Source organism: Amphiura filiformis, chromosome 6, assembly GCF_039555335.1.
Source record: "Amphiura filiformis chromosome 6, Afil_fr2py, whole genome shotgun sequence".
NCBI lineage: Eukaryota > Metazoa > Echinodermata > Ophiuroidea > Amphilepidida > Amphiuridae > Amphiura > Amphiura filiformis.
Genome location: NC_092633.1, coordinates 21168453 through 21312631, shown reverse-complemented (window position 1 = coordinate 21312631; position 144179 = coordinate 21168453). Strand labels below are relative to the sequence as shown.

General features: G+C 37.3%; 2 protein-coding genes and 1 long non-coding RNA gene across 3 annotated transcripts in view; all 3 read right to left on the bottom strand.

Annotated features, from left to right (window-relative positions):
• Positions 1-66186: 66186 nt before the first annotated feature.
• LOC140154406 (uncharacterized) lies at positions 66187-101822 on the bottom strand. Its single transcript, XM_072176973.1, has 12 exons — positions 101730-101822; positions 100283-100396; positions 96073-96291; positions 92543-92821; positions 89563-89811; positions 74633-75703; positions 73644-73771; positions 73306-73525; positions 72228-72303; positions 69911-70077; positions 68436-68532; positions 66187-67517 (listed from the first exon to the last, which is right to left on the bottom strand). Exons 2-12 carry the CDS (start codon positions 100365-100367, stop codon positions 66947-66949), a joined length of 3162 nt encoding a protein of 1053 aa, XP_072033074.1. The 5' UTR covers positions 100368-100396; positions 101730-101822; the 3' UTR covers positions 66187-66946.
• Positions 101823-106400: 4578 nt separating this feature from the next.
• LOC140155138 (major vault protein-like) lies at positions 106401-126194 on the bottom strand. The gene is made up of 15 exons (XM_072177853.1): positions 126109-126194; positions 125148-125308; positions 123581-123776; positions 118095-118445; positions 115392-115517; positions 113953-114063; positions 113188-113313; positions 112789-112938; positions 111847-112085; positions 111129-111326; positions 110214-110358; positions 109280-109491; positions 108323-108566; positions 107733-107921; positions 106401-107206 (listed from the first exon to the last, which is right to left on the bottom strand). The coding sequence occupies exons 2-15, from the start codon at positions 125294-125296 to the stop codon at positions 107057-107059; spliced, it is 2586 nt and encodes an 861-aa protein (XP_072033954.1). The 5' UTR covers positions 125297-125308; positions 126109-126194; the 3' UTR covers positions 106401-107056.
• Positions 126195-141119: 14925 nt separating this feature from the next.
• The window catches only part of LOC140155137 (uncharacterized), an 18036-nt gene continuing 14976 nt past the window's right edge, over positions 141120-144179 (bottom strand). The window contains exon 3 of the long non-coding RNA XR_011859345.1: positions 141120-144179. This exon is cut by the window's right edge and continues 2057 nt beyond it. This is a non-coding gene — a long non-coding RNA (uncharacterized lncRNA).

Below are 144179 nucleotides of genomic sequence, written 5' to 3'. Positions count from 1 at the left end.
AGATTGGATCATGATTGAAGGTTGAAAATAGTCAACTGGCTGAAAACATTTACCGTTTTAATTTATAGAAAATAATAGAAAAATGTGCGCAAATTCCTTTTGAGACAACTTAATTGCTTGCCTTCCGTTTTAAACACGATTAAACTATATAAAGCCGCCTTAAATGTTGAAGATTTAGATCAAAGAGGAGATGTAAAGATGACTTTAACGATTGATATAATAAGACATCGATCACGTGCTTCATTATGCAAAGTTTAGCAAAGCCTTCACCTAAGAGAAATCAATAGAACAAATCAGACGGAACAAAACCGCTGCTATTTGCTTTAAACCTTGGGTTGACAAAAACACCACATTCTTATCGTCCATTTACGTTTTGGGCTTTTCATTTCGAGTCTTTTCTGACCTCAGATGACTAAAGTTTTCAAAAGCATGACATTGGTTCAAGGATTGCACGTGTTGCTCAAGAGGACATCCTTGGGCCTACATGTAGCATAAGTTTCTTGACAACAAAAATGTTTAAAAGCGGCGATTTCTTAAACGCAGTGGTAAAACCAAAAAGTATGCGACGTACCCTTTCCCCCAAGTTCACAATTCTACACAATAGACATCAAATTTGCTTCGGCTCGCACTTTATATAATACATTGGAAAAAGTAGGGTAAAGTAGGGTAACTGACCTTTCAAATCAACAAATCGAAAAACAGATCATGTTTTGAGATTTCATCGAAAATAGTAGCAATAGCGCCGGCATGAAATTGAGGAATGTTATGAACAGTTAAATCGTAGGCCTAATTAATATCATCATTTTGTAAATGTACCCTCTATAATGTTAATATATTTTAATGTTTGCTCTTTTCTCTTAAGCTTCCTTCATAAAAACAAAACAAAAATAAAAACAACTTTGATATATCAAGACGGATGAACTTTTTGCAAAAGTGTACTTAGTTAATCTGAATCCTCCATAAATGCCACGTCCTTGTTAGTAAATTATATTCAAAGTATACTTTAAAGTGTCGTATTATTCAAATACACCACAAAGCCGCAATTTTCTCAATTGTTGAAAAATGAAAGGATTTATTTGATATGTAGATCTTTAAATTTTGCTGCTGCTAACACTTTGAATATACCTATTCATGCATGCGTGGAATGCGAGAATTTATCATGCCATGCACCCATGCAGCTAGGAGGGCGTGGGTTGGCGAAGGCCAGCCATTTTGTACCGATCTCAAATCGTAGTTTACAAATTCAACTTTTGAATGCTCTGATATATATAAAAAAGTTAAGAATTGCTTTCAATCAATTAATATTGCATATAATCGTTAAATCATCCAGGCAAAAACGTCAAAAACATTGCCAAAATACCGAATTATCGGAAGTTATAGGTGCAAAGCAAAGTATACAAACATTCTGCATAGGCCTACTAACGTAAAAATAGGAATAAAAATATTACCAGTTTAACACTGTTGAAATGCCAGCCCACGTGGTTTTTAAAATTATTGTCATAAAGCTGTAATTGAAAAAAAAAAAGTAGGCCTATATTGTTATAAAATATTGTGATATACAAACGGAATTCAGCGTGCGAAACGTTAATGAAATAAAGAAAGTTGAAATAATATTATACGCACCTTTATACTTGCCATATTGTAGACCCTTGTTGTAGGCAACATGTTCTTCATAATTTATATACCGTATCAGCATGTCTCCATTTAGAAGATAGAGGTAAAATAGTAGTAGAATATCGTCTGTCATCATGCAGCGCCGACCGATGATATGAGCATTTACGGTGTACTACATAGATATTAACGACTATCTACTGAAGACAGCACAAACGCAGCCACTACCTTCATCGTCTTAGTTCGGAGCAATCCACCTGTTATCTGTATGTGTGTACAGGACCGCAGCAAAAGTTACACGTCAGTCTAATGCCACACGGTTTAACTTTGGTCGGGGTGCATGCAGTTGTGACCCGATTTCACTTTTTTTTATCACAATATTGAGTAGTTTGCGTGGCATTCAGGTGTATAGAACACTTCTGATTGGTCGGATCCAGATGGTGACCTCACTAAGGTCACTAACCATTGTTTGAAGGAACAAAAGATATGCCAAAAGATATTATTTTCGTCAAGTATGAAACAAGGCAAAAACTTGGCCTAGCTACTTGGTTGGTTCCCATGTCTCTCTTCCACGTCGGCATAGACAGGACTGGCTTGCAGTATTGTTTGTTCTGTGTGGACGGTTGAGTTTGTTCAATGCCCTGGCAGCGTGCTTTTCAATCACTGCACAATCATTCTCTCAAGAGCACCTTCTATTGTTATGCTGAACAACATCTATTGTGTCCCTCCCCACATGCAGTTCAATACAGTGTACGTGTTGCTGTGCGAGTGACGCGGCAGAGTTGGCCTGCCCCTCGGTTATGAAAAGAAGAGAATAAAATAATAATAGGGATCTGAAATGCCAGAAGACTGCAACCAAATTCCGATGGAATAAAGATTATTATTTTTTGGCACTCAGGTCTTTTGTGGCTAACTTTACACTTTGGTGCATGCACGTGATCCCACTGAACTTGCTTTCTATTTTTAGTGGTACAGTATTGCGAAATATTCAGAGCGCCAGTGACGGAAATAGGAGGAATACTGTTATTTTGTTTTCCTTTCTCTCATATTCTTTGGTCTTCATAAATCAATTTTTTCAATAATTTCAAAGTTACCCGATTTTTCACCTTATTTTAATGTTTGAATTAGTATGAAGATTGAAGAGAAGTTATAATTTTTAATGAATCAAAGACTGACGATACTGTGCCACAGAATCCTGTTTATTAAGCTATACAGGGTGTATCAAAATGATTGGTACCCATCAGTATCCAGTGAGCATAGCCAAGAATGCAAATATCGAATAACACCCACCTCGTTTATCACATAGATATTTATTACAAAAGGTCTAAACAATAAATAGAAGGCCTAGTCATTTCAAGAGGATCTAATGTTGAATGTGGAAGAAGCCCGGGGGAAGGAGCACAACAAAGCTGATGGGTACAAAACAGTTTGATACTCACTGTATGCGTCTTAACGTATCTTTCTTTATTGAAACTTAAACGGGAATGGGAATAGTAATAGCGGGATTTGTAGAGAAGAACCATGGCGACGGAAGCGGAGGGACGTGTCTCTCTAAAAAAAAATTATCCTATCAATGACTACAAATTATGCACATTAATTTTGGGCCAAAGTACTAAATAAAAGCCTAAAATTGAAATTTGTTCGCAACTTCGCAGTAAACTAAACAAAATATGCCCCCAATTGTAATGCTCTCGCCGCCACTGTCATGGGCATACTATGCTTAATCATAGACATCACTTACCTTACCAATCTTCTACAGCCATGTTCTAGTAGTAGGCCATAATGTTATAATTCTGTTGTCCAGCATGGCAGTCAGTTGACGTCCGCAATCCGCTTTCCATGCCGAAGCCCAGTGTTGAAAAATAGCTATCCATCCCATAGTTGATAATAATTTTCATGATGGTAGCTCAACACGTGTGATGAAAAGCACATATGAAAGCTCAACGTGTCTGTCTGCCAAAGCCCAGTATATAAATATATATATTTTACACGCACATGTACTTAATCGATCCTTTTGTGGCCTTGTTACTTTTCTTCCCGGTCTTTATTTATTTTAAATCGTAATTTTTTTCCGATCCGTGCATATTGAAGAGTTGCTTGAAGAGTTCTGCGTTACACAAAGTATACAAAAACTATAGATGATGTTGGCGGAGGGGTGACATTTCAAATTCCTTTTAAGAACTTTTCAAACTTGATCATGAGTTGGAGTCCAAAAGCATCAAAATATGTATAGTAGTAGTATATAGTAATTCAACATGTTCAGTGAAATCAGTATTTTCCCTTGTTTTTACGGGTTGTGCAATTATGACAGGTTGGAGGAGGAAATTAAGTTTTTACATTCAGCGGATGTCAGCACACTCAAATTAACTTCACTCCCCAGATCTGTTATTAATATCGTGTGTATGTATCATAATGATTTATTATTCTGATTTCTTCCATCACGTTTCAAGTAAATCAACAGAGGGCTCTTGTTCCTTCGGTCGCTGATAATCATAGTCTAAATAGCGTAAAGAGGTGACCCCCTGGGACACACAAGTTCCAAACATTTTGGGCATCAGTGGTCCGACGTTAAATAATTACAGATCGTTGGATTTACTTTCAACTTCAAGGAAATAATCAGCATTATATAGGTGCTCAATAATACTTTTCATTTCATCGTCATTGGGTTGTAGGTGTACGGATGTGGACTTCAATAAAACTTGGTGCAAATGATCAGCCGTAATAATGTGCTACAAAATGGATGATTATTGTGGTTATCCAAGATCAAATAAGTACAGATCATTTATTGTTTGATGAATACTATATGCCAACATTTACAAAGTTATTTTGAACCGGGGGTGTTCTTTTATGAATTATAAGCCACCAATGGGTGTTTTACAAACCACGAATGCTGTGTAATGATCTTTTTATCACCACGTCGAAACCGATGTAATTGCGCTGGTAGTATTAGTAAAATTGGTCATAAGAATTTTTTTTTAAAAAGCGAAGTGATTTATAGTGCGCTACGCACAGTCGCAACGCCTAGATGTCGATCCACAAGCCTCAGCACACTTTACAGGTTGTCGCTGACCACTATGGTCCCACATCATTCCATAAACCATTTAACAACAATTCAGGGACTTTGCTGCTACAATAGCGCACACCCTAGACATTCCACAAATAACCTTCGCAACCAGGATCAGCTCCCCGAGTTTCGTACGGGTTACAAGAAGACAATTAGCAGTAAGTTCCTTGTCCAAGGGAATTTCAACCTAACTCAATTTTCCCACGAGAGCGTACTAGGCACCGCCAGGGTTCGACCCCGGAATCTCTCGCACCATAGTCGAACACCTTATCGATTGAGCTAACTTAACTGCTATAATGAATAATGATTTTCGCACACAGAAGGCGTAACTATAACCCGTGAATGTAAGGTAAAATGAGATACGGCAAAACAGTTGATGGCGAGAACAAATACAAGCCATTAACATGTTTGAGATCTACCTTCAGACACATTGATTTTCATACAAGGAATAAAGTGGACACTCTGACATATCTTTTAATTCAATTCTGTGCTATTCGTTATTACGTCACACGTATGTATCTTATACGGGTAAATTTTCCTTTTTATTCCGTTTCAGTGTTAACTACCCAAGACATCACAACTGCGCAACTAAGTACAATAGCGCAGACGACCGAACAAATGATGTCTTTAATGTTAAGTAGCAAGAAGCCTTCAACAAATAAACCAACATATAATCCGACATCTATTGCGGAAAGCACAGAGGTTCGTACGACAGAAAGTAAAACAGCAATGCAGTCAACTACACTTGTGCCAACGACTGAACTTCCAACTTCCGTTTTGTTAAGTACCATAGAATCTACATCAGAAAGTACAACACCCCTAACGACTGAGCCTTTGATGACTTCACTAGTACTAAGTACCCTGGAGCCTACAACAGGACCACCGACAACAGAGATTCTAACATCTATTCCAGAAAGCACAGAAGTTCCTTCGACAGAATTTAAAACAACAATGTCATTTAGTACCCTATCCTCAACGACTGAGTCTTTGACTTCTTTAATACTAAGTACCGAGGAACCCACATCAGGAGCACCGACAACAGAGGGTCTAACATCTATTGCAGAAAGCACAGAAGATCCTTCTACAGAATTTAAAACAACAATGTCATTAAGTACCCTATCCGCAACGACTGAGCCTTTGACTTCTTTAATACTAAGTACCGAGGAACCCACATCAGGAGCACCGACAACAGAGGGTCTAACATCTATTGCAGAAAGCACAGAAGATCCTTCTACAGAATTTAAAACAACAATGTCATTAAGTACCCTATCCGCAACGACTGAGCCTTTGACTTCTTTAATACTAAGTACCGAGGAACCCACAACAGGAGCACCGACAACAGAGGGTCTAACGTCTATTGCACAAAGCACAGAAGTTCCTTCGACAGAATTTAAAACAACAATGTCATTTAGTACCCTATCCTCAACGACTGAGTCTTTGACGTCATCAAAATTAAGTACCGAGGAACCCACAACAGGAGCACCGACAACAGAGAGTCTAACATCTATTGCAGAAAGCACAGAAGATCCTTCTACAGAATTTAAAACAACAATGTCATTTAGTACCCTATCCTCAACGACTGAGTCTTTGACTTCTTTAATACTAAGTACCGAGGAACCCACAACAGGAGCACCGACAACAGAGGGTCTAACGTCTATTGCAGAAAGCACAGAAGATCCTTCTACAGAATTTAAAACAACAATGTCATTAAGTACCCTATCCGCAACGACTGAGCCTTTGACGTCTTCAATACTAAGTACCGAGGAACCCACAACAGGAGCACCGACAACCGAGGGTCTAACGTCTATTGCACAAAGCACAGAAGATCCTTCTACAGAATTTAAAACAACAATGTCATTAAGTACCCTATCCGCAACGACTGAGCCTATGACGTCTTCAATACTAAGTACCGAGGAACCCACAACAGGAGCACCGACAACAGAGGGTCTAACATCTATTGCAGAAAGCACAGAAGTTCCTTCTACAGAATTTAAAACAACATTGTCATTAAGTACCCTATCCGCAACGACTGAGCCTTTGACGTCTTCAATACTAAGTACCGAGGAACCCAGAACAGGAGCACCGACAACAGAGAGTCTAACGTCTATTGCACAAAGCACAGAAGTTCCTTCGACAGAATTTAAAACAACAATGTCATTCAGTACCCTATCCTCAACGACTGAGTCTTTGACGTCTTCAATACTAAGTACCAAGGAACCCACAACAGGAGCACCGACAACAGAGGGTCTAACATCTATTGCAGACAGCACAGAAGTTCCTTCTACAGAATTTAAAACAACATTGTCATTAAGTACCCTATCCGCAACGACTGAGCCTTTGACGTCTTCAATACTAAGTACCGAGGAACCCAGAACAGGAGCACCGACAACAGAGAGTCTAACGTCTATTGCACAAAGCACAGAAGTTCCTTCGACAGAATTTAAAACAACAATGTCATTCAGTACCCTATCCTCAACGACTGAGTCTTTGACGTCTTCAATACTAAGTACCAAGGAACCCACAACAGGAGCACCGACAACAGAGGGTCTAACATCTATTGCAGAAAGCACAGAAGTTCCTTCGACAGAATTTAAAACAACAATGTCATTTAGTACCCTATCCTCAACGACTGAGCCTTTGACGTCATCAATTCTAAGTACTGAGGAACCCACAACAGGAGCACCGACAACAGAGGGTCTAACATCTATTGCACAAAGCACAGAAGCTCTTTCGACAGAATTTAAAACAACATTGTCATTAAGTACCCTATCCTCAACGACTGAGCCTATGATCTCTTCAATACTAAGTACCGAGGAACCCACAACAAGAGCACCGACAACAGAGGGTCTAACGTCTATTGCGGAAAGCACAAAAGTTCCTTCGACAGAATTTAAAACAACAATATCATTAAGTACCCTATCCTCAACGACTGAGCCTTTGACGTCTTCAATACTAAGTACCGAGGAACCCACATCAGGAGCACCGACAACAGAGGGTCTAACATCTATTGCAGAAAGCACAGAAGTTCCTTCGACAGAATTTAAAACAACAATGTCATTCAGTACCCTATCCTCAACGACTGAGCCTTTGACGTCTTCAATACTAAGTACCGAGGAACCCACAACAGGAGCACCGACAACAGAGGGTCTAACATCTATTGCAGAAAGCACAGAAGTTCCTTCGACAGAATTTAAAACAACATTGTCATTAAGTACCCTATCCTCAACGACTGAGCCTTTGACGTCGTCAAAATTAAGTACCGAGGAACCCACAACAGGAGCACCGACAACAGAGGGTCTAACGTCTATTGCAGAAAGCACAGAAGTTTCTTCGACAGCATTTAAAACAACAATGTCATTTAGTACCCTATTCTCAACGACTGAGCCTTTGACGTCTTCAATACTAAGTACCGAGGAACCCACATCAGGAGCACCGACAACAGAGGGTCTAACATCTATTGCAAAAAGCACAGAAGTTCCTTCTACAGAATTTAAAACAACAATGTCATTAAGTACCCTATCCTCAACGACTGAGCCTTTGACGTCTTTAATACTAAGTACCGAGGAACCCACAACAGGAGCACCGACAACAGATGGTCTAACGTCTATTGCAGAAAGCACAGAAGTTCCTTCTACAGAATTTAAAACAACAATGTCATTCAGTACCCTATCCTCAACGACTGAGCCTTTGACGTCTTTAATACTAAGTACCGAGGAACCCACAACAGGAGCACCGACAACAGAGGGTCTAACATCTATTGTAGAAAGCACAGAAGTTTCTTCTACAGAATTTAAAACAACAATGTCATTAAGTACCCTATCCCCAACGACTGAGCCTTTGACGTCATCAAAACTAAGTACCGAGGAGCCCACAACAGGAGCACCGACAACAGAGGGTCTAACATCTATTGCAGAAAGCACAGAAGTTGCTTCTACAGAATTTAAAACAACATTGTCATTCAGTACCCTATCCCCAACGACTGAGCCTTTGACGTCATCAAAACTAAGTACCGAGGAACCCACAACAGGAGCACAGACAACAGAGAGTCTAACATCTATTGCAAAAAGCACAGAAGTTGCTTCTACAGAATTTAAAACAACATTGTCATTCAGTACCCTATCCCCAACGACTGAGCCTTTGACGTCATCAAAACTAAGTACCGAGGAACCCACAACAGGAGCACAGACAACAGAGAGTCTAACATCTATTGTAGAAAGCACAGAAGTTCCTTCTACAGAATTTAAAACAACATTGTCATTAAGTACCCTATCCTCAACGACTGAGCCTTTGACGTCTTTATTACTAAGTACCGAGGAACCCACAACAGGAGCACAGACAACAGAGGGTCTAACATCTATTGTAGAAAGCACAGAAGTTGCTTCTACAGAATTTAAAACAACAATGTCCTTTAGTACCCTATCCCCAACGACTGAGCCTTTGACGTCTTTATTACTAAGTACCGAGGAACCCACAACAGGAGCACCGACAACAGATGGTCTAACGTCTATTGCAGAAAGCACAGAAGTTCCTTCTACAGAATTTAAAACAACATTGTCATTAAGTACCCTATCCTCAACGACTGAGCCTTTGACGTCTTCAATACTAAATACCGAGGAGCCTACAACAGCACCACCGACAACAGAGAGTCTAACATCTATTGCAGAAAGCACAGAAGTTCCTTCTACAGAATTTAAAACAACATTGTCATTAAGTACCCTATCCTCAACGACTGAGCCTTTGACGTCTTCGATACTAAGTACCGAGGAGCCTACAACAGCACCACCGACAACAGAGAGTCTAACATCTATTGCAGAAAGCACAGAAGTTCCTTCTACAGAATTTAAAACAACATTGTCATTGAGTACCCTATCCTCAACGACTGAGCCTTTGACGTCTTCAGTACTAAGTACCGAGGAGCCTACAACAGGAGCACCAACAACAGAGGGTCTAACGTCTATTGCAGAAAGCACAGAATTTCCTTCGACAGAATTTAAAACAACTATGTCATATAGTACCCTATCATCAACGACTGAGCCTTTGACGTCTTCAATACTAAGTACCGAGGAGCCTACAACAGCACCACCGACAACAGAGAGTCTAACATCTATCGCAGAAAGCACAGAAGTTCCTTCTACAGAATTTAAAACAAAATTGCCATTCAGTACCATATCCCCAACGACTGAGCCTTTGACGTCTTTATTACTAAGTACCGAGGAACCCACAACAGGAGCACCGACAACAGAGAGTCTAACATCTATTGCAGAAAGCACAGAAGTTCCTTCTACAGAATTTAAAACAACAATGTCATATAGTTCCCTATCCCCAACGACTGAGCCTTTGACCTCTTCAATAAGTACCGAGGAACCCACAACAGGAGCACCGACAACAGAGAGTCTAACATCTATTGCAGAAAGCACAGAAGTTCCTTCTACAGAATTTAAAACAACATTGTCATTAAGTACCCTATCCTCAACGACTGAGCCTTTGACGTCTTTATTACTAAGTACCGAGGAACCCACAACAGGAGCACCGACAACAGAGAGTCTAACATCTATTGCAGAAAGCACAGAAGTTCCTTCTACAGAATTTAAAACAACAATGTCATTAACTACCCTATCCCCAACGACTGAGCCTTTGACGTCTTTATTACTAAGTACCGAGGAACCCACAACAGGAGCACCGACAACAGAGGGTCTATCGTCTATTGCAGAAAGCACAGAGGTTCCTTCGACTGAATTTAAAACAACAATGTCATATAGTACCCTATCATCAACGACTGAGCCTTTGACGTCTTCAATACTAAATACCGAGGAGCCTACAACAGGACCACCGACAACAGAGAGTCTATCGTCTATTGCAGAAAGCACAGAGGTTCCTTCGACAGAATTTAAAACAACAATGTCATATAGTACCCTATCATCAACGACTGAGCCTTTGACGTCTTCAATACTAAATACCGAGGAGCCTACAACAGGACCACCGACAACAGAGAGTCTAACGTCTATTGCACAAAGCACAGAGGTTCCTTCGACAGAATTTAAAACAACAATGTCATTTAGTACCCTATCCTCAACGACTGAGCCTTTGACATCATCAATACTAAGTACCGAGGAGGAGGAGCCTACAACAGGAGCACCGACAACAGAGAGTCTAACGTCTACTGCAGAAAGCACAGAGGTTCCTTCGACAGAATTTAAAACAACATTGTCATTCAGTACCCTATCCTCAACGACTGAGCATTTGACATCTTCAATACTAAGTACCGAGGAGCCTACAACAGGAGCACCGACAACAGAGAGTCTAACATCTATTACAGAAAGCACAGAGGTTCCTTCGACAGAATTTAAAACAACAATGTCATTTAGTACCCTATCCTCAACGACTGAGCCTTTGACATCTTCAATACTAAGTACCGAGGAGGAGGAGCCTACAACAGGAGCACCGACAACAGAGAGTCTAACGTCTACTGCAGAAAGCACAGAGGTTCCTTCTACAGAATTTAAAACAACAATGTCATTAAGTACCCTATACCCAACGACTGAGCATTTGACGTCTTCAATACTAAGTACCGAGGAGCCTACAACAGGAGCACCGACAACAGAGAGTCTAACATCTATTACAGAGGTCCCTGCTACATCAAGGAAAACAACGGTCCAACTAAGTACACTTGCCTCTACAACCGAACTTCAAACATCGCTTCTGGGAACTACAGTGATGTCAACAACAGAAGTGCCGACAACAGAGAGTGTGACATATATTCCCGAAAGCACAGAGGCCTCTTCGACAGAAGGTATATTGCAATATTGGTGAATTTGATTACTAATACTACCATAATGGCATATATATATACTCCTTCTTAATTCTTTTCCAAGCGTGAATGCTTGTGTCATCAAGTTTACAAAGGGAATGAACTCACTCAAAATATATAACGAATTAATACGAGCATAAGTCATTACAAATCCTAAATCATGAAAATGATTTGGGGATGATCGGTTTTTTGTTGTCATGTTGTGAACAAGTTCATTTGTAAGATCAATGTCATCATTTAAGAAATAATAAAGAACGTCCAAAAATGAATACCACAAACAATACCAAAATGAGAACAATTCCTATGAGTCTTTGACGGTTCATTCTTGCTATCTTACTTTTAACAGAAATTTGAAAGTGAATCAAATTTCAACAAAGCAATTCATATTCTGGGTGAAACGAGGGCTTTCAAAACCCACCATTGTAGAACATGTATATTGTCACTAAAACATTGTACTAATATATTTCTTCTATTACATTACTAATTGGTATACTGCTGCTTCCACTGCACTACAACCAGCCCAGTATATAAAATATTTTACACGCGTATAACAGTCACGTTAGATTTTACACGCGTATAGCAGTTAAGTTACACGCGTATAGCAGTCAAGTTAGCTCAATCGTTAAGGCGTTCGATTATGGTGCGAGAGGTTGCGGGTTCGAACCCTGTCGGTGCCTTGTATGCTCTCGTGGAAAAATTGAGTTAGCTTGAAATTCCCTGGACAAGCACTTACTGCTAATTGTCTCGTTTTAACCCGTACGAAACTCGGGGAGCTGATCCTGGTTGGGATGGTTATTTGTGGAATGTCTAGGGTGTGCGCTCTTGTAGCAGCAAAGTCCCTGATTTGTTGTTAAATGGTTTATGGAATGATGTGGGCCGTAGTGGTCAGCGACAACCTGTAAAGTGTGCTGAGGCTTGTGGATCAACGTCTAGGCGTTGTGCCTGTGCGTAGCGCACTATAAATCACTGCGCTTTTTATGTACTTAATCGATTCCGTTGTGGCCTTCTTACTTTTCTTCCCGGTTTTTCTTTAGTATAAATCGTAATTTTTTTCTGATCCGTGCACATTGAAAAGTTGCTTGAAGAGTTCTGCGTTACATATAAAAGTATACAAAAAAACCGTAGAAGATGTTAGCGGAGGGGTGACATTCCAAATTCCTTCTAATAACTTTTCAAACTTGATCATCAGTTGGAGTCCACAAGCTTCAAAATGTGTTTTTAAGTAGTAGTGTGGTAATTCGGCATGTTCAGTAAAATCAGTATTTCCTGGTGTTTTTACGGGTTGTGCAATTATGACAGGTTGAAAGAGGAAATTAAGTTTTTTACATGCAGCGGATGTCAGCATACTGAAATTAACTTCACTTCTCAGATCTTTTTTAATATCGTGTGTACATGTATCATAATGATTTATTATTCTGATTTCTTCCATCACGTTTCAAGTAAATCAACAGAGGGCTCTTGTTAATTTGGTTTAACACACTTATAGAAATAATCAGCATTATATAGGTGATCAATAATACTTTTCATTTCATCGTCATTGGGGTCGTCAGAGGTGTACGGATGTAGACGTTCATGAAACTTGGGTGAAAATGATCAGCAGTAATAAGTGCTACAAAATTGAAGACTATTGTGGTCATCCAAGGTCAAATAAATACAGATTATTCCCTATCTAATAAACTCAAATAGCAATTGAAATGGCAGACATGTTGGTTCTAAGTTCTTAGTGACAGAGGGACAGGTCTGTAGTTCGATTCCACACCTGTTTCGTTGTATTATCATGCGAATTGCCCCGTGCTACCTTACGGGGGGGCAGAATTTCGTAGTATTCGATTGGGTATATTGTTTCATTAATACTATGTACCAACATTTTCAAGGTCACTTTCAACCATGGTGGGGGGAATTTTATTTTTATGTACAAGCCACCATTGGCTGTTTTACAATCTACGAATGCTGTGTAATGATCCTTTTACCATGCCGAAACGGATGTAATTGCGCTGGTAGTATGAGTAAAATTGGTCATGAGAAATAATTTCCCACACTGACGACTTAACTATAACTCGAGAATGTAGGGCAAAATGCGATGCAGCAAATACTTGATGGCGAGAACAAAGTCACATATTCAGTTCTATTGTCTTGCAAGCCATACGACATGTTTCAGATCTACATTCAGACACAATTGTATTGCAATCATACAAGGAAAAAGTGTATCCTCTATAATATATATTTTAGGTGTTTTTGTTTTACAATTCCTATTCGTTATCACGTCTCACGTATGTATCTTATACGGGTAAATTTTCCTTTTCCGTTTCAGTGTTAACTACCCAAGACATCACAACTGTGCAACTAAGTACAATAGCGCCGACAACCGAACGAATGAGTAGCGAGGAGCCTTCAACAAATAAATCAACAGATAATCCGACATCTATTGCGGAAAGCACAGAGGTTCCTACGACAGAAAGTAAAACAACAATGCAATCAACTACACTTGCGCCAACGACTGAACTTACAACTTCCATTTTGTTAAGTACCATAGAATCTACAACAGAAGTACAGACAACAGAAAGTACTGAAGTTCCTTCGACAGAATTTAAAACAACAATGGCATTAAGTACGCTAACCCCTACGACTGAGCCTTTGACGTCTATTCCAGAAAGCACAGAAGTTCCTTCGACAGAATTTAAAACAACAATGTCATTTAGTACCCTATCCTCAACGACTGAGCCTTTGACTTCTTTAATACTAAGTACCGAGGAACCCACAACAGGAGCACCGACAACAGAGAGTCTAACGTCTATTGCAGAAAGCACAGAAGATCCTTCGACAGTATTGGAAACAACAATGTCATTAAGTACCCTATCCGCAATGACTTCTATTGCAGAAACCACAGAAGTTCCTTCGACAGAATTTAAAACAACAATGGCATTCAGTACGGTAACGCCGACTAGGCCTTTGATGACTTCAATACTAAGTACTGAGGAGCCCACAACAGCAGCACCGACAACAGAGAGTCTAACGTCTATTGTAGAAAGCACAGAAGTTCCTTCTACAGAATTTAAAACAACAATGTCATTAACTACCCTATCCCCAACGACCGAGCATTTGACGTCTTTAATACTAAGTACCGAGGAGCCCACAACAGGAGCACCGACAACAGAGGGTCTAACGTCTATTGCAGAAAGCACAGAAGTTCCTTCGACAGAATTTAAAACAACAAATTCATTAAGTACCCTATCCGCAACGACTTCTATTGCAGAAACCACAGATGTTCCTTCGACAGAATTTAAAACAACAATGGCATTCAGTACGGTAACGCCGACGAGGCCTTTGATGACTTCAATACTCAGTACCGAGGAGCCCACAACAGGAGCACCGACAACAAAGAGTCTAACGTCTATTGTAGAAAGCACAGAAGTTCCTTCTACAGAATTTAAAACAACAATGTCATTAACTACCCTATCCCCAACGACCGAGCCTTTGACGTCTTTAATACTAAGTACCGAGGAGCCCACAACAGGAGCACCGACAACAGAGAGTCTAACGTCTATTGCAGAAAGCACAGAAGTTCCTTCTACAGAATTTAAAACAACAATGTCATTAACTACCCTATCCCCAACGACTGAGCATTTGACATCTTCAATACTTAGTACCCAGGAAGCCACACCAGGAGCACCGACAACAGAGGGTCTAACGTCTACTGCAGAAAGCACAGAAGTTCCTTCTACAGAATTTAAAACAACAATGTCATTAAGTACCCTATACCCAACGACTGAGCATTTGACGTCTTCAATACTAAGTACCGAGGCGCCTACAACAGGAGCACCGACAACAGAGAGTCTAACATCTATTACAGAGGTCCCTGCTACATCAAGGAAAACAACGGTCCAACTAAGTACACTTTCCTCTACAACTGATTTTCAAACATCGCTTCCGTTAACTACAGTGATGTCAACAACAGAAGTACCGACAACAGAGAGTGTAACATATATCCCAGAAAGCACAGAGGCCTCTTCGACAGAAGGTATATTGCAATATTCAGTGATGTTCCGATTGCCGTGAATTTGAATACTAATACTATTACTACCATAATGGCATATATACTCCTTACTTCTTTTTCAAGCGTGATGTTTGTGTCCCCCAGTTTGCAAGATTTAATTCGGAAAGAAGGGAATGAAGTCACTAAAAATGAATCAATAGCATAAGTCGTTACAAATCCAAAATCATGAAAATGATTTGGTACTGATCGGCTTTTTGTCATGTTGTGAACAAGTTCAGTTGTAACAATGTCATCATTTAACGTGTTTAACAATTTAAAAAAATCCAACAAACAATACCAAAATGAGATAAATTCCTATCAGTCTTTGACGGTTCACTCTTGCTATCATACTTTTAACAAATTTCAACAGTGCAATTCATAGCCTGGGTGAAACGGGAGCTTTCAAAACCCACCAATGTAGAATGTATATTGTCACTAAAACATTGTACTAATACATTTCTTCTTCTATTACATTGCTCATACTATTCAAAGTATTCTATTACTATAGTTCTGGTACTACTGCTTCTACTAATACCACACTACCATTAGAAATATGATTATTATAATAATAGCACGATGAAGACAGCAACGACGATGTGTAGTATTATAATAATGATATCATATAATCATTGATATATCACGTATTTGACCAAATATAATAAAGGCTGTAGAGATTTAAAAGAGCCACAACGTTTATTGGTAAAGTAAACCTGGTAAATACAAGATAGCTAACTGATTACGATGATGCTAATTGATTAGTGATAACATTATTGTCAAACAGGTTTGAGCCGATGAGCATTTGACTGTAGACAAAGACTAAAATATCTATAATTTATATTTGTTCCTATTCCGTTGCTATTCCTGATCACCACCTGACCTAGCTTATCATAATTATATCTTATGCGTATAAATTTCGTTTTGTTACGTTTCAGGTTTAACCACCGAAGGTATCACAACTGCAAAATTAAGCACCCGAGCGCCGACGACCGAGCAAATGACGTCATTAATGTTAAGTACCGCGAAGCCTACAACAGAAGCACCGACTAGTGCCGGTAGTCTCACATCAATCGCGAAAAGCACAGAAGCCCCTTCAACGGAAAGTAAAACAACTAGCCAGCTGACCACACTTGTGCCGACGTCCGAGCTGTTGACATCAGTTGCATTAAGTACTGCAATGGCAACAACCGCAGAAGGAACAACAAACGTATTGTCAACTGCGGCGCAATCCACTCCACAAGTAACAACCCAAGTATTATCATCTGCACCACAATCTACTCCTGCAAGAACATCCAAAGCATTTTCAACTGCATCGCGAACAACACCAGAAGGAACAACGCAAATATTATCAACTGCATCACAAACTACACCAGAAGGAACAACACAACCATTATCAACTGCATCGCAAACTACACCAGAAGGAACAACCGACATATTGTCAACTGCTGTGCAAACCACACTGGAAGGGACAACTAATGTATTGTCAACTGCTGCGCAAACAACACCAGAAGGAACAACTAACATATTGTCAACTGCTGCACAAACCACAACACAAGCTACAACCACACCACAAGCTACAACCAAACCAATGTCAACTGCTGTGCAAACCACACCACAAGCTACAACTAAACCATTGTCAACTGCTGCGCAAACTACACCACAAGCCACAACCAAACCATTATCAACTGCTGTGCAAACCACACCACAAGCTACAACAAACTCATTGTCTACTGCTGCGCAAACTACACCACAAGCCACAACCAAACAATTATCAACTGCTGTGCAAACCACACCACAAGCTACAACAAACTCATTGTCAACTGCTGCACAAACCACACCACAAGCTACAACAAACTCATTGTCAACTGCTGCGCGAACCACACCACAAGCTACAAATAAATCATTGTCAACTGCTATGCAAACTACGCCACAAGCTACAACCAAACCATTATCAACTGCTGCGCTAACCACACTGCTCCAAACCACACCACAAGCTACAACAAACTCATTGTCAACTGCTGCACAAACCACACAAGCTACAACAAACTCATTGTCAACTGCTACGCAAACCACACCACAAGCTACAAATAAATCATTGTCAACTGCTATGCAAACTACGCCACAAGCTACAACCAAACCATTATCAACTGCTGCGCTCACCACACCTCAAGCTACAACCAGATCATTGTCAACTGCTATGCAAACTACACCAAAAGCTACTACAAAATCATTGTCGACTGCTGCGCAATCAACACCACAGGCTACAACAAAACCATTGTCGACTGCTGCGCAAACCACACCACAGGCTACAACAAAACCATTGTCAAGTGCTGTACAAACCACACTGCAAGCTACAACAAAATCATTGTCAACTGAGGCGCAAACCACACCACAAGCTACAACAAAATTATTGTCAACCTCTGTGCAAACTACACCACAAGCCACAACCAAACCATTATCAACTGCGATGGAAACCACGCCACAAGCTACAACCAAACAATTGTCAACTTCTGCGCAAACTACAACAAAATCATTGTCAACTGCTGCACAAACCACGCCACAAGCTACAACCAAACAATTGTCAACTGCTGCGCAAACTACAACAAAATCATTGTCAACTGCTGCACAAACCACACCACAAGCTACAACCAAACCATTGTCAACTGCTGCGCAAACCACACCACAAGCTACAACCAAAACATTGTCAACTGTTGCGCAAACTACAACAAAATCGTTGTCAACTGCTGCGCAAACTACACCACAAGCTACAACCAAAGCATTGTCAACTGCTGCACAAACCACACCACAAGCTACAACCAAACCATTGTCAACTGCGGTACACACTACTGCCGCACAAACCACACCACAAGCTACAACCAAACCATTGTCAACTACTGTGCAAACCACACCACAAGCTACAACCAAACAATTGTCAACTGCTGCGCAAACTACAACAAAATCATTGTCAACTGCTGCGCAAACCACACCACAAGCTACAACCAAACCATTGTCAACTGCGGAACACACTACTGCTGCACAAACCACACCACAAGCTACAACCAAAACATTGTCAACTGCTGTGCAAACCACACCACAAGCTACAACCAAACCATTGTCAACTGCTGCGCAAACTACAACAAAATCATTGTCAACTGCTGCGCAAGCTACAACCAAAGCATTGTCAACTGCTGCACAAACCACACCACAAGCTACAACCAAACCATTGTCAACTGCGGTACACACTACTGCTGCAAAAACAACCAAACCATTGTCAACAGCGCCGTCAACAATCCAAGAAAGGACTTCTAAACCAGACACAACAATTAGCTCAACAACAAAAAGCCCAACGAGACCAAAAGATGTGACTACAGAGCAAGTTACAACAGAGTCACCAACAACCGAATCCCAAATGACGTCTGGCAAAATAACAACACCGGTTAAACTAGCGACAACAAGTAGCTCGACAACAAAGAGCCCAACGAGACCAAACGGTGTGACTACAGAGAAAGTTACAGAGTTGCCAACAACTGAATCCCAAACAACGGCCAGCAATATAACTACAGTGATTATACCAGCGACAACAGTCAGCTCAACAACTAAAAGCCCAACAAGACCAAACGATGTGACTACAGAGAAAGTCACAACAACCGAATCTCAAACAACGGCCAACAATATAACTACAGCGGTTAAACCGGCGACAACAACCAGCTCAACAACTAAAAGCCCAACAAGACCGAAAGATGTGACTACAGAGAAAGTCACAACAACTGAATCCCAAACAACGGCCAACAATATAACTACAGTGGCTAAACCAGCGACAACAATCAGCTCAACAACTAAAAGTCCAACAAGACCGAAAGATGTGACTACAGAGAAAATCACAACAATCAAATCCCAAACAACCACGGACAAGATGACAACTACAGCAGTTATTCCGACAACTTTGAAGCCCACAACAGCAACCCCTTCAGCAATTCAGACCTCAACGGTACCATCAACAACAACAGTTGGATTGACAACAACTAGAACAACCACACTGACGCCTTCTACCTCTAAGACGCAAACGACAAAACTTCCAACGACTCAAATAGACACAACTACGCCAACAGGTTTTTATGACTTGTTTATAACAAATCGCACTTCGACGTCGCTGTCGGTAGGCTGGGTTCTTTTAAGGCAGAATGTCGTGTCATTACGAGTGGAATGGCTTGCAGATCTACCGGGATGGCAATGGGATGGTAGCCCATTGCTAGACTCGTTTACATTTGAATATACTGTGACCAATTTGGAGGTGAACACGACGTATGAGGTTCGACTTCTGTTGGACTTCGAGGATGGTACGCAATCCAATGGTGCATCAGCTTTCTTCGATACATGTATCGACAACTATTATGGTCTTGACTGTCAAAATGGTGAGTTACGTGACTGACCGAATGGTTATAAATCTTGTTATTCTCTCTTGAGGCCGCCATATTGAATTTATATAAGTGTATACTGAGAGAGGTTCGAAAGAAATGTACAATTATTGCAAGGATTATGAAAACCCTTGAAAGAAATTTTAATTTAAAAGCTGTAAAAATGATTATCAAATAATGGAGATCTAGTACGCTTCGTTCGTAAAGCTTGTGTGATAAAATAAAAGTATGCAATTTTCTTTTTGTTGTGGCAGGACCACCGACAAGTGCTCCGACGACAACAGCGCCAGTGACACCGTTGTGGTTTACTTACAACATCACACAAGTCAACAGTGTGGCAGTGGCCACAACTTGGACAGTGTCCACACCAGTGGATTATGTGCAACCACAGTTTCGCCAAGCAAATACAGACAGCTGGACAAATGGAACTCAGATTTCTGGAGATAGAAATATGTTTATTTTGACCGACTTGAATCAGGCGACCAGTTATGATCTACGTCTGATCTTCTACTTCGTGAATTCAATTTCTCCGCTAGTTTCTAGTAATTACATTGCTAGTACATGCGAGACAGGTGTGGCGGGTATTGACGAGTGTACTACAGGTAACTTTCAAAACCAATCAAAAAATATTTCTGGTTATTATGTGATAAATTGTGTTTCAGATAATTATGTTCTTAAAATTTGAACTCCGTTATCTTACCAGTATTTAAAAATACGGACAAATACATATTGCAAAAAGTTTACCTTGTTGCTTAGTATCCATGCATGTCCTTTGCTATCAGTGTTTTTATGCAACTTAAAAGAGTATTTCGTGATTCTAGCATCCTCTTTTTATGACATTTTTCAGTAGATATCCACGAAAAAAGCTTATTCCTAAAATTTCAGTTGATTCTGATTTTGCGTTGGCGAGTTGGTCATGATTATGCGTATTACACTGCTTCATAAACAATGTGTTGTAATTTCGTTCTGGTGCACCAGAACGTAATTCAAAATTCAGATATCTTTGCTAATCTACAAGAATTTTTTGTATATAAACATTATGTAGCAAGAGGTTTCTAGTGGTATAAAAATCTCTTTTTTGGAGAAAAGTGGCTGGAGAATGGTGCTGTGGATCACGAAATGCCTTTTTAATGCTAAAAACAGTTCTGTTTTAATGGACAGAGTCAAGTATGAAAAGCTATTTAGATATGTTGTTGCCATTGTTTCTATTTTTATTGTTTCATACTTTGATATGTATTTTCCTACAGATTACACTGAGATTGGTGCGTATGACGTAGTGCTTGAACAAGCCACTAGTTCGACTCTCGAAATAACTTGGGTCATAACAGTACAAGCCGACTGGACCATGGTACAGTACAGGTAAGGTAACATGCTAGTGCGCATGGTAAAATGATGTTCATGATTATTATGGATAATGACTCTGACGTGAATCATGATAACGGTTTCATTCAACATCAACAGGAAACATAACATGCAAACACAATATTGTAATGATATACTACGTTAAAGAAGCTTTAAATATATTTAATTTGTCATATATTTTGTCTGAAACGGCAAATCTTTCAAACAAACGTAAAACAAGGCATCAGTGATAATAATTGGTTGTATTTATTTTAGGTTAATCGATGATGAAGATTGGACCAACACCACACAGATGGATCCATCCACCGTAGCAGGTTCGGTTGACAATCTTGAAGCTGGTCAGGAGTATGAACTACGTGTAATTACGTATCGCACCGTAACTATACCGATAGGAAGACGTAAACGTGCTATAGAGGATGACGTAAATGTTGGTATAAGTTCCACTGTCTCGTATGTAACGTGCCCTGATGGTAGAGAGGGTCTCAATTGCGAGATGGGTAAGTCGGCCAACATTATTATGTGTTTTGTTTAATGAATATGGGATTTGATACGAATTACGAGATTTCATGGATACACGTAACAGGGTTTACCTGGGTCAGCAGTTTGGATTGGAAGGTGGGACATGAAACGAAGATGTTTCATTTTCGTAAGAGAGGTCACCTTGTAATTAATAATTTAATTGTCACATTATTTGGCACTATAGCTTTCAACGGAGCTGTACTGTGCGTCATATTGCAGATTGATATTCAAGATCCCTTGGAATAGACTTGCGTTGTTGTGCTTGTATAGAGTATGGATCGGATATTATAATACCTATATAAATCAGTTTCGTCACCATTAGCATTCTTCAGCCGTACTTGAAACTTTCAACATATTGGACAGTTATTTCACAAACTACAGTGGATAAATTGCGTCACTTTGTCACAGATCGTAAGCTCGAAGACGGAAGTATTGTAACTTCTCATATATGCTGATTTTACCCGTGTAATAATGAAAGAAAAAAAAACGAACCCGCAATGTGTTTGTTTTCATCTTTCTTTCAACTTAATCTGATTTACCAGTCATCGACGCAGCTTACCCAATGCACAATTTTGTCCCTGACTTAGCAAAGCGAGCTTAATGGATGTCAAATTTGTTTTTATCCTGTTTTATACAGAACTCGTGACAACAACAGCACCAACTCAACCAGCCGTTGTAACCCAGTCTATAGCAACAGGTGGGCCTTTGAGAGGATTTTAAATTTAATATGCATGATTTTTAGAGGTTTAAAGCCATATTATAACATTTTCAAACAAAATAGATTAGCATTTCTTTGCCACAAAATGTTAGCTTTTACTGTCAGATATATCCCTTTTATTTTTGAGCCGAACAACTACGGCAAAGCAAAGAAAATTGGAATTTACTACCAGCGCACATGTCGCCAATACGTACCACTCCTTCGGTCATGTTGTGGTACGACCCTTGGCTGTGTATATCACCGTCCCGCACGCCGTGTACGTACTCTGTGTTATGAACATCGTGTATGCGTTCGACTAATAATGCCATCGTAATGATAAAACGCCGGTTCCGGCGTTTTATTCAAAATCTCGGATTTTGACAAAACTACAGCACCTAGAGTCTTGATTTTTGCAGGGTATATTGGTTTAATAAAGTACAATTTAATCGTGTGAAAAAAGGAATTTTAAAAATTCAGTGAGGGCGTCTTCCTCAGCAAATGTTATAATATGGCTTTAAGCAATAAAGTATTATGCAATATTCATATTGTAAATTATTAATTAAAGTATAATTTATAAGGCGATTATAATGATAAAGACAGGTTAAAATTAGCAAAGAAAAACATAACAAACAGTGTAAAATTACGATTCGGGTAGCATTGTAAATTTCGTGTCCTGCATGAATAGATAATAAACATGATAAATATTTCTATTCTTTTTAGTTACACCATGGGAGTTGATTTTGATTGCTTTAGCTGTTACATTGACGTGTCTTCTGATAATTCTTGTGACTGTAGTTTGTTGTATACAACACCAATGGCACAGGTATGTTTATCTGAGAACAATAAAGTCTTATAATAACACGAAGACGTAGGCATGTGGTTTAAGTGAAGCTGTATCAATGATAGAGCTGCTAGATCAGGACGAAGAGGTCTGGGGTCTTACAAAACTGCTTTTGCATCTAGTAGGTTTCCGGGATGGGGTCGGCAGAACCTACAAGTTTCTTCATTGTCAATCTTGATGCAATATATTATCTAATGAAACATAATAAAACAAATCATGTGACATGCCTATGATAAAGTGAAGTGTGATTGATGAGATACAAATAACTGTTTTGGAGACAGATATGAGATGGTCAGTTAACTTTATTGTGTAACTGTTTCTTACCTTGCAGATTGCAAAAATCAAAAGATGAAAATGCCGATCACGAGTTGCCTTCATCTGGACCACGAAATTACGACAATATGCCGCATTTCAGCAACCGTCCTCCACCTCCAGGAGGCCCTAGTTTCTTCCACCCTACCAGACAACCAAATGCATTGGTTCCTTATCCCGGGTATCAACATCCAAGCACATATAACAGAATGAGAGTAGTTTATAATCCTTCGCATAGAGAGCCATTTACATTTCAATACAATAGTGGACAATCTCAAATATAGCATTTGTCAATTTGAAGACAATGTACATAATAGCAATTTGGTCATCGAAATTATTTTATTTGAAATGAAATTAAGTTTGTGTTCGTGTGAACTAATGCTTTTAAAAAGCAGAGAAGGGATATACCACTAAATTATCTGTTCAATAAGTAACAATTTGGTTTGCTTCTTGAAAGTGATGTGGTAATAATTCAGGTGAACAGGCGCAAAATGTTTATAATTATGTGCACAATTACGCAAAATGTGAGAAATGTGTTTTTTGTCTATTTTTCTATGTTGTTGAGCTTGCTGAAGCCTGGAGCTTATGCTTGTATCTGAGCTTTAAACTTTAATGAAATGAACATGGGCTAACAAAACTGTATAGGATGTGGATTTATTTATATTACAATTTGATGTTGACTGAATTTGTCCGTTATTAAAGCCATACTATAACATTTTCATACAAAATAGATTAGCATTTCTTTGCCATAAAATGTTAGTTTTTTTACCAGATATATCCCCTTTTATTTTTGAGCCGAAAAACTACGGTAAAGCAAAGAAAATTGGAATTTACTACCAGCGCATATGTCGCCAATACCACTCTTTCGGTCATGTTATGGTACAACCCTTTGTTGTGTTGATCACCGTCCCGCACGCCGTGTACGTACTGTGTGTTATGAACATCGTGTATGCGTTCGACTAATAATTCCATCGTAATAATAAAACGCCGGTTCCATCGTTTTATACAAAATCTCGGATTTAGACAAAACTACAGCACCTAGAGTCTTGATTTTTACAGGGTATCTGATATAATTGTATAAAAAAATGAATTTTAAAAAAATCAGTGAGGGCGTCCTCCTCAGCAAATGTTATAATATGGCTTTAAGTGGGTGCCAGAAAAATGAGAATACCGTGACCTGTTTTCTATATTTTGATACCAGAGTCTTTCTTATTTTTCAATCCATTTCAGTCTTAAGGGACTCCGAAGGGACTATGATCAACTTCCATTTGTTTCAAAATGCACCATTGATTTATTCAATTAAGAAGAGCTCAATTAAATTGCATCATTGATATGAGAATCCGATGTTAGATTAACTGCATGTGATAATTACCACGGCAAATTTGGCTATTACAGTTGAACTTCACACTCCCTGTGTGGGAGATGAAGTTCATGCCTTCCATAATAGGGGTTATATAGATTGATTCAAATGGAATAGCCATTGAAATCTAGTAACACAAAAGGGATTCAAATTATTAATCTAAATTTATTTCTACAAAAGGTACCAGCTGATATAATTACAGCGGGAACGATCAATATGTGGTTTAATGTCAAAAGTGAACGGAAGGAAAAAACCCGATTTAAAAAGAATGATAGTCGTCTTAGACAAAGTAAGTGTGTTGGACCACAGTTCCAGTATCTCTGGATGGACTGTATGCTCAGTTGGTATTTATGAAGGACAATGTCGTTTTATCTGTCTAAGCCATCATTTGAATAAAGATTTCTGTATTCAAAATGTGGATGTGTGTTGTGTGTGTGTGAAGCAATATAATTGTGAATGTGACGTACGTGAAGATGTTCTTGTATGAACTATCAAACTGTTAGTTTGAATGAAACAATTCTACGACCTCTTTTCTTATTACCCCAATTGGTATAATTTTTTTTATTACTAGAAGAGTATATTGTTACATTATTAGGCTATTAGATTTTCAATCAAAACGCACTAGTATGCTTTTAGATTATTTTACAAGAAGCATTTTAGAATAATCAAGTTTTAGAAAGTTACATTATATATGAATCCGGTTTTATATACACTTATTAACTGAGTTCTTTTTATTATGTGTTGGTATAATCGATTATGTTAATATTTATGAATTATATGATTGTAGAATTAAGATGTATTATAATAAATAAAAGAAGTTATTATTAATATTAACTATTACCACGTTGTGATCAGTATCCCCTACTCCCCTTACATATTTTGATATCTAATTTTATCAATGTATTTCTTATTATATTTGTATATATCACTTGATAAGCGTGTACTTGTACGGTTATTCGCAGACGCCAAAGCAGGGCGGGATATTTTTGTTTTAATCGTACACGCACAGGTTTTACATTTTCCATTGAAACCACACGAATAATTGATCATGTTTGAAGGCGTAATTAGAATTGGATCATGTGGGGATAATTTGGGTATCTTTTGAGCGTCTTAAAATACTGCTTAGTCTATTTTAATTTAACCTACACGATTGATCAAAAATTAGCTACAATCCCGGTCATAATTGTTAGAACACTTTAACATGGGTACTTCAAATATGCCCCCTCCCCTCGGTCAATGTTGTTTTTTCTTGGCCACGCACCCCTAAAAATATCCAACATTGATTGGTGGGGCAGGGGAGGGTTGTGGTAGTAGGGAAGGGTTCAGACTTCACGCCAAAGAAAGCGAAATTTTAATATGTCAAGTATAACAGAAATACGGTTTCAAACAGTCCTACTCTGACAAAAGTGTTCGAACTATTTATGACCGGGATTGTAGTCGCCGCTTTTACGTAAACTTAACGAACGCGTCGTTTATTTTACAAAATGTAACCACTATAACAAAATCCTTCACGCTTTCCTCCCATTTGTAATGTTTCATGGTTTAAAAATTATGACAAAGAAGTGTGTACTTTATTTTTGTGTGGTGTTTACTTACAAGTATAGGACCTCGGAAATTGATTGACGTTGATGATAACAAAACGTCCTATGTTGATTAATTAGGCCCTGTTCTAGTAAAAGGTTATATATGGTTTGTGTTTTATAATATCAGTGACTTAATATGGCCCAAACCCCCTTAAGCGCGAAAGAATATGTAATGTGGGAATACTTTTTGTTTCAAACTTTTAGGCTAAGAAATGCATATAATTTACAAAGAGCTGCAGCAATAATATTAGGAATCATTTGCTACAGTCATATTATGACTTTTTTATTTTATTTGGGCCAATATGATGCGGTATAGTGGAAGTTAGAGGGTTCCTGTAAAGGATTTGCTTGTGCAAGTTGAACATGGTAAACCTCACGTATTGGATTGTAAACCAAGCTACGAACACGCTGATGTGCTGGCCATTTACGCTTCTTTTTCTTTGGCTCTTCTACTGCTGGTTCTGGTAAAGGTGGTCGCAATGGGGGAGATAGGTCAGATGATTCCTGGTAAGTGGCGTTTTCCTTTTTGTTGCGTTGAGTTTCCTGATTGGGACTTTCACCCACATCAAACTGTTCTTTAGCCTCATGAGCTGGTTCACTTCCTTGATCATCCGTATCTCCCGTCTCATCGCTTTCGGAAACACGTGATTTTCCTGTCGTGGCATATTCTGGAGAATCGCTGGAAGCAGGTGGCACAGATCGCAAGAAGAAATTCTGATCCAATCTTATATCCACAGGAACAATCTCGTCACTTTCTGATATTGCAGATTGTAAATTGGATCTTGGAGAGTCCTTAAGTGGTTGGTTGTTGCTTAGACGTGCCTCTATGTCACCCACTTTGTACAAGTGGCGAAAAGCCCTAATGTGTCAAAGAAAGATATAGACGTGTCTTGTAGCTATTGTTTAAAAATGCATGCAAACTTGGAAGTTAATTTAAGGGGTCGGTCACCCACCTTTTCACAGTATTTTTGTGGGGCCTGAGAGCACACCAGACACACCAAATTGCTCTGAATACGAGGAATGGCTTTCTGATACCAAATAATTTTGATTTTGTTTTTGACATTTGCGATATAATACAAATGTTATGGAAATTATAAATTTATATTTTTCATATTTAACAGTCTTGGAAGTAAACTCTACTTTATAGTCTATATAGCTGGGAGGAAGAGCCGTCCATCATATGTAAATTTTAACCTTTCGCATTATAAATAGTTTTTCCTCCAAAGACCAAAAGGTTTTAGGTAGTTGTGGGGGAAAATGTATATTTTCAATACGAAAGGTCAAAAGTTTCATATGATGGACAGCTTTTCCTTTCAGCTATATAGACTTTAAGTACATTATCATTACATTGATACAATTTACTTCGAGGACCGTTCAATTTGTAATACTTTGCCATAAGATTTGTGTTATATCGCGAATTTAAAAAAATTCAAAATTATTTAGTATCATAAGGACATTCCTCGTATTCAAAATGCAATTTGGTGTGTCTGATGTGCTCTGCTCTCAGATCCCACAAAAAATACGTGAAAATATCGCTATCCGGTTCCTTAAAGAAGAGAATAAAATGACTTTATTACTTGATAGGCCTTACAGCCGTGGCGGATATTCACTATATAGAGTTAGCCGTCGGACAAGTATATAAAACTGTCAAGTTTTCGTCAGGATTATCCCTGACTCTTTTTAAGAAAAGGGGCAATAGAGCCACCCAAACTAATAACGGGTTGCGTGACTTAGTTTCTTATTTTCATTTACAAGTATTATGTCAGTAGGTAATCAATTCTTCTCGTGTTTTTTTCACGTCATATATGTATATAGCTATAGTAATGATACATACTTCTTCTGTACCCAGTAGATCAGCGCCACCATAAGGGCGAGAAATATCATCAAAGCCATGGCAATCCCACTAAGAATGCCGACGAACAACCACGTGTCTGTTGAGAAATAAACTCTACGGTTCTTATTCATTTAAACAATAACAAATGAATCAAATCAGTACAGATGGTATAGCAATGAAGGGCGATTGGGAGGGCGAGTTTGTGAATCCTTTTTTTTTATATTGATGTCGGTATTTTAAAGCCCGCGACCCCCATCTTCTGGGCACATTTTGTTGCAATTTAAGCAAGACAAAAGAGGATATCGTTCATACTTCTGTAACTCATTGACCAATCTACACACGTTTATTAGAAGTTGATTTTCGAGGGTACACCCTAGCCCCTTCTTCCAGCTCAAGTAATTAATAAACCGAACACAGGGTGTCTCTGGCGGTCGGAAATTGTGTTTTTAGTATTTATTCCTGAACAAAACAAGATAGAATAATCTATGCAATTGTACAATAAGACAACTTTCATGCACTTTGGGAATTTTGAACTTTGGATGTTTGTATGTCTTCGTTCTTGAAATACAAGACTTACGATGACAACGGAAGGGTCAATTTTCAAAATTAAAAGCAAAATGTGGTAGCTGCCTTATCACGCTATCGCACACTATTTCGTTCTGTTAAGGTGATACTACACCCCCTGGTAAATTTTGTGACTAATTTTGCATTTTTCTCAAAAAATAACTACACACTGGGAACAAAAGTTATGTATATTATAGGGGCAAGGAATCCAATTCAGGATTCAAGACAAGTGGTTCATTATATACGTTAAGAAATTAGGTACATTCTAGTGGTACCTCTTTTCTTATCATAAATAACGTACCACTTGTCTTGAGTCACTGAAATTCCAGTGTATTAATTGGATTCCTTGCCCCTATAATATACATAGCTTTTGTTACCCGTGTGTTATCATTTTTTGAGAAAAATACAAAAATAGTCACAAATTTATCAAGGGGTGTAGTACCACCTTAAGTTTCGTTGTGGCATTTTTAAATTATCCTATAATTACTTTCTGTTAAGGTGGTACAGCCCTTGATAAATTTGTGACTATATCCTGTACACACTTACCGTTATTAGATGAGTAGACGACCGGTGCGGGGTTGCCATTTATCACCACAGGAACGAGTCTGGTTACACCAGGTTTATTTGATGTAAGTGGTTTTTCCGTCGTCTTTGATACATCAGGTTGTTGACAGTTACTGCCAGAGTATCCAGTGAAACTCCTATCGAATACAGAGATTTGTTGAAGAATTTTCAGCAGGAATAAATATTGAGTACTAAAAAGATTTCACCAGAATCTTCATGTAATCAGATTACTTCATTATAAGCTACACTGAAAATAGATGTTGCAGGTCTACTACTTACAAACATGTCTCTGAATTAAGACCTGCATCGTAATTACAAATGCCATTATTGAAACAGAAACCTTCTGCACATAATTCTGAAAGAGAAATAGGAGAAAATGGCGGAGTTAGATGACCATGTCTTACTACTTGCATCCATACTGCAACATTTATAACGGTTGAATTATGGATATGTGCGGCGGTCAAGGGTTCCATTTTAGGCTCTCTGGCAATTCCGAAAACCCCTACACCCCATAGGCCTAATACGTATGTTGAGTGCCCTCCTCCCCCATGAAGGTTTCATCAAGACCTTGTGGTTGCTGAGGGCGAGGGGTCAAAGTATTTGGCATTGGTAACAGCCTTTGTCAGTCAATTGATATAATACTAGGAAAACTAAACATCTCAAGTAAGTAATGGCCATTATTCAAAAACGGGCTGTTGTATTACAAATCTGTATCAATGCACTGGAAGCAGAATGTATTTCTGCGCATTTTGACACCTCATTTGATACGATAGCCGAGAAAACAATGAAAAACCGGCCAATTTAATGTAGTGAGGTCCAGATTTGAAAGTTGGGAGGACATCCCTTAGGCCGTCGGTACATTGGCAATGTTGTGCCCTCCACTGGTTTCGAAGAGTTGGATACGCTACTGGTAATCAGTAAGTTGAGGTTGCTAGCTCTACTCTTTCTCCTTCCTACTGCTGAGGAAACTTATACTTTCATAAGATAAGCAGCTAAGCCTGGTCTTGGTCTCGGACCTGCTGGTCTTGGTCTCGGTCTCGGCCCTAGCACTATCTAGCACTATAAAAATAGATTGTATGGCCCATCATGTACCAGTCACCGAGATTAATTTATTAATGATATTACTTTCATGCCCGGTCTCGGTCTCGGACCTGCCGGTCTCGGTCTTGGTCTCGGTCTCGGCCCTCCTGGTCTCGGTCCGAGACCGGGTTCGAGACAGGCAAAATAATACCATTCTGGTTATCTGGCAGTAATTTGCTCAAACAGTTTTCATCAATTGAATCATTAGAGGGATAACAGATAACGCTACCTGCAACTTATATCACCATGATCAAAGGCGCATTGAGCTTTATGAGTGCATTTTCTTATAGCTTTTGGGCCCATGAATATTACCCTTTTGATGTTACTAACGGGTCATTTGAACCGCCTTATTATTTCGCTTGTTTTGGATCCAAATGTTTTGAAAAATAATTGAATTTTGGTATCCTTGCTTAAAAATCTAGCACTATAAAAATAGATTGTATGGCCCATCATGTACCAGTCACCGAGATTAATTTATTAATGATATTACTTTCATGCCCGGTCTCGGTCTCAGACCTGGCGGTCTCGGTCTTGGTCTCGGTCTCGGACCAGCTGGTCTTGGTCTCGGACCAGCTGGTCTCGGTCTTGGTCTCGGTCTCGGACTGCCTGGTCTCGGTCTTGGTCTTGGTCTCGGATAGGCCGGTCTCGACTACAACACTGATATACAGCTTATATTTGACTGTATTTCCTAAGCTTATACTTACAGCTACTTTAGTGACCAAGGTCATTGCAGAATCGTTAAATTGTTAAATCGTTTCTTCATTCTTCAAACTGATAATGATACTGCTATAATAGTAACAACATCAGCAGCAACTAAAGCTACAATCATGACAATAGTAACAACAGTGATAACAATATTTTGCTGCAACTTTCAAATCTTGGGTTAAGTTCATTTAAATATTCACTGTGGCATCAATAGCAATAAATGAGGTGTCATAATGCGCAGGAATAAATTCTGGTTCGACTGCATGTAACAAATTTGGCATACGATCAACCGTGTTTGACTATTAAATGGTCATTAATTAATGGGGGTAATTACTTTTTGGTATGTGTTTACCTCTCACAGTTGTTCGATCTGGGTTTATTTTCAGCGTGGAATCTCCAAGGTAGTTATCTTCAGTCAGGAAATCACACATCGGTTGCAAGACATTGTCTACAGTGACGTTTTCACCGGAAGAAAAATTGACTAACATATCCACGATAACACTGCCTTCACGGGAACCCTTCAATATCACTTTAGTTTTCTTGTCGGTCTTTTTACGAAACTCTTTTTCCATCTGCAAAAGAGAAAATGAATATCACAAAAGTTACGATTCCTTCTTTGACTTGTTTTTACATGACAAGCAATTTGAGACCATTTTCGTTGAAATCTGAGCATTCTTAATTTTTGGCCTATGTGTGGCCCCCAAAATTTGACCTTTTTTTTATAACTCATGAACGGTATGTCGCATGTAGGTCAAACTATACTTTTTCTGAATCCCGAATGAGGGAAATACTTTGGTGTGCTTGTTATTCAGATTTGAAATTTGACCACTGTGTTGACCTTTAACCTTGAATATGGCCGGAGTGCCGGGAATTATTTTTTGTTAACATCTTGAATGTGTTATAGGACCATAAAAGGAAGCTAAAAAGGTTGGTTTGGTAGAGCCCTGTGGGGGTCATCATTAACTTCCCGTAGATACAGGACTAAAGATTATTATGTGCTTACCGTATCAATTGTGGTATCAATTAGTTCGTTTAGAAGTCCCTGTGGCATGTCAAAGCTCGCCGGTTCATAGTTGAAAGAATCAACATGAATACTGACTTCAAAGTGTTTTTCTACACCATTAGTGTCATCTATGGCAAAAACGCATAAAATAGCTTGTTGAAAGGTCAGCTACAATACCAGAACATTATCTTCTAATACTATTTTATCATTTCAGTTAGCAAACCTGTTGTCGCAATGGGCTAAATGATAAGCCATTTTTTATTTCTCTCTATTTGGTTATAACTCGTGTAGTATGTAGTAGGACCTCCAAAATGCCCCTATATATAGGATTATACGGGCCAAAAAATTAAATACTTAAAAACATAGCAAATTATTCGCCTGGCCCCAAGGATCTCAAAAATATAACACTTGTGAGAGTAAATACCAAGTTTTGAGGCTCAAGGTTAAATACCACTAATAGGCCTGGGCGATACATTGAAATACGACGAGTAACTATTTTTTTTCATGGCGTCTGAAAAGACTGCATTAAAATCGCTGAAATTGATCAAGTATAGCCAAAAAAGTATTTTTTAGGGTTTTATGCTTCAAAATGGTACATTTTCTCTCATTATATGACATTTTTGTTGTAATAGTACCAAAATTCATACGCACGGCTTTGGTTTTTAGTAAATATTCGCCCTACCATATTGTAACTTTCAGCTTCGAGGGCGCACTGTCATTTTAATGGGTTTACGGTTCAATGCGTTAAAACAAGAAAAGTCTCAGGTCAACCTATGTTGAATTTTTGATCATTTGGCATCTAAATCATATAGTTTCACCTGATATTAGTGGCATTTAACTGTGAGAGTTCTGAATATGAGAAAATTCCACCCGAAATTAGCCATTTTCCCATTGAAACCCGTGTAATATATTTTAGTGGTATTTAACCTCAACGTGCCCAAGGTCAAATTTCATGTTAACAGGGGTTGAAAATTAAAGTTGCTCTGATTTTGTGTTAAAATGGAGGCAAATATGTTCCTACTAAAGTTCAAAGGATTCAGGTGCAGTTCAGAAGATCTTTAATAAATAAACACAAAATCATTGAATCCTACTAACAGTTAACTCTTTCCTGTGTAACATACTAACCAGAAATTTATTTCACTTACTGATTTGGCTAGTTGCCACATGTGTTCTAACCTGTTGACCACGCTGACGTTTAATACCGTATGTCCTCAAATTTAGAAATGATGTCATACATTGCATTGTGTGGGGTGCAAACTCACATTTTCACCGATTTTGATCCCAATTGTTTACCAATTTCACCCAAATGTAGTTTCAAATAGGCCCTACTCCTCGTATTATTTCTCGACCACCCGTGTGCATTTGGCGAGATTTGGATCAAAACTGACGAAGCCCTTTTTACACACATACACCCATATACTCACATACATCCATACATAAAACTTGCTAAGAGGTAGGAGAAGAAAATGATAACGACGACATAATACAGTACCTTTATAATTACCTTCACTTGAACCTTCATTTGGACCTTCAGTTGAACCTTCAGTTGACCCTGCATTTGAGTCTTCATTTGAACCTTCATTTGGACCTTCAGTTGAACCTTCGTTTGAACCGTCATTTGGACCTTCAGTTGAACGTTTAGTTGAACCTTCGTTTGAACCTTCATTTGAACCTTCAGTTGAGCCTTCAGTTGAACCTGCTGTAGAAGGTTTATCTGTGTCTTTTGTTGTAATTTCTGATGTTATTCCGTGTGATGTCGTTTCATGTTGCGTCGATGCTGCTGACGACGTAGTTGCTGATGGTGTCTGTTGAATTACCGAAGTGGTTTCAACTAAGGCAGTTGTTGCTCCTTTTGACGTTGGTGTTATTTGCGATGTTGTCGGAGGCACTGACGGGTTTTCGACGGTATGCATTCCTTCTGTCGTCGGAATGTGTGATGAAAATGTCGTTTCAATTGGTGTTGCTGCCGCTACTTCTGTTGTTATTATTGACATTGCAGCTGATGATGATATTGTTTGCTGTAAAGTTGTTGTTTGGTTTGTCATAGTTGTTGGGGCAGATGTTGTTGTCTGGATTGGCATAGTTGTTTGGTCGAAGGTTGCTGTTAGGACCGACGTTGTTTGGACCGGTGTTGTTGTCGGAACCGGAGTAGTTGTCGGAACGGGTGTAGTTATTAGAACTGGCGTAGTTGTCGGAGCCAGTGTAGATGTTGGAACCGGTGTAGTTGTCGGAATAGTCGTAGTCGTCGGAATCGGCGTAGTTGTTGGAACAGTTGTAGTTGTTGGAACAGTTGTAGTTGTTGGAACAGGCGTAGTTGTTGGAACAGGCGTAGTTGTTGGAACAGGCGTAGTTGTTGGAACAGGCGTAGTTGTTGGAACAGGCGTAGTTGTTGGAGCCGGTGTAGTTGTTGGAATAGGAGTAGTTGTTGGAACCGGTGTAGTTGTCGGAATCGGTGTAGTTGTTGGAATAGACGTAGTTGTTGGAACCGGCGTTGTTGTTACCAAGGCTGTTGTTGTTGGTAAAACCGTCGTAATTAAATTCATTGAAGATTCGATTATTGAAGATTCGATTATTGAAGATTCGAAAATTGAAGATTCGCTTATTGAAGATTCGATGATGTCGAATGGATCTAATGATATACATTGAAATAAAAAAAGGATACTCGTATGTTAATCATGTTAATGGTATAGGGATAGGTAAATAATGACGAACATTGCAAAATGACTAACATTGCAATCACTGCACTTTGTCTTTGGAACGTTCAGTGTAATTTCTTGCTACAAACTGTAATTATTGGGCGCACACTATGAAATATGTAAGGTGTGCTCAGGCCCGTAACCAGGATTTATTGGGGGGGGGGGGCTGATTTTGAAAAAGTGGATTTTTTTTCAAAATTTGGACCTTTTTGAACTGGAGGCGGATTTTGAAAAAGTGGATTTTTCCCCAAAATTTGGACCTTTTTGGACCAAAAAGGCATAAAAAAATCCCAATTTTTGGTTTATCTTTCGTGTAAAATTGCATGGAATTAGCCTATCACAAATCTTCTATTGAAGGATTATACAGCATTATTCCGTAAGCTGCTTAATTCCACAATGGAGTCTTTACAACTGTAGTTTAACTCATGAATATCTTACACCAAGGATACACCCAATTTTTTCGCTCGTTAAATGGGACTTTTTTGGTAAAAAAGGGGAATCTTTGGTTGCGGGCATGGATGTGCTAGTCCGTCCAGATGTATGCAAGATCCAGATTTTAATCTGTTTGTATGGAAAAATTGCATTCTTTACACTCTAGTCTTAGATAAATGCTTCGAATTATATATAGACATGTTAATACATGTATATGCGTTCACTATAATTATAGACAGAGATAAATAGACTAGCTTGCGTCTGACGTCATCTGTCAATTAAAATCGAGCACGGGTTGTTTACAAGTGTCGTAATGATATGAGTTGCTGAACGCGGCGGTAAAACCGGTATAGCATTCATTTCTACATACTTACAAAGTATCATGTTTTGCATAACTTTAATTTTGCATAAAGAAACACCGCGCGATGTGTGTTGTAAGGGTGCATACTACCAAATTACTGTCCCTCATCATTTATTAGACATTATAGGATAATCAGGGTTGGTACAATTTGTGACCCTACTTTTCATACCCGACTTTTCATACCCCACCTGACTCGACTTATTTTTAAAGTTTTGTTAGATATTCGCAGTTTATTCCGTTGGTAATCAAATATTAAGCAAATACCATACACATTTCCTTAATATTATTGATAAAGAACAGTGTTTTCAAGCATTTTCTCATCTCAAATTTCAAAGCCTCGTTCAGCCATATTTAGATACAAAATTGTGATTAGTATTGATGAGTTTTGAGCCCTGTGCAATTCTAATCGCCTGGACTAAGGGATTGTTCAGAAATACTTTGGGGGGGGGTGGCAAAATGGAGGGGTCAAAAAAGTTTTATGTCTTCAAAAGGGGAGTCAAAAAGTTTTTGCTCCTGATAGGGGGCGGGTGTCAAAAAAGTTTTAACAAGAAAATACCAAAAGAACAAGAACATACAACATTTCTTTTTGGAAGCTCGAAGACTTTACATTTATCCAGTCTCTATAAGAAAAGAGTATATGTATATATTCCACTGATAATACCGGGTCAAAATGATGCAACCGATATTTTTTTCGTCTTTGCCCCGAAATTAATATTTTTCCACTGACCAAGAAAAATTACGCCCCTGATAAACAAGTCTAAAGCACTAAAAATCTTGAGTATGTGCCCAGATGTTTCTCTCAATTTGTTATTTTTATTTAATTATTGGTTCTAAGAATGAAACATGAAAAAATTAGAATGCATACAATGAAATTAAACTTCATACAAGTCACCCTATAAAACTTGCATGTTTCAGTGTAGGAAATAGGCTTAAAGGCCTATAAATTAAAAAAATGTATAACCATTAAAACTTAGTGCATACTTGTTATAATGTAAATTGGGATTGAGTTCGTTACTGCACAAATCATAAGTTGTTTTTTAAATTCTTGGAAAGGGTTGATCTAAAATGTTTTGTATGTCCAAAGATGGGGGGTCAAAACAGTTTCAGGTTCTCTGCAAAACTGCACGTACGTAAAGCCCGTGCGTTGATACTCAAACTGTTGAGGTAAGCACATATGGAAGGAAGGAAGAAGAGGGGGGGGGTCAAAACTTTTGACTCCAATTTCCAAGTGCCCAGCCCCCCCATGTTCTGAACACTCCTAAACCTGGTTATAAAGTTTGCTCAAGCCAATCAATAAGTGTTTGCTTTTATCACAATACATTGACCAATTAAGCCTTGATATGCTAACTTGCTTGGAGCAACTGAGCGGTACACTGAAAGCTACTGAAGTCAATACTCAATTAATCTCAAATGTTGGTAGCAGTGAAAGGGCGGAATAACATGCAATGACAATATTGATGTTTATAATGTCACCATGCGTAGATCTTAATGTGACAGACAGATATACTTCCTCATGAAAAGGTAACTTATGAACGACTGGTTTGGAGATTATGGCTGCGCACGAGGAAGGGCGATGTTTATAAATAATAATTTCTAAATCATAATTTTTCACCAATTACACTGATTTAGCCTTTTCAATTCGGTAGACTTCATTTACACTTTATTTAGTATTCATTGAAATATCTAAAATGATTTATCATAACGATAAAAAGTTGGGTCAAGTGGGGTATGAAAAGTCGGGTATGAGAAGTAGGGTCACAAATTGTACCAACCCGGATAATCATCCCTGAAAACAGAAACATACAGTCATGCAGCGCACACTTAAGTGTGAAACATGTGTTTGAGCCTGAGGTATACTAGTCTCAGGTTTGAACAAGAACACTAATTTATGCAGGATACACCCCATGCAGCCTACGCCTATACGGTAGGTCTGACCAAACACGGAGAAGCTGAAGGTCACTCTGTATAATTATTTATCTTCTAATGACCAACATGCAAATCCCTCAGAATATAGACAACCGCAGGTCAAGGCTGTTTATGTGTTGTTCGGTATCGGCTTTAGGGGCAGAATGGATACGGTCACTATTATAATATTCTCTACTTTCATAGAATAATTTATATTATATGTAGCCTAATACTCCCGGGCTAATACTTTAGGATTGTGGAGACAGATACAGATATTGCTAATTCATTTGTTACATACACTATCCGCTATATTTTGCCTTTTAAAATTTGAAGTTACCAATCATTGTGACATGCGCCCTTATTCACAAACACGAACTGCACGGGGTTTCCCAGCAAAACATGTATTTTTTCATAGTGACCGTAAAGTATGATATTGTGCATATGCAAAACTACATATTTTGCCGAAGTATGTAGTTTTGCATATGCAAAACTACATACTTTTGGAAAGTATGTAATTTTGCATATGCAAAATATCATATTTTGCAAAGGTATGTGGTTTTGCACGCAGCACCGGGCGCCTTATTGTTAATTTTGCACCTTCAAATACACAAACCATTTGAAAAGTTAATCATCTAAGAAATTTTCTTTCGCGAAGGCACCATCTGGATCTGGTACAATATTCGCAACGCTCTTAAAGAGCCAAGCGAGAAGAATGTTTGATGTGCGCTAGGGTATTTTAGTCCTTTTGTTCCTTGCTTTAGATGTGTTATGGTTGCTTCTTTGAACTGCTTATTGTCTTGTATGATTGCTATGGTTGTTGGTAGGGAGTTAAATCTTTTATGATCTGCGGGAAGAAGGAGAACTTATGACAGTCCTTATTTGATGTCTTTAGTTTATATGCTTGGATGTGGTTGTTTCTAGATATGCGTGTGACCGGTTGTAAGAATTTTACTGCCGGTATGGCAGTCTGACCATGATGAATTTTGAGGAACATGGATAGTCTAGCTGCATTTCTTATGTTTTCAAGTGTATCCCATTGAAGGGCGTCCAACATGGCTGTAACACTTACGTCTGAAGTCATTGCAAACAAATCTCGCATTCCTACTTTCTATCTTTTCAAGTTGGTCTTTCAGATCTTGGGTGTGGGGATCCCATATGGTAGATGAGTATTCCAAGTGAGGTCGGGCTAAGGTCTGGTAAGCCATAGTTTTCAGGTCCTTTGGACAAGAATATAGGTTACGCCTGATGAATCCCAGGGCCCTATTGGCCTTAGCCACTTTAGATTGGATATGATTCTCCACTTGAGTTCAGATGTTATTTCGATACCAAGATACGAATGAGATGATGTATTATGTAAGATTTTGTTTCCTAATTTATATTGATGTTGTTTAGGGGCTTTTGCATATGTGAGTCTAAGAACAAAACACTTGTCGGCATTGAAGTTCATCTGCCACATATTTTATTTAATTTTTTATTTATTACGGTATAAAAATCCAGATATACAGTCAGAAAACTGAGACATCTGGTTAACAATGCATACATCAAAAAACACAGAAATATTATAAAAAACACATTTTGACAAACAACAAATTAAGAATTTAAAAGATTCACAACTGCAGGAATTGTTGATTTTTTTAGCGAGTTCTCTTGCATCTAGGCGGGTCAAGTTGTTGAGCATTCCTGAGGTTTTTACCGTGTATTTTACTTTTTGGAGCAGGGAGCATACTGTTGTGACGCTCTGATTTCAAAATCATGCAGAGATCATCTAGATGATCTATGATTCATGTATAAATATTGATCACTGAGACTAGTATACCTTAATATACTAGTCTCAAATTCTAAGCTCAAAATATTATTTTTTTATTTTTTAGTCCAAATATTTCTCATGTTGTTGATATACATATGAATTGTAATATCACAATTTAAGAAATAAAAAGAAGTGGCTGATTTGATCCATTTTGTTTAAAAAACATTAAATTTGTAATACTTGATTCAGAGGGTTTTTTCTGAGAACAACAACAGTATACGTTCTGTGCATTGAGAGCGTTTACAGTCCCTTCTCTCAAAGCAGGCACATCTCATTTAATGACGTCAACTTTTTTCTAGGTCAAATCTGTCTCGTTCGAAGGAACTCACCGCTTAAGTTGTTTTTTGCGGAATATCAATTTTAAACGTCCTATTTTCTCAAAAAAGGAGTCATTTTCATTGTCCTCATAATATAGGTTTTCTCAGTTAATTTAACACATTTTTCGTTATATTTAATATCCCGTTAAGTTTGAATTCGTTCATAAAATTTGAAAGTGTCTATTTGTAAACTTAAATTTCGTCTTCGGTCAAATAAATTCATATTTTGATCCAATAGATTCATAAAATGTTCATTTGATTTCGTCCTAGAGCGCATTGAAATCGTCGCACCTGCTGCACGGACAGTACTTGCACAAATATAATTCGTCTTTGTTCATTAATTTTCATGCTTTGATCAAAGCAATTCGTCCTCCATAATGCATTGTAGGCCTTTATTAATTACATCTTAGATTTCAACCACTGATATTGAGTTTTCACTAATGTTATTTCGATTCAGAAAATGAATTTCAATTCAATTCTGAGTCTCTTTCTTATTGTATAAAATCATTTTGATGCAACTTCAATTCAATTCTTCTCTACTTTAAATCATTTTGATTCAATTCCAATTCAATGCATAGAAATTAACTGCTAACCAATTTCAATTCCAATTCACATCATTTGAATTCAATTCCAATTCACAGCATTTGAATTCAATTCATATTCAAATTCAATTCTTATTTCCAACACTGATATATTTTACCTGACATTTGGCTAAAAGAAGTCCCGGGAGAAAGTTCATTGTAACTGATAAGCTGACAATACAGGTGAAATGGTAGAATCAAATACATGTTGTATGCAATGAATTGAATTCAAATGAACAAAAAATACATTTCGATTCAATGCATTGAATTGAAATGAAAGAATAAAAACATTGATTTGAAATGAATTTAATTGAATTCAAATAAAAAACACCATTTCGATTCACTTCCCTGAATTGAAATGAAAATGGCCTAAATAAAATTCAATTCAATTCCTATTTCAATGCATTGAAATGACACTAGTTCTCACTTTGCTGATATAAATCCGAACAGACGCGTCTGAATTTATTCTGACCAAATAACAGTTATCACAATAATATGGCAGCAAGACAAAGAGGGCCATACAACCACGTGCACGTTTGAGATATAAAAATTAGAAAGAAACAAAAGAAAAAACAAAAACAAACAAACAAAAAACAACCTAAAACACAAAACACAAAACAAAAAACAAAACAAACAATAAAAGAAGAGAAAAGAAAAGAAAGAAAGAACGAAAATAAAAGAAAACAAAATAAAGAAATATGAAATATATAAAAATGGAAAGATAAATAAAAAAAAATAAAAAAGAGAAAGACAGAAGGAAAAAGAAAATATGCAGGCCTATTTCTACATGCTTTATGTTAAAGACGAAATTAAATGACCCGAATATGAAAAGATTTGATCAAAGACGAAATATATTTACACATTAAGTTGATAACCCCTACATTGGACGAAATTTAAATACATTTGGACGAAACTAAATGATAATTGTATGAATATGTTTGATCAAAATATGAATATAGTTGACCAAAGACGAAATTTAAGTTTACAAATAGACACTTCAAAATTTTATGGACGAATTCAAACTTAACGGGATATTAAATATAACGAAAAATGTGTTAAATGAACTGAGAAAACCTATATTAGCTTGCCAATGATATGATGTTGCCCGAGCAATATATATGACTTTTAAAGGTTTTTTTTTTATTTGTTGTGTGTCTATATTAACCGATCAAATAGTTCAATAACATTCTAAATATGTGTTTTTAAAGGATTTTAGTGGAAATTTGTGATTTTGGCCGTCATCATGGATCTAATGAAATATTTCATCCAAAGTAACATACATGCTAAATATGGTTTTGGTAGGAAAAAATTGGTATTTTTTCTGGGAGAGATGGTGAGTTGGCCAAGCTGTCGGTCGGGAGAACCGGGAGTTCGAGCCTTGGGCTTGCATTAGGCGAGAATTCTTTTCCTCTCCCAAAATGTTCCTATAAGGTACTGCTCGGGAATCCTACGATTGTGTCCAGTTACTGTGAGATTAGTTTGTTTCTCTGATTGTTAAAGCAGCGCAAAATATAATAATATTGTGAAAAATCTTCTCACCCCTATACAATGCTTAACAGTGTAAGGTAGTGTATACAAGGTATCTCGTTGTTGTTCCCGCTCCTGTGTACAGAAGAGTCATCCCTGTGCACCTTAAGTGTCAGAGCTATTCCCTAAAGGTGAAGGGGGATAATTCCCGGTTCTGATATATGCAATCAATCCCAGGCTCCAGGAACGCCTTACAATAATACGGGAACAGCCCATTTACTCCGACGGATTATTAGTCCCAAAATGTTTAAAGTTAACGATTTTCATGATTTTATGTTAGGTTAAGGTAGAGTAGAGTACCGTTAGGTAGAGTGAAGGTTAGGGTTATGGTTAATATTAGGTTTTAGGGATATGGATAAGCTTGAGTTAGGGACAGAGTTAAGATTATAGTCAGGTTTAGGGTTAGGATGGAGGTCATGGAACGAAGCCAATCCAATAGCTAGAGACAGGGACAGCTGGAGGAGGAGACTTGCAGGCTTATGGGCCACAGGGCCCGAAGAGGATAGGTAGCACACCGACATCGCCTGGTAAATAACTCCATTGTACAGCAGGGAAACTAAAATCAATACTCGGGATCGATACACGTGTATGTGCTATGCACGATTTGATATTTAGACGATAAATCTTTGGATGCCGGGTTAGAAAATGATGAATATCTCCCGTAATATTTGCTTTCTAAAGATGCCGATTTTAAGGCTTGCACTTGAATATATGTGTTGAAAGAACATGATAGTCAAAAACTCAGATTTTATATATGCAGAACAGACAAAAATGACAGCTGCCCTCATTTGTAAACAATCGGGGTAACGAAACATATCATGTTACAAGCGCAATGTGGACCACTGGTGGAGGCAGTCTAATGCAGATGACGTACCAGGCTCACTGTGAGATCTACAGAGGGCAGTCACCGGGCTATTGTCAATCCTTGGTCGGATGTCCCTCGGCCCATTTTGCGTCTCAAAACTATTAAACAGGTCTGAACAACATGCGTGGCTATTGAAGAACAAGTGGATTCGTTCTACCATCATGGCGAATTCTGCCATGAAGATATCGGGGCGATGACAGTGTGGGTACTAGGTTAGGGTTAGGATTAGCTTTATAGGTATATAGGATACTGTTAGAGTGAAGTTTAGCGTTAGGGAAAGGATATAATAGGGCCTACATTTATTGGGTTTTTGGACTAATGACCCTTTGACTATCGACCTGTAACCGATAGTACTCATACATTGAGGTACGCCACTACAGGAAGAATTGAGATCATCGAATGGCGAATACTAAAACTGAACCATACACTTGCATATTTTGTCTGAGATCTTACCTTTTACCTCACATTCGTTGCTTGCCGTACCAATGTCACAATAAGCCCACCCATCCCCCTCGTCTGCAATGCACCACGGTCCCGTATCGTCTCCATCCGGATTGCGACAAGAGTTGTGATTACCAAGACCCCCGTTAGGAAAAGTTTCTGAATTATATGTAGTTCCTTCCCATACAATGCAGGGTGTGCCGCTTGCAGTTGTAGAAACATTACCACGATAATCCAAACCTGAAGGTTCTATGAAACACTTCGGGTCTACTCTGACTGTTCATTAAGAAATATTGAATGTCAAAAAAAAAATCGGTGATTAGTTGTTTGGTTATAAAAAACTTCCTTCACCCAATGGAATTTGGGGAGCTGCATTGATAATTGGTAGATGTTACAATCTAAGTGCGGCAGCGAAAGATCTGGAAAAAGGCGCTATATAAATCCGAAATTTATTATCTACAGCCTAAGCAGGATTCATAAATATATAACATTATAATGATCATTTGATGGTATTATGGAAGTTCATTTGTGTTGGTAGACTATGATCTCAACACAAAATTAAGACGCACCTCAAATTTTGCCCTTCATCAGGAGACTGGCAACCCAAGTTAGGGAATCATGTTGTTGACATTGTTACCATGGTTATATCTTCCTAACCAACATGTCGCAAACTACCACCAGGTGCGACTAGCCTGAAAGCTAACGTACTTAACCTTTTAAGCCGCCCTAGCCTTCTAAGGAGGAGAGGGAAGCTTCGCAACAGCTTCAGAAAATCCATCCATCCAAATATGTGACGTCCCATGTCAAAAGCAGACACTTTTTGGCAGAATCGTAAATGGAGAAATAGCCAAAAATCAGCCCGGGGTGATTTTTTCACAATTTGGGTTTGTTGCGAATTTGTGATGTTATTAATGTTTAAAATATTATCTGATCGGAATATAACTGGCATCTTGTATTTTTGTAGACATTTTTTTCAAGGTAATTCCTACTCTCAAGATTGTCAATAATATTTTTAAAGGCCGATATCTCAATTTCCAATTTTAAAATACCATAACTTACGAGCTCAATATCTTCGCTTAGGAATGTCCGATTTCATTAGAAAAAACGGCGTTGTGGAGCAAAATATGTTTATATTTAAGATAGGTAAAAACCTTAAAATTGATCACCTGCCCAAAAGTGTCTGCTTTTGACATGGGACGTCACATATTAGCAAAGAATATAATAGCAAAGAATACCTTCACACGTGTGAAACTTCTTAGTGACACCAATATATACCAAGAAGGACTTTGGTAAAAAGGACCCAAACAGTAAGCACAAGAAACAATTAACATAATGTACTTCTTGAAATCGAGAAAGAGTGTGGTATTATCAGCTATAAACATTTGTTATCTACCACCGAAAACCAACCCAAATTTTACGAGTTGCACAAGAAAAACAAAGTTCACAAGAACGACATTCCGCTTAGACCATGCATTGTGATCAGCATCGGGACAATCACGTACAATTATTGTACACAATTGTTAGCCACGAAGTAAATAGTTGAGGAGGACGAAGAATTACGATGTTAAGATGTCACAGTTCTTTTGACCTCGGTACCCGTTGACAAAGCGTTGAGAATTATATTAGCTCGTTTGGAACAGGGCAACACACTTAGTGATCGGACCAGTCATGCCAGTGGTTCACAGCAGCTTAGTGACAACAAGAATGAAAGGGTACAGTAAACCATCAGACACGAAAAATAAGATGGTTATGTATTCTGCTCTTGAAGGGTGGTGCGCCGTTGTCAGATATGTCTCTGACTATTCCAAAGGTGAACTGCAGTGTGGATGAAGGTCATGCCAGTAGACATGGTTCTAGAAACTGGTACTGTGAGAGCGTGGCAAGGCATGGACAAGCTGGAGCGGGTAGCTCTTCTGACTACAAATGCCTTTGGTAGCAGTGCCTTCAGATCTGGCGGGCACAAGCCCCGGGCACAAGCCCTACGAAGAATTTTCGGCGGTTATGGAACCAGAGGTTGTTTTAAACCATCAAACTCTGAGGCAGTTACTTGTCTCAACTAAGGCAAAACCAAGAAGAAAGAAAAGGGAAAACCGATAAGTTTTGGGGTCAAGTGTCCAAGGTCACTGATTCCGAACTTGGGTTTAATATCAGTCTCCTGATGAAGTTCTGACTGAAAATTTGAGGTACGTCTTAATACATTTGTTGAAATCATAAGGTTGAATGAATAATTAAGAAGCAGGTGATAAGAACTGATGACCTGCCATCCTCTGAATTGATATTGTGGGACTAATAATGATGAGAACACTTTCCGATTGTTAATCTTGGTAATTCCGAATCGGTAATTTGTCGAGAGTACGGATTGATGCTGTGCGCATTGACAATGACGAAATCTAGGTTTCTTTCACTTGAATGACATTCTTTTTAACTTAAAGGGGAATCAAGATGATTGGGCGTTCAAAGAGTACAAAGAGAGGTTAATGCGCAGTGCCCGCACGATCGCACATTCAGTTTTCAGTGCATGCCCCCAGGATGAAGTTCTATAGCTCGGACCAATGTAAAATTCCCGGGGCAAAAATGCGCAATGAAAAAAATTAATAAGCAAATTCGATCTTACCTAACCAGTCGCAAAAAGTCTCAGTCGGGGTACCAATATCGCAATATTGGTATCCATCTTCATTTGCTGCGAGGCACCACGGTCCAGTAGGGTCTTGATCCGGATTGCGGCAATAGTTGTGAAAGCCAATCCCGGCTTTAGGAAAATTGAGTGAATTAAATTGTGGCGACGTTTCATCCCATATTAGGCATTCTGCACCGTCAATGTCCGTCGACTTGGTACCACGATAATCAATACCAGCAGGGCTAAGGAAGCACTCGAAGTCTGCTTTAAACAGTCCTAAGGTAAAGAAACATCAATGTTGCATCAAAATGTGCGAGCAAATTTGGACAAATTCGCTAATCATTTAGCTACATAGACTGCTCAAGACAAACAAGGCTCAAGTCTGGTATTTATGGATATGAGTAGTACAAACAACACATAACACACCAGTGTACGAGATAAATTAATGATGCTTACCCACCAGCCTAATATAAACAAGGAAAGACGAAGAGAAACATCCCCATATGACGTCGTTATGACATAATAATGTGATTTCGGGAAATTGGGAAAATTACCAACAAAGTAAACCCAGCGGACACACTAGGCATGAAATTGTGTCTTTTAGTGTAAGATTTTTCATTTTTAATAGGCCTTAGCTTCGGCCGCGAGCTTTTTTGGAATTCATTTTTTAGCGTTTCAAACTATATAATATAGTTTGCTAAAGAAAGATATTTCCAACCTCTGTAAGGCACATCGTGTGGGTTTATAGTTTATAGTATTATAGTTTTGTCAGAATATCCGAATATTTCACCTTTTTTTCACTTGCGACTGCCAAAATGTCCAACTTAGTACTTCATTTCTAATATACCCAGCAGAACTAATCGATATTTCTATGTGGCTTGCAAAATCATCCATACATGGTACATTCGCGAGTTGATTTTGACCAAAAAAAGTCCCCTTTTTTCAGAGGAAAAAACCCATTTATTCAAGTTTAAGTTTAAACAGAGGTAATCATTAATTATACACGTGATACACAATGATAAACATGATACACATTATGAAATATAATTTTATATACACAGAGAAACTCTCACACAACGCTCTACAAGTACAATGAGTACATAACCTCACATTACGAGGTTTTATCCTACACACCCCATATAGAAACCTCTCCGTCTGTTTCAGGGCCTAGATCTTATTCTCTACAAAGTGAATTGGAAAATATCCCATCTTTGATAAAATAAACCAATACTATTATTACATATGTAAATATGTTTTTCTAATTTATAATGATTTTGCAGTTCTTTCTTGAAAATGTGGATTGAAGGGTTGTTTTCTTTCATTTTCATTTTATATGAAATCTGCATAAAATTAAAATCAAATCCAAAACAATATAGTTAGGACTAACGCCAAAAAGCAAATTAATATTTTTCCAAGAGAGATTTATATTAACTTTGTTCTCGATCCACTTTTTCACATCATCTCAAAATTTGTTAACCACATGACAATGGCAAAACATATGAATCAAAGTTTCACTCTCTTCCAGACAGAATGTACACAGACTGGAATCTTTTATCCCAATTTTGAATAAAAATGCGTTTATACCAAGGATTCTGTGAATTATTCTGAACCTGAGTTTAGTACTTATTGTACATTTGAAGGGTGTATTAAAAATAACAGGCCATCTAGAAGGATCAAATGTAGCTTCAAGCTTTTCTTCCCATTTTTGTACATATTTACGAACAATTGGTTTGGAATTTGGAACCCTTTCTACATGTTCTATCTTTAAAGAGAAGTGGAATTTTGACAACATTGGTAGTCGGAATTGCAAAATGGTGAAAGGCTGGAGCGAACAGGAGCCAAGCACTTCTAAGACCGTCTCACCATATCCGAATAAAGACGGGAATGGAAAAATAAATTAGAGGGGGAAAATGTAGGTTAAGCTACATTTGCCTGCAATTTGGACAATTACCAAAAGAGGTACAAGTGCAAACACAAGTTGCATCAAAATGTGCGAGCAAATTTGGACAAATTCGCTAATCATTTAGCTACATAGACTGCTCAAGACAAACAAGGCTCAAGTCTGGTATTTATGGATATGAGTAGTACAAACAACACATAACACACCAGTGTACGAGATAAATTAATGATGCTTACCCACCAGCCTAATATAAACAAGGAAAGACGAAGAGAAACATCCCCATATGACGTCGTTATGACATAATAATGTGATTTCGGGAAATTGGGAAAATTACCAACAAAGTAAACCCAGCGGACACACTAGGCATGAAATTGTGTCTTTTAGTGTAAGATTTTTCATTTTTAATAGGCCTTAGCTTCGGCCGCGAGCTTTTTTTGGAATTCATTTTTTAGCGTTTCAAACTATATAATATAGTTTGCTAAAGAAAGATATTTCCAACCTCTGTAAGGCACATCGTGTGGGTTTATAGTTTATAGTATTATAGTTTTGTCAGAATATCCGAATATTTCACCTTTTTTTCACTTGCGACTGCCAAAATGTCCAACTTAGTACTTCATTTCTAATATACCCAGCAGAACTAATCGATATTTCTATGTGGCTTGCAAAATCATCCATACATGGTACATTCGCGAGTTGATTTTGACCAAAAAAATGTCCCCTTTTTTCAGAAAAAAAACCCATTTATTCAAGTTTAAGTTTAAACAGAGGTAATCATTAATTATACACGTGATACACAATGATAAACATGATACACATTATGAAATATAATTTTATATACACAGAGAAACTCTCACACAACGCTCTACAAGTACAATGAGTACATAACCTCACATTACGAGGTTTTATCCCTACACACCCCCATATAGAAACCTCTCCGTCTGTTTCAGGGCCTAGATCTTATTCTCTACAAAGTGAATTGGAAAATATCCCATCTTTGATAAAATAAACCAATACTATTATTACATATGTAAATATGTTTTTCTAATTTATAATGATTTTGCAGTTCTTTCTTGAAAATGTGGATTGAAGGGTTGTTTTCTTTCATTTTCATTTTATATGAAATCTGCATAAAATTAAAATCAAATCCAAAACAATATAGTTAGGACTAACGCCAAAAAGCAAATTAATATTTTTCCAAGAGAGATTTATATTAACTTTGTTCTCGATCCACTTTTTCACATCATCTCAAAATTTGTTAACCACATGACAATGGCAAAACATATGAATCAAAGTTTCACTCTCTTCCAGACAGAATGTACACAGACTGGAATCTTTTATCCCAATTTTGAATAAAAATGCGTTTATACCAAGGATTCTGTGAATTATTCTGAACCTGAGTTTAGTACTTATTGTACATTTGAAGGGTGTATTAAAAATAACAGGCCATCTAGAAGGATCAAATGTAGCTTTAAGCTTTTCTTCCCATTTTTGTACATATTTACGAACAATTGGTTTGGAATTTGGAACCCTTTCTACATGTTCTATCTTTAAAGAGAAGTGGAATTTTGACAACATTGGTAGTCGGAATTGCAAAATGGTGAAAGGCTGGAGCGAACAGGAGCCAAGCACTTCTAAGACCGTCTCACCATATCCGAATAAAGACGGGAAGGGAAAAATAAATTAGAGGGGGAAAATGTAGGTTAAGCTACATTTGCCTGCAATTTGGACAATTACCAAAAGAGGTACAAGTGCAAACACAAGTTGCATCAAAATGTGCGAGCAAATTTGGACACATTCGCTAATCATTTAGCTACATAGACTGCTCAAGACAAACAAGGCTCAAGTCTGGTATTTATGGATATGAGTAGTACAAACAACACATAACACACCAGTGTACGAGATAAATTAATTATGCTTACCCACCAGCCTAATATAAACAAGGAAAGACGAAGAGAAACATCCCCATATGACGTCGTTATGACATAATAATGTGATTTCGGGAAATTGGGAAAATTACCAACAAAGTAAACCCAGCGGACACACCGACGTTGATACCAAAATCATAACCTGTGCCCACCGGGATTGGCCAACATTTAGTTTCCTGTTCAAAATCCCAGAAACGAGCGGTTTCCTCGGATATTTTTTTAAATATGACAAAATGATTACTTAAGGGGGTACTGAACCTACATGTACGTATAAACCATAGGACTCATAATTGATTTAGGAATTCATGCAGAAATTACTGTTTTCCTATGTAGTCTATACTTGGTATATAAGGTTAAGGGGGTACTACACCCCTGCCCAATTTTGTGCCTATTTTGACATTTTTCTCAAAAATCATAACTGATGAATTGGTGACAAGTAAGATATGTATATTATAGGAGCAAGGACTACAACTACTGCACTGGAAATTCAGCAACTCAAGGTAAGTAGTTATTGATTTATTGATCAAATATTGGTTTTCCCTAATTTTTGACTGTAACTCCACAACTGTTGTCTGTGCTGAAATAAAAATTCTTGTGCAGGAGTTGTAGTAATTGAATGCGACCCCGCCACGTCTGATCTCGCAATGAAACCTGAATTGAACCCATTGCCGATGCCTTATATAAAGCATGCCACAAAGGCGTGGCGAATCAACAATCGACCTCCCAATCACCTTTGTTCCATAACCATTAAGGTGTAAGACATTTTTTGTTTTTTGCTATAGCCCCGAATGATATGTATTTAATTATGTTTTTACTCACTCAGGTAGCATTGTGTGTGAATTTTACATCCGAACTAAAGTTGCTTTTCTTTTTGTATGGCCATTTTAGTGTCTAAATATTGCCGTCCATTTCTAATCGTCACCATAGACTTTACATGTAAAATAAAAAAGGCCTATAAAAATTGAACAGCACTTTAGTTCGGATGTAAAATTCACACAGAATGCTTTTTGAGTGATTACAAAGATAATTAGGCATAAATACTTTTCATTTGGGAGCTATATGGATTTTTTTATTGTATTGTTTGTGCAAAGACATATAGGTCCTTTCACAATAAAATGTCCATCTGAAACAAAGGTGCAATATCTTCGGATTTAAAACACTCTTCCCTACGCCATAATAGCCCAATTTCCATAGTCCAGCTGGAAAGAACTCACTAGATAGTACAACAACGTGAATGGTCATGCTAACGCAGTCCTGGGGCCTTTCCCTATAATGAAAATGTGTTCATGTATTGATCAAAAGAAACAATATATTTCTAGGCCTATATGATCATGATCTACAAGTATCATGTCTCCTGTCACACGCGTAATGTACAGGTGTGTACAACTTATCCAAATGAGGCACTTGTCGGCTTATTATTAGCTAGGAATGAATTATCTCTTCACTCCAATATCTCCAAGTAACGTGCTATGGTAGTTAATCCGATTATTACATCACTTCGCCAGCGCATTCGCTGTAGAAGTAACGCAATGAATCGGATTAACTACCATAGCAATAGATGAATACAATTTTGACTATATCGCCCTGCACTACAAGCAGGATGCATTCATCACCTGTGTATGTCTGCAATCATAGATTGAATACAATATTGCTCTTTTCAAAGATACTAATCTGACAGGTGCGAGTGATCAGCATGATATGGTTCAATGCATAGGTACCGCGTAAACGTTGTAGTGCAGGGCGATATATTCAAACATTCTATTCATCTATTGCTATGGCAGTTAATCCGATTATTACGTCACGAATAGACCGGCAGGGGACGTTTTTCAAAATGGCCGCCAAACTACTGTTAAATGGACTATTATGAAATAATACAGTTTTAAATTGGCTCTCAGTTAGCCCAATATAGGTTTCTTCTTTAAGGCTGCTTTGTCTACTCTTATGACTGTCGTTTGATATATTACTCTTGATGTCAGGCAATTTCCATCGAGAGCATAGTGCAGTTATGCTGCACAGCAAACATGATTCGACCTTTGCAATACTTAAACCTGGTTTACAGGAAATTACTCCAGCAAAATCAATCGATAAAGTCTAGTCCATCCTCCACATTGAATAATTGGCTGCACTTATGCCCAAATATGTCACTTGGCAATCAATAAATACACACTTGGAATCCCCTGGCTCACTCCACTGACCAATGTATAAAATTGTGATGAAAAATGATATTTTACAAGTCAGATTCAGAAAGAGGGAATCTCATTACATACGTTAATTACATCACAATCCAAACATAGATGGTCAAGAATATTACAAACTGTTGTATGTTTTGCTATTTCGTTTTTCTGTAGGGAATAATGTTTTATCGTTAAAATCGGACTTGAAAAACTATCAAAAACTCAACAAGAACGTGCATCGCTATTTTAATACATAATACAAATTATGAGAATTATACAGAAGTGACCTATAGCACTTATAAAAGCTGTATCTTGAGAAAGCGAATGGTCTGATGCTAGAATCTTGGCAAGGAAACGTTAAAGCGTTAAATGTGTTAAAATTTAAAAATGAAAAAATGAACAAAATGCTTGTAACTATGATGTCATCAGTATGACAATAATATTCATGATAAATAATAATTGCTACATAAAGAAAGAAATGGCTAAAAACGGTTTGTATACATCGCACGACCTTATAGTAACTGTAACTAGAATTGTGTGCAAGTTACTTGTCAAATTTTGCCGGAAACGAGCTTTTTCTATGGTTACTGACCAGCTCATAAGCGCGATATGGGATATTCTTTACCTCGGGTTTACTGCCCTCTGTTAATGACAGGGCTTCGAACTCTTATCAAGGCAATCTTAGAAGTGCAGGGCTGTGCAGAGCAGCCAGCGCACATAGACGTTAATAAAACAACCAGTGCATCTGGCCGGATTTGAACCGCCGCGGCGACCTTCGTATTACTAGCACGACGCTCTAACCAAATAAACCACAGAGGCACATTGGAGAAGAGCGGAAGATCTTAATCTACAGGTGTCAGGATCCAATGATATGCCCGTCGCATTCCTATCGGAAGGCATCAGAACTGTATATAAAGTCACATCCGATGAGAATTATATACTTAGTTCTCTGGGTTGATAGGATGAACACATTTTAATCTTTACCCAGAGCAGTAAAGATTAAAATTTGCACTGTTTTTTTCCAACGTGGGGCCTACAACATTGGGCCAACTTGGGCAAAAGTAGTCTCACTTCTCAGGGGGAACATCCCCTCAGACGCCTCCAACGTGTACATGCAAGTCACCCTACGCTTAATGTCTAAGAGCAATAATTTACGGCTTTTATTTAACAAATTTTCGGCTTTTTCAAACTAAAATTGTACACAATAATAATACCAAAATGGCCCACTTATGGCTTCAATTGAGCCTTCGTTTTGCAAAAGTTTCTCACTTCTACATCCCCCCTCATCCCCCCAGAAGATCGTCGCGATTGCCGCTTCGCGATAATTATGTACATTTTCTACATCCACCACTTATATTAAATCAAGCTTTAGACAAGCGGCCTCTTCTTTCCTAGTTACACAAATAAGTATACTTACCATCGTAGTAGTAATCTTGATAATAATAGTAAAAATCGTTGCCGCCGTCATAACTGCTGCCGCCATTATTCCCACCGCCATTATTCCCACCGTGATAATATTCAATTAATCTTTCAATATAAGAATAACCAAAGTAGTCTATCCATTCCTGTGGAACGTTAGCAATGTTTGCTGGAATTAAAGACAGCGGGAACTATTATAATCAGATGATGTTTAAATACATTCCCATAACCCAACGGGGTTTCTGACCTTGGTATGTCTGCCTTTTGTACACTCGTGGCACAGTTGACCATACCTTGCATTGGGATTGTGTGCAAATATCTGGTGTTTTCATTCTTTTATTCAACATTCATAACATTGAGACTTATGAATAAAAAATAATGCAGTGGGACAATATGAATGTTTTCTATAAAAAATTGGCTGCAATTTTAAAATTACCATTGCCTTTAAAATTAGATTATGTTGATCACATTTCCCAATCATAGTGCATTGAGGATGTATTTGAGCCTCCTCTGTACGAGGTATTATAATAATACATGATGCAATAACTCTATAACATGAAAGTCAGGTTACCATGGTTAAATAGTTTGCAAAGACCTTACGCACTGTTTATCATCCACCACACATCGTCTACACCAAGTAAATAATTATTTTGTACAGGCAGTGAAACGAACCGGTCTATAAATGCTCCGCCAGCTGCCGAGGGTCACAAAATAACTCCGCGCGAGTTAAGCGATTGGTATTGGTATCTCATTGGCTAAAAACTAATCGCTATAGTTAGCTCAGCGATGTAACTAATTCAGCTGTATGAGTTGTCTTTCAAAATATCCAGGCAAAACTGATTATTCTATTGTTGAATGTCGGACAATAAGCTTGTATTTACACAGTCTCTATGGAATTGATGATAACTCAATGACAATCGTCCAAATCGACTCGCATTCCTGAAGCACATATACTTGGATTGAGATGAATTGGTTGACCCGACCACTTCCTAGCTACATAGGGTCAAAATTGAAAATGGACATATTTGACAGTAAAAACTAACCCTCTGTGGAAAAGAAATACAAATCGATTTATAATGAAATGTTACAACATGGCTCAAACATTTTGGTGCTATCATTTCGTAACCATCATTTACGTTACCGCGGTTTGTTTTAAATGTGAAGTATATTTTAAAAAGGGTCAGGTTCAGCGTATTCCGCCGTCAAAAAACCTATTAACAGGACCAAGGTCAATTATTGTAAATTCCTGGAATTAATGTAATTAGTAGGTATACTACAATATGTGTTGATGACAATTTTGGAAAGGATAAGTTTGGAACTGGTGGATGATAAACGATTCCGATACTAAGTTTCGAGCTACGGCTGTTGCTGCTTGACAAGACTAAACATTGTATTTCTCGAGATCAGTCGCTCTTTGTACGGATATTGCGAAACAATGTGTAAAACGGGCCAATGTCCCCGGTTATCAGAAAAAACAAACCAAAAACAACAAAAAAACAAACAACAACAACAACAAACAAATAAGAAACAAAAAAACCCAAAAAACAAAAAACAAAAACAAACGACCACTTGCACATACATGACACACTAGCCTATCTTTTATCATGTTTATGTACCCTTACGAAAATGGCACGCAGTTTTTGAACGCATGCAGCATGCAAGCAGCACGCGTGCCGCACCGCATGCAGCACGCGTGCAGTTGGTAGCGTGCGGATGCGTATATTTGGAACGAGGCACGCATGCAGGGAAGCGTGCAGATGCTTGCTGCATGCGTGCAGGTCATGAGCGTGTGCAGTTTGCATGCAGCATGCAAATCCATTAGCGTGCACTGCATGCGTGCAGCACGTACTGGCCATATATATGCGAGACAAAATCATGAAAAAAAATCAAAATAATGGTTAACAGTGTATACTGTCCTTACAATTAGTCTTACATAACCTGGCTATCCATTTCACAATGAACCAAAATTGCCTAGCTTAATTTTATACAAGTCACTTATCTAACTTAACCTACCTGATTTTGAACCTGGGACCTTCTGCATGGGAGTCTGATGCTTTACCATTTGAGCTATTGGGGTATACACATTTGATTAAGTGTTTTAAGTTAATATAAGCAATATTTTGATGACTAAACCGGCCAAATGCATCATTTTATGAATATATTGATCAAATTTACTGTGAATATTGATAACATTCACTATAAAAATGTTGAATTTTGTTTTGATTTTTTGCAGTGCCAATTAACTGTTGATTCATGAATGGCATACCAACATTGGCCCAATATTGCAATGCCAACTATCGAAAAGAAATGGCATTCCAACATTGGGCCAATGATGCAATGCCTACTATTGAAACAGGAATGGAATTCCAACATTGGCCCAATGTTGCAATATCAACTTTCGAAACAGGAATGACATTCCAACATCGGCCTAATGTTGCAATGCCAACTATCGAAACAGGAATGGCATTCCAACATTGGCCCAGTGTTTCAATGCCAACTATCAAAACAGGAATGGCATTCCAACATTGGCCCAAAGTTGAAATGCCAACTATCGAAACAAGAATTTGCTTGCCCTCCCTCTAGACCTGCCAAAAATGCTTGCCCCCTCCCTGTTGGCCTGCCAAAATTGCTTGCACCCCTCTTGGTCTGCCAAAAAATCTTGGTCTGAAGGTTAAATACTTAGAAAATTTTGGTCCGAAGGCTAACTTATTTATTCATTGTAAACATTTAAATATTTTCACTTCTAGATCATTGCCAAATTGTGACTTGATGTCAGTTGTGTAAAGGTGAATTAGTCATTGAAAATCCTGCATGCATGCAGCATTTTACCTTTACTGCTTCTGGAAACCCTGTATGCGTGCAGCATTCTAACTTTGTGATCTGGAAATCCTGCATGCATGCAGCAATATGCGTGCTGCATGCAAGATGCGTGCAATTTGCATGCAGTCCTACAGTCCGCACACAAGTGTAGTCTGCACGTAATTTGCGTACAGATTGGTAGTCTGCACGCAGGTTCTGCAAGCAAATTGTGTGCGCGGTGGATATTTGTGTGTGGTGCCTGCATGCACACAGCTGGTTCGCACACATGAACACGCAACCAGCAGGCCTTGCTTGCATGCTGCACACATCTGCACGTGTGCTGCACACTGCCGCACGCGTGCTGCATGCTTCCGCACACATTTTTCATTGCTTGCATTTTCGTAAGGGTAGGAAATACAAATATTTTTTGAAACAAAAAAATACTTACAATAAAATTGAGCACGTGTAAATTGCAACAGAGAAATGTTCAGATAGATTATTACAATCACTGATAGTGAACGTACTGTAGCCATTGTAGCTGCTCATATATGTAACGCCAAATCTGTAAAAAATATTATTAGAACAAGTAACAACTAGACTTAGCTGTGGTCTAACCCACGAACACAACCGTGTTATAACCCCTATATGACCTTTGACCCCAAAATATATGAAAACGCCCATAGACATTGGCTAATGTCAATGCATGGGTGCACGTGGCACCACTTTGCTATGTTACTTGTGGCAGAAGGGGAATGTTGGAGGTTTTTCGTCTCAGACCGGAAGTGACCCCTTAATGACATTTGACCCCAAATAAAAAAGTACCACATATGAATTGGGTAACCACAATTCATGTGTGAACATACCGTTACTGTCCTATGTTTTTCTTAGCAAATAAAAAATGTTGAAGGTTTTCGTTTTATACCGGAAGTGACCCCTTAATGACCTTTGACCTCAAAAAAAACCCATATATACATAAGGTAAACATAATTCATGTGTGCACATACCGTCATTCTCCTATGTTTTTCTTAGCTTATAAATTTTTTTGAAAGAATTTGGTTTTATACCGGAAGTGACCCCTTAATGACCTTTGACCTCAAATCTGTGTATGATTCATAGCCACTGGGTAATAGCAATGCATGTGTGCAAGTTGCGTCACCGTCCTATGTAATTTGTGGGAGAAGTAGCATTTTGAAGGTATTTCGTTTTATACCGGAAGTGAACCCTTAATGACCTTTAACCGTCACTCTCCTATGTTTTTCTTAGCTAATAAAAATATTTGAAGGAATTTGGTTTTTTTACCGGAAGTGACCCCTTAATGACCTTTGACCTCAAATCCGTGTATGATTTATAGACACTGGGTAATAACAATGCATGTATGCAAGTGGCGTTACTGTCCTACGAAATTTGTGGGAGAAGTAGCACGTTTTTGACCCCTGTGACCCCTACGTGACCTTTGACCCCACGAAATTCATGTGACATGTAGGGGCCTGGTCAGTGATGATAGTGACCAAGTTAGGTCAAAATCAATGAATGCATGTAAATGCTAGAGCAAATGTAATGGTCGGCAGAAGAAGAAGAAAGAAGAAAGAAGAAGATCCTGTAAGAAAAAAGACACTAACGTCCCGGCTGTGTAAATATTGTTTCTGTTTCGAGATTGGAGGACCTATACGACGTACTTTTAGGGACGCGCCATAAAACTAGAGCGGTTACCGGACCACAGCTGAACCATAGAGCTTTGGGAGAATATTGTAATATGTTACATCTTTCTGACATGAGGTCTGATGAGGAGTGTCACCCCCGGTGGGGAATACAATTTCATTATAATATTCTGTACTTTCTTCTCTATCATTTGACATCACCGGGGTCATACCTTCTGGAGATTTTGATATGAAAAAAACCCAAAATAGGACTATTGACCAAGGTCTTATGAGAAGAATCACCCCCGGTAGAAGCAATTTGCCTAGAATGATTACCAATCGAAATATTGTTAAGCGAATGAATGGAATCAATGTTATTAGCTATTACCACACACGCGAGTTTGAAGATGTATTTGGGCGACATAAATTCCCCGTTTCCTCTCCGTTGTGCGTGATTGCACGCACAACTACTACTACTTCTTGGAAACACTGGTTAGCATATTTCAATGCCAGACTGTTTTCACGAGTAACTCCCGTATTGCCGGTGGTACACACAAGTCAATGAAGCCGTGTAATTTCTCGCGAATTATGGGCCGTAAGTGCTTGCTGTGTGCTTGTTTCGCTTTAATCGCAGATCGCGGCTTCCATTCTACACCATTCTCCACTGCCTTGTGCCTTCAGCTCTTTAGCTGCACAAACGACCGACTATCATCAAGCATTCCCGCTTTTCTTCTTTCACGTGGTGGCTTCGCGTCCGTGCTATCACGTCTCTCATAAGTCAGAAAGTCCTTTATATGTGAACTTGTAATAATTGACATATCTTGTCCCACAGCATTCAACACTTCGTCATTTGTCTTTTTGTCTCCACACCCACAGTATCCTCACATCATCTCTCTGCAGTGTCCTTGTTTAGACTTTTGGTAAGCAGAACTCGGAGGCAGAACTTTCTTTTAATTAAATGCAATTACGCCACCTTTGCAATGTCAATCCTTGACCTTATCTCTGTCCGAGTTCTCCCATCCTCTACAAGTAGACTACCCAGGTAGTTGAACTGCTTGACCCGTTTCACTTTTCGTCCATCTGTGGTGATGTTTAAATTCTTGATCATTTTGGTTTTCTTTACTTGCATTTTCATGTAATATTCTTTTGATCTTGCATTTAACATATTTAAGCTGTCCAACAAACTTTGTAGACCTGATTTGGTGCTTACCACCACCATTGCTTGGTCATCTGGACCCTCCATCAGGTATACCCTTTTCTATTCTTTCCATTGCCTCTATCATCTCTGCATATGGAGAAGAGCAGCGCTGACAGTATATATCATTGACACACTCTTCTCCCAACTAAAACTTGAAACTCCATCTGCCACTCTCACCTCTGCCACTTGCCCCGTGTATAGTTGGCTTTAAATATCGAACTTCGTCTCTCCAGTCATATCTAATCCTCTATTGAATGTATAAACCAGCTAACTCTATCACATGCATTCTCAAAGCATACAATGTAAACAATGTGCATCCTTTTCACTTCAATTGCTTCTCTGGTACCACGGTCTCTACGGTCTTGCCTAAAAAGCAAAACTGTGTTATTCCAATAACAGATTTAGCCTTTGATTCTACAAGAAATGGTAGTTTTTGTCCCTTTGCCCTATGGATGGAATCAGTGCTTTCGCGAATTCATCTGACTAGACTGATGTGTAATTTTGCTTGCAGATTCCTTCCGCATAGTCCTTGTCTCTTTTGCTGTTATCTCTCTATTTAGGATATCTGGACATTTGCTGTCATCACTTAGTAACTGTGCTTTCTTCTTCCAATACCAACTCTGCCGTTATATAATTGTATATATTCCTATATTTTTCAATAATCTTCTGCGGGTCAATCAATAACTTACTCTCGACGATGGCATTTGATTAAATTGCACTGGCTTCTGCATTCCTCGTTACGCGATCCGTCTGTAAGTTCGTTCTGTTCTCTCACTTTGGCATACTATTACTCGAATCTTTCTTTTCTCTCTAGATCTAATTCCAATTCATGATCATAGTCTTTGCTGTTTCTTAAGCCTGTTTCTTTTCATTCTTCTTTATAATGCGCATAAATTTATGTAGCATTGGCTGAGTCACCAATGGTTTCTCCGTTACTTTGCCCTTCTTGTAGTCAATATTATTTGTTACCTTTTCCTTCAATGCAACCCAGCATTCATTAATTCCTTTCTCTGTGTTTCCTTCCCAATGATCTTCTCCCTCCTTACAAAGTAGTCTCGTAACCATATTTTTTTTATCATTTGCAATACACCAACGACCTGAACATTACGTAAAATTTAAATATTCTTTGAGCAATATTTAAAGGATGTTCTCAACGCGCGATATTCAAAATTCCGGCGCCGAAATTTTCTAGTGCAACGATGTAATGGTATTTGTGCTCAATTGTTGTCAGCCTTCAATTGTTGTCAGCCTTCATTGTGTTTCTGGGACGTCATTGCCCCAGACCGGACAAGTTTGCTCACTCCTCTTATAAGGAGGTCTAAACTAAAAAAAATATGTTTAAAAATTCATTTTCAACCTAAATACAACCAGCAAAAAAAATAAGGTACGATTTATTTTTATCCCTGTATATCCTACCCCAAGACAGATATGTCATAATTTATAACCAGCAGCAAATCTGCATTTTTAACTCGGGTTGAGAACTCATTCGTTGAAATCGGTCACAAACAACGCGTTCTCAAACAACTCTCGCCGTGCTTTCCATTGATTAGAACATTAAAATGCAACTTTTGATTCCGTTCCTTCGATGGTTTTCGATCACTGTTATGCCTAAAATAATTGTTTGATTGGCGTAACATAAAAATTAGGATACTAAGGTAGACAGGGATTTTTTTACTTTTTTCTTCGTTTTTTATTTATTTATTGTTGGGCCTAATTTTAGAGTAGGTCGGGTTACGCCAATCAAACATTTTTTAGGCCTTAGGGGCGTATCCAGGGGGGCTAGGGAAGAGGGATAATGAGGGAGATTAAAGTAGGCTATATCGGATCGAATGGACACCCAAAATAAGCCAGTAATTTTCCTGGCTCCTAAGAAATGCAAACAAATTATTATCTTGTCAAAAGGGTGTCTGCCTGGGTGCCCTTTCGCCCGGCCCCGGTTTAGATGCAAGATGCGAGGAAAATGAATTATCGGGAGAAAACCGGATAAAAATGCCCATAACGCCGATTTGACTTTGTAATATGGCCAAAAGAGGCAGTCATCAAAAAATTAAAAACAACAAAAACCAATTACGAATATGAAATAAAATAGGCCTAGGTCTTACCTGCGTTTCAAATATAAGGTCTGAAAGTTACATCATAGGCCAAGACGTCCGCAAAAATGTCTGTTCGATGTCGTTGTTGTCAGAACGATGATATACATGTACAGTTGTCTGATAGGTGTTTACCTGATAGACTAACCGATTCTTTTGAAACTATTAAATCATGCGGACAATTTTTTTAAAAAGATTTAATTACAGTAAAGGAACCCCGTGTTCTTCACAACAATTATGCAGACTCCACAGACGTCAATTCCAACATCAATGTTTGTCTTCTCCTGCTGAGCAACTATCAATTATATTCACTAATTACAGCCTTTACAGGCGTAACTACACCAGAAAATATTAACTTGGAAATGATTCTTGCGAAATACAGATCATTTTTTCAAAATATTATAAGCATTAGCGACAATACACACGCTGGCCATATCCCAAACATAACAGGTTTTCTGTTTAAGATAAGTTCTATTATAATCGGACTACTTTAAAGAGCTTTTAGGTCTTCCTTCATTCTAGTGCGACCGTTGTCACTGACCACATGCCTGCAGTATAGGTATCGTCGGCAAATATATTTCCCTTTGACTCAACTTCGCGGCAAGTCGATCGTTGATATAGATAACAAGAGTGGTCCAAGGATCAATCCTGGGGCACCCCACTAACGTCCGTTTCTTCTGTATTTTTACAATGAGGAAGTCGCAGATCCATGAACACACATTCCCATGAGTCCCTGTATAGTATTCGTCTGTGTGAAACTGAATCAAATGCTTTTAAATAATCCAGGTAGGCTTATACCAAGTGGAATCATTTGTCAAGCATACTTGACTATATTAGATTACATGGCTTGTCGACCAACAAAACACTCAACCAGGTTTCTCAAAACTTCAAATTAATCAACCCGATTTCACTCAAGAAACCAGGTAGGCCTAAGGACTAGTTGATATTCCGAATTGTGAGTCTTTGAAAAAAGTGAAAATAATTTTTACATAAAATCTTTGTAAAATATGATTTGAAATGACTAACCTTCTAAATTATTGAGCCTTTTATATTCGGAACCTCCTGTTAGGCCAAGTTGATACTACTGTCCAATAAAGCAGTATGCAGACTTTTTATTAGACGTACAATATTGTATGTAACATATCTACGTTATTTGATCTATTGCCTTTCTATTTCGAGTAATGTTTAAGTTCTAACGAATGTTTGATGACGTAAAATCGATAATATATTTCTACCAGATATTATTCGTAACATATCATCGATTTTACGTCATACGTCAATATGTTACATACAATGAAAATGGCCGCCAAGCATGTTGGACATGCCCAAGTTGTGCTCTGAGTAAATCCAATATTTTGCTCATAATAAAAAGCTCTGAAGTTTATATCTTTCATCAGTCTGCATATTATGGTACCCTAAACCAAATAAAGTGTTTGAGGTAGTGATATTTTGCTTCAATCTGGCTGCACACTGACCAACTTTGCTGCCATACTTAGACCAGCAGTTCCAGTAGTGCATGGGAAATGGTGCAGAATTCTGCTCTGTGCAGAGCCAATGCAGAAGTACCCAATGCTGAGTTGAACTACCTTCATGCAGTGTTCCTTTATGTGAACAAAAAGCACGTTTTTCATCTAGATTAAAGGTGGGATCTTTCTTTATTTTTATAATTATGAAGATGTACACGTACGAGTGCCTACTACTGATTCTCCTCCTAAGCGACTATGGTTGTCTGCACGAAACAACAGTGTTTAGAACTGAATGTGGTGGACCAACTTCACTCAAGCGTAAATTCCTTGGACCGGTCTCACATTATGCAAATCATACTTCATGTTTCCAACCTGTGGCCGTGGTACCTGTTGTAAACACTATCATACTCGCAGGTGACGTCGAACAAAACCCTGGCCCAATTGTGTCACCAACTAGACACTCACTTGATACTACACACAATGGGATGTCTCCCACTCCAAACCATAGTGACAATACATCAGGGAGTAGTCCTTTCAATCAATCTAGTAATAGTATTAGTACCATTAATCATGGTATGCCATGTTTGTTTGTAAATGCACGCAGTATCAAAAACAAACTGCTTGACTTCCAAGCATATGTATTCAGCTATGACTTTAAAATAATCGGTGTTGCAGAAACCTGGCTTGCCGATCATATCCCTAGTAGCTGTGTTCTCCAGGACAAGGTTATACTTAGGAATGATCGAAACACACAAGGGGGTGGGGTGTTACTTGCTATTTCCCCAGAACTTCAACCTATTCATGTTGAACATCACCACAACTTTCCCAAAACGGACTCGCAGTCATTGTGGGCATCCATCATCATTGGTAAGAAAAGATGGCTGTGTGGGGTTTTCTACCGTCCCCGCAGAGCGGATATGGAATCACTTGACTGCTTGGAACAAACTTTATCCAATCTTCATACAGAGCGATATGACGGCACACTCTTGATGGGTGACTTTAATGTTGATCAATTGCCATCAAATTTAAACAGTAAATTTGTAACCAGGCTCGCTGAGATCAGTGATTCTTTTGGGTTTCATCAACTCGTCGATGACATAACCCGCCAAATATTGTACGTCTAATACTTGGAGTCTGCATACTGCTTAACTACTCCTAATTCCAAAAAAATAAAAAAACATTATCCTGATCCAGATTATCCAGATGAAACATAGCTAAATTATAATCCTTGCAATATGAAGGAAATGGACTAAAACGTGCAAATGAATCTTTTCTTACAACTGCAGTCACAAAATTCAAAGACTTGGAACAAATCTAAGCATTCAAAATCTCATATTCTTAATATTTGATGTTAATTTTGATAATTGATTTGAAAATGTGTTTTCAAAAAATTAGAATGCATAACCTAAACTAGTTGTACAAGTCTTTGGGTTTGATTGTAACATCATACAAAATTCACCCTAAAACACATGTTTTTAGCCATTATATCCAAAAACAAACCAAATTAATAAAATTTGACTTTCATTGCCAGTTAGAACTAACTAAAGAATTTGGATTTAGCCATGTTTCATTTGGCAAATCAGGATATTTTTTATAACAATTATTTAGTGCTATATGTTTCTGGAATGTGGAGTAATTGCCCCCACTCCGAATACTGCATGAGACTTTCCAAAAAAAACCCTGAAAATGCGTATAAAATGCGTATAAAATTGGGCAAAAAGTAATTATAAAACCGAAAATTCTCATGCCTGCGAATGTGATTTATAGGTGAAGAGGAGTCAGAAAATAGTAACTTCTTGTACCATTTCCACTTTGTGTGTTCCATTGACAATTTTATTTCATACAATCTGATCAATACAGTGCCTCTCTCGTGACCAGGAGGCTTACATATCTCCAAGTATGTGACATATAACTATATAATTTATATTGACATAATTTTGTTGGATTACTTTTAATCACAAAATTTGGAAAAACGCTAGATATACAGAGTAACTAGAGTATTTGGTAACGTTTTTGAGTACATGATCTGTTTATAATTCTTGTATTTTGAAAACTTTTTTTTTCAAAGCAAGCCAATATTTCCTTACTTTTTAACAGAAAATATAAACATCTCAAAAAAAGTAACTAACCCCCCTTATATAATGGCCATTATTCACAAAGGGGCTGTTGTATTACAAATCTGTAAAATGCGTTGGACGCAGAATGTATTTCTGCACATTTTGACACCTCATTTGATACGATAGCCCAGAAAACAATAAAACACCGGTCAATTTAATGTATTGAGGCCCAGATTTGAATGTTGCACTTACATACACATTTTTACAATACAAAAACACTCAGATATCATTACACAGATTTCCTTCCATTACATTGAATGCAAAATCAATACAATTTACTGCAACTTTCAAATTTTGGGTTATATTGATTTAAATGTACGCTGTGACGTCAATATTTAGTCAATTGCTGCAAATGAGGTGTCAAAATGTGCAGAAATAAATTCTGCTTCCAACGCATTTTGCAGATTTGAAATACAATCACCCGTTTTTGAATAATGGTCATTATTTAAGGGGGGTTAGTTACTTTTTTAAATATGTTTATAACTATCTTTAAGACAAATGAAAGACATTTTAAGTAACTATTCTACCTGCAACTGCAGGAATATATCGGGATGTCGGTACACCATACCTGATCTGTACAAGAATATTTTCACAAATAAAGGATAATTGTGATCATACTTATGATCTCTTGATATACAAGCTATAACATGATTTTACATGATATAATGGACATTATACAAAATACACGTAATAAACACATGATTTTTTTCTTCAAATATCTGAAATAATTATATGCTCTATTATAAAATCATTCTAGTACACTTATTGGTACCTGTTTGAATTCAAAGGAAAAAAAACCACTTCACAATACACCTAATTGAATATACAATATATTATATATTAATATTAATAATAATAATGGACATTTATAAAGCGCACAAAACAAAGGGTCTCTAGGCGCTGCACAATATATTATTTTAATATATTCTCTTAAGATATGAAAAATATAGTACATATACCTTAGTTAATATAGATGAACTGGTTCTGAAACAAACCATCTAATGTATAGAAAACCAATTTTACACAGCATTTTTTTTTTATCTGTGTGTTATAAATAAACATTTCCCCGGCATATTTTTCATAAAATCTGTTCACCCATTTCCTCACTTATCATGCTTATTGCTATTTACATATTTGGCATAATGTAAACGTTCAGGCACTTGATGCTAAATATGCGTTTTCTTCTTTGTATCACTGGTGTGTGTATACCTTCAAGAAACTTGATACAATGGTATGATATGGTTCAATCACAGAGTCTTGACAAAGGTTCATTGGTTTCTGTTAAGAAATTCTCTTCAGTATTCATGCATAAAATATGCACAGTAGGAGTACGGTAGTGTTGTTGTTGTTATTGCATTCAGCTATCAAAACATGCTTATTAAATTGTATAGTTAACTGACTTTCAGATGTAGATGTAGCATGCGATTATGAAGAGGTTGGACGGTTTCTCCTATGTAGGAGTCCTGACAGGCTTGCTCACCCGAACAGTGAGCAACAACAAGCTAACCTTTTTTTAAATATATATTAGTAAATTGTGATATTACAATTCATAATATATGAATATCAATATCATGAGAAATATTAGGCCTAAAAATAAATAAATAATTTGAGCTTAGAATTTCATCGTGTTCGATCTGAGACTAGCATATAAACCGTGTTAAGTCCACAAACTCACGTATCTGATTTCACTGTGCGATATTCAGTTGGATGAAATATTACAAAGCAAACGCATAGTAACAATACTGTCTGGGCTTTGTTTCTGAAATGAGAACAAGTATAGTCTGCATATTGTTATGCAGCATTGTATATAGTACAACTCATTGTTGCTAATGTCAAACTTGTCACACAAGTAAATGAGAGCATGATATAGTGTCCGCTAAGCTTCATTTACTTACGTCATAGCCCGCTGCCTTGAAATTAATTTCCATTCAAACGGGGGAAGAACACGTACGAGCCCGAATTTACCAACTCAATTTCTCTTTTTACAAGAGAAATACGCATAAAAAAATTGCAACGAGTGTCAACTGGTAATGTAATAATTATTCTCTTCGAATAGAGATAAACTTGTTTTTACAATAGACCTGACCATTAAGCGCAAAAGTGTATAAATATGGTATGTGTTTTATAATATGCCCTAACCCCTTAAAGCGCGAAAGGCTATGTAATGTGGGAATATTTTTTTCTATAGTATTTACAATTTCCAAAGAGCTGAATCAAACTTTTGGCCGATGAAATGCATATAATTGACAAAGAGCTGTAGTAATAATATTAGGAATCATAAGAATGGGCCATTTGCTACAGTCATTTTATAACGTTTTTTTTATTTGGGCCAATATGATGCGGTATAGTGGAAGTTAGAGGGTTCCTGTGAAGGATTTGCTTGTGCAAGTTGAACATGGTAAACCTCACGTATTGGATTATAAACCAAGCTACGAACACGCTGATGTGCTGGCCATTTACGCTTCTTTTTCTTTGGCTCTTCTGCTGCTGGTTCTGGTAAAGGTGGTCGCAATGAGGGAGATAGGTCAGAGGATTCCTGGTAAGTGGCGTTTTCCTTTTTGTTGCGTTGAGTTTCCTGATTGGGACTTTCACCCACATCTAACTGTTCTTTAGCCTCATGAGCTGGTTCACTTCCTTGATCATCCGTGTCTCCCGTCTCAACGCTTTCGGAAACACGTGATTTTCCTGTCGTGGCATATTCTGGAGAATCGCTGGAAGCAGGTGGCAGAGATCGCAAGAAGAAATTCTGATCCAATCTTATATCCACAGGAACAATCTCGTCACTTTCTGATATTGTAGATTGTAAATTGGATCTTGGAGAGTCATCAAGTGGTTGGTTGTTGCTTAGACGTGCCTCTATGTCACCCACTTTGTACAAGTGGCGGAAAGCCCTGATGTGTCAAAGAAAGATATAGACGTGTCTTGTAGCTATTGTTTAAAAATGCATGCAAAGTTGGAAGTTAATTTAAGGGTCGGTCACCACCTTTTCACAGTATTTTTGTGGGGCCTGAGAGCACATCAGACACACCAAATTGATCTGAATACGAGGAATGGCCTTCTAATGCCAAATAATTTAGATTTTTGGCATTTGCGATATTATACAAATTTTATGGCAAATTATCAAAAATTAAAATTCTTAATAATTAATATTTAACAGTCTTTAAAGTCTATGTAGCTGGAGGAAGAGCCGTCCATCATATGAAAATTTTAACCTTTCGCATTATAAACAGTTTTCCCCCAAAGACCTAAAAGTTTTAGGTAATTTTGGGGGAAAATGTATATTTTCAAATTCAAAAGGTTAGTATTTTCATATGATGGACGGCTTTTCCTTTCAGCTACATAGACTTTAAATATATACATTATTATTAAATTGATACAATTTACTTCGAGGACCGTTAAATGTCAATTTGTAATACTTTACCATAAAATTTGTGTTATATCGCGAATTTTTATAAATCAAAATTATTTACTATTATAAGGACATTCCTCGCATTCAAAATGCAATTTGGTGTGTCTGATGTGCTCTGCTCTCAGATCCCACAAAAAATACGTGAAAATATCGCTATCCGGTTCCTTAAATAAGAGAAGAGAATAAAATGACTTTATTGCTCGGTTTAGAGTTAGGTTATCAACGGATTCGCCTGACTCTTTTGAGACAAAGGTCAATAGAGCCACCCATAAGACCAAACTAATAACGGGTTGCGTGACTTATTTCTTATTTTCATTTACAAGTATTATGGATATGCCAGTAGTTGATCAATTCTGCTCGTGTTTTTTATGTCATATATAGCTATAGTAATGATACGTACTTTTTCTGTAACCAGTAGATCAGCGCCACCATAAGGGCGAGAAATATCATCAAAGCCATGGCAATCCCACCAAGAATGCCGACGAACAACCACGTGTCTGTTGAGAAATAAACTCTACGGTTCTTATTCATTTAAATAATAACAAATGAATCAAATCAGTACAGATGGTATAGCAATGAAGGGCGATTGGGAGGGCGAGTTTGTGAATCAGTTCATTCTCTTTAATAAATGTCCCGCAGCTTCTGGGCACATTTTGTTGCAAATTAAACAAGACGAAAGAGGAGTTCATTAGAAGTTAATTTTCGAGGGTGCACCCTAGCGAAACAAGATAGAATAATCTATGCAATTGTACAATAAGACAACTTTCATGCACTTTTGGAATGTTGAACTTTGGGAATTTTGAACCCCATTGACCGCTTTGTATGTCTTTGTTCTTAAAATACAAGACTTACGATGACAACGGAAGGATCAATTTTCAAAATTAAAAGCAAAATGTGGTAGCTGCCTTATCACGCTATCGCATACACTATTTCATTCTGTTAAGGTTAAAGACCACCAATAGGCCTGGGCGATACATTGAAATACGACGAGGAACTATTTGTTTTCATGGCATTCGAAAAGACTGCATTAAAATCGCAGAAATTGATCAAGTTATATAGCCAAAAGTACTTTTTAGAGTTTGATGCTTCAAAATGGTACATTTTCTCTCATTATATGACATTTTTGATGTAATAGTACCAAAATTCATACGCACGGCTTCGGTTTTTAGAAAATAGTCGGCCTATCATATTGTAACTTTCAGCTTCGAGGGCGCATTGTCATTTTAAGGTGTTTACGGTTCAGTGCGTTAAAACAAGAAAAGTCTTAGGTCAACCTATGTTGAATTTTTGATCATTTGGCATCTAAATCATATAGTTTCACCTGATATTGGTGACATTGAACTGTGAGAGTTCTGAATATGAGAAAATTCCACCCGAAATTAGGCATTTTCCCATTGAAACACGTGTAATACATAATTAGTGGTATTTAACCTATAGGTGATAATACACCCCCATGATAAATTTTGTGACTAATTTTGTATTTTTCTAAAAAATAACTACACACTGATAACAAAAGTTATGTATATTATAGGGGCAAGGAATCCAATTATTTCACTGAAATTTCAGGATACAAGACAAGTGGTTCATTATATATGTGTCTATATTAAGAAACGAGGCACATTCTAGTGGTACCTCTTTTCTTATCATAACTAACGTACCGCTACTGGATTCCTTGACCCTATAATATATACATAACTTTTGTTACCCGTGTGTATTTATTTTTGAGAAAAATGCAAAAATAATCACAAATTCATCAAGGGGTGTAGTGCCACCTTAAGTTCCGTTGTGGGATTTTTAAATACTCCTATATTACTTTCTGTTAAGGTGGTACTACACCCCTTGATAAATTTGGGACTATATCCTGTACACACTTACCGTTATTAGACGAGTAGACGACCGGTGCGGGGTTGCCATTTATCACCACAGGAACGATTCTGGTTACACCAGGCTTATTTGATGTATGTGCCGGTGTATGTGGTTTTTCCGTCGTCTTTGATACATCAGGTTGTTGACAGTTACTGCCAGAGTATCCAGTGAAACTCCTATCGAATACAGAGATTTGTTAAAGAATTTTCAGCAGGAATAAATATTGAGTATTAAAAAGATTTATGTAATCAGATTTAACTTCACTATAAGATACAAATGAAATACAGGGTGTTCCATAAAAAATTACCGAGTGAATAAAATCTGAGACGAATATACCTATATTCGTCTCAGATAAAATTGAACAAAAGTCGAGAAATATACATCAGATTCCAAACATTTAAAATGTAACGCATAGCCTATTTTATTGTGCATCACATACAAAAATTTTATTTGATTCGGTTGACTGGTTGCGAAGAAATTAACGATTGTATAGTGCGTGCATTAATGCAGTTCATTCCAAGTTTGATCAAAAGGGCTTTTTCATACTCGCTCACCGCTTCCTAAAGTTTGTGTATCTCATTAAATTTAGTCCACATTGTCTATTTTATAATCCAACAATGTTATGTTATTCATGCTTTCACTGAAGATGAATATCAGTTTGACCGAGAAAACTTTGATTTCTGTAATTGGAAGCTTTCCATCTTTAATTCCTTAGGTTGTACAAATATGTTATATTTTAACTTTCCGAAGAACATTTGAGCCAGGAATGACAATGATCAAGTGCTTACAGCTTTACGTGTGATTTTTGATAGCATGCAACATTAATGTTGAAGTTTTAAAGATTTAAATAAACTTTGCATTACAATTTCTTGGAAATATTCCAAAAACATTAATGTGTGTGAGAATGTTTTAAGCCAGCTGGAATTCTTTATGCAATAGTTATGTATGCAATATTTATATCAACATTAACGCAAAAAGATATTTACAAATACCGAGCAATCGAGCGTCATCTTACATGCAAGCTTTCATTTTCAACAACGTGTAGGTTTTCAAATTTGAAGAAAACCTAATAAATGTTTTGCAAAAAACAGATTGTTTAAAAAAGAATGAAAAGGAGTTCACTGAACAACATATTGACAGTCAACTAGTGTGCATTGTGTTGAATGATCTTTCTTTCAAACTTGGAATGAAGTGAATTGATGCATGCGTTATGTAATCGCTCATTTCTTCGCAATCAGGCAACCGATTCCAGTAATATTGGCGTATACGATGCAGAATAAGATTGGCTACACGCTGATGTTTAGATTTTGGGATTTTGATGTTTATTTCTCGACTTACGCCCAAATTCATTCGCCCGGTAACACCCTGTACACTACGCAAAAAAAGTTTCTGTATGGTTAGGAAATGTACCCGCTATTAAAATCTAGCAACTAATTGAAATTTACCCGCTATTAAAATCTAGCAACTAATTTTGTACGGATGATTATCCTGCGCATTTTGACACGTACTTAATCACTACCTTATGATACTCCTGAGAAAAGATATGATTTATGTTTAAGTAACACGAGGTCAAAAAATTGCAAAAAGGCCTATTCAAGTTTTCAGCATAAAAGAACACAAAAAACAACAAACATGCAGATAACATTTTTTGTTTACTTTCTGAGTACATTCCAGGCATCAAACTGCCGCTTCCAACTTAACTTGCGATTAGTCTTTCTTTACCAGTTTTTCAGTACTTTGTGTGTCCACCGTTGGTTTCCCTTACAGCAGCCACGCGGCATCTCATGCTTCTAATGAGGCGTCGAATGTTACCTTGCTAAATCCCGTTCCACTCGTTGATAACAATGCGACGCAATCCCACCAGAGTTGTATCTGCCTTTATCTTCTTGTTGAATCTTCTCTTGAGCTGATCCCAAAGGTTCTCCAAGGGGTTAAGATTAGGGCTTCTGGAGGACCACTCAAGTGTCTCAATTCCGAATTGCTGTAATCATGACCTGTTTTGAATTCCTTTTCCAAACCCATGTCAAGGAAAATGCTTTAAATTCAAATTGAAAAGGCGCGAATAATGAAACTGTCTTGGATCAGTGAATCAGCTCTAAAACCATTGAATAGGCTTCTTTGCCATTTTTTATCTGTCGATCTCTTGGTACTTAAACATTCAAATCTTAGGGCAGTGATTGAGGTGTCAAAATGCGCAGGACAATCCCCCGCATGCGATTATGTAGCAAACGTACAAAATTGGTCGCTAGATTTTAATAGTGGGTAAATTTCCTAACCATAAAGAAACTTTTTTTGCGTAGTTTAGATATGTAGGTCTACAACTTACAAACATGTCTCTGAATCAAGACCTGCATCGTAATTACAAACGCCATTAGTGAAACAGAAACCTTCCGCACATAATTCTGAAAGAGAAATGAGCGAAATCGACGTAGTTAGATGACCATGTCTTACTATTTGCATCCATACTGCAAATAACCTTTGGGTACGGGAACAGGTATTATGTGCGGCGGTCAAGTGGCCCATTTTAGGCTCTCTGGCAGTTCCAAAAACTCCCAGTTTGGAGATAGCTCTACAACCCAGAATACGTACAATTTTTACAAGACCCAAAAAACCCTACAAATGAATGTTGAGTGCCGTCCTCCCCCCATGAAGGTTCCATCAAGGCCATGTGGTTGCTGAGGGCGAGGGCTGAAGGTATTGGTAACAACCTTTGTCAGTCAAATCATATAATAGGAAAACTAGCTCTCAAGTCCATTAGGGACGCACCATTTGATTTCCAGAGGGGAAGCATAAGAGTTTTTTGAAAAAAAACCTACCAGTACCACGAAAAAAAAAAAATTGCCCACTAGTGAGACGAAAAAAAAATTCGCCTCACTGATGAGTCAGAATTTCCCCCTCCCCCAACTCTTAACATTGAAAAAAAAATGCCGCCAAAAAAATGCTGCTTCTGCAGAAGATGACTGGTTTGAATCCTCATGACAACACGATATAGGCATATTTATAGCCCTTACAGCTAAATAGTTGACTGTATTTCCTAAGCTTATACTTACAGCTACTTTAGTGACCAAGGTCATTGCAGAATCGTTAAATTGTGACCGTTTCTTCATTCTTCAAACTGATAATGATACTGCTATATAGTAATAACATCAATAGCAACTACAACTACAATTATGACAATACTAACAACAATGATAAAAATTTTCAAGTGCTGCAACTTTCAAATCTTGGAATACGGTTCACGCTTCTGCATTAATATTGGGACCAGCATTGCAACAAATGAGGTGTCATAATGCGCAGAAATAAATTCTGTTTCAACTGCTTATACCAAATTTGGCACACGATAAACAGTGTTGAAATAATGGTCATTAATTAGTGGGGGTAATTACTTTGTGGTATGTGTTTACCTCTGACAGTTGTTCGGTCTGGGTTTATTTTCAGCGTGGAAGCTCCAAGGTAATTATCTTCAGTCAGGAAATCACACATCGGTTGCAAGACATTGTCTACAGTAAGGTTTTCACCGGAAGAAAAATTGACTAACATATCCACGATAACACTGCCTTCACGGGTACCCTTCAATATCACTTTAGTTTTCTTGTCGGTCTTTTTACGCCACTCTTTTTCCATCTGAGAAAGGTAAAATGAATATCACAAAAGTTATATTGGGTAAAGTCAGGGGGATAAAAATGCATGGGGAGAGGTTTGAACTACACTGTACAATACAAGAAGAGTGTTGTGTGCTTACCGTATCAATTGTGGTATCAATTACTTCGTTTAGAAGTCCCTGTGGCATGTCAAAGCTCGCCGGTTCATAGTTGAAAGAATCAACATGAATACTGACTTCAAAGTGTTTTTCTACACCATTAGTGTCATCTATGGCAAAAACGCATAAAATAGCTTGTTGAAAGGTCAGCTACAATACCAGAACATTATCTTCTAATACTATTTTATCATTTCAGTTAGCAAACCTGTTGTCGCAATGGGCTAAATGATAAGCCATTTTTTATTTCTCTCTATTTGGTTTTAACTGGTGTGGTATATGCAGTAGGACCTCCAAAATGCCCCTGATTATACGGGCCCAAAAATTAAATACTTAAAAAAATTGCAAATTATTCGCCTGGCCCCAAGGATCTCAAAATGTAACACTTGTGAGAGTAATTACCAAGTTTTGAGGCTCAATGTGCCCAAGGTCAAATTTCATGTTAACAGGGGTTGAAAATTAAACTTGCTCTGATTTTGTGTTAAAGGATTCAGGTGCAGTTCAGAAGATCTTTAATAAATAAAAACAAAATCACTGGGTCCTACTAACATTTAACTCTTTCCAGTGTAACATAATAACCAGAAATTTATTTCACCTACTGATTTGGCTAGTTGCCACATGTGTCCTAACTTGTTGACCACACTGAAGTTAAATACTGTATGTCCTCAAATGTAGAGATGATATCATACATCAAGTTACACTGTGTGGGGGTACAAACTCACATTTTCACCGATTTTGATTTTGATCAATTGTTTACCAATTTCACCCAAATGTAGTTTCAAATAGGCCCTACTCCTCGTATTATTCCTCGACCACCCGTGTGCATTTGGCGAGATTTGGATCAAACTGACGAAGCATTTTTACACACATACATCCATATGCCCACATACATCCATACATAAAACTTGCTAAGAGGTAGAAGGAGAAGAAAATGATAACGACGACATAATACAGTACCAATGCTTTATAATTACCTTCACTTGATCCTTCATTTGGACCTTCAGTTGAACCTTCAGTTGACCCTGCATTTGAGTCTTCATTTGAACCTTCATTTGGACCTTCAGTTGAACCTTCGTTTGAACCGTCATTTGGACCTTCAGTTGAACGTTCAGTTGAACCTTCGTTTGAACCTTCATTTGAACCTTCAGTTGAGCGTTCAGTTGAACCTGCTGTAGAAGGTTTATCTGTGTCTCTTGTTATAATTTCTGATGTTATTCCGTGTGATGTCGTTTCATGTTGCGTCGATGCTGCTGCCGACGTAGTTGCTGATGGTGTCTGTTGAATTACCGAAGTGGTTTCAACTAAGGCAGTTGTTGCTCCTTTTGACGTTAGTGTTATTTGCGATGTTGTCGGAGGCACTGACGGGTTTTCGACGGTATGCATTCCTTCTGTCGTCGGAACGTGTGATGAAAATGTCGTTTCAATTGGTGTTGTTGCCGCTACTTCTGTTGTTATTATTGACATTGCAGCTGATGATGATATTGTTTGCTGTAGAGTTGTTCTTTGGTTTGTCATAGTGGTTGGGGCAGATGTTGTTGTCTGGATTGGCATAGTTGTTTTGTCCAAGGTTGTTGTTAGGACCGGCGTTGTTGTTTGGACCGGAGTTGTTGTTTGGACCGGCGTTGTTGTCGGAACCGAAGTAGTTGTTGGAACGAGTGTAGTTATTAGAACTGGCGTATTTGTCGGAGCCAGTGTAGTTGTTGTTGGAACAGGCGTAGTTGTTGGAATAGTCGTAGTTGTCGGAATCGGCGTAGTTGTTGGAACAGGCGTAGTTGTTGGAACAGGCGTAGTTGTTGGAACAGGAGTAGTTGTCGGAATAGTCGTAGTTGTCGGAATCGGCGTAGTTGTTGGAACAGGCGTAGTTGTTGGAACAGGGGTAGTTGTTGGAACAGGCGTAGTTGTTGGAACAGGGGTAGTTGTTGGAACAGGCGTAGTTGTTGGAACCGGTGTAGTTGTCGGAATCGGTGTAGTTGTTGGAATAGACGTAGTTGTTTCCAAAGCTGTTGTTGTTGGTAAAACCGTCGTAATTGAAGATTCGAATGGATCTAATGATATACATTGAAATTTAAAAAAAAGTATATGTTAATGGTATAGGGATAGGTTAATAATGACGAACATTGTAAAATGACTAACATTGCAATCACTGCACTTTGTCTTTGGAATGTTCAGTGTAATTTCTTGCTGCAAACCGAAATTATTGGGCGCACACTATGAAATATGTAAGGTGTGCTCAGGCCCGTAATCAGGATTTATTTGGGGGGGCTGATTTTGAAAAATTTGACTTTAAAAAAAAAATTGACCTTTTTGGGCTAGGGGGGAGGGGCGGATTTTGAAAAAGTGGACTTTTTTCCCCAAAATGTGGACCTTATTTGACCAAAAAGGCATAGAGAACCCCAATTTTTTCACTCGCTACGCTCGCAAATGGGACTTTTTTGGTCAAAAGGGGGACTTTTTGGGCATTTTGGGAGGGGGTCATCCGCCCCAGCCCCCTTGGTTACGGGCCTGGGTGTGCTAGTCCGTCCAGATGTATGCAAGATCCCGATTTAATCGGTTTGGATGGAAAAATGGCATTCTTTACACTCTTAGATAAATGCTTCGAATTATTAATTTCAAGCAAAGAAGAAACCAAAGAAACTGAAGTAACCAAGACAAGCAAAGAAACCAAAGCAACTGAAGTAACAAGCAAAGAAGAAACCAAAACAACTGAAGTAACCAAGACAAGTAAAGAAACCAAAGCAACTGAATTTATATGAAGTAACAAGCAAAGAAGAAACCAAAGCAACTGAAGTAACCAAGACAAGCAAAGAAACCAAAGCAACTGAAGTAACAAACAAAGAAGAAACCAAAGAAACTGAAATAACCAAGACAAACCAAACTGAAACCAAAGCAACCAAGAAAAGTGAAGACTCCGAAAACAGAACAAACATCTAGTAAGAATCGTGTATCTCTGACAGTCCAATTCCTCTGAAACCTTTGCAAAGTTGGCGAACATACAGCAATTAGTCTGAGTATGCCGACTCAACCGAAGAAGAAGAAGAAGAAGATATACAGACATGTTAATTATATGCGCAAAAAAAGTTCACTAAACTGACTCACCATGTGAGTTGTGACCACAAATTTGATCTGACCACAAAGGTCACCTATTATACAGGTTAGGGTAGACAAAGTACTCTTTAAGGTTAGCACTGTTGCGATTTGGTAGTTCACAGCATCTTGCGAATGGTAGTGAGCTTCGGTAAAAAGTGGATTGATCATGTCATGATCGTGCGTATAGAAGGATTCAAATATCACAGATATACTTTTGTAGGTCCTGTGGTTCATGAGTTATGTTGTAAAGAGGGCTGAAACCACATCACCTTTGTAAAACGTACATAACTCATTAACAACAATAAATCAGTAAACTTCGTATGTTACGTATAATATTTGATGTCTAATACTTTTCGTGACGTCAAAAAGTATTACACGTCAAATAAAAAGTATGTACCGGGAAAATATATTGTTACTACAGGGTGTTGCTTTATAGGAGTTACCCAATTTCTAAGAGTGGTAAATTTAGTGAGTGTTCTTGCACGCAATGAAGAACACCTTTTGACATGTTTGATGTCTTCTTGCATATTTAAGAGTAGGCCTATAGTGTACACTCTAAATGTAATAGAGTGAAAAACTCACTCCCAAAAAAAGTTGAATCTAGCAAACAATAAACAAAAAATAAAAAATAATCTGATTCAACTCGGCGTGGAACCTATTATCTAGCGGCAAGTTCGCGTAAAAGTCGGCAACCAAATTATTTTGGTTAATTCGGGTATGCTGAATTCAAATATTTTGTCTGCCAAGGTATATTGGAACCACGTGACCCTAAAAAATGCCCCAGCTCCCGACATGTTCATATAGGGGGCAAAAATTAAAAATGCTCCAAATTCACTAAAAACATGTCAAATTAAACATCTGGGTCTTTGCATCAGGGCCTGAGATTGGAATTCCAGTTTCCTTTCTCACGAAGTAAGGGCTAAGAGTAAAATTGTACAATTGTGTTTGGGAGTGGCCTTCTCTTTTCTCTTTTCCTAGCTATTTTCTTCCATTTCTTGCTTTGTTTATCAAAGCTATCTAGGCCAGCATGCATATATTAGCCTACACTGGCTATCCAGGCTTGTGCATTTGTATGAGCTTGGAACGGTCCATGGTTTTCCATGGATTAGCATGTGTTCCTCACGGACCAACCTGGGTAAACAAACAACAAACAATAATCACAAAAATGTAACATATTTGCGCGTAGGGCATACTTACATTGCCACCCAGCAAACACAAAACGTTTTCGACATCATTCGCAAAAGGTTATAAAAGGTTGTCAGAAAACGTTTAAATGTCGGGTTATATAAAGGGTATATTAAGAGAATAAAACGTTTTCATAACCTTAAAAAACATGTTTTGATAATCTACTGCTCAGCAAACAAAAATGTTTTACAGAAAACGTTTAAATGTCGGGTTATATAAAGGGTATAAAAACGTTTTAATAACACTCCAAAAACATTCTTGAAAACTTGATACAAAACATTCTAAACAGAATGTTATTTTGGTTGAAAAAATATTTTGCGAAAAATGTTTGCCCAAAATATTTTCAATAACGTTTTAAAAACGTTTCCATGACCTTTATATAACCCGACATTTAAATGTTATTAAAAGGTTTTGAAAAAAACATTTTAAGAACATTTCTGTGCTTGCTGGGTTCAAATATTTTAACATAATGTTATTTAAGTATTGACAAAATGTTTGGCAAAAATGTTTGCCAAAATAGTTTGCAATAACATTTTTTGAAAACATTTAAAAATATTGTTGTAGTGTGTTTTCATACAAAACGTTTCAAAACGTTATCATGACCTTTATAACCCGACATTTTAATGTTATAAAAATGTTTTTACCTAAACCAAAAGCCAAAATATAACTTATTTAAAACGTTTTTAAAACGTTTTTGTGTTTGCTGGGCAGGTAATTAATACATTTTAAGGGGGATGTAATTGTCTTCAGCAGGGAGGGGGTCATGAATACAGGGTGTATCAAAATGATTGGTACCCATCAGTTTCCAGTTATTATGTACGCAACAACAACAACTAGAGGCAAATGGTGGTCATAGACCACAAACCTAGCTGGGGCATGTTAGTATTTTGGAGGTATCTATCTGACCCCTGAAAGATGTTCCAAAAATGTTCCCCTGGTCATGAGGTTTGTTGTCACGAGTTTGAGTCTTGTACTCCGTACAAATGTCCAGAAAATATAATTCTAAGATTTGACCCCAGATAACCTTTGACCTGATCCCTACACAGTGTTCCAAAGTGTTCCCCTGGTCAGTAAGTTTGTTGTCACATAGTTTGAGCCCCAAAACCCCTTACAGATGTCAAGAAAATGCATTTCAAAAATAAATTTGACCTCTGCATGACCTTTGACCTGACCATTGCAAAATGTTCCCCATGGTCATGAGATTTGTTGTCACTGAGTTTGAGCCCCGTACCCCTTACAGATATCCAGAAAATGAAATTATAAGATTTGACCCCAGTTAACCTTTGACCTGACCCCTGCAAAGTGTTTCAAATGTTCCTTTGATCATTAAGTTTGTTGTCACCAAGTTTGAGCCCGTACCCCTTAAAGTTGTCCAGGAAAAGCATTTCTAAAATTTGACCTCTGTATGACCTTTGACCTGACCCCTGAATTTGAATAACTTATCCTTCCCTTTTAAGCAATTTATGAACAATTTTAAATTTGTACACTTTCGCTGGGATCCATGAATGGGTCTTTAATGACCTTTGACCCCAATTCCGTGTGCAAGTTATGGACACTGGGTAAAGCCGATGCACATGTGTAAGTGACGTCATTGTGCTATGTAATATGTGGCAGAAGGAGCATTTCGAAGGTATTTGGTTATATACCAGAAATGCCCCCTTAATGACCTTTGACCCCAATTCTGTTTGCACCTTATGGGCACTGGATATAGCTGATACATATGTGCAAGATACGTAATTGTAGGGTGTAACCTGAAGGAGAAGCATTTTGAAATTTCCTAGTTTTTGTTGCCAGAAGAAGAAAGCAGAATCGGATAGCATTAGAATACCCCAGCTAGGTAAGGGGTGGTGCAATAATTGTGTGTACCCCGGGGCTGAATTATAGGGGGGCAAAGATTTTTGGCAGGCCAAAAGGGGGGGCAAGCATTTTTGGCAGGTCGAAAGGGGGGTCAAGCGATTTTGGCAGGTCGAAAGGGGGGGACAAGCAATTTTTGGCACAGATATTTTGGGCACCGTTTCTATATTACGCCCTAAAAAGGCGTAGGAAAACGTTACGAACACGTTCAAATATGCAAAATTTCATTTTTGGGCATATCAAAAGGGGGGCCAAAGGTTTTTGGCACGTCGAAAGGGGGGCAAAGGTTTTTGGCACGGCCAAAGGGGGGGCAAGCGATTTTTGGCAGAACATTTTGAGAATTCCCCCCCCGTACACATAATTATTGCACCACCCCTAAAGAAAGAAAGAAAGAAAGAAAGAAAGGATCGGATAGAAAAACAGGCCCTAACTTGGCCTTGGGGGTTGTTAACCCCCAGCTAGGTAAAAACCTAAGTGTACAGAGCAATGTTGAAATAATTACAGTACAATACATACAGCAGAATATGAAATGGAGCTGCATTAATTAAAACATTTTTTATATCTAAACCACAAAATGTAAAAAGATGCACACATTATGATGGTTGGACTTACAGCACTCATTTTAAATTGTTGAATTGACATATTTATGAATATCGACACGTATTGATCAAATCTAAATTTAAGTCATCCACCCAATATTAGAATTACAAAATTAATACAATGAAATCGATATAATTTTCTTACCTTATTTGTTGCTCATTCAAGATGACAAAACACAGAAAATACAAATAAGTTTACATCAACTAAATATGTAAACAGTTATAATAGCAAATGCTCAAAGATCGTGAACCCCTTATACTCAAAACATTTCAGATTTGGGATTACATCTATACTGATACTTGAACAGAATACAGCAGAACTAAAACTGGTCTTGTGCAGATGGTATGGTACTGAAACGAGAGTGTTGGTGTGGATGTGATCCCAATAATCTCACTCTCTTATATGGTTCAAAATCTGGTTTCTATTTCAAAACCAATTTCACTGGTGACCCTGTTCTTATCACAAGAGTTTATAAAATGTGGTGTTTTTCTTTCAATCATAAAAAGGATAATTGACCAGACAATTCTTGGGGACCATAAATTTGGTCAGAAATGTTCCTTTTTTTTTATTTATTGTCTTCGCTCAGAGCAGTAGTGACCCACTGAAGGCATAATGGGTCGATGAACTGGTATATGCCCCTAAGAGTGTACTATATCTGGTATAATTTATTATAATAATGGTTGTAAACTGACATATTTTCTGTACAGAGATGTAAAATAGGACACTCTGGTAGCTTTGCTTTCACCTGCCATTATTTTAACTATTGCTTACTATACACTCTAAATTACAGGGATTTGAATTCAAATCCAAAAGACTTACTTACAAAACTTTCAAAGACTGTAGTTAGGACCAATCAATATAGGATTAAAATAAGTCTTTACAAAGTTTTATCAATTTTAGTCCCACAGGGATTTAAAAAATAAAACTTTCAGATTAAAAGTTTAAATTTACAAAGAGCAAATGTTAATACTTCAAAGACTTATTTTCAAGTTTAAAAGATTTAATTTTTAAATCCAAGGCGGACTGTAATCAGTGACAAAACCTTTGGATTAAAAAATAAGACTAAGTAACAGCAAGTCCATTGGATTTAATATTCAAGTCCTTTAAGATTTACTTTTAAGCATATCTGGGATTTATTTCAAAATAATATAAATCTTTATGGGGATTTAAATATCGATATTAATTACAAGTCTGTGTGACTTCTTATCAAGTAATACGTCTATTCACAGAAGTAATACCAAGTCCGGACTACTTCTTTCATAAAGTTCAAGCAATAGTCTGCAGAGCCATGATAATTCCAGTGTCACTGCAGTGGCCGAGTGTGATCCTTCATGGAAATAAGCTTACCCATAACCCATTTATAAATTATATATGTGTATAGGTAAGCTTATACAGCAGAAGCACAGACTACTACCTTGGCGATTGAAGATAATGTTCACATTGGCCCTTCGTGCACAACAATGTAAGCTTTTTCATGGAAGATATAGTCACTGACATTGGCAATTACAGCATTTGGGATGCCATTCTGCAAAACAAATTCGTCCATATCACTTCATTCATTCGCTCGCCACCACACAAAATCGCAAAAGAAAGATGGCGGCTGAGCAGTCCAGGAAAACGTTTCGATTTGATCACGTGCACGCACCATCGCGTTGTGATTGGTTTAATGTTTAAGTCTTTCGAAAGATTTAAAAATAGATTTTCATTTCCCGATCCCAAAAGTAAAATTTAAATCCAACCCCGCGTAAAATAAATCTTAAAGACTTAAAAATTTACAAGTCTCAACTAATATTTCAAGTCTTTCTAATTTAGAGTGTACACCAATCACTGTCACTATTATTCAAGTTTTTTGCAATAACTTTTCAATTCCCACTGAGCCCTTCCAAAATCATATTAGCCATCAATCCTCTCATACACACATTCCCTGGGCTTGGATGACGAACAGATGATAATTGCATTTTGAGAACAGGGTATGAGTTTTTGTACCCATTATTGTCAAAGGTTATTCAATGAATATACAAATATATTGGGGTTCAAGAACTGTGCCCTGATAGATGAGCAAAAATAACATGTGCAATTTCACTTTGTTGTAGTTCGCAACACAAACTTAAATAACGGGCAAAACAGACACATCATTTATCGGTATGCCCTATCTATCTACCTATTGTGCAGAGCTACTACGGTATGGGTTCCTCGTACTAACTTTGTTGCCAGCGGAAGAAAACGGGAGATTACAGTGGTTTGTTTCCAGCGGAAGAACAAAACGATTACAATACCTAGCTGGGGGTTGTAAACCCCCCAGCTAGGTAACAAAATGCAACATATGAGCTACTTTATTTACAGATAAATGTTATAAAAGATCATAAAACTATAAATCCTGGGCATTTCGAGAGGATCCAATATAGGATATTGAAGAAACAGGGTTGTCAATAAACACTAAAAACGTTGGGTACCAAACATTTTGATACGGCCTGTATGTCGGTGACCGGAGTAAATTTTTTGTGGGCAAATTTTTTTACTACCCCCTATCTTGGGTCGAAAATTTGTATGACCACCCCCCCCCACCCCACCCTTCCGCCTGCACAGACTCAAGACAAATTATTCATTGCCGGTACAAAGGCGAGGAGCGCACCAAAACTTTAGAGCGAAGAAAGTGTGCGGAGTGCATTAAAATTTGATCGTGTGTGTAAAGAAGGCGCGGTATATTCATGAAATCCTTCCGAAGAAAATGACAGCCCCTTAAAGGATTAAAAGGCCATCAAATTGCATGGCATGGAATTATTTGTTAAACAGCACGAAAGGCTGACATTGATCCCAGGTCTGCAGGGGGGCTGTGCAATCACTAGGCACTAGGATCCCTGGGGAGGGTCAAATTGGAAGGGGCCAACAAGGGGGGGGGAGGCAAGTGATTTTTGGCAAGCCGAGTGGGAGCGATTTTTTGCACACATTCAAAAACGCTCTCGATGCGCTGACAATATATATTTAGACCATTTAAGGTTTGCAAATTAGAATCCAAAAATTTGGCATGATGTTGGCAGGCCGAGATGGGATTTTTGGCAGACCAAGGGGAGGGGAGCATTTTGGCACGCCGTTTGGAAATGTTACCCTCCCCAGGAGATAATTATTCTACAGCCCCTGAAATTGAAATAAAATGCAAATATCTATTTTTTTTTATCATCATGTTTCATTGAACATGTAATGTTTTTCGATGTTTGGTAAATCTGTACGTCTTTTCTCCGATTGAGCACAGGGAAGTAAAAGTCGTTTGGCTATGTGAAATAAAAATTTCATTGAACATACAAGAACCTGGAAAGTTCCTATTACATAGGAACAGGTGACAATATTTTTATAGTTTGTCAAAATAAAGGTGTTACACGCGAATCGATACTCAATAATACTTAATAATGTGATTTGAAATGTGCACAATTAATTTTTTCTCTATCGATTTGCGTGTAATAAACTAAAAAATATTGTCACGTGTTCCTATGTAATAGCATGGTAATATTCGTATTGCGCAGACTTGGATGTCGACCTTTTCCCATGATACATCACGATTACATCGCAAACCGCTGGCGGCGCCCTTATTGTGAATAGCGAGAATTGTGTGTTATGACCATAATGACACCTGACTCATTGTGTCACTTTTTTTTTTACAAAGGTAGTCATAAAGAGCTGGGTCACATGGTGAGTCGGTTTAGTGAACTACCTATTTTTTGTTGTGCGTCAAAGTTTAACCGATATCTGTATAAGGTAAAATTAAATAGTTCAATAACATTCTTAAGGTTAGCAACAACTTTAAACTGTTGCGATTTGGTAGTTCACAACATCTTGCGAATGGTATTGAGCTTTGGCAAAAATTGAATTGCTCAATTCATAGCGAGCTTGAAGAAGAATCTAAATATCACAGATATACTTTTGTAGGTCATGTGGTTCTTGAGTTATGTTCTAAAAAGGGCTGAAACAACAACACTTTTGTAAGACGTAGATAACTCATTAGCAGCAATAAATTAAGCAAGTTTTCAAAGTATATGGGTTGTAAAATGAACTTTTGCAAAAGATCAAAGTGTTATTTTTCAATAATATATTGATTTAGATAATGAAAATCGTTTTTTCGGTTGCTACGACCAACAATACCTCGTCTACCCTTAATATGTGTTTTTTAAGGCCCATGGGCATGACATACCAAGACCAGCGAGCGTGACCAAATCCTCATGCATTGACCACTATACAGAAAGGGATAGGAACTCTGTAGATAAATATCATCAAATGTAAGTATTAATTGAATTGCAAATTTATTACACATTTTGCAATTCCGCATTTGTAACATGTTATCAAAAACAACATTTTGAAAGTATTTGACGACGGAAAAAAATATTCAATGACGGAAACGTTTACAATATAATCATAAAGTTGAACAAAATAGACAGTTTTGCTGCACAGCAGTCTCATGATGTTCCGCCTTTGCATTCAAATGTATTGGAAGACCACTCGCTATGTAGAAGGTAACTTAGAGACTTACTGTCTATAAGCTGTTATGGAAGCGCGGAGGTGGTCACGTGCTTATTTATAAAAGCGCATTTATAAATATAACCGAAGTACACTGTTTACTACTTTCATCCAAAGTAACATACATGCCAAGTATGGTTTTGATAGGAAACAAGTGGTATTTTTTTCTGGGAGAGACGGTGAGTTGGCCGAGCTGTCGGTCAAAAGAACCGGGAGTTCGAGCCTTGGGCTTGCATAGTTGCCCACGTCCAACTTTTTTTCGTCAGCACAGACATCGACTGTTATCATACTGACATTTCTTTTAACAGAATACTACTCTCGTATTAGACACCCAATGATAAAAGAGCGACGGTGAGGTGTTCCTCACTAGGCTTGCATCAGGCGAGAATTCTTTTCCTCTTCCAAAATGTTCCTATAAGGTACTGCTCGGGAATCCTACGATCGTGTCCAGTTACTTTGAGACTAGTTTGTTTCTCACCCCATACAATTCTGTATTTAGCAATGTAAGGTAGTGTATACAAGGCATCTCGTCGTTCGGAATTCACGTAAGCTGTTGGTCCCGCTCCCGTGTACAGAAGAGTCATTCCTGTGCACCTTATAAGTGTCAGAGCTATTCCCAAAATGAGAAGGGGGATAATTCCCGGTTCTGATATATATGCAATCAATCCCACACTGATAGCCAGAATGGAGTCAAGTGACTCTATAAGTGGAGTAAACTAGCACTGACTCTCCAAAGGAGTCACCTGATTATCACAGGAGAGTCAATTGACTCTACCTGTGGGGTCAATTGACTCTACATTCAGAGTCGTCGACGGAGTCAAGAAATTTATGGCTCATTATGACTCTGTAATTGTTTGGCTCTTGACACCATGGAATGTATATTCTCCCATTCCAAGGGGATGGTGGTCATTGGTCAAGACCAATTTTCTCCATCGTGTCGTCTGACAAACGCCTATGGCGTCAAACTCAACAGTAAAGTCTCCTATTCCGGTAGGTCTATACTTTGAATTTGTATCTTGATGTACATCTATGTGTATCATTATTTTGTCCTTTTTCGGACTGTCGGAGTGACCCTGTAATAGAGTCAGGGTGACTCTATTAATGGAGTCTGGGTTACTCTAGGAGCAGAGTCCAGCCACTGCGCGACTCTATGTCTAAAATGACTTTACATTGGGAGTCAAATGACTCCTGTATTGAGTCATCAACAGTGGCTCTTCAGCGAAGTCAAGAACTTTGACTCCCAATGTGAAGTCATTTTAGACATAGAGTCTCAGGACTCTGCTTTTAGAGTCACCTAGACTCCAGTTTGGCTTTCAGTGCAGGCTCCAGGAACGTCTTACAATAATACGGGAACAGCCCATTTACTTCGACGGATTATTAGTCCCAAAATGTTTAAAGTTAACGATTTTTATGATTTTATGTTAGGTTAAGGTTAACGGTAGAGTGAAGGTTAGGGTTATGGTTAGTATTAGGGTTTAGAATTAGGGATATGGATAAGCTTGGGTTAGGGTCAGAGTTAGGATTATAGTCAGGTTTAGGGTTAGGATGTAGGTCATGGAACGAAGCCAAGCCAATAGCTAGAGACAGGGACAGCTGGAGGAGGAGATTTGCAGCCTAATGGGCCACAGGGCCCGAAGAGGATAGATAGGTAGGTTAGGGTTAGGATTAGAGCTTAGGCATATAGGATTTAGTTAAGAGTTAGGGAAAGGATATAATAGGGCCTACATTTATTGGGTTTTGGGACTAATGATCCTTTGACTATCGACCTGTAACCGATAGTACTCATACATTGAGGTACGGCACTATAGGAAGAAGTGAGATCATCGAATGGCGAATACTAGAAATGAGCCATACAGATTTCCAAGTTTTTCTTAGTAAAATTCCAATAAAAACCTCACGTTTTCCAGACAGTTTTGGCAATCCACTCTGTTGCCTTTATCAATGGTGTATGCCAATCGATCCTTTGGTGGATGGTATGACGTCATCGGAAGATGATGACGCCTTCTGAATCAATTGGTCATAAACGTAACCCAGATCGACTCCCTATCTGGTGTTTCTGGTGTCGTCCATAGCAAGGATTTTTGAATTGTCCCAGTTTATGATATGATTTTCTTTACCTTTACTAGCCTTTTTTCAGATTCAACTTTATGCTCCTTTTTTCGAGTACCTACATAAGTTTTTTGGCAATTGTGGCCAGCAATTTCATATATGACGCCAGTTTTGTCGTCCGTAGCAACCTTGTGCTTAGGATGGACTAAAAGCCGTATTAAACTAGTGTGAGGTTTCACTGACGACGCGATGTTGTGGATGCGCTGTTGTGGATGCGTAAGATTCGTTGAACACGCTCCGTAATTCCCTCAATATAGGGGAGCGTAACATTGATCCTAGTTTTGTTCTCAGATGTCTTATTGGTGGTCTTTTTCTTGGGTTGCTGTTTTTCCTTTTTAACCTTATCAATCAGTTGGGGTAGCGCTTTCCTTATGTGTTCTTCCTCTATTTTCTTGTCCTCCTGTTCAGTTACAATTTTGTCTTTTCTGTCCAATAAAGTTCTCACAACCCCTAGTTTTTGATGTAATGGGTGGGCGGAATTGAAGTTCAGTCTGTGTGCGTTGCATTTCTGTAAACCAAAAGTTTGACACTGCCGTCTGGCTTACGCACTATAAGGGTGTCCAGAAATGGTATAGACCCGCTTTCCTCCATCTTTCATCCACTTTGTTGAGATGCTCAGTGAGTAGTTTTTCTGAGTCTTTCTTGACAATTTCTAAAATGTCATCTACATATCTCTTGAACAGTCTCGGTTTACAATTAATGGGAGCCGTTACTAAGTTCTAAGTGTTCCATGACAATGTTAGAGATAATCGGGGAAACTGGGCTGCCCATAGCCGCCCAAAATGTTTGGCTGTACAACTGATCCCGATATAGAAGTAGCCAGGATGAACTCGAGCAAATTCATAATGTCATCATTCAACCGAGAGGTTAGTGCGTGTAGCAAGGGCTTTGTCATTAGTTAATCTCTGTTTCACAATTTCAAGCGCTTTGGGGATGGGAACGTTAGTAAATAGTGATACAACGTCGTGTGATACGAACACTTCATCTTGTTTGTTTGTTTGTTTGTTTGTTTGTTTACCCAGGTTGGTCCGTGAGGGACACATGCTAATCCATGGGAAATCCATGGACCGTTCCAAGCTCATACTATAAAACAGCACTCCTCAATGTAAATTACAGTCATTTCTTCAGCGAGATCTTGCGAAATTTTTTACATGCTGTGGGTATTTCCTACAAGGGGGGACAGGATGTCCGCTAATGCTCGTGACGTCGCATACCCGATCGACCCCGTATAATCCACTATTGGACGGAGCGGCACATTCGGCTCATGAATTTTTGGAGTAGCGTATACCCGGGGGATGTTTTCTGTTTTGGGGTATAAATCTTTATTATTGCTCCTCAGTGATCTTTTTCTCTTTTTTAAGCTCTGAAAGCATACCTACTAATTTGCGCTTAAATCTAGGTGTTGGGTCTTTATCAAGTTTTTCATAGGTCTTTTCATCATCGGAGTAATGAAAGAGAACCTAATGAACGGCGACGAGGGGCCTACCAACTGAGTCACGTTTATGACCAATTCGTCGGACGCATCACATACTGGTCTATCTCGAAAAACACTTGTTTCGAGAAAAACGCAATTGAAAATCTTCGTATTAAGTTTACTTTTCTATTATTTAATAAGACTATGGATTTTCATGAAAGTGGTTTTAAATTAAATCATATACTTATAAGAAGTATTTAAGTGGAATCTTGAATTATATTTACGTATGCAATATTGCTTAAAACTTCACTAAAGTTGTAGTTCTGTATGTGAAATAGTTAATTTCCCTATAACGTATTTAAAGTGCATCACATACTGGTCTATCTTGTGGGCTATCTCAAGTTCGCGATCGGTGACGTGACTTTAGACGCATCACATACTGGTCTATCTCGAAGCTTATCGAGATAGACCAGTATGTAATGCACTTTAAATACGATATCGGGAAATTAACTATTTCACATACAGAACTACAACTTATGTGTAGTTTTAAGCAATATTGCATACGTAAATATAATTAAAGATTCCACTTAAATAAATCTGTTAAGGATATGCTTTAATTTAAAACCACATTCATGAAAATCCATAATCTAATTAAATTATAGAAAGGTAAACTTAATACGCAGATTTTCAATTGAGATTTTCTATAAATGCGTGTTTTTTCGAGATAGATCAGTATGTGAAAAACGTATTTTGTAAAAATCATAGATAGTTCAAATTTAATATTTTATAACTAATTATTTAGGAAAAATTGAGGTCTGTAATTTGTTGAATTAGAAGAGCTTCGTAAAAAAGAACTATATACCAATTTTCTCAGAAAAGTCAAAAATTCAAGATAGACCAGTATGTGATGCACCCGACGAATTGATTCAGTGGCGTCATCATCTTCCGATGACGTCATACCATCCACCAAAGGATCGATTGGCATACACCATTGATAAAGGCAACAGAGTGGATTGCCGAAACTGTCTGGAAAACGTGAGTTTTTTATTGGAATTTTACTAAGAAAAACTTTGAAATTTGAATATTGTATTCCTGATGAATCTCTTCAATAATGAGCCATACACTTGCATATTTTGTCTGAGATCTTACCTATTACCGCGCACTCGTTACTTGCCGTACCAATGTCACAATAATCATATCCACCCTCCAAGGATGTAAAGCACCACGCTCCGTCCGGGTCTCCATCCGGATTGCGACAGGAGTTGTGATTACCAAGACCCCCGAGAGTTTGAAGGGTGAAGACATTCCATACAATGCAGGGTGTACCGCTCGCAGTTGAAACATCACCACGATAATCCTCACCTGTAGTTTCTATGAAACACTCCGGGTCTACTCTGACTGTTCATTAAGAAATATTGAATGTCAAAAGAAAAATCGGTGATTAGTTGTTTGGTTATAAAAAGAAACTTCCTTCACCCAATGGAATTTGTGGAGATGCATTGAAAATTGGTGGATGTTACAATCTAAGTGCGGATAGGTCTGCGGCAGTTGATGCGATCTGATTGTGATGATTCACCACGGCAGAGAAAGATCGGGAAAAAGGCGCTATACAAATCCGAAATTTATTATTTATATATACCCGGTCACTTTAACAGCCTAAGCAGGATTCATAAATATATAACATTATAATGATCATTTGATGGTATTATGTGCGCTTGAAATATGCAAACTAAGATAGCAGGTAGCATGGAAATTCATTTGTGTTGGTAGACTATGATCTCAACACAAAATTAAGACGTACCTCAAATTATGCCCTTCATCAGGAGACCGGCAACCCAAGTTAGGAATACATGTTGCTGACATTGTTACCATGGTTACATCTTCCAAACCAACATGTCGCAAACTACCACCAGGTGCGACTAGCCTGAAAGCTAACGTAGTCAACCTTTTAAGCCGCCCTAACCTTTCTAAGGGGAGAGGAAAGCTGTGCAACAGCTTCAGAAAATCAATCCATATTAGCGAAGAATATAATAGCGAAGAATACCATAGCACGTGTGAGAAACTTCTTAGTGACACCAAAATATACACCTTGGTCTGGGGCGGACATTTTAAAAATGAATTTAGAAGAGCAGCAACGACATCACTTGCATTACATTCCAGATGTTAAATATACATCATATGCAAAATTTGAGGAAATTCGCACGAGTCCGTTTTATTTTAGGGCCATTTGTCTATAACTGGTCTTTACATGTAGCCCTATGGAGAGAGTGCCCGTTGAGGGCGCTATGACCCCCATTTTAGGAACAAAATGTGATTTAAAAAAACGGACTCGTGCGAATTTTCTAAAATTTTCAGAGTATGTAGTATGAACATGTAGAAATATAATCAAGTAGTTGCCTTACCTGCTCTTCTCCGAAAAAATAAAAAGTCCTATACCTCAATGATAATGAAACCTAGGTGTATACCAAGATGGACTTTGGTAAAAAGGATCCAAACAGTGCAGTAAGAACAAGAAACAATTAACATATGTACTTCTTGAAATTGAGAAAGAGGGTGGTATTAACAGAGTTGAGTATAAACATTTGTTACCTACCACCGAAAACCAACCCAAATTTTATGAGTTGCGCAAGTCCACAAGAACGACATTCCGCTTAAACCATGCATTGTGATCAGCATCGGGACAATCACGTGATTGTATAAAATTGTTAGCCACGACCACGTCGCCAATGCGCTGAGCGAATAAAGAAATAAATAGTTGAGGAGGACGAAGAATTACGATATTAAGATATGTCACAGTTCTTTTGACCTCGGCACCCGTTTACAAAGCGTTGAGAATTATTCTAGCTCGTTTGGAACAGGACAACACACTTAGTGATCGGACCAGTCATGCCAGTGGTTCACAGCAGCTTAGGGACAACAAGAATGAAAGGGTACAGCAAACCATCAGACACGAGAAATAAGATGCTTATGCACTCTGCTCTTGAAGGGTGGTGCGCCGTTGTCAGATATGTCTCTGACTACTCCAAAGGTGGACTGCAGTATGGACGAAGGTTCTGCCAGTAGATGTGGTTCTAGAAACTGGTACTGTGAGAGCATGGCAAGACATGGACCCGGACAAGCTGGAGCGGGTAGCTCTTATGACTACAAATGGCTTTGGTAGCAGTGCCTTCAGATCTGGAGGGCACAAGCCCCGGGCACAAGCCCTACGAAGGATTTTCGGCGGTTATGGAACCAGAGGTTGTTTTAAACCATCAAACTCTGAGGCAGTTACTTGTCTCAACCAAAGACAAAACCGAGAAGAAAGAAGCAGTACATTACTTCCTTTATCAGAGACAAACCGATAAGTTTTGGGGTCAAGTGTCCAAAAGGTCACCGATTCCGAACTTGGGTTTAACTTGGGGGATGTGGTTGGGTTGGGTTGGATTGGATGTTTGTATAGTTGTTTGTTTCAATGTTGCAATATTGGCGCTGATTAAACTGCTGCCTGCAAATTGCATTGTGTCTGTTTAGGTGTGTTTAATGTACAATTCTAGCAATTTGACCTGCGGGTCACGATTAGAGTTTGAAATAAAAAAACCTTCCTTAATACCAGTCTCCTGATGAAGTTCTGACCAAACATTTGAAGATTGGTACATTTGTTGAAATCATAAGGTTAAATGAATAATTAAGAAAGCAGGTGAGAACTAATGACCTGTCATCCTCTGGATTGATATTGTGGGACTAATAATGATTAGAACACTTTTCGATTGTTAATCTATATTTATTTAAAATTGTAATAAAAACACCTCTTGTTTCGACTTGGTTATGCGTTGATTTGCAAAAATAATCATTGGCCATCGGTAATTTGTCGAGAGTACGCATTGATGGTATGCGCATTGACAATGACAAAATCTAGGTTTCTTTCACTAGCAATGACTAGAATGAAATTCTTTTTAACTTAAAGGCGAATCGAGATGATTGGGCGATAAGAGTTCAAAAAGAGGTTAATGCGCAGTGCCCGCACGATCGCACATTCAGTTTTCAGTGCATGCCCCACCTCCGGGATGAAGTTATATAGCTCGGGCCAATGTAAAAATCCCGGGGCAAAAATGCGCATTGGAAAAAAATTAATAAGCAAATTCGATCTTACCTAACCAGTCGCAAAAAGTCTCAGTCCGGGTACCAATATCGCAATATTGGTATCCGTTTTCATTTGCTACGAGGCACCACGGTCCAGTAGGGTCTTGATCCGGATTGCGGCAGTAGTTGTGAGAACCGAGCCCGGCGTATAGAAAATTAAGTGAATTATATTGCTGCGACGTATCGTCCCATATCAGGCATTCTGCACCGTCAATGTCCGTCGACATGGTACCACGATAATCAATACCAGCAGGGCTAAGGTAACACTCCAATTCTGCTTTAAACAGTCCTAAGGTAAAGAAACATCAACGTTGTTGTTGACAGGCAGAACTTTAGTCACAGCTTCTTTTGTTATACATAGTCGCGCTAAAAGTCGATCGATACAATGTTGAAATCAGCACAATTCAGAGATACACCTTTTTGCTATGAAATTTATTTTCTCGGTCAAATATAAAGCAATATTTTTCTTTCCTTCAGAAATGTCAGTTAAAACATAGTGCTTGGATATACATTTAGTAGAAAAAATCCTGGTCTTAAAATTAGGTATGAAATTGTGTCTTTTAGTGAAAAATGTTTGATTTTTAATAGGCCTTAACTTCGGCCGCGAGCTTTTTTCGAATTCATTTTTAGCATTTCAAACTAATATAGTTTGCTAAAGAAAGATACATTATTTCCCACCTCTGTAAGACACATCGTGTGGGTCTATATATTAGAGTTTTGTCGGAATATCCGTTTTGATTTCACGTTTATTTACTTGCAACTGCCAAAATGTCCAACTTAGTACTTCATTTCTAACATAACCAGCAGAACTAATCGATATTTCTATTGTGGCTTGCAAAATCATCCATTGATTTTGAGTTGATTTTGACAAAAAAAAATTCCCTTTTTTCAGAGGAAAAATAATGTAAGTTTAAACAGAGGTAAACATTAATAATACACGTGATACACAATGATAAACATGATAAAATATAATTTTATATACACAGAGAAACTCTCACACAACGCTATGCAAGTACCATGAGTACAGAACCTCACATTACGAGGTTCTATCCCTACACACCCCCATGTAAAAACCTCTCTGTGTGTTTAAGGGCCTAGATCTTATTCTCTTTAAAGTGAATTGAAAATACACCATCTTTTATAGAATAAACGAATATTATTACTACATATGTTAATATATTTTTCTAATTTATAATGATTTTTCAGTTCTTTTTTGAAAATGTGGATCGAAGGGTTGTTTTCTTTCATTTTCATTTGATATGAAATCTGCATAAAATTAGAATCAAATCCAAAACAATATAGTTAGGACTAACCCCAAAAAGCAAATTATCTTTTTTTTCCCAAGAGAGATTGGTCGAGTGGATAAGGCGCCCGACTCATAATCGATAGGTTGCGAGTTCGAGTCCCGCTCGTGCCAACGTGTTGTGTTCCTATCGGAAGGCATCAGAACTGTATATTTTTATAAGAAATATACAAAGTCACATTGTGATGAGCATTATATACTAGGTTGATATGATGAACAAATTTTAATTTTTACCCAGAGCATTAAAGATTAAAATGTGCACTGTGGTTTTTTTCCAACGTGGGCCTACAACATTGGGCCAACTTGGGCCTTCGGTTTGCAAAAGTTTCTCATTTTTCAGGGGGAACATCCCCTCAGACGTCCCCAACGTATGCATACAAGTCGCCCGTTTCGTTTCTGCTTTGGACACCCTACGCTTAAGGGAGTGTAAAGAGCGAACCGTGGTTTGGATTCCAGAGGGAGGGTGTCTGTAAGAGGCACAGCCATCAGAAAATGAATAACTGAGATCGCGCGCCAAATAAACTTACTGCAGAAATTTTCCAAGTCTTTAAAAAATAGGCATAGGTGGGAATCGAACCCGGCACCTTCCGGTTCTGAATCAACGGATAGTATCACTAAGCCAAATTTCTATCTGCACTAAAACCTGTCATATTAATTCTTGATAATGCTTATAATGCTTAACGGAAAAAATCAATACTAATGTACGATGTCATTCAAAATCAAATAGAAATCCCACAACTAAAGTAGCAATCGATAAATCTGCTCACTCACTCATCAAATAATCAATCGAAAAATAAATAAATAAATAAATAAATAAATAAATGTGTCCGTTCTCTCGAGCCCCAAAACGTCATTAAATAAATTTAAAAAAAAAAGAAATAAAGAAATAAAGAAATAAAGAAATAAAGAAATAAAGAAATTATAAATTAGTTGTTCTAGGCCCTAACGTTGGAAAAATAAAGCAGCATAAGAAAAGTGACAGACGCACGGTTTCGAACAAGCGACGCCAAGAACAGCAACTTAGAAACCACAGCGCCTTAGACCGCTAGGCCATAGAATCACACAGTTTCTTCGAAGTCAAAGAAATGTATTAACCTTTAATGTTACGCAATATTGGCACATGACACGGGCACATGTCTGCGGGTAAAGATACTGCATGATAGAAAGGCGCATAAATAATCTAAGGGTCTATCCCTGAAGTTAATGGTCATTGACATGTAACCAATTCTTTGTATACCAGTGTTATACCAGCTACAGTCAACATATAAAAAAGAAGTATATTGTTAGGCGTAGACGCAATCATCAATGCGGGAAGTATAAAACCATAGTCGCCACTCGTGCACTTGTTTGAGTCCACGGAAATTCCGAAAACAGCCTTCAACCCTGAAATCAGAGGTCGGTTTTGGGTTGTTACATGCAAATACAAACTAAATATATCATGAAAAAACCCACCAAGAGGACTACAAGACTTATTCAGACCAATCTACATTCTGTTATTTACAAAAGCCGACGATCAAAGTGAAATTATAAAAGGAGCAAGACCAGATATCAACGTTAAATCACGGTAAGCCTAAAATCGCATCGAAAACGCCAACATGCAGTCACAAAATGTATAATATTACTAAATTACCAAAACGAATCGTAACGTAGGTATGCAGAAAAGAGCTGTATTAGCAATAACAAAGTATGTGCAAAAAGATTTGTCTTTGGCATGTCGCTTTTTTGAAATATCACCAAAAACATCAAATTTTGGAAAAACGCCCCAAAATTTAAAACAAACACAAACCTTCCAAAATAAATATATATTAACACTCGGCGGCCAAGTCACTACCTGTCGCTGTGATTTGGGGTAACTCGTTGCTTCCCTTCTCCAGATACCTGTACTTCAAGGTCGCTCATACCCCACGGCCCACGCCTTAATGGTCTAGGAGCAATAATTTGTATAATAGTAAGAACTTTTCCACGAATGGCTTTAATTCGACCTTTACTTCACAAATGTTCGGCTTTTTCAAACTAAAATTGTACACAATAATAATACCAAAATGGCCCACTAAAAATGGCTTCAATTGAGCCTTCGTTTTGTAAAAGTTTCTCACTTCTACATCCCTCTCAGACACCACATCGTCGCGATTGCCGCTTCGCGACAATTATGTACGTTTTCTACATCCGCCACTTATTAAATCAAGCGTTGGACAAGCGGCCTCTTCTTTACTAGTTACACAAATAAGCATACTTACCATCGTAGTAGTAATCTTGATAATAATAGTAAAAATCGTCGCCGCCGTCATAACTGCTGTAGTAGTAATCTTGATAATAATAGTAAAAATCGTCGCCGCCGTCATAACTGCTGCTGCTGCTGCCGCCATTACCGACATTGTTATAAAACTCAATTAATCTTTCAATATAAGAATAACCATAGTAGTCTATCCATTCCTGTGGAACGTTATCAATGTTTGCTGGAATTAAAGACAGCGGGAACTATTATAATCAGATGATGTTTAAATACATTCCCGTAACCCAACGGGGTTTCTGACCTTGGTATGTCAGCCTTTTGTACACTTGTGGCACAGATGACCATACCCTGCATTGGGATTGTGTGCAAATATCTAATGTGTTCATTCTTTTATTTAGCATTCATAACATTGAGACTTATGAATAAAAATTAATGCAGTGGGACAATATGAATGTTTTCTATAAAAAAATCAAATTTAATTATATAAGTTTTGACTATTAGCCCGTTCGCTGCAATTTTAAAATTACGATTATCTTTAAAATTAGGTTATGTTGATCACATTTCCCAATCATAGTGCATTGAGGATGTATTTAAGCCTCCTCTGTACGAGGTATTATAATAATATAATGATGCAATAACTCTATAAGAAATTCCAAGAAAGTCAGGTTACCATGGTTAAATAGTTTGCAAAGACCTTACGCACTGTTTATCATCCACCACACATCGTCTACACCAAGTAAATAATTATTTTGTACAGGCAGTGAAACGAACCGGTCTATAAATGCTCCGCCAGCTCCGGGCGCCAGCTGCTGAGGGTCATAAAATAACTCCGCGCGAGTTAAGGGAGGTGTAATGAGCGAACCGTGGTTTGGATTCCAGAGGGAGGGTGTCTGTAAGAGGCACAGCCATCAGAAAATGAATAACTGAGATCGCGCGCCAAATAAACTTACTGCAGTAATTTTCCAAGTCTTTAAAAAAATAGGCATAGGTGAGAATCGAACCCGGCACCTTCCGGTTCTGAATCAACGGATAGTATCACTAAGCCAACTTCCTATCTGCACTAAAACCTGTGATATTAATTCTTGATAATGCTTAATGGAAAAAATCAATACTAATGTACGATGTCAATCAAAATCAAATAGAAGTCCCACAACTAACTAAGTAGCAATCGATAAATCTGCTCACTCAATCATCAAATAATCAATCGAAAAAAATAAATAAATAAATAAAATAAATAAATAAATAAATAAATAAATAAATAAATAAATAAATAAATAAATAAATAAATAAATAAGTGTGTCCGTTCTCTCGAGCCCCAAAACGTCATTAAATAAATAAATAAAATAAATAAAACAGACGCACGGTTTCGAACAAGCGACGCTCAGAACAGCAACTAAGAAACCACAACGCCTTAGACCGCTCGGCCATAGAATCACACAGTTTATTCAAAGTCAAAGAAATATATTAACCTTTAACGTTACGCAATATTGGCACATGACACGGGCACATGTCTGCGGGTAAAGATACTGCATGATAGAAAGGCGCATAAAGGGTCTATCCCTGAAGTTATACTAACCAAATGGTCAACCAATTCTTTGTATACCAGCTATACAGTCAACATATAGAAAGAAGTATATTGTTAGGCGTAGACGCAATCATCAATGCGGGAAGTATAAAACCATAGTCGCCACTCGTGCACTTGTTTGAGTCCACGGGTATTCCGAAAACAGCCTTCAACCCTGAATTCAGAGGTCGATTTTGGGGTGTTACATGCAAATACAAACTAATTATATCATGAAAAAACCCACCAAGAGGACTACGAGACTTATTCAGAGCCAATCTACATTCTGTTATTTACAAAAGCCGACGATCAAAGTAAAATTATAAAAGGAGCAAGACCAGATATCAACGTTAAATCACGGTATAAGCCTAAAATCGCATCGAAAACGCCAAAATGCAGTCACAAAATTTATAATATTACTAAATCACCAAAACGAATTGTAACGTAGGTATGCAGAAAAGAGTTGTATTAGCAATAACAAAGTATGTGCAAAAAGATTTGTCTTTGGCATGTCGCTTTTTTGAAATATCACCAAAATATCAAATTTTGGAAAAACGCCCCAAAATTTAAAACAAACACGAACCTTCCAAAATAAATATATATTAGCACTCGGCGGCCCAGGCACTACCTGTCGCCATGCCTTAAGCGATTGGTATTGGTATCTCATTGGCTAAAAACTAATCGCTATAGTTAGCTCAGCGATGTAACTAATTCAGCTGTATGAGTTATCTTTCAAAATACCCAGGCAAAACTGATTATTCTATGTCGGACAATAAGTTTGTATTTACACAGTCTCTATAGAATTGATAACTCAATGACAATAGTCCAAATCGACTCGCATTCCTGAAGCACATTATACTTGGATTGAGATGAATTGGTTGACCCGACGACTTCCTAGGAAAAAAAGAAGCAGCGACCCAACCCCCCCCAAAAAAAAAAAACCCCCGATATTGTAGTAGACCAGTAGTTTAAAATAATTGACTTCGTCCTTTGAATGGTTTTTCTGACGGCGGAGAACTGTGAACCTAACCCTGTTCAAAATATACTTCACAGAAAAAGAAAACATTTAAAACAAATCGCGGTAACGTAAATGATGGTTACGTAAATGACAGCACCAAAATGTTTGAGCCATGTTGTAACATTTCATTATAAATCGATTTGTATTTCTTTTCCACAAAGTGTTAGTTTTCACTGTCTGATATGTCCATTTTCAATTTTGACCCAAACAGATTAGGCAAAACAAAGGATATTAATTCCAGCGCATAATGTTTATACATTTTGTCCACTCTGAAGTACAAAGTGACAACGCGCGCGTACACAGCGCGTTAACAGTGCGTATTGCTGCGTCTCTGCTGCAGGTATGCGTGCCTTCAAAGTCGGCACAATGTGTGCGTCCGCGTCAGTACTTTGTACTTCAGAGTAGACTGACTGTAATGCACTTCACTCTGTTTATCGTGACTGAGTTCGGTCCTTTTGATGCGTTATGACCTTCCCTCACGCCGTGTACGTACAGGGTTATAAGGATAATAGCGTACGCGTACTAATATTTCAATCACAATAATCACAAGAAGTATTAAGTCGTTTTATTCAAATACGTATTTATAAAAATATAGTCGAAGGTAGCTGATAGTGTAGTTCACCGCGTTATTATAATTATTCCAATTTAGGTTATTGCCCGGGGGTTACACGGTCATAACACATCAAAAAGGACGAACTCAGTCACGATAAACAGAGTGGAGCGCATTAGCGATATTATGCGCTGGAATTAAATAGCGATTTCGTTTGTTTTGCCTAGTCTGTTCTGGTCAAAATTGAAAATGGACATATAGACAGTGAAAACTAACACTTTGTGGAAAAGAACAAATCTATTTCTAATGGAAATGTTACAACATAGCTCAAACATTTTGATGCTGTCATTTACGTAACCATCATTTACGTTACCGTGGTTGGTTTTAATATTTATTCTGCTGTGAAGTATATTTTAAACAGGGTTAGGTTCACCGTTCTCCGCCGTCAGAAAAACTATTAAAAGGCCCAAGGTCAGTTTTTGTAAACTCCTGGAATGAATGTATTTAGTAGATCTACTACAATATGTGGTGATAACAATTCTGGAAAGGATAATTTTGGAACTGGTAGTTGATAAACCATTCCGATAATAAGTTTGAAGCTACAGCTGTTGCTGCTTGACAAGACTAAACATTGTATTTCTCTAGATCAGTCGTTCTTTGTGTTTGTGTGCGTGGGGTGTGGGGTGCGTATGTGTTTTCAGGCAAACGTGGACTATGAATCTTTATACTCCAATCGTTGACGTTACTGCAACCGAGGACCATCCCCGTTTAGCTAAGATGTGCAATTGACAACAAACAGCCTATAATAATGCATTTGAGAGTGCGCCCTCTATTGTTGATATACAAATCAGTCCCCGGTTGATAGGTTAAATACCAAACGTACGTACGGACATTGCAAAAACAGTCGCGATGGAGACATACAAATTTGGACATTTGTGTAAAACGGGTCAATGTCCCCGGTTATCAGAACCCCCCCCCCCCCCCAAAAAAAAACACGACCGCTTGCACATACATGACATACTAGCCTATCTTTTATCATGTTTATGTAGGAAATACAAATATTTTTTGAAACAAAAAATACTTACAATAAAACTGAGCACGTGTAAATTGCAACAGAGAAATATTCAGATAGATTATTACAATCACTGATAGTGAACGTACTGTAGCCATTGTAGCTGCTCATATATGTAACACCAAATCTGTAAAAAATATTATCAGAACAAGTAATAATAATAATAATAATAATAATAATAATAATAATAATAATAATAATAATAATAATAATAATAATAATAATAAGAGAGACTTAATATAGCGCCCAACGCTGATAGCCTCTGGGCGCTGAACAAATAAAATACCTTAAGCTACAACAGATAAACTTAAATAATAACAAGCATATATATGACACAAGCAAAAACATTATAAAAGATCAAAGCACATAGTATCAAATCGTCGCCAGAGTGCTACACTATCGTAAGTGACATTTTTGGCCAAAATGAGATTTTGACGAATTATGGAAGGCCATATAAAAACGCACATTTTAAACCAGGTTTTAAGTTTCAAAATTGCTTAATTATTTTTAATTAATAAAATAAAATATCGTACGTGCAATGCAATTTTAATTAATGCATGCAAGACTATCGTATGTGCCACTTACGATAGTCTTTAATTAATGCATGCAAGACTATTGTATGTGCCACTTACGATAGTCTTGCACGCTAATTTTGTTTTTCATTTGCTGCAAGACCATCGTATGTGCCACATGCGCTACTTTATCAAGAAATAAAGACATGTCTAAAATTCTAAAGTTACGAATTCAAAAGTTGCAGATTGCTCCATTGGATACTCTTGTAGGCCTATACAAAACAGTCTCGAACAACGCGTTCTCGAACAACTCTCGCCGTCCTTTCCATTGATTAGAACATTAAAATGCAACTTTTGATTCCGTTCCTTCGATGGTTTTTGATCGCTGTTAGGCCTAAAACAATTGTTTGATTGGCGTAACATAAAAAATTAGGGTACTAAGGTAGGCAGGGATTTTTTTACTTTTAAAGCTGGATAAAGGCCTTGGAACTTTTTTCTTCATTTTTTAAAATTAAATTTCGGTTTTTATTTATTTTTTGTTGCAAAAAACAAACAAACAAACAAACAAACAAAAACTCTATACTAGGGTCGGGCCTAATTTTAGGGTAGGTCGGGTTACGCCAATCAATACCGAGGGAGATTAAAGTAGGGTACATCGGATAGAATGGACACCCAAAATAAGCCAGTAATTTTCCTGGCTCCTAAGCCATGCAAACAAAGTATTATCGTGTCGAAAGGGTGTCTGCCTGGGTGCCCTTTCGCCCGGAACCGGTTTAGATGCAAGATGCGGGGAAACTGAAGTATCGGGAGAAAACCGGATAAAAATGCCCATAACGCCGATTTGACTTTGTAATATGGCCAAAAGAGGCAGTCTTATTAATCAAATGAATCAAATTAAAAACAACAAAAACCAGTTACGAATATGAAATAAATAGGCTTGAGTCTTACCTGCGTTTCAAATATAACTTAAGGTCTGAAAGTTACATCATAGGCCAAGACGTCCGCAAAAATGTCTGTTCGATGCCGTTGTTGTTAGAACGATGATATACATGTACAGTTGTCTGATAGGTGTTTACCTGATAGACAAGCATGATAGAAATGTTATCTTGATCATTAAAATGTTGACAGTGTTTCAAAAACCGATTCTTTTGAAACTATTAAATCATGCGGAAAAAATTATTCTTATGATTTAATTACAGTAAAGCGTTTTATGGAACCCCGTGTTCTTCACAACAATTATGCAGACTCCACAGGCGTCAATTCCAACATCAATGTTCATGGTTTGACTTCACATGGTTTGTCTTTTCAAAAACCGATTCTTTTGAAACTATTATATCATGCGGAAAAATTATTCTTAAGATTTAATTACAGTAAAACGTTTTATGGAATCCCGTGTTCTTCGCAACAATTATGCCCATGCAGACTCCACAGACGTCAATTCCAACATCAATGTTTGTGATCTCCTGCTGAGCGACTATCAATTAAATTCACTAATTACGGGCGTACCTACACCAGAAAATATTAACTTGGAAATGATTCTTGCGAAATACAGATCATTTTTTCAAAACATTATCGCATTAGCGACAATACACACGCTGGCCATATGTACCCCAAACATAAGAGTACCCTAGTTTATGCTGCCTACGTGCATTCGTTTGCACTTTAATACTAGTATTAAATCTGAGAAACCATGTCTCGGACTACTTTTGAAGAGCTTATAGGTCTTCCTTCATTCTAGTGCGACCGTTGTCACTGACCATATGCCTGCAGTATAGGTATCGTCGGCAAATATATTTCCCTTTGACTGAACTTCGCGCCAAGTCGATCGTTGATGTAGTTAACAAGATTGGTCCAAGGATCAATCCCTGGGGCACCCTAATAAACGTCTGGTTGTTTTTTGTTGTATTTTTCCAATGAGGAAGTCGCAGATCCAGGAACACACCTTCCCCTGATTCCTATATAGTATTCGCCTGTGTGAAACTGAATCAAATACTTTAAATAATCCAGGTAGGCTTTAATACCAAGTGAAATCCTTTGTCAAGCATACTTGTCAAGTAATTGATTATATGGCGTCTCGACCAACAAAGCACCCAACCGTGTTTCTCAAAACTTTTCAAATTAATCAACCTGATTTCGCTCAAGAAACCAGGTAGGCCTAGGATGATCTAGAAGACTGTGCCGAGTCAGCTGGGAGAAAGTGAAAATAATTTTTTACATAAAATCTTTGTAAAATGCGATTTGAAATGACTAACCTTTTAAGTTATTAAGCCTTTTATATCAAGAACCTCCTGCTCCTGTTAGGACACGTTTGTACTACTGTCCAATAACTACTCCCGATTTAAAAAAAATAATGAAAATAAAAAGTATTATCCTGTTTTGCCAGATGAAACATAGCTAAATCCTTATCCTTGCAATATGAGGGAAAATGGACCAAAACGTACAAATGAAACTTTTTTTACAATTGCAGTCACAAAATTCAAAGACTGGGAACAAATCTAAGGATTCAAAATCTTGAGTACAGTCTAAGACTTTGCTCATAATTTTAATATTTGATGTTAATTTTGATAATTGATTTGAAAATGAAAATCCAAATATTAGAACGCATAAATAGTTGCACAAGTCTTTATGCTTGATTGTCACATCATACAAAAATCACCCTAAAAGTTTCCAAAAACAATCCAAATATTAAAATTTGACTTTTGCCAGTTCAAACTAATTACAAAAATTAAATTTAGCCACGTTTCATTTGGCAAAACAGGATATTTTTATAACAAATTAGTGCTGTATTTTTCTGGAATCTGGAGTAATTGCCCCAGCCAGAATATGATTTATAGGTGAAGAGGAGTCAGAGAATAGAAACTTCTTGTACATTTTGTGTGTCCCATTGACAACTTTATTTCATTCAATCTGTTCAATACAGTGCCTCTCCAGTGACCAGGAGGCTTACATATCTCCAAGTATGTGACGTATATAACTATATAATTTATATTGACATAATTTTGTTGGATTACTTTTAATCACAAAATTTGGAAAAACGCTAGATATACAGAGTAACTAGAGTATTTGGTAACGTTTTTGAGTACATGATCTGTTTATAATTCTTGTATTTTTAAAGTTTTTTTTCAGAGCAAGCCAATATTTCCTTACTATTTAACAGAACATATATAACTATCTTTAAGACAAATGAAAGACTTCTATTCTACCTGCAACTGCAGGAATATATATGTTGGTACACCATACCTGATCTGTACAAGAATATTTTCACAAAGGAAAATTTTGATCCTACTATTGATTTTTTGATATACACGCTATAACATGATATAATGGACATTGGTTTACTTTTACGGATCATAACAAAGCACTGAACCCATAAATACACCAGTTTTCACCATTTTCTGTGAATATGCAGAATTAGGTTGAAAACCCGGGTATCATGTTTTGGAAATAACTACATTGTTATTTGTAAGACCAGTATTTTTAGGATATATCATGGAAAACGTTTGAGTGCAATCAAATCTTATTAAAGGTCCGTAACCCGATCGACAGCATCATCCCCGATTTTTTCATTGTTGATGAGGTTTTGGTATCACATAATAGATACTATTTTTCTCATTACTATCCTGAAATTTGACGCTCCAAGTCGATGTATTTCGGAGAAATCATGAATCACAGCGGTTTTACAGGTTACCAGTTTGTAAACAATAAAAATTTCTTCGGATCATGGGAAGAGAAAAAGCGAACTACGCTAAGTGTAGTCTCGCTGCCAGACTGTATGTGGCTATCACGAGGATCGACGAGTGTCAGACCGGCGCAAACTGGCTGTGTAGGAGACTACGCTAAGTGCTGAGGAGACGGTCCGGCGTATATAATTAAAACAATTCCTTGAATATTTCAGTTGGTGAAATAGCTCAATTGGCTAGCGCGCCGTCCTTTTTACCCGAGAGGTACCCGGTTCAAAACCCGGTATCGGAAGGTTTTTTTCCTCTCCATTTTTAACCCAAACTTTTTTATATTCATTTGAAATGTACATATTGCAAGGGGAAATATATTTTGTTTCCTTTTTTTCTGAAACGGTACGAAAAAACAAAAAAAAAAAAAAAACCAAATATTTTCCGTTCAATACGGGCCGGGCATTGCAGCATGTCAGCATTCGTCATACTAACGGGAATTGTTGTTGTTGCATGCCTACCCAGAATGCAATTCACGTATACAAGGTATTGGATTGCAAATTTGGCTATTTATTCACATTTACGCTGAAAATGCTCTCGTTTTTTCACAAAGCAGCATAAAGGGGGAGATATTTGATATTATTATGTAATTTTAAAGACAATCCATATCCAAAACCAATAGGGTTACCCCCCTTTAAATTTGAGTTCTTTAAAAGAAAAACTAGTGCCACTAATGGTTTGACCATGCCTTCAAATATGACAATAGTTTATAAACCAGATTGAGAACATGATAATTATATACATATAAGCTGGATTCAATGTTAAGTTCAGTATTTGCAAAATGCAAACTTTCCTCTTCAAAATATAAAACATCTAATAACAAAATACACTTACATGATTTATGAATATATTTTCAAATATCTGAAATATATGCTCTATTATATAATTATTTTAGTACACTTATCGGTACTTCTTTGAATTCAAAACACTTCACAAAACACCTAATTGAATATACAATCTATATTATATATTATTTTAATTTATATAACACCTAAGTAGATCCTTGCCATTTGATTGGTCGATTGTTGGTCACATGTCATTCAATAAATAAACTATTTTACGACCTACGTCACTACCGTGGAATTTGGTTATATGCTTCGTGTTTTTTTCGTTATATGCACCGTGCATTTTGTTATATTCCATACGTTCTATTGCATGGCTAGAGAATTGCATGTTTTTTCAGTCCGATCGGCCATACCGGTTACGGAGATTTTTAAAACAACACACTTATTTTGTGGCAATTCTGGATGATGAATAACCGTAAGAAATATAATCCACATCTACAAATAAAGCTGTGAATATGCCTTTTTCGTTGGGGAAAGTAGAAAACAAAGTGAAAAGGTAAGCTTACAACACGCATAGGTTAGGCCCAGCATGCCTGTGGCTAGGTAAGCTTAAATTTCATTTTACCGCATAGGAAAAGCCTGATAATAATAGGCCCTTATTATAATATTTTGAACATGTTGATTGGCTTATTTTTTGGTGATAAATTTGCTAAAAAAGGGCCTACTCGTCTATACGATTCGTATGATTTTTTTTAAACTCGTCTCGTGCGAGGCCATTACAATCAACCAATCAAATGACAAAGGTCTACTTAGATGTTATATAAAACAAATAATGAATGTTTATGAGTGCAATGGTAAGAATATTTTCATTCGTTGAAAAATGGAATGTTCCATTCAACTCAGCTTCGCTTCGTTGAATGGAACATTCCATTTTTCAACTCATGAAAATATTCTTACCATTGCACTCATAAACATTCATTATTTGTATAATATTCTCTTAAGATATGAAAAATATAGTACATATACCTTAGTTAATATAGATGAACTGGTTCTGAGACACAATATCTAATGTATAGAAAACCAATTTACACAGCTTTTTTTTTAACCTGTGTGTTATAAATAAACATTTTCCCGGCATATTTTTCACAAAATCTGTTCACCAATTTCCTCACTTATTGCTATATTTACATATTTGGCATAATGTAAATGTTCGGACACTTGATGCTAAATATGTGTTTTCTCCTTTGTATCACTGGTGTGTGTATACCTTTAAGAAACTTGATACAGATGCATGGTATGATATGGTTCAATCATAGAGCCTTGCCAAAGGTTCCATAGTTTCTGTTAAGAAATTCTCTTCAGTATTCATGCATGAAAAATACACAGTAGGAGTTATGCTTGTTGTTGTTATTGCATTCAGCTATCAATTATATTGATCAAAACATGCTTATTAAACTGTACAATTAACTTCAGTTTAACTGATAATTGGCACCCTAGATACTGACAGTCCTCCATACACCAATGTATAGGACTTATTGGCACACCATTTCAAAATCACACAAATTGAGAAACAAAATTCAAAGGCACTTACTATCCACTATGAGTAATTGTGACAATTTACACATAGCAATACTATTATATGCCTACACATTTATCATTATACTGAAGCATCTATTAAGCAACTGCATATCTGATATTCTGAAGAAAAAAATATATATGAACACAGAGTTTATCAGAAGGTGGGTTGTTTCTTATAATGTGTTTACTCTTCATCACTGTCATCTGGACCAGGTTTGGAGGTCACAGCAGGAATACCTCCAATGAGACCAGAAGCTGTGTTGAACAGGTTGATGGGATTGGAACCATCTGTAATCAATGTTGACTTGAGGCCCAAAGACTTCAGAAGTTTCACCTGGATAAGATAAAATGATTACAATAAAACTGTTAAAGTGAATTTATAACTTTGCAAATGTGTTTTACTTATAATGGTCTCCTAATTGTCTCTTAGAAATTTTCATAAAGCAATAATGAAGCAAGATTTCAGGTCTACAATATGTGGTCCAGGGTAGAGCAGAGGCCTCATGATCGTGAGATTGTGGGTTCAAGTCCCGCTTTGGCCATATGTGCTGTACCCATGAGTAAGGTGCTTTACCTCTCCTACTCTCTACCCAGGTATATAAGGGCTCATATTGAAATACCCTACCACGTTTTCACACAGAAAGAAGCGCGCGCCTCAGGAAAGCTCGGTCATAAAACGGATGGATTATATGCATCAGTGATACACCCTGCCCAGGATTTTAACAAAAGAAGGCTAGCACAGGAAAGCGCAGGATGGCGCACACCTTCCTGTGTAAGGGAATTTCAATTGTTTTGCATGCATGAAAACATTAATTACCTACATGTAACACTACACTAATATTATCAATATGGAAACCTACCTGCATCTCTGGTCCTGACATAGCGATGGCCTTAATGGTGTCAGCTCCAATCGAAGTCACCATGTTCTTGAATTTCTGTGTCTCAATTTCAGACATATCCTTGGACTTAGAGATCTCCAACTCATTCTGTTCCCTGACATATTTGGTTTCAGCTTCCCTAGCTCTGGTTAGGCGCTCCAGCTCAGATTCCTGAATAAAAAATATGATTTCGAGATTCAGTCAATGAAAAAGAGACTCAATTATGGCAAGGCTAGATTTAGTCACAGATAGGTAAAGGCAAAAAACTAAATCATTAGTATTCATGAAAGGAGATTAATTTACAAGATCTGGATGGGGCCCTGTCAAACTGTAAACTGGTAGGATTAATAATATTTATGTTCCACATGGTAGTTTTCACATGTCATGATCTAAGATGTTAAAAATGATGGAATATAATTGATTTCAGTTCAGGGTTTAAAAATGACTCTTTACATTTCCATTCTTCCTTATTTGGTAACCAATAGTCAGGTTGAGGCTTTAATGAGTATCTGTAAACAATTTAGTGTTAAGAAGATACGTTCACTATCAATAAGAATTAATCTGCAACTTACAGCATCAATCTTGCTAGCCTCAGCCTTAAGCTTGGCTTGTTCTACTGCTGCTTCACCTTCAATACGGGCTGCCTCCGCACGAGACTGGGCCTCTGCCTTAGCTTGACCAGTACTCTCAACAGCTGCACTGTTGGCCTGCAGTTCCAGGAGCTCTTTACGAGCTTTCTCTGCCTCTGCTTCATCAATAATCTTCTGACGTTCAAGACGACCCTTCGCCTCCTGTTCAAGACGCTCTGCTTCATGTCTGTTTATAAGAAATAATGTGTATCAGAAATATAGTTTTATTTTACCAACAGGTGTTTTAAGAAGAATCTCTTTAACAATCTCCTATTCAGGCCACTGAACTTAGTGTTCTGTCAAATTACATGCATTCAGAATACAATATGTGACCAGCTCCAACAGAACCCGGAACAAGTCGCCAGACATGTTTTTGAGTTCTATAGGCCTTTAAAGATGACATTCCCTTAAAAAAATGAATTTTGGAATTCTTAATTTCATGGTATCTGACTGTGGGACTAAGTGGACTTTCAAATCCTAGTACTTATTAAAAAAGGGGTTTATTTAATCAATAAATAACAGTTGAACTATGATAATCCCTATACTATCCTGTGTAAGGTAGAAAACTAATTGGCCCATTACTCAGAATAGCAATTTGGGAAAAAAAATATCAAGGTATCATTTACAAAATTATCAATATCTAGAAAAGTATTGATGCTTTCTATAATCCGGTGCCAACCACATGATCACCGACTGGTATAGCGACGGGGGTTTCACCGGCCCGACCAGTGATTCCAGAAATTCAAGCTCAACTAAATTTAAAACAAATGTATCATTCATTGTCACTCTTCCACCAAAAGGTATTTAATCATTCCTCAAAAAGAGGAAATGTTCAAAATGGCAAATGCACCATACACCATGGTTTAATGTAGACTAGTTCATTTCCATGTCACTAGTTACCTTGCAGCAGCTTCCTGAGAGTTGGTTGTGATCTCAATGGCAAGCTGCACAGACTTCTGCAAGGAATCTCTGGTTCTCTGGTCCACTGGTTCCACAGACTGGATATCAATGCTGGTGAACACTAGGTTATTCTGAGGGAACAGAAACCTGTCACGCACTTTCATCTTGTCATCTAGGCCAAACACGGAGGCTCGGATGATTTTGGCAGAGTTCTGTTTGAAATATAATAAATGATCGATATTAATTAAATATTATGTGGCCACTTCTTGATATCACTATGTATTATTTAGTTATCTTTGTGTGGTTATAACGACTCCCTTTTCTAGCCATCCAATCCAGAGATGACCCCTCTACAAATCATAAAATCATAATATTACACTATTTTAGAATATATCCCTCAACAAATGATTTTGTTTGCTTGTGTTTTTTATCGCAAAATTTCTTTCCTAACTGTCAGAAAAAAGGTCTACTTGAGACATTTTCATGACTAATTTGACCATTTGCAAGTTGCAGCCAACGTTTGCCAACTAAGCACATTAAAAACATCTCCCAAATACCATTTTGTGATGTGTGTGTGTGTTGGGTGGGTGGGTGTGTGTGTGTGGGGGGGGGTTTATTTCTCATCAAATGACCGCTCTCATTTTCAACTTACTAGGACCGTATATTACATCTGCATCATAATCACAACTGAGCAATAAGAACGTAGTTACATAAAATCCAGGTTGATGTTGAATGTGCAAGCTTGTGTCCCTAATGTGATTTAAAGTGAAAGCCCCACTTTTGGTTCAAGTTCCTTGTGGAATTCGTCAAGGTTAAAATTTATCCATATAAATTCTGTTCTGCCTGTCATCAAAGTAACAGGTGTATTGTCAGTTCTTCTGTGGAGAACTGGCCAGATGGGGCTACCTGTTTAAAGTGAGATTTGTTTTCTAACCTTATGAAAGTCATCAAACTGTACTCCAGCTACAGCTCCTCTGATTCTTGAAGCAATAGCCTTGCAGGCATCACCCACAAAATCTGGTACACTAAACAGTTTGGCTGCTTCCTTGGGATCTTCCTTGTTAGCAACCTCAAAATGCCTGAAACAAACAAAAAACAAATACGTAGTAGATATGAGAAAGTGATGAGGTAATGGACAAACTCAAGACTCAACACTTGTGTGCATTTTACAGTATTTCATTTAACTCAATGGACTTGTCCAAACATGCTGATAAAATGTTTGTCTATTTGAAAAGTTTATACAGCTGCTTTTGCTGCAGACATTTAAATGCTTGTATAAAGATAATCCCAATGTGCATCATCTGCTCTACACAGAACACATAGAAACTTATTATTTTTATACATTAAATTTGTACATTTATATCAAGAAAGTAGAAATAAAAGATTGGCTAAAACAGTTAATTCAATGTAACAGGGAACTGAAAAATTATGTACACAGTCTCCAAGTTTCCTATAGTTTGGTCAGCTTGTAATAGGCAGGAAATGTTAGGCTTTTACCATTATGCCAAAAAGTAGACCCATGTTAAGAATGCTATTAGTTGACTTGTATGTTAAAGAAAGTAGACAAATTATAGGACTTGAATTACTATTATGTGATGCTACTGATGAGATATCACAAGAACAAAATAATATATTATGATCAAAGTATAAACATTAATTATAATTTTGTGAAGTTTGAAAAAAAAAGCCCTTCATTAACAAATTAAATTGCTATGAACATGAATATATTTATGTATGAAGGTTTTCATTTAATGGTTGACCAATAAAGTTTGGGCATGTTAATTTTTTTATAGAACAGTAACACTTGTGTCTCTTGTGAAATCCGTCAATACCAAGATTGAATACATACCAATTATAAGACAGTTGAAGCTGTAGTCTGGCATGGTCAGATGTCTCAATAGTAATGATATCAGTACAGAAATCTGGACCCAGTAGAAGGCACAGAGATTTGATGACATTAGGTCTCTTTGGCTTGCCACCTGACAGGCTCAGCTGTGTAAACTGCTCGTCAGGGCCCAACATGACTAGCTCTGGTCCAAACACAACTCTGTTATATTAAGATTTAAAAAAATATTTGTGTAAGGAAAACAAGACTATGTCAAATGTATGGACTACTCACTGCATATTATCAGACCATCAGCTGAGGTTAAATGATAATTCCACCACAGCATGGAATTTGTTTTGCTGATATAATAATGCCAAGCCATATAAGTTTTCAGAAAACAGAAAACCATCAAAGATGGTTGAAGTAAAAGTTGGGATTGTAATTTATTTTTTGAAACTGATGTTTGGAAATAAAAGAAATAGCTATTATACAATACTAAGGTAATTCCTCCATACTGGGTTGTTGAATATGGGGACCAAAATAAAGTATCTCTAGGATTTATCAGGAGAGGATATTTTAAGCTTCAGTTGTTCAATGGTTTGCGCATGAAGCGTATGGCCCGCACACATTACAGGAACAGCATGTTACACTAACATCCATAGGACCACTATTTTGTCCTCCATGAGTGTCATGCAATGCCAAACATGGTCACAGACACCCATAATACATTTATTCTCCTTACCTTGCTTTCTTTTCTTTGTAATCATAAATCTGCACAGCTGCATTGTGTGGTACCCTGAAAGTCACTACTTTTGTCCTATCTCTTGCCCTTGAAGAGGAACTGCTGGATGAACGATCACTTCTATCAGCTAAGGGATCCTTTGCACTCTGCAAGAGACTCTCTACAGCTGGTGGGAGTTCCTTCTGCCACAGTTCCTCATCTTGGTTTAGCATGTAGGTTTCACCAGCGATTGCACGGACCTGTAATACAATATCATAATGTGAGTATGTGGATTTTTTTTGTTTTACTTTATGCAGGAAAGGGAAGGGGGATATTAGGGTGACACTACACTTGGTTTCAGAGAAGAACGCCCGTCCTTTGCTCAGATTGACGCAAGCGCCCTGTTAATGAGCGACATACATGGAGCTTTGAGTTCCCTTCAAATGCACCGATCTGCGCCGACCAACGTAATCAGCCAATCAGATTATCAGTATGTTGCTCTGATTGTCAGCCAATCAGAACCCCACTTCCGTGTTTACGCTGTGCACGCTCTCAAAATGTAAACAACTGCTGTTCTTCTCTGCCGCAGACTTTATTATATTATATAAAAGCACATCTTTTATATTATTGCCAATTAGCCGATTCTTTAAGCAACTTAATCCTGTAATTATTCAGTTTTCATATCCTCAAGGCACAAAGATCACATTGCTTCAAGAAGTGGTATAATCAGTTGTTGGCAGGGTAAACTTCCCCTAGATATACATCTTTAGATGAAATAATGATGGAAAGAATGAAATTTTCCTTAAAAGTGGCTCTTTTTTTGGTAACTGCTTCCCCTTCAACCCAGACAAAATTCTAAAATGACCCCTTGGAACACTGGATATGTGCCTGGCTTGAAACAATTAGAGGGTTGATATAGTTGGATTACTAATGCTCACTGTTTGTAACCATTGTGTTCCTTACCTTTCCAGACTTAGTATCCCTGATGTAGATACCCTCATTTTCATCCAGGGGAATTGCCTTTCTTTGTGAAACAACCTCTACTTCTACAGGTGGCACATATTCCTTTGGTCCTCTGATCATCCATTTGTCTCCAGGTAGTCTGTCTTTGTCCTAAAATAGAAATAATTTAAACAATTAAATATGTCCATACAGAACATCACTGATATAATCATTTGATAACAAACTGCACTTAAAAAAATATGAATTACTTCATATTATTTTGGCTCGGAATGGAACGCATCTGATCAGGATCAAGTGCTAATCTTCATCACAAAATACTGTTGTGGCAATTTAACACTGATAAAAACAGTAAGTATGTGTTAATTTTGATGCCCATATTGGGATGGAATAGTTACTCACAGCATCTGTATCTTTGAAGGCTTCCTGTGCTCTCAGAATCAGACCCTCGTCCTCACCCATCACATACACATTCTGAATACCTTTCTCCAGTCGCTCTCCAGGCTGAAGGAAAAATGACTTCTCACCCTGTTCACAAATGAAAAAGATTTATTCGTCAAAATTACACTGTAAGTTAACATAGAAACATTTTACTCAATTTGATTAGAGAGAGAGGCATGACCCAGTGGTTGTGGTCTTTGACTTTAGTGCAGGAGGTCCTGGTTCGATCCCTGGCTGGGGCAAACTTCATTACAGTATTTGAATTGTGGGAGAGATGCAGTGGATGACAATGGCTTCACAGCCAGTTCCGATCTGGGGAACACCTGGCTGTTTGTACACCTCACCATGGTCTCTGGGCATCAAGGGAGAGCAGAGTTTCAACAATGAATGATCTACCAGGTTAAATAAAACAAAATATAAGTCAAGTCTGTATATGTTGCTCACAGAGTTTCAATTATATGAGGATTGAACAATTTTTAATTCTCTATTATTGTTTCTAGAATAATAAGGTAATTTTAATTTCCAGGGAGACGAAGCTATGGGTGACAGTAATACTTATGAAATCAAACACCAAAGAACAAACAAGCAACATGTCAAATATAAAAACACACAACACAAGCAGAGGAAGAGTGGGTGAAAGAGAGAAACACATAAAAGTACCAATGTTTGGATAAGTTTGCCCACTCCCTATCTATCTCGCCCACGCGCGTACACCACAACACTTACCTTGATAAGTTTTTTGTTTCCTAGTTGTGGTTTTCCATCAGCTCCAACAGGATCTAAGATGACACAGTACTGACGGTTGCTCATTGTGGTGATTTGAGTCACTCCTACTACCTACAATAGTGATATTAAAGAGAGTTAGCTCAGATATGAAATTGCACAGAAAATGCACATGTGTATTCTTGAAAACCAGTTCACCTCGATAATCTCAAGTGTAAAAATGTGCCGAAAGTCAGTACAAATTTTACCAACTTTTTGAAAGAAAGAAAAACTTGTTGTTCCTATTTATTGCCATGTGATTTGTATACATAGATTTAAATGTTAATACCAGAAAAACAACCACAACCTATTATATTTTATAATGATGTATATTCAATATATAGCAGTAAACATAAATAGAAAGCAAAATTAAACGCCTATGCTATTTAAATTTGGTAAACTCATTGGAGTGCTTTCACTGGTCAACATTTTTTTTATTCTTTTGTTTTAAAGAATGGATACAATTTTTTTTTACAGGAAACATAACATTATTTTTCTTAGGCCTTATCATCCCTCTTTTTTCAATAGCCCATTGGACCAGAGTCTTTCCTCCCTGTTTAAAAGATCCCATTTTTTGGTATTTTGTTTCCTTCAAATTTTTAATACAGAACTGGAGAAATACATACTATTTTCATCCTGTAAAAATGTGTGAAGAATTCAAGCAAAATAAGTTGTTTATAATTGCGGATAAAATCAATTTGAGTTAAGAATAGGTCTTAGTCTTTCATATCTATTTCTCTGTTTTCAAAAATTGACCATATCTTACAAGTGTCTAATTCCAATTTTAATGGGATTTTCAGCATATGATATCCTTCAAATATAAGTCAAAAATGTTATAATCCTATTTTTACACAGCAAACAATTTGTTCTGTTTTATTGCATCACAAATGTTATGTCTTGACACTACTTTTCAAGAAGTGACCTTGCTTGAATATTTTACATACCATTCCAGTCAAAAGCAAATATTTATAAATCTGCACTAAATATAAATTGCGACATTATGCCATGAAGTGGACATTGAGAATCCAGTTTCTAACAACATAGCAGACCCTATGGACAATAATGTTAAGGGACCGTTCACAAACACTTGTAGTGCGCTGTGCGGGGGGGGGCTGATGTAAAAGGGGAGCCCTGAATTTTTAAAACCCTATGAAGGGGCCTTTAAAAATGTCACCTTATTTTTTTCTCGTAGAACATGAGTTTAGACTATTTCCTATGTGGTTGAGGTTGATTTTTCATGGCCAAAAGGGGGGGTTGAAAATAAATTTAGGTCCAAAAGGGGGCCCTGAAAACAAAATCTGATTTTTTCTTTTTGCATCAGGCCCCCTGTTACAAGTGTTTGTAACTGGTTCCTAACATGCCTAAGGATGGTTTGTATTGTGAATGTCCTTTTCAATGCTTACCTCTTCATATACATTAGGAATGTGTGCATCTGCTTGTGTGCATTTAATAAGCCACTCCTCTCCATTCTTCCTTACTTCACCTTGGCCATCCTTGAAGGTGCGTACAGCACGCATATGTAATGCTTTCTGTAAACAAACAACATAATGTATTTATTATTAAAATAAACAGTCTATTTGGTGTCTATGTTATCATAGCAATCTTATATTTCCAATTATTGTATCATATCATTTTATTTGCCAGATTAATAAACAAAACATGCAATGTGTAAATATTAAGTCCACATAAAAAAATACAGTTTTAACTGTATTTCTTGTATATACTGTTCTAGTTCTGGAAAGTTTTAACTGTATTTCTTGTATATATTTATACATAAAAACATGTTAAAAATACAGGTTCATACATAAAATACAGCAAAAACATGAAAAAAGGGTTCCTTAACATGTAAAAAATAGTGCTATCACTTGTGATGTGATGGATTTTTCTTCCTATTCTGTTGATTGCCCAATTAAAAGCACTGTTTATAATATGCAAATATATTGAGGTAAGTAAAGCAATAACTTATTACATAATTTATCATAATTCATTTTATTTATTAAGTCTTGCCCATTGCTTTTTATTTAATCTATTTTATTGAGTAATTAATTAATTAATTTGTGTCTGTGTCATTTACTACTTCTTATTGATCTCAAGAAAAGTACCACAAAAATAGATAAAAACATTACATAATTAGAAATTTAGTGTCTGATTAATTATTCACCGATACGCATTTGTGTAGTTATTAATTTTTACAGGTTGGGTACTGTTATTTGCTTTGGAATGGGGAAGTGTCCTAATGCAATTGAACCAGCAAGTCTTTGTATTTGCTCTGTACAAATTGATTGTGATAAGCATTGACCCGTAAACAGTTTGGCTGCATTCAGCTACATTGGTAGCACAGCTAGACTCTTTAATATTATCTATGATCATTTGTTGTTAGTATTCAGGCAAAATAGTATGTCCAAAATGAAGCTATACTAAATTTGATCAATTCTGGAAATTATAAGCTTTTAGAATTGTTTTATTTAAATTGAATGTTTTGATTGACAAATCCAAAATTACTTGCTGACATTTTTAGACTTTCGTAAGATTAAAAAGAAAAAAGAATATGACTTTGAGATCTACTTTTTAAACTTGTTTTCATATTATTTGCACTGTTAAGGGCTGGGGTATGAACGTTTGGACAGTATTTATTTTGGGACATCCGAGCACATCAGACATATCGAATTGCATTCTGAATACGAAGAATGTCATTCTGATATCAAATAATTTTGATTTTTTGAAATTCGCAATTTAATACACATTTTATGGCAAATCATTAAAAATTGATATTTTTGATATTTAACAGTACTTGAAGTAAACTTTATAAATCTGATGATTTATACTTAAAGTGTATGTAGGTGTGATGAAAAGCCGACGATCAATTGAAAATTTTGACCTTTCGTATTGAAGATATGGATTTTTTTCCCCAAAACACACAAAAAAATTAGGTCTTTTTGGGAAAAATCCATATCTTCAATATGAAAGGTCAAAATTTTCAATTGACCGTCGGCTTTTCCTCCCTGCTACATACACTTTAAGAATATATCATTAGATTTATATAATTTACTTTGAGGACTGTTATATATCAAAATTTGAAAAATATCAAATTTTTATAATTTGTCATAAAATTTGTATTATATTGTGATTTTCAAAAATGAAAATTATTTGATATCAGAAAGACATGCTTCAGATTCAGAATGCAATTCGATAGGTCCGAGGTGCTCTCATGTCCCACAAAAAATACTGTCGAAACGCAATAAACGCTCATTTTAGATCCCTTAATGTAGTTTCATTTTACAACATTAAGCTAAAGAGTACATATTTGACTCTCTTCATAGGATATGTCACCCACATAATGCACGTTTACCTGTACAGTTGGGTCATGGCTAGATGGTACACAGGAAATGGATAGAAAGATACTAGCACAATTACTTCCCTGTCCTACATGTTTTAGAATTGAGCCATATATTGTACCTTCATTGTTCTTATGTTATTCATATTTATGTAAGCCCTGATGAATTTATGAGCTCTGATACAACCATGTACAGTTTGCCCACTCTGAAGCACAAAGTAACAACGTACGTGTATACAGCGCATAAACAGTTTGCAGTGCTGCATCTCTGCGGCAGGTATGCGTACCTTCAAAGTCGGCACAATGTGTGCGTTTGCGTTGGTACTTTGTACTTCAGGGTAGACTGACTGTATACTCTTAAACACACCTGTACAATTACTTTTGGTTCAAAGATATGACAAATAATCTGATCATGACTGTGTCCTGAGCCATTCACCAGAGGAGTACTGTCATGTGGGATGGCCTTCTCTGGCTCCAAATAACTGTCCCCTGAGGTGTACACCAGAGGCTTACTGTCAGGTGAGGGGCATCAAGCTGCACCCCATCTGGCTTAAAATATATCTTCTGTTGGCCATGTTTTATGCCTTAGGCCACAATTGTTCTAAATTTTGACCCATTTTAGCATTAAACATGCAAATTTTGCATTTGTCCCAGTAAAATTATTTCCATAGTGGGTCAGCGGACGTTTTGAAAATGTTTCCCCCTTTTGGGCCCGGTACTACCCTGGTGTTCACGAGTGCACTTGTAAGAAAGCATCACATAAAATACTTACCTTTTCTGTGAGTACATAGGCATTAACAACTCCAACCACTTCTTCATATGCACCAGGCATATAAGCACCAATCTTCCTTTCCAACCATTCCTCTCCGGTCACTCGCTTTTCTCCGCTTTTATCTACAAGTTCTTTACGTGCTCGGAGCTTAATCGCTTGGTTGGACTTTACCACTGTGGCTCTGATGGTCTCATCAACCACAACTTCCTTACGAGGAATGTAGGTTCCAGGTCCTTCAAAGAGCCATTCATCTCCTGCAACTTTCTTTTCACCGGAGTCATCTTCGTAGTCTAAGATTGCACGCAGTCTCAGGGCAGTGTTGGCTGGCACAACTTTGAGGGCAGCAACAGCCTGCAGAAGGAATGGTTAATAAACATGTTAGAAATAAATCATGTGTTAGTTTAAAACATATGTCTTTCTTGGCAGAATTCAGCCCTATATATATATTGCTGTAAAACCGGTAAATTTTGTTTTGCCATTTTTCATGTCTTGCCAAAGAAGGTGACCCGATATATTTGGAAAATTTAATTCATCAAAACTTATGTATAACATAAAATGTTGTCCCTTTCAAGCATTCATGCAAAAATAACACGTAAATTTTTCTTGTAAATTTGACTAATTCCTTATGGAATTACTGACATTTATACAGTGTTATTATTTAGTGATAATTATCATGATCATGTACATTGTGTAATATCATTGATATCAAATTGATATTAAAAAATATAAATAAATTTGAAGCGGCCTTAAAAAAGGAAGAGAGAGGGAACAAGAAACAAGTTTTTTTTACCCCTGTCTTATTGACATGCTAATCTATCATAATAGTTACTGTCTACTGCACACATACAGTTTAATACACAATGTTTTTTTAAAAATACCCTCAAGTCGTACTACCATAATATCTATTTAAGTCTATGATCACACCATATAATCAATTACATGTATGCAACCCCACAAATGACTCAATCCATTTTAACATAATAATCAACCTGGTCGTTACTGTAAAATGGTATGATGTTGTACAGACATAGTAAATTTAAAAAAAAGTTGTAAGATTGTGATGTTTAATATTATGCATTTTAAAAGCAATGATACATGTTTATTGGGTTTCCGAATAAAATTAATGCCTATTTTACTTCTAATATAAATTTCCCCACCATCCTCCAATTTCAATTAATTTCAATTTTAAATACCGTCATTGCGTATTCTGACTGAGAGCAACCTGAAACAGTTTACACTTTTTGGAAAAAGATAGCACATATATCAATTACCATCATCATTTCTCTGTAATTTCATATTTATGATACTTTATATGTTCACCCTTTGTTATATTTGTATATATTTTAAGTTGTAAATTTTGTTTGATAAAGGCTTTGGAACTTTTTTAAATATTTATTGATTTTTATTTATTCTTTTTATATTTTACTATTTTTTTTGTATATAAAAAAAAAAAAAAGTTGGGTCGGGCCTACTTTTAGGGTGGGTCAGGTTATGCCAATCAAACAATTTTTTTTAGGCCTAGCCACTCTGGTATAACCCACACTGGGGCCCGGGGGTCACTCCCATTGTGGCCTGTACACCATCCGCGATAATAAAAACGTGTAAAAAGGGTAGTTTTTCGTGGGTAGGCACGATACGCGCATATCATGTTTAGGGTGTCAAAAACATGAAAAATTGGGGAAATGGGTAGCAAAATTGCAATTGCTAATACGCGGAAATGGAATTTAGGGTATGAAATTTGATGCTAGGAATAAAATCCCTGTTTAGGGTGTGAAAACAGGCGCATGTTAAATGTTTAGGGTATCGTTTTAACCAAGGGTTAAATCCTTGTTTAGGGTGCTTTTCAAAGGTTGATTATTGTGGATGGTGTACAGGCCACAATGGAAGTGGACCCCCCGGGCACTGGGGGTAGATGGGGGACTGGGGTGCATATGGGCTTATAACTGGGGGTTAGGGGCTAGGACTTGAATTTTAAAAAAAATCTCTGTAATTTGTATAACATTCATGTTCGATGTACGAGTAACTTGCATCATCTAGTCAATGTTTTAAGTACGGTATATGGAATGTCAATTTCTAACTGATATTTTTTTATATGAGGGCAAAGCATTGATTTGGTAACTTGTGACCACTTAGCCTATACCCCGAGTGCACCTTTGTTTCCAGTATATTTAAACTAGAGCGATAACCACACCATAGCTGAACCATGTGGCTTCGGCAGTATATTGTGGTAGGCCTATACCACTGTCACCCGGAGTCTGTAATGGACATTATATCGAAATGCTACGAAGGTATGACCGCCCAACTGGTGTTAATGAAAGAGGAAAAGTAAAGAATATGAACTAGAGCAACTGTGCCCTTGCAAAGGGCACGAGGTACCATAAGTTAGGCGGATGACTGTGACGATCTGATCAAGCAGCAATACTGTGCAGCTTTGCAAGGGCACGAGGTACATGTACCATAAGTTAGGCGGATGACTGTGACGATCTGATCAAGCAGCAATACTGTGCAGGATAGCATTAATTTTAATAAGACTGTTTCATTAATTGCCGTTTTAATATACCTTGATCGTGTGAGAAGCTGGCATTTTGAAAACTTGACTTATGACCCCCTTAATGACCTTAAGTGAATTTTAAAATATTTAAAACATGTTAAGAATGCCATAAGGATCATTGCATTTAAATTTCAGCTCAATTGAAGCATTTTGAAAACTTGACCTTTGACCCCTTTATTGCCCCTTAATGACCTTAAATGAATTTTAAAATATTTTTTAAATGTTTAGAATGTCATAAGGATCATTGCATTTAAATTTCGGCTCAATTGGAGCATTTTGGAAAACTTGACCTTTGACCCCTTTATGACCCCTTAATGACCTTAAATAAATTTTTTAATGTTTTGAACATGTTTAGAATGTCACAAGGATCATTGCATTTAAATTTAAGCTCAATCGGAGCATTTTCAGTTAAAATGACCTTTTTTGACCCCTGTGACCCCTGGATGACCTCCGACGTTTGGAAATATTTTTATTATATTCTTTATGTTTTCCTCTTTCATATGACACCACTCATGGGGTCATACCTTCGTGGCATTTAGAGATATGTCCATTTCAGACCAAATGGTTAGTCAGTTAGTAAGCTAGTAAGTAAGCTACATGTAGTAAGTAAGCTAGTAAGTAAGCTAGTAAGTAAACTAGTAACATTCACTCTTATAGGCTGATACCATTTCATGGTTCAGCAAAAATAGAGGTGACTTAGAGCCAGAACCAAAGGTGGGCTTACAACCAATAATTACATGAACAAGGCTACAATATGCTCATGACACCATGACTCATGTGGCTAGAAGATTTTCGTAAATTATTTATCATTTAATTTAACCTATTATCTCTCATTGACCAAGATGCAGATCCTTCATGGGCAAAGCGCTGAGACTTGAGAGCCAGCAGTTTTCAGTTAATGCATTCCAGCACATATATCTGACTAATTGCCTGCAGTCTAGTTGTTTATCATCACAAGTGTCTGGAGAATGACAGCTATGCCATACAACATACAGCCCTGTTGACATCTAAACATCTATTAGACTGCCGGAAAATTATGCATGATCACATCATATATTTCCTTCCCAACTTGTAATACAGTACAATTTCTTGGTAAGTATACTTTTCTTGTAGGGGTAGGACTACCAATTATCGGACACTTAAGCAATTTGCTCAATATTTAAAAAACTGAAGAATATTTTCCCAACTATAGACCATCCACGTAATGACCAAAGACAGCCCTAAATGTAACATAAAATTTGAATTGATGAGACAAGCCATTATAGATATGGATTGAAAACTACATTGAGGCATCTTGCCAGTTATCGAACGCCTATGCCAGTTATCGGACACTACGCAGCCAGTTACCGGACACCCACAAAAATAATGGCACACATCTATTTTTTCAACTCAACCAAATGCAGTTAAGTTTGTGTCTATTCCTTCATGATTTGGGGTTATATTTGGACATTGTCTGATACTTCACGGTGGCATTTTCCCCACCGCAAACCACATTTAGGTACAATGTAGGCCTATACATTGTAGGCGCATCAACTGTTTTAATCATAACATTATAATATAACTTAAACTTAACATCAAACCCTATTTGCGTTCTCAACTTCGCTCAAATAAGCTAAAATACACCTAACATAGTGCAACATGTTAATTGACATACAGCGCCGGCTGGCTGGCAACTGTTTATATGAAGGCCACAGGGTGTCCGGTAATTGGGCATGCGCAGATTTTACAAGCCAATTATCGGACACTTCATTCAGCCAGAAGCGTTGTTAGCAACCGGTCATGTCAGATGTTGCTGCAGAAACTACACACTTTTACAAAGATAATAATAAAAATATATCAGTTTTAGTAAATTATGAAAAGCTCAAGACCCACACAAATTGGTCATGCTGAATTACGCTACCTCATAAGTAACATGTTTTTAATAATAAAGAGGCATACTCAGTCCATTCACGCTCGTATTTGCGAAATAATAATAAACGGAACCAGCTGCAAGGCAGCCATTTAAATGCAGTAAGTATTCGTTCTTTCATTTGATGCGATATAAATTCACGTTGACTTGAAGAAACAACTCCACATGGTCCAAACCACGTAATCGTCCGATAACTGGCATTGTCCGATAATTGGTAGTCCTACCCTAGTATTATTTTCTTGTAAGTATTAGAGTTAGACCATCTTGATTTATTAGTTTGTCTCAAAGCCCCAGCACACATCGTAAAATTGGCGCCTTGTTGCGCATTATTCCTGCTGGATTGAGTAAATTTCTGGGGTTTTTTTTCACTGTTTTATTTTTTTCCAAATCCACCACACAAAAAACTCACATCTGACATCGCCAGACATCAAAACAGCCTAAATTGTAAATCTCAATGAAATTCTTCATCTTAACTGCAGTGAAACCTCTTTGAGAGATGAAAAGGTGGTACGGTATACAAAAAGCTTGTTGCACAAGTAAAAAAGGCTTTCAACTTGGGAAGGGCTTTGACAAAAACTATGATATTAAGAGTTCTGGGCCCGGGGGGGGGTACTCAAGTTTGGTTTTGGTAGGGACGTGCCGCTGAGAATTTCAAAGTGGACCCATAAATATACCAATTTTTCAAGAAATTTGGACCCATTTATATACCAAAAGTCAAAATTTTTGGCCAAATTAACCCAAATTGTCTTAGTTTTTACAAATTTTGGGAAAATTTTGGCTAAATTAAGGAAAAATTGGGCTATTTTCCGAAAAAATTGAGACAATTTTGAAAAAAGGACCCATTTATATACCAAAATAGGCTTTGAAAAAGGGGCCATTGATATACCAAAAGGATGAAAATGCTACCCATATTTGCGGCACGTCCCCGTATGGTCATTTGTACTGAGAACCCCCCCCCCCGGGGTTCTGGGGTTGGCACCAAGGTACAGGAAACCAATACATGCAACTACAACTATATGCTCTTACCTGTTTCAGTACTTCACCAGGGTATAAGGGGAATGGTTCCTGTGCTAGTCTGATTTCTTGGTCAGCATGACTGAGTTTTACTTGGCCCAATTTATCCACGATAACTTCACCACCTTCACCTCTCTGTGCTGGGTTTTCTACGATGCAGTAGTGTCGTGGTGGGACCATAATCATCTTCTCTGGACCAAAGATGACTCTATTGTAGAATGGATTAATAAACAATTATCAGGTTGAACCCGATTAGAAAATTCTCAAATTTATTAAAATTAAGAAGGGCTTGCCAAAATCAGGGGTAGAGGTGAATGACCCCATAAATTTAAAAAATATTAATTTTTCACCCTCTATATTGGGAATATGTGCAAGGTCGGGGGTGAACTCTGACCCTCTACTCTTGGACCCCTGACTACACTGCAAAATATTTTTCACCCCCGAGATTTAATTTTCACCCCATGTGTTTGGATTTTCTGCAAGCTGGGCAGTGAAAAACATGGGAAAACAACCCCTGACTTTCTGGCCTTAATGCTACCCCTGGCCAAAATACAGTGTATAAACGGTGTGATATTATTGCACTATTTTATTATGCATAGTCTTTTGTACTACTTTATTGCATGGCGGTGCTATGGCACTTCCAAGCCACTTCTCAGCTTCGAGATGCTGCTGCTCTCCGAGTTATTAATAAACTACATAAAATAGACAATTATATGATTCTTATGTAGATATTTCAAACGGTAAACCTAAAGAAACATTTGGCATTATCATATCCAGGGAGTGTTCTGAATCATCCTGGTGGATCTATATGTGACATGATCTGGTCCATGGGGGCCAAAGGCGGCAAATTTGAAACTGAGATGAAGGTAAAAATATGGAGTAAAAAACAATAAAATACATAAGGAAATAGACATCAAAAAACTTCATAACTTTAGAACCAAGTATGCTAGACCTTAGGTGTTTTCAGTAAATGATAGCATTGTATGTATAATATAATAATTACAGTAACTCAATTTTCAAAAATGCCTCCTTTGGCCCCCTTGGACCAGATCGTGTCACATATATAAAACTGAACAAATTATTTGAATCAATCAATGACATGGGAGAATCGACAAGTAACTTTTTTGATGGCTACGTCATGTGTCCTGGAAAGATTATGGCCAAGTGCCCCTCCTTGGTTGAGTCCTCCCAAACATATTATGGCCTCCTTGACCCCTCTTTCAAAGCAGTATGTTTGCTGTCAATTCAACTTTATTTGTCACAGGTCAATAGTTTCAGCCGGATGATGCATCGTGGATGAGACCTGATACCAATCATACCACAGCCATCAAATAGCGTAAATCCAGATGAATTGATTACAATATTTTGTTTAAAATTAATTTTACGCTGATCAATTCTTGGCAAGATCAGGTGAAATAATATTCAAGACTTGTTTCTCAAAATTATCAATTAATTTTATTTGGCTCAAATGTGAGTATGATAAGAAACCCTTGCCCACAAGGCAATGGCAAGGCGGTTTTATTTTAAAAAAAAGCAAATTTAGATAATTGTGTTGATTACGTTTTAAAATGAAACCTACCTCTCATGGTCCTGTCTGATGTAGGTTTTTGGACCCAGCTCAACTTTGGTGACATTTGAGTTCTGGTCCAACACATGGAGATAGAAGTATGGAGGAATCCTATAAATGGACTCGTCCGATGGACTACCACCACGCTTGCTTCGATCCATTCTGATTATATTCTGTGATAAAAAATAGGTAAGATGGAAAGATTCGATATACATTATTATTTGTGTTACAAAATGTACATACGAATGTGATTTAATATGGCAATTTTGCATTTGTGCAACTTGCAAGGGGTGGCACTGTAATTGTGTTTTAGCAACATTTTTGATGCGATCACCCATATTGGCTGTGTTTACTTCTGAACTTCCATTGCTTTACATGGTCTCTATAGCCTCAAATGTGAGGCTATCAGCCTGAGCAACTTCGGAATACAGAACATCAAATGTATGGAGTTTTCCAGCGTCAGGGCAATGGTGTGATGAGATTCGTTGCTGACCTGTGCAGTATGTTCAAACATCATTTGCAAACTAGTCTTTTTAATTCGGTCTTCAATTTACTTGTACCACAGTACATACATTGTACCAGGGATGTGAGAGTAGATTTTTTTTGCTTGTACATGCATGACATGTTATGTACGTACGTAGGTACACAGCCCGGGTACAGCTCATTTCATTTCATATGAGTATGAGATACAATAAACTGGGGATATATTGTATTTGCTGTGTGGAACATACTACATTGTACAGTACATGCATGCATGAAAGATGTGAAAGGACTGTGACAATCAATACAATTTTACAATGGACTGACTGGTGACTACCATGTACTGTACAATTTCATGTATTGAATGAGTGAATGCTATCAATGAATGCTTTATTTGTATTACAATTAACATTCTATGTGTTTCAATGGCATGCAAAGCATTTTCTCTATACTTGTACATAGTAGAATAGAACAAAATAGCGTCAATTCTTACCTGTTCTCTGCTCTGGCTTCACTGATACAGATCCAGGGACGATGCAATGTACTAGTATTTGTACCAGTGGTATGTGTATATTACGTACTTCCTGGTTGTGCAGTTACAGTGTGGTGGTGCAACACCTACCTAATCAACCAATCAGCAGCCAGAATTTTGACGTAATAGATTATTTTTAGACATGACCTCTCATCCCCGACGATGACATCAATTTGCTTGTTTGTGCAAAATTTACCCAAAAACATCATACACGTCAGGGGTTTGATTGCCAAAGTAAGCGACGGAATAAAAACATTCTACAGATTTCTGTTCAGATCATCAAAACAAAAATGAAGAAGAAGGAGAAGACAAAAAAAAAAAAAAAAAAAAAAAGATAGGGGAATTTTGTAAAATAATTCTCACACAAGAAATATTTAGGCCATTTTTAAATATTTTTTATGTGGCGGCCACATAAAATATAATTCGTTTCACGTCCCGGCCACCTCCCTCCTCACTTTCTGGGATCGGTTAATATTTTTATTTCATATTAAATTTAATGATTTTAAAATTTAATATAGGCCTAAGGGACCGTTCACAAACACTTGTAAGGGGGGGCTGATGCAAAAAAATTTCATCGCAAAAATTTTTCGGGGCCCCCTTTACAGACCTCAAAAATTTCAGCCCCCCCTTTTTGACATGAAAATTATGGGTCAACGACATAGAAAATCATATAAACTCAATTTTCTTAGGAAAATTTGTGGTTATTTTTTTCAGGCCCCCCCTTAGGAGGGTCAAAAATTGTCAGGCCCCCTTTTTGCATCACCAGCCCCCCTAACAAGTGTTTGTGAACGGTCCCTAATGATCTCAGAAAGTGTGGAGGGAAGCGGACTTGAAACGAATTATTTTTTATATGACCTTATAAAGGGTTCACAAAAAATAACTCCCCCTTAAAATTACGAAACATTTCTTTGCATAACTTGACATGCATTTCGTTGATTTGAAAAAATTACAAACCTGTGAATTAATGAATCGTGTTTCTACCCTCCCAAGGTTTTTTCTTCTAAAAATCTTTTTGATTTAGCCAAAAATAATCACATTTTCCAAAAATGATGCTTTTAGAAAAAGTTGCACTATTCATCATCCTCATTTATGTCAAAATTAGCTTCAACGAATCATTATTTTGCATTACATGATGGTTGCATGGGTGACTAAGGGATCAGAGACAGAAAGGTAATTGAAAACAAAACAATTAAACATTGATATCGAGAAAGTTTTGTACATTACGTGTATGGGATGTTGAAAAGTGCAATTTTTTTAAAGCATCATTTTTGAAAAATGTTATTATTTTTTACCAAAACCAAAGGAATTTGAGAAGGGATAACTTTGGTAGGGTAGCAAAAAGATGCCTTTATTCACAGGTTTTTAAATTTTTTAAATCAACAAAATGAATGTCAAGTTATGCACAGAAATGTTTTGTAATTCTGTAATTCTTATATTGATTTTACCATTTTTGAAACCCCGGCTCAATAAAACCTTCTAGAAATACCCCGTACATGTCAATGAATCATTTTTTTTTAAATTGCAAGATGATTGCATGGGTGACTGGGTTATCGTATACATGAAAAATAAAGAAAACAAAAACACCATTAAATCAATCAAAACATTGATATCGAGAATGTTTTTGTACATTACATGTATAGGATGTGGAAAAGTGCAACATTTTCTGAAAGCATCATTTTTGGAAAATGTGATTATTTTTGGCCAAAACAAACAGATTTAAAAAGAAAAGAACTTTGGGAGAGTAGGACAATAATTCCTTTATTCACAGGTTTTTAAATTTTTCAAATCAACGAAAAGTATGTCAAGTTATACAAAGAAATGCTTCGTAATTTTAAGGGGGGAGTTATTTTTTGTGAACCCTTTATTTAATATTACCGGTATAGGCCTAAATCATTTATGTATGAGCAAAATACGGTATAAATGCGATAAATGCAAGCAGCTTAACTATGGTCTATTCAGTGATCCAAGAGAAAGTGTGAAAATATTAAAATTGTTTATAAATTGCCCAAAAGTGAAGGATAAGTCATTAAATTGTCATTGAGTATTTTTTAGGGAGTGTTCATAAATACTCTGGTGGGGGGGCTGGAAAATATGTAGGGGGGTCAACAAATTTTAGGAGTTCTGAATAGGGGGGTTAAAAAGTTTTGGGTGTATGAACAGGGGGGTTAAAAAGTTTTTCGGCACGTCGAGGGGGTGTAAAATTTTTCCCGCGCTGCGCGCGCAAATGTTCCCATGTTAAACCAGAACAAAAGTACATTTGATCCAGTGTTAAAAATTGTCGTCTATAACTTAATTTTGAGGTTTGTGTCAGTTCTTTCTGGTCAGCTCTTTAGATCACTAAAAGCTGCAATATCTTTGCTCTTCTTTAGTGTTGACAATTTTTACAATAATGTTTCATGTAGTAGGCCCTACAGATTATTAATTTATTATCACTGATATATACATGTACAACTAAATCATGTTGCATTACAATTATAGGAGGAAGCTTGGAGAACCGGGGTACACGTCCTCCCCCCTAATTTTTTCCATGGGGGACATCCCCTAAAAATCCTTAAAGAAAAAATAAAGGAATAATTGCCATGTGCAACTTTTTTTAGCACATCGAAAAACGCCATGTTTTGGGCCCAAATAGGGTAAAATTTCAACATTTTGCGCTTCGCGATCACGCGAACTGGCCCATCAATTTAATAACACACAATTTCAGCAGTAGTGTAGACAGGGGGCGGAAGGGCCCCTGACAAAAAATGAAAGAGAAAAGTACCCCTCTGACAAAAAATGAAAGAGAAAATCTGGAGGGCAAAGAAAAGGAGCAAGAAGACCCTTTTCCATTTCCATATAAAATTCAACCTGATCATGGGCCAAAATAGTGTAAAATACAAAATGTTTGCACGCTGTGTGCACACATTGTCACAATAAAGGCATTTTCATCCCATCATGGGCAAAATACACAATCTTTGCACACGTTTTGTCCCAATAAAGCCTTTTTTGAAGCTCAAATGCATGTACAGTCTCTCTAAAACACAAAACCGGTATAATTGTGTATAATTTGCAACTGCAATTTATTATCTCGTCTGTGCCCCCGAAATTTTATTCACCCCCGACCAAGAAAACTGGCTACCCCCTGTATTTTGGGCTAAAATAGTCTTGTTTTTGCGCGCTTCGCCGCAACAAAAATAAACATAGGCGTAGATCCCGGGGGATGGCACATTCAATCATCCCCCCAATGTTGATGCCTGATGTATGTGTGTTTCTGACCAAATTAAGCTCATATTTGGCCATTTTAGCTCCCAAAGTACAAATTTTTGCACGCTTCGCGCGTATGTAATCCACTTTTACATCAAATTTCATTCATTTAGCTTCCAACAATTCCACATATTTTATATCAATGACATGAGTACAATTTCATTGCACTTGGTAGCAGAATTGAATTAGTAGAATGGTACATTATGATGGGGGGGGGTCAAAATAGTTTTGAACCTATATGAGGGGGGGGGGGGGCAAAAAAGTTTTAGGTTCATTAAGAGGGGGGGTCAAAAAAGTTTTGGTTCGCGAAGAGGGGGTTAAAAATTTTCGACATGAAAAAAATATTTTCCAGCCCCCCACCAAAGTATTTCTGAACACTCCCTTAAATGAAAAAAAAAATGACAAAAAAACAAGCCAGTATTGGAGCCCGTATTGGAGTTGAAGCCCCGGATACATGTTGCTAATTTACAGATTCATAAAAATGTCTCATTCTTCGGCTGAATTTTGACGATTTTAACGATCCTACAGAGCAAATCACTGAATAGGCATTTAAGCATGCATGTTAAGTATCCAGTTCTAGCCAATGTCCTCAACAGAGCACTCATACTTCCCCGGAAACTTCCATCCTCCATGTCCTCTGTGTAATACTTTGATGCAAGTATCGCAGTTGTGGTGCAATATCTTGCAAATTATGTCATCATTCATGCCCGGCATATGATTATAGTCCAGGAAAGATAGTCTCAAACAAATAGCTTCAAGATTTTTTTTTTCAGGATATATAGGGCGAATGATATTTTTTTAATTAACATGTTATTGCAAAATCATAGAACTATAGGGTAAATTGGGGTAAATGGAACGCTTAAGTAATAATTCACTTTCTGTGGTCGGGAGGGTATCCTCCATATATGATCCATATAGGCCTAGTATCCATATATGGATACTATCCATATATGATTTTTGTTTGTTTCAATTAGTAGATAATATGTTTTTACAACGAAGTTGTTTTAACAGATAAACTCCCATTTTATGCTTTATTTCTTATACTCGGTCCAAATACATACATGGTCATGGTGTTCCAGTTACCCCCAAAAATTGGGGGTAAATGGAACAGTGGGGTGGGTAATTGGAACAAGGGGCATTACTTGCAAGGAGCCTACATTCATAGCTATATTTACATTGAAAAGACATCAGAATATTTTATTTAACATATATTTTGTGACTAAACAAAAGAATAACAACAATAACTTTGTTTTCATGTTTTTTTTTATAAACATGGTAAAATACCACGTAAAATACACTTTCTTATGGTACATAACAGACAAAAATGGTTTTCAGATTTTTAAAAATCAATACGGAGCCTAAATCTACCATGAATTAGTTATTTGTAGTATATAATTTCATAATATTTAAACCAATTAGTAAAAAAATATTAATATTATGATATTTGAAGTCAGTCAACCGTGTTCCATTTACCTCAAGTGGACCTGTTGTGGGGTAAATGGAACACCAAACTAATTAATTAGCTAATTAGCATATTAATTTGCATCATTTCATTATTAAAATCTGATATTTTATTGTTTAAAACATTTATGTTATTGTAGATAACAAACATATTGCGCTATTGTATGACAACTCTCAGCACAACATTCAAATATTTAGGAATCAATTAAAACCCTTAAATTAGTAATGTTCACCGAATCGTAGCACCATTTCATGGTCAGTGACAACATTTGAGATTTTCTTCCACTCAACATGCTCAAATACCGAGTAAACCCAAGTTTGGGGTATGAAACAAAAGCAGAACGTATGGCGTTGGGGTAAATGGAACACTTGGTATGATGTTGCCCAATTTTATTCTTGATTGAGGAAATTGTATTTTCAGCGTTCCATTTACCCCCACCGTTCCATTTACCCCAATTTACCCTACCCTAGAACTTGAAAATAAATTATTGATTAAAAAGCCCGGGATTATAAAGTCGTGGCAACCTGATATCCGTTGGTGAAGCCCTATTGCTGATTGGTGCTGGGGTAGTGCAATAATTATGTGTACCCCAGGGTGGTAAATTATAGAGGGGGCAAAGATTTTGGCAGGCCAAAAAGGGGAGGGGGGGCAAGCATTTTTTGCAGATCGAAGGGGGGGTCAAGCGATTTTTGGCAGGTCGAAAGGGGGGGGGGGGGCAAGCAATTTTTGGAACAGATATTTTGGGCACCGTTTCTTTATTACGCCCTAAAAAGGTGTAGGAAAACGTTAGGAACACGTTTAAATATACAAAAAGTAAATTTAAGGTTTTAAATTCTGGTTCCCCAAAATGTTGCATGTGTAAAGGGGGGGGTGGCACATCAAAAGGGGGGGGCAAAGGCTTTTGGCACGTCAAAGGGGGGGGCATTTTGGCAGACCATTTTGAGAATTTACCACCCCGGGGGTACACATAATTATTGCACCACCCCTTAGCCATCTACCATTGCCTACTGTCAATGGTGTTTATGAAGTAGCTCCCTATTGTTAACAGGTGTTGGGGTATCTATCTGCTGATATTGGTGTTGATAAAGTAGCTTCCAGTTGCTGATTGTTGCTGGGATAGCCATCTACTACTGATATTGGTGTTGATGAAGTAGCTTCCAGTTGCTGATTGTTGCTGTGTTAGCCATCTACTGCTGATATTGGTGTTGATGAAGTAACTTCCTTTTGCTGATTGTTGGTGTTGATGAAGTCCCTTTCAATTGGTCATTGGCGCTAAGGTAGCTACACACTGCTCATATTGGTACTGGTGTTGATATGAATGAGCTTTCAATTGTTCATTGGCTCTAAAAGCCTTAGCCATCTACTGTTGATTGTGTTGAAGAAGTAGCATCCTATTGCCGATTGCTGCTGGGTTAGCTATCTACTGATTGGTGTTGATGAAGTAGCTTCCAATTGCTGGTTGGTGTTGATGAAGTAGCTTTAATGGCGCTATTGAAGGTAGCTATCTACACTGCTGATATTGGTGTTGATATACATGATATACAGACTTGACATTTAGTATGGAATATTTTTTCGCAAAATTCCAAGACTGGTCTGGAAGGGGTCTGCATAAACCACACGGGATAAATACTAATTGGGGTGTGTCGGGAGATGGTGTAGGGTAATTTGTTGACATAAAATGTGCTTTCCTTTAGTTAACATTATGGCGCTCATAATGTAGTGAATTAACCTAAAATGGCGGTTTTAAGTAGATTGAATTGGATTTCTGTGGGGGTAAAATATCTGAATTTGAGCAACATTATTCTGATATTATTAAATTTATTGACGTTCGAGGTGACAGTTACTGAACCTAAATACCAATAAGTGTTCGTTAGAACTGAAATGCACTTGTAATCTATCAGTGTTGAAAGTGGGAGGAGTCTTAAAAATATGGCTCTGAAAAGTGGCACGCACTCAGATATTTTGAAAGGCCCCCTGGGGCCAAATGTTATAAACTTACTGTACACAAAGAAACAGCGTGAGTTCATTGGACAACCAAGAATCACCACAGTTGTTTTGTACCTTAAGTTTATAACATTTGACCTCAGGGAGTCCATTCAAACTTTCAGAGTACGTACCAATTTTAAAAGCCATATTTTAAGCTCCTCCATGTTCAAAAATTGGGACATTGCAAGTGTATTTCAGCTGTGATGAATGCCAATTGCCGACGAAGTTTAGGAAATATCACCTCAAATCCCTATACATTTGATAATAACAGAACAATGTTGCATTAAGTCCGAAATTGTGTACCCCACAAAGCTCAAATTCAGCCTCCATAAATCCGCCATTTTAGGCAGATTTGCCACATTATGAGAACCATAATGTGAACTCACGGAAAGCACATTTTCTATCAAACAATTATTTTACACCATCTCCCGATACATCCCAATTAATATTTTGCCCGTGCGGTTTATGCAGACCCCTTCCAGACCAGTCTTGATATTTTTCGAAAAAATATTCCATACTAAATGTCAAGTCTGTAGTAGCCTATTCCCGATTGTTGCGAATGTAGCTATCCACTTCTGATATTGGTGTTGATGAACATAGCTAACCCAGCACCAACCAGCAATTGGAAGCTATACTTCATGAACACCAATATCAGCAGTAGATGGCTATTCACCCAGCAACAATCAACATACAATTGGAAGCTATATATTGTTTGATGGGATCATTTATTATTTTTTCAAACAAAACATCATGTACAACCAATTTGTAGGCTTAAACAGCTAAATGTGATATCATGCTAATGTATACAGATGCTTTTGAGTCATTGTCAACTTTGATTTCCCCTCTTTTACAAAATTACTCACTTTTATAGAATTTTTATAGCTTTTTCGGATATAAAATGTATCTATTAATGACACAATTGGTGGCGCTATACTGGAAATTACTCTTTCAAGCTTTTAATACAGATAATTCCTTTTATGGTTTGATGAAATATGTTTCTAAACTTTCCTTGTTGCTTGTTTCACCTATTTTAGCTGTTTTAATGGCAGTATTAATCACCTACCCCTTGCAAATAAACAAAATGATTTAGGGTAAATAGCGCCATTTATAGTTTGCATTTAGTTAATAATGAAGCCGATTCTATATACATCAAACAAAATACTTCATCAACACCAATATCAGCAGTAGACATGGTAGATGGCTATCCCAGCAACAATCAGCAATTGGAAGCTACTTCATCAACTCCAATATCATCAGTAGATAACTAATCCAGCACTAACCAGCAATTGGAAGCTATACTTCATCAACACCAATATCAGCAAATGGCTATTCATCCAGCAACAATCAACAATTGGAAGCTACTTCATCAACACCAATATCAGTAGTAGATGGCTATCCCAGCAACAATCAGCAATTTGAAGCTACTTCATCAACACCAATATCAGTAGTAGATGGCTATCCCAGCAACAATCAGCAATTTGAAGCTACTTCATCAACACCAATATCAGTAGTAGATGGCTATCCCAGCAACAATCAGCAATTTGAAGCTACTTCATCAACACCAATATCAGCAGTAAATAGCTAACCCAGCGATGCTCCAGACCAGGGCCTTGCTAATTTCACCTTCAAATCCAAACTCAAATCTATTTGGACTTCCACACTTCCACAAGGTCTGTTGTTGCTCTTTTCGCTATTCTTAGCCTGATTTTAATCTCTGTCTCGCTGTCTCCCTAGCCGCGGTGTGATTTATGAACCAAGGAACTTAAACTTGTCCACATTTTCAATCTCGTCCTCTTCTATCTTGGCATGACTGTTGTTGATTAAAGGTTATTGATCATTATTGCTGTCTATTCTAAGCTGATCAGCCATGTTATTCAGCTCTTCCTTATTGTTGGCTTCCTTGGTGTTGAATCATCTGCATATCCAGATCACTCTACCACCAAACACTTTACCAGCTCTATCTGGAAGACCTTGTAGACGACAGGTGAACTAAGGAGCCTTGTCTTACTCCTTTCTCATATGAGAACGATTCCGTTCTCTGATTTTACACTCGTACTACACCGGGAACTACCGGTTAACTCCGGTGGCTCCATCATACAAGCTCTTCGCTAAACAAATAAGATGTTGCGGTACACCAAACTCCTTGGGCTCTGTCCATAAGGAATCATAAAAGACTGAATCGAACGCCTTGTAGAAGTCAACAAAAGGGCGCCTTAATTCCTCTGCCTTCTGTTTCTTCGCCATGTTCTGAATGATTACAGCTAAGATAGCTGGCATCTGCTGTTCCTTTTCCAGATGTGAAACCGAATTGTTCTCAGGGGCGTAGCAAGAGCCTTGAGGCCCATGGACAATGAGTAGTGCATATGGGACCCTTCTATCATGTCCTTTATCAGCTCTATCCCTAACCAACTTCATTGCTTTTGCTCGGGGCTCCTGAACCCTCGGAGGCCCTGGACTTCGTCACGACGCGTCGTCCATCCTGTTCACCCGCTTGCTACGCGGGGAAGACAGACCCTAATCGTAAGACTTTCTATAATGTGCTCAAAAGGTTAAATTTAAGGTAAAGGTTAAATTTGCACCTATATTTGTATTTATCAGGTTGAAAATCCTCATTTCCAATTGATATTGCCTAGCCATTTCCATGGGAAATTTAAGAATGTTCAACATGTAAAAAAGTTAAATAATTGCAATCGGACACACATAATTCCGAAGTATTGCCCTCAGTTGTTGTGAAGACATTATTATTGATCGTCAAAACTGATGGCGCTGACTGTTCCGACACTTACCACAGGCCAGGCTCTCTGCTACAGGTCTGATGTAAAGGAGTATTTCATGATCCTAGCATCCTCTTTTAAAGGTATTTTTCAGTAGATATCCATGAAAAAAAGCTTGCGTTTGCGAGTTATACATGATTATGTGTATTACACTGCTCCATAAACAATCCCTCGTTTCAAATTATAAGTTTTCGTTTCTCTTTTGTTCAGAAAACAAAATTCAGCTGATTAAAATGAGGGACAGAACTTGCCTGCAATCATAACATCTAAAGCTAAATTTATGCTACATAGCTGAGCGACATCGATTGGGTTTTACCCAATGAGGTAGAGCGCTTTTTGTTGGGTTGGGAAAAGCGCCACTACCTCATTGGTCAAATCGCAACCGCTTTTCGCTCAGTGATAGAGTAATACATTCAACTTAAGTGTATTATATTCACACGTGGACGGTAACAGGACTGGCTTGACATGGGTGCTGGAAGTATAAGCGTCATATATACTATTGTTTCACTTTGTTTGTTTGTTTCTTTGTTTGTATGAAATATAAACGATGCATGATGACGGAGATGATTAGATTATGAATTAGTTGATTATCCTCGGTAAGCACAACCCATACCTCTTACATAGGCTCCACTCTCCCCCACTTATATTATCTCCTCTTTACCTCTCCCCAGTGTCTCCTCCCCTCGCCTCCTCTACACTCGATATCTCTTCTCCACTCCACTCCACTCATGAACTCTCCTCTCCTCTCCTTCCCTTTCAACTTCCAATGCTCTCTCCCATTTGTTTCTCTTTCGACCCTCCCTCCCCCCACACACACCCACTCTTTCCCACTCTCTCTTCTCATTTCTTTCGAGTAATAAATAACTCTATAATTATACATGCGATAAGCACACGAATAGATGTTGTTTATATCACTTGAGTGTCTTTTCTTTTGTAATCCTGAGAGCAAATATTTCAATGATGGTCTATACTTTTTCACAGAGGAATTATAGCCTAGATTGTCTAAATCGTGCTTTTAAATTTCGTTCTAGTGTACCTGAACGTCAAATGTTACGACATTTTTGCTAAACGAATTAATCTGCAAGAGCTTTTTTGCACATAAACACATGTAGCCAGAGGTTTCCAGTGGTATAAAAATCTCAACCTTTTGTTTTGAAAACAGTGGGGGATGATGCTGTGGATCACGAAAAGTCCCTTTAACGCATTGAAATACCAGGGCATGTGCAAAGGAACGATAAGGCCGTATAAAATTAACGTTTTGGTTCTCGTCCAGAGGATTTTCATAAATTGATGAGGGAGGGAGTTTTTTTCCTTCAATGTAAAATTAGCATGGTTAGTTGTTTTTGGTCTTTTCCAGCAGTGCCCGAGGAAAGGTGAGGCACTTATTCTTTTTCTTTCTTTTTTTCAAATGGGATAAACCCCATAGGTTCACTACAAAAAGACTTGGAAGTGATCTTTGATCTCAAATCAACTTTTTTTTTTATATATATGTATTAAGTTTTCCTAAAACATTCCAAATCCAAAGTCTACAAAAATTTAAAGAAATAAAAAAAAATCTGACACATAAATTGAAGAGGGAGGGGGCGAGAACCAAAACATTATTTTTTTCGGCCTAAAAAGTAAAATAGGATAAAACAGGTAGGCCTGTAGAAAGTTGAAATTGAGTGTCGCTGGTGAGCGTGGGTGTAAAACGCTCGGCAAAACTTATTTGCCCAACAATGGCCGCTATTGATTGACTATACGAGAAAGGCATCCCAGTCATGCCAGTTTTCCCAACCCCAAATTATACACACTATACTATGGATAGGTCTTATTTTTGGTTGCAATTTTTGGCGGGAAATAATCCCGCCAAAACATTAAAGTAATCTTTTCCCACAACTAAATATCATAGTCAAGAAATTAATGATGCATCTGGTAGCTTAGATCATAACTTTCATTAGACTTAGTTGCAATCATCCCAGATAATTCTTGATTTGTTTTTACAGAGTCTTGAATTGTCGATGTTTTTGATCAAAAACATCACTCGGTGTATTTTGAAACTCGAGGCATTAACTCTTCTTAGATTAGCCTCAGATGTAGCAAACACCAATGGGAATAATTGCACGTTGTTTGCGGAGCCTAAATTTGGTTTGATTTTATTTCATAATAATTCTAAGGTGAACATTTTGACCTGACGTTTCCTTTTTGGATTTCCAATTTAAATTAATTGATATGTGATATTTTGAATAAATAAAGAGTACGCTTACCTTTCTGCAACACTTCCCGGTATCATTGAGCATCTGCTGATAGCCAACATTTTAGCTGAAAACAGTCCTTCCTATCATTTTTGAACAAAATATGGTTCAAAAGTACGTATACTGCGCGTATATTCTGGCACAGCGAGGTAATGAAGAGAGCTATTTACGGTGGGGTATCTATTGTAAGCTATTAGGGTAGGCCTATATCTTCCCGCAAGTGACAAGATGTGTCAAGCAGGTGCATACATAAGGGCGGTATATTCAAACGGTATTGTCTGGATCATTGAGTATCGATTGCGCACGTATACACGGATGTGTGTGGGCCTCCCCAGGTTTTGACATGAATTACAAATGACGTCGTGAATGACCCAGCGTTTTCATTTTATTATTACAAAATTAATCGTCGTTTATCACGAGTCCTAAGAGTCATACCAGTTCAATTCATCAAAATTAATTTGTATTAAATGAAAAATAAACAGACAAGTAGAGTCATATGTCTTTCTATGACTGTATTCCTACCAAAATCTGATTTTCAATACACTAGAAACGTGTTGATATGTATATCTTTGAAAATCGCCGAATGTTACGCACAGTCACCGTGGCACAATAGGCATCTTTAGCATTCATAGTGCCTTGGCAGTGGTTCGAATTTAGTATTTTTTATTCTTTTTACTAATGCGCTGTGCCGCTTTTCAAACACGCTCCTGAATGAAATTGATGGGCAAATACCCTTAAGTGATCTAGTAAGGCATATGACGATACGGGTACATCTTTTATCATTAAGTGACATTTCATGGGAATAGGCAAAACATTTGGTCTGGTCCTAGACATCAGAATAATTTGGGTAGAGGATAATGATGATTTCAATCTTACAACTTGATCAAAGTTAAATCGTCAGAAAATGTTTTGAAATTTTAATTCGTGAATCAAGCTTGTGACCTAATAATTTATGCATTAGCATAGTAAGAAAGCTTTCATATACTTTTTAAGGTGAAAAACGCTTGCTCATGGGAATAGGCAAAAACCCGGGGGCAAAAAGCAAATGCCAGAATGTCCCGATTTGCAATGGTTCGCCCGGGCATGCCGGGCGGGCGCTCACATTATGTGACATTACGTGGGGATGTTTGTACGTATTCTGGTCACTGGATTATAGGCACCAAATATAATTGAAGTATTATGAAAAATATAGGGGAGTTGCAACAAGATCCCTTTGTTACAAACCTTTTTCCACAAAAAATGTGGAAAACAACGTTACTAAAAACGTTGTTTTACTCATTGACTCATGTGGATGGGATGAGTGTGTGGGGGATGTGATAAAAAAAAAAACCTTTACATGTTGACCACTATGGCCCCACATCATTCCATAAACCATTAAACAACAATTCAGGGACTTTGCTGCTTCAAGAGCGCACACCCTAGACATTCCACAAATAACCATCGCAACCAGGATCAGCTCCCCGAGTTTCGTACGGGTTACAACGAGACAAATTAGCAGTGAGTTCCTTGTCCAGGGGAATTTCAAGCTAACTCAATTTTTCCACGAGAGCATACTAGGCACCGCCAGGGTTCGAACCCGCAACCTCTCGCACCATAGTCGAACGCCTTAACGATTGAGCTAACTTGAATGCTATAATGTATAATTAATTGTTTGTGTACAATCGGTCGTGTCAAATAATAAGTTTTGGTATTGGTAGCTTTGGTTTTGGTTTTGGTTTTGATCGCGTGGTTTCCTATTATCCTGCCTAAGCTCTTGACTGACATTACCAATACCTTTGTCGTTACTAATGTTCTTGCTTTTAAGGCGGGTCGGAGGGGAGCATGACCTAGTGGTATTTGCGCTCAAATATTGCGACAAATAAAGCCGACACAAGAGGAATGGGGTGGTTGCGGGTGGGGTTGCGAGTGTGTTTAGGGTCAGATATAAACGCTTCCAAAAAAATAAGCCCCCCCCAAGAACTTTTGGTATAATCCAAAAAACGGCTTGATCAATTCTCCTGTTTTAAAGTTTGAAACATAGGCTGATTAGTTATGCATCAAGTGAATGGAGTTTTATTGTTATCTTTTATCATCTTCACTGAGAAACACAGCCATTTATAAAATTGTCGGCCAAAAAAAAGCTGCACTTTTCTACATAGGCTTTTTATGCATGACTTTTGGTTTCAGACCTCTATCACTTGAAGAAAATTAATCAAAAAGGAATGTTTCTATATTTTTTTTGTTTTTTTGTGTTAAAATAACTGAAGTTAAGAGTTTCATGAATTAATTTTTACACATTTCAAACATGTTTTATGGTTCAGTGAGTAATCATAGCCATTTTTGAAATTTTATTCAGCAACAAAAGTTTTATTTTAATTAAATTTATTAGGAGGGAACAACTGTAACTTCAATGATAAATCTTGTGTTCATTGATTAATTTAACCAATGGACAAACAGATTCCTGGTTAGATGTTTTATGCTGGATCCCTATACACTTGTTTCAAGTGGTTATTCCTTGAATGGTTCAAAAAACATTTATATGGGTGGCCATTATCAAGACTTAACTTGTTACAAGCGGACAAGTGAGGGACAACACCACCTTAGAGGACTTTGCAGCAAATCCTACAGCATGCGGGGAACCAGCTTGACCAACAGCAGACGAACGATGCTAGAAGTCATCTCACATGAGAAGGCCTATTCATTATTGAAAGACATTAATAAACTGCAGCATTCATTTTAATTTATTCACTGAACCATAAAAATTGTTTTTGAATGCGTGACACCCAAATCAGGAAACCTTTAATTTAATTTAATTAAATTATGCTTCTTTTTGATTAAATTACTCAAAAATTGTCAAACACAAATTGAAGCATAAAAAGCCTATGTAGAAAAATGCAACTTTTTTTTGCCGAAAATTTCATAAATGGCTGCATTTTGCAATAAAGATGATAAAAAGTAGCAACAAAAACCCGCTCACTTGATGCATAACTAATCAGCTTATAATGTTCCAAACTTTAACAAGAAAATTTATCAAGCCGTTTTTGGGTTAGGGGGACTTTTTTTTTTTTGGGGGGACTTTTTGGAACCGTTTAAATATTATATTATGCAATGGTAGGGGTGTTTTTGTCACATGTGTACATGTTGGGTGTTGATAAGTGTTTATGCCAGCATAATGGTAGCATAATATACTCGTAAGAATTATGTTTGTCAGAAACATTCATAAATGAATAATATTTATTTTCACAAACCAAGAACATAGAAACATAAGTCAAAATAAGAACGCTAAAGACATAGTTTTAAATAAATCTTTCTATTATTTGCTGTTTCATGTACACACACCATATTCATACATCCTAAGGAATAGTACAGTTCTAGATGTTTCATTTAGAGATCACTCAATTTTCATATCGTTTACAAATTACTTTCTCGAATAAGTTTAGACTAACTATATAGTAACCGTGTCTGATATTGATTAGATTAATTACGCAGGGCTTACTCTTTGCGACACATTCAACTCGGCAATTATAAAAACGGGTTAGTTCGTATTCGTTACAAATAAATCCGGATACTTGTTGATTATCTTCAATCATTTTTTAAGAGAAAATAAAAGGAATCAAAAAACACACAAAGTTGAAGTAAATCGAAGATTATTATGTTTCTAAAGCATACAATTACAATCATGACAAAGCTGATATACGGTGGTCGCTTGATTTCTTTCTGCCCTGAAACCGATTAAACTAGTTAATTTATAAGAGCCCATTCAATTATGAACTTGTCATACAAATGATTTGTTAATCGCCAAATTTATTTTTATAGATACCCTTAATAAGAGTAAATTGAAAACAAAGAAACCCGTATTAGAAATCTGTACACTCTCAGAAAAGACGGTTCTAAAACCTGTCCTCTATATGGAATCCTCAACGATTCTATAATGAAAAGAAAAGGTTCTAAAAGGCCAAAATGGTTCTACTAAAGGTTAAAGAACCTTTTAAAGAAACTAAACGGGTTCTTTCATTAGTTTAACTTGAGCGTTCCATATAGAGGGCAAAAATATCTTAAAGGCTATTTAGAAAAAAAATCTGATAATAGAATGTTTTATATAATGTAAGTATGTATAGCAATACTGCCAGATTGCGAAAATTTTTCAATATACATGCCAAAATATGATAAGAAAATTGAGAGATCTCATTATTATATACTTAAACGAAATTTAAGTTTCCAGCTTGAAATGTCCTTGAATAATCCGAAAATGTATAGCTCCATTGGTTTACAAAAGTGAAATGTTTGCGCTTCCTATTTCTGCTTTCTATGATAAGCTGATAAATCTGTATCTCTTATAATCTCGTCTCTCTAAATAGCAAGTGCACCTGTAAGATTTGATATAATATATATTTACAGTGCTACAGTGAGAAAGTATAATTTACCCACAAAAACAAAGGTTATTCATTGCAGGTTTATAGCCCAACGTTGGATCAAACATTGGATAAACTTAACCAATTGTTGGATAAGGCGCGACGTTCAGTTTGGACCCATGGCGCTATCGGTGCCCCGATATACCGATATGGCTCTTATAACCTACCATGACGATGTAATTATATCGAGCAATAGCAGGGTTCCTGTAGACTTTCATAATAATGTATGGCCCTATCGTTTTTGTTTATTTTAAATGCACATGCGATAGCACTATTCAAATATTTAGTGTACGTGTACGATAGAAAGGCTAATCGGTTTATAGCCATCGGGCACTGATAGCGCTATTGGATCAAAATAAACGTGAAGCCTGTTTTGTCCAACGTTGGGTAAGTTTGTTTCTGCCGCAGCTATGTACAAAACCTATTACACAACAAAATAAACCTGTGATAAAATACAATTTTTCTTTGTGGTATAGGCACACTCTACAACACATCAGCAGTTTAAACATGTTAAAAGATAACAATAATATGCTTGATAAGTTCTGATAAGTTCTGAACATAAAAATCAATTAAAATGTACAAGATCTTACACATTTGTATACATTTTAAACGAACTGTCTAACTAAAAGGCTAAACCAGTTTAAATACACAGTAATAAATGTTTACAGTAAAATATCGTGAAGCAAATCACCCACAACAATCCTGTAATTTTACAGTACTGTTATCATAAAAATTAATTCAGCAATATTCAGTGTGCTGTAAATTTTACCACCTTGCCATTTTACACACCGTAAAATATACAGTTTTCCCGTTGACAGAATAGCTGCAAAACAATTACTGTGAAACTTAGTAATGTAAAAAAGTTCGTAGTTTGTACCGATCATTTAGTTGCCCACAGACTTCAATTGTACATTCCACTTTTCAGTGACCGAATCACAAAAATCAAAACTAACAGATATTTACATGCACAACAAATATTTGAAATCGACTCGACATGATCCAGCCACCGTTATTGATCAAACAAAGAATGTTTTTCTTTTCCCGTTCTTTATATTCATATTGAGTAAGCCATAAAAATTAAGGTACCAGTTGTGTTCACCCCTGTATATCCTAAATAAATACAAGTATGTCAAAAGCAGCCAATACCTGTACTCTTTATAATTGGTTGAGAATTAAAAACACGGTGATCTAAGACCTAATGAATAAACGAAATCAAAAGTTGCACTTTTGTGTTCTTGTTTTAACGTGCTAATCAATGGAAGCGCGGCGCTAGTTCTCTTGTTCGCGAACGCTTTGTGTACACATCAATAGGGCTTGCAATGGAGCAAACTGCAACTTTTAAATTGGCATCTTCCTTGGGTATTTGGATCGTCGTGTTTTTATTTCTAGAACAATTTCAACAAATGAGGTCTTAAATTCGAGCCAATTCCAATTATGACATATCTGTCTTTGTTTAGGATATACAGGGCTGAACATAACTGGTACCTTTTGGCTTACTGAATTGTGCAATCTTTTTCCATCTCTCTCTGGAATTTCTGATGATTGATCTAATCTAAATTCCAGGATCTCTCCATTGCTATTTTTCAAAATTCCGTGACTTTGAGAGTCTGTGGGAACTCTGATTTGGGTGATACTGATGTTAATGATGTTTAATAGCTTTTAAACAATATTTTTAATTTCAGTCAACATAGACCGTAAAAAATCTTAACGGTAATTGTTTAAGCATTATTTAAAAAAGCTTAATGGACGTAGATTTTGCAGCTTACCTCAGTTAAACTGCAACAATTGGTGTCAAATAACACACGAAACGGGGGATATTGAGCTCGTTTAGTTCATTGTGCATGGAGCATGTTATCTGAAACCTTTATAAAATTATATAAAACAGACAATTTAAAAACAGAGAACGAAAACAATCTAAAATCCATATCATTTAATGTGAGAG

Excerpts from the sequence above, each read along its gene's own strand:
- LOC140154406 (XM_072176973.1), bottom strand. The coding sequence starts at position 100,367 with ATGGCTACAGTACGTTCACTATCAGTGATTGTAATAATCTATCTGAAT. Across the intron at positions 92,822-96,072 it reads TCAAGATTACTACTACGATG|GACTGTTTAAAGCAGAATTG; the intron begins GTAAGTATGCTT and ends TCTTTACCTTAG. Across the intron at positions 72,304-73,305 it reads AGACCGAACAACTGTCAGAG|AATTATGTGCGGAAGGTTTC; the intron begins GTAAACACATAC and ends TTTCTCTTTCAG.
- LOC140155138 (XM_072177853.1), bottom strand. The coding sequence starts at position 125,296 with ATGGATCGAAGCAAGCGTGGTGGTAGTCCATCGGACGAGTCCATTTAT. Across the intron at positions 118,446-123,580 it reads CTGGTGAAGTACTGAAACAG|GCTGTTGCTGCCCTCAAAGT; the intron begins GTAAGAGCATAT and ends TTCCTTCTGCAG. Across the intron at positions 107,922-108,322 it reads AGGCTAGCAAGATTGATGCT|GAATCTGAGCTGGAGCGCCT; the intron begins GTAAGTTGCAGA and ends TTTTTTATTCAG.